The 144179-nt window shown below is 36.5% G+C and overlaps 4 protein-coding genes, 3 long non-coding RNA genes, 1 other non-coding gene and 1 pseudogene across 10 annotated transcripts in view; 7 read left to right on the top strand and 2 right to left on the bottom strand.

Moving 5' to 3' along the window:
• Positions 1-12510: 12510 nt before the first annotated feature.
• On the bottom strand, positions 12511-57194 carry PCB (Pyruvate carboxylase). Its single transcript, XM_080174897.1, has 41 exons — positions 57104-57194; positions 56431-56475; positions 55674-55769; positions 55028-55072; positions 53368-53458; positions 52770-52904; positions 51348-51473; positions 50723-50819; positions 50104-50243; positions 48947-49082; positions 47855-47923; positions 47414-47484; positions 46692-46773; positions 45264-45306; positions 44109-44167; positions 43347-43419; positions 38287-38370; positions 37642-37692; positions 36593-36698; positions 35682-35761; positions 35217-35255; positions 34353-34490; positions 33760-33829; positions 33163-33225; positions 32506-32644; positions 26781-26881; positions 26262-26373; positions 25794-25912; positions 22005-22114; positions 20928-20994; positions 20035-20121; positions 19272-19400; positions 18999-19077; positions 18620-18684; positions 18261-18373; positions 17618-17714; positions 15911-15978; positions 15328-15391; positions 14136-14184; positions 12909-12994; positions 12511-12619 (listed from the first exon to the last, which is right to left on the bottom strand). The coding sequence occupies exons 1-41, from the start codon at positions 57166-57168 to the stop codon at positions 12539-12541; spliced, it is 3570 nt and encodes a 1189-aa protein (XP_080031023.1). The 5' UTR covers positions 57169-57194; the 3' UTR covers positions 12511-12538.
• A 10839-nt stretch (positions 57195-68033) lies between these two features.
• LOC145330269 (uncharacterized) lies at positions 68034-75007 on the top strand. Of its 2 annotated transcripts, XM_080174899.1 has the most exons (4): positions 68034-68648; positions 69141-70200; positions 70770-70834; positions 74894-75007. In XM_080174899.1, the coding sequence occupies exons 1-2, from the start codon at positions 68496-68498 to the stop codon at positions 70020-70022; spliced, it is 1035 nt and encodes a 344-aa protein (XP_080031025.1). In that variant the 5' UTR covers positions 68034-68495; the 3' UTR covers positions 70023-70200; positions 70770-70834; positions 74894-75007. The 2 variants fall into 2 exon arrangements, with proteins under 2 accessions (XP_080031025.1, XP_080031024.1); XM_080174898.1 differs by having other exon boundaries at positions 68034-70200.
• On the top strand, positions 70133-73734 carry LOC145330407 (uncharacterized). Its single transcript, XM_080175044.1, has 2 exons — positions 70133-70200; positions 70770-73734. Exons 1-2 carry the CDS (start codon positions 70133-70135, stop codon positions 73732-73734), a joined length of 3033 nt encoding a protein of 1010 aa, XP_080031170.1.
• A 15775-nt stretch (positions 75008-90782) lies between the features above and the next one.
• On the bottom strand, positions 90783-103824 carry LOC145330272 (uncharacterized). Of its 2 annotated transcripts, none has more exons than XM_080174902.1 (15): positions 103720-103824; positions 103122-103185; positions 101643-101731; positions 101196-101245; positions 99958-100071; positions 98437-98492; positions 97986-98044; positions 97439-97521; positions 97179-97251; positions 96365-96434; positions 95858-95912; positions 94991-95063; positions 92125-92157; positions 91730-91800; positions 90783-91130 (listed from the first exon to the last, which is right to left on the bottom strand). In XM_080174902.1, the coding sequence occupies exons 1-15, from the start codon at positions 103802-103804 to the stop codon at positions 91020-91022; spliced, it is 1086 nt and encodes a 361-aa protein (XP_080031028.1). In that variant the 5' UTR covers positions 103805-103824; the 3' UTR covers positions 90783-91019. The 2 variants fall into 2 exon arrangements, with proteins under 2 accessions (XP_080031028.1, XP_080031027.1); XM_080174901.1 differs by lacking the exon at positions 92125-92157 and adding an exon at positions 93099-93131.
• A 9445-nt stretch (positions 103825-113269) lies between these two features.
• Positions 113270-114905, top strand: LOC145330275 (uncharacterized). Its single transcript, XR_013883345.1, has 2 exons — positions 113270-113537; positions 113639-114905. It is a non-coding gene; the product is annotated as an uncharacterized LOC145330275 (long non-coding RNA).
• A 122-nt stretch (positions 114906-115027) lies between these two features.
• Positions 115028-144179, top strand: part of LOC145330274 (uncharacterized) — a 29706-nt gene continuing 554 nt past the window's right edge. The window contains exon 1 of the long non-coding RNA XR_013883344.1: positions 115028-115258. This is a non-coding gene — a long non-coding RNA (uncharacterized LOC145330274). The remainder of the gene's footprint in view (positions 115259-144179) is intronic.
• On the top strand, positions 115307-117097 carry LOC145330922 (small subunit ribosomal RNA; annotated as a pseudogene).
• Positions 117512-120835, top strand: LOC145330925 (large subunit ribosomal RNA). The gene has a single exon (XR_013883595.1). It is a non-coding gene; the product is annotated as a large subunit ribosomal RNA (ribosomal RNA).
• LOC145330276 (uncharacterized) lies at positions 142616-143941 on the top strand. The gene is made up of 2 exons (XR_013883346.1): positions 142616-142883; positions 142985-143941. It is a non-coding gene; the product is annotated as an uncharacterized LOC145330276 (long non-coding RNA).

Raw genomic sequence — 144179 nt, forward strand, 5'->3', positions numbered from 1 at the left:
TTACTACAGGAATCACCTTGCAAAGTTTGAAATCGATAGGACAATTCTAACATGCCTAAATTAACAAACCTTTCAGGATATGAAAGAAAAGCTTTGCTTATAAAAGGGATTTTTTCTGTTAATGTTATCTCTTAAGAGAAAATACGTCCAAATGCTATGAAGTTGTACAATAAGATGCAGATTTGCAATATTATGTAAACAATAATAAATTTTCTCGTATTCATTCGAACCCGGTGGATAGGAACCGTTTCTCATCCATACGAAAAAACTATGTCTAGCATCGTATTATATCCAGTTTTCTACGAATATAGAAATGTACAATCATAAGATTAAAACTAGTTTTTTTAGCCGGTGCCTTCGGCACCACGGGGCTAAAAAAACTAGTTTTAATCTTATAATTGTACATTCTATATCCGCGGAAAGCCGTTTATAATACGATGCGAGAAATAACTATTCCAGTATGGGTGATTAATATCCGCCGGATAAGAACCGGTTCTAAGCTATACTGAAAATCATATATCGTATCGCATTACATCCAGTTTTCTACGAATATTAAAATGAACAATTATAAGATTGAAACCATTATTGTTAGCACTTGTCTTCGGCAATAATACGATGTGATAAATAACTACTACTATATTCTCAAAGATATTAAATATTGAAGAAAGTCAAAACTTCTAACGGTTGTGCCCCTATAGTATAGGGGCTCTGTATTCAAGGGGGAAGACAGGGTCTAGAAAATTATCATAAAACTAATACTTAATTATGTAACAGCCTAGAACCATCAAAGGACCTATGTGAAGCTTGCTTAAAATAGAGAACCCAATCATATCAATGTATATTAAAATCTTTAGCAAAAAAAAAACTTTATATAATAGGACTAGCAGCCTAACCCCCTAAATTGACAAAGTGGCTTGAAAAATAGCTTAATACCATCCCAAGATTTAAATCTTAAATAGAAACCCAATTGGCTGAGTAGTTATTGAGATCTTAAGCTTCAGACAAAAACTCTTTCTACTTTATATTATAGGATCATTTTAAGATAAACATAAAGTGTTCAAGCATACTTAGAGATATCAAACTGTAAAAGAAACAAGAATATTCAAATTCAAAATTAGGAAATCCTTATATTAAAGTAGCAGGATGTCTGTTTGTCTGTGTGTTTGTACTGAAGGATTTCACTAATCCGCTGAACCGATCGGGTTCTCCTTAACAGGGTAGTTTCTCATAGGTCCTGGGAAGGTTTATAACTATTTTGCGGGAGGGTGCTAACATCCTCCCAAGAGAAATAACAAAAAAATCTATTTTTTACGTATAGAGACTTGAACGCAACATAGATAGGTAACGTGTTATTTAAAAAAAATATATTTAAAGTGCCACTAGAGGCCTCTAGGGGCGTAGCCGCTAGTTGAGTATAAATAAGAGAGCAAATTGGAGCTTTTTTATATCATTATTTTAAGAAGAAAAAAAAGATTATTTTTTTACATCAACAATTAATTTTTCTAATATATCAATCATTTAAATGTTGCATAACCTTTGTATAAAATTTGTTTTTGTTTACAGTACATTTTAATATAGTTTCCAGTATAGCTTTGAAACCGATTACTATCCGCTGGAATAAGAACCGGTTCTCAGACCTAGAAATCATATATAGCATAACATAAATCATGATCATAATGTTCCACGAATATTGAAATAAAAATCATAAGATTGATGTCAGTTTTGTTAGGCCGGGCCTTCGGTCCCTAGAGGCTAACAAAACTTGTTTTTATCATATAATTTTTCATTTTACTATCCACTTAGCCTTCTATAATACGATGCAATAAATAGCAATTTACTTGTAAATAATTATAATAAAGTAACAGAATGTTTGTTTGTCTATTTGTACCGCTGAATCGATCGGGTTCTCCTTAACAGGGTAGCTTCTCATAGGTCCCGGGAAGGTTTATAACTATTTTAGGTAATGGCACCACCTCTCTTCCCAGAGAAATCGACAAAAATAAATTAAATAAAAAAACATACTTAACACTTTCTATTTGGTAAATAAAATTGAATTTAAAATATATTCAAAAGAAACAATTTTACGTGTCCCTAGAGGCCTCTAGGGGCGTAGCCGCTAGTAAAGGATAAATAAATTTACATTTGAACAATCTTAAAGTAGTTGCGCTACATTATAAAAATTGAAGTTTATCTTGCGCACCACCACTCCATTATTTTCATTCTCACCCAACCCATTATTTCAACCATTTAAAAGAAATATTACAATTTCATGCCAAGTTTTAGAATCTCAATTTTAATCTCTTCTCCTCCCGCCAGTCTTACAAGGAGTCTTTGAACCAGGGAGGGAGGGGACATTGGGCTGTTTATTACACTAGTTCCCTAAATTTTTATATAATACTATTTTCTTATTCGTTGGATTAACAACCTTGGGGACTTTTGTTGAATTTTTATTTGTTGGTTCATTTAGTTGAGTGTCCAAACGTTTCAACCACCAATTGTAATCTACAATAGAGCTAATTTTGTGTATAATTATTTGGGATTTACATAAATTTATCGGCCATTGTCTTATCCCTTTAGATCCCTGGTTTGAACAAACGTTGCATTTAAATTCCATAAATTTGTGCAAATAATTGGTCTTTAAAACAGCTTTCATCACTAGGTTTTACAGATATGTACAAAAATAGCGGCTGTACCCCTAGCATCCAGCGTCTCTGTGTTTAAAGGAAAAGGTAAGATATGCAAAAATAGCTTCAAACCATCACGGGACTGATGTAAAGCTCCACTGAAATGTAGAACTCATTAAGTTCAGAAGTTATCCTTAGACTACGGACAAACAAACCTTACTACTATATATATGCAATGGGATAGTAATTATTTTAAAGTTTATGATAAACCTGACCAACCAAAAATTATAAATATCTTGATTTCTAAAATATTAGTATACAATAAGCATTCCATTGCAAAAAACGCGATATTCAGTTTGTTTAAATATTCAATTAATTAGGTTTTTTCAAGAATGTCAAGCGTGGGAAAATTTTTAGAATGTGGGAACCATTTAATTTTCATTTAAATGGTACATATGTTTTCATTTAATTTCATTTTTAGGACCCGTGAGAACCATTTAATTTTCATTGAATTTCATTTTTTGCAAGTGTGGGAAAAAACGGGAGAAAAAATATCTTTTAGTATAAAGAAATGTTCTATCAGTTTCAAACCTTTTTCATTCGATAGATCATACTGACTTTGGAAAAACTGTCAGACCGATTTTTGAAATTCAATCTGTGAAAAAAGATATTCAAGTTTTAATTTTTTGTTTTGAAAATATTATTTTCATGTATTGACGCCATCTTGGATTATGATAATTTTTTTTTGTTAGAAGATTTTTTTTCTAAAATATTTTACAAAAATTAACTTTTTACAATAAAAAAAATCTTTGAACTTAAATTGACCAATAATTCAAAGATTTTTTCTCTTTGATTTGGAAGATTTTTTATGATTTTTATTTTTAATGTCAAATGAAAACACAACAGTGAAAAAAATGAAAATTAAATGAAAACGTTTTATGATTTTATTCAAGAAATTATTTGCTAACATCACCTTTTTGTTGCAATAGAATGTTATTTAAGCAAACAAAATTTAGCATAAATGGATATTTAAATCCCTCGGTATTAAATGATGAGCTAACGCTAATAAACGCTAACGCTAACGCTATCCATTTATGCTAAATTTTGTTTGCTTAAATAACTCAGACAAAGGATAGGCCAAACGAATATAAACACTTGTAGAGTGTCAGAACTTAATAAGAATATAAATCTATAAGTCTAAACAAAATTGTATTTATAGCTTTGCTTTTAAAAACTATTATCAATCAGTGGCAATTTCAAGTTTTTCGCAGGGGCATTTTATTAAAGTAATCATGTTTGACACAATATTGATATGTTCCTATTAAAATGACATCGTGTTTTCAATATGATATTTAATTAAATGATCATCATGATCATCGGTATTAAATGATGAGCTAACGCTCGATCATTTAATACCTTGGGATTTAAATATCCATTTATGCTAAATTTTGTTTGCTTAAATAACTCAGACAAAGGATAGGACAAACGAATATAAACACTTGTAGAGTGTCAGAACTTAATAAGAATATAAATCTATAAGTCTAAACAAAATTGTATTTATAGCTTTGCTTTTAAAAACTATTATCAATCAGTCGCAATTTCAAGTTTTTCGCAGGGGCATTTTATTAAAGTAATCATGTTTGACACAATATTGATATGTTCCTATTAAAATGACATCGTGTTTTCAATATGATATTTAATTAAATGATCATCATGACATGTTATTGACGAAATGTACTTAATTAAGTTGATTTAACATCTACACGAGGTTTTGAGTTATGTTATCAACAGATCAATAGTATAGATGTATATACAGACAACTTCCTCCCTTCATTTTCAATTACCTCTTTCGTCTGCTTTTAAATTATGTTCTGCTACTTGGCTGTGTTTATATAAGCGACAACATTGGTTGATTTTCAATGACCCCATTGAAAGGTTGCACAAGGTGGTTGCGATGGGGAGATACTGCTATTTAACCCTTTCTCCCTCTAGTGTCTTACTAGATCTAATATGTTATCTAATATGTCAGATGTGTGACGATATTATAAGCCTGAAGGTGAATGTATTAAACAAAAAATTAATAAACTTCTATGTTTTTACAATTGGTAAATCGAAAGTTTCGAAATTATTAGTTGTTTTAATAGCATTAAAGCTGTTATCATTACGACAAAAAGCAATAAAGTTTAAGTTTTCTCTATTTTTTTTCTCGAGTCATGTGAAGGAAACGAAGGAAGCAACTTCCGTTTCGTCGTATTTTCAAAGTAGCTTTTGAAAGGTTATTTTAGGTTAAGTTAGGCGATTGCCCCGCAGGGTTAGAGCCCTCCGCAGGGCCTAGAAAAAGGAGAAAAGCTATTGTAAGAATATAAAGAAACCCGCCACTTAGTTTCCTTTACTTGACCCCCTTTTTTCATTGTTATCATCGAACTAAACAAAATTATGTATATTAATTAACATCAGTTTGATTTTAACAAAGCATTTAATATAATTCCCCTATTGATCATATTTCACAAATAATTAGAAACTGGAAAAGGATGAAAACAATGTTTGATTCCCTGTTAAGAACAAAACCTTTCAGCTTTCAATGATTATTGTTGACTTGATTGCATCAATACTTCAGTTTTACGCTATACTTATAATGTTGGTGTGACTGTAATCACATAAGAAGCGCTGTATGACGTCATAAAAAATAACGCCTATTATACATTAGAGTAAAACACTAGAGGGAGAAAGGGTTAAATAACTGTATCTCCCCATCGCAACCACCTTGTGCAAACTTTCTATGGGGTCATTGAAAATCAACCAGTGGTGTCGCTTATATTAACACAGCCAAGTAGCAGAAAATAATCTAGTAGCAGACGAAGAAGGTCATTAAAAAAGGATGGAGGTAGTTGTCTGTATATACATCTATACTATAGATCTGTTTATTATACATCTATTTTTTAATGGATTTCATTTTCCCTTTTTTCACAATACCTCCTTTTCAGACGTACGTATTTTTATGACTTTACACATGACACTTTTTAGTGCTTCGTCGCATGATGATATAATAACAACAGCACTGTTTTACAGGGTAGGACCAGTGCAATGTATCTTAAATCTTTACATTGGATATATTATTGCTTTGATCTTACACTAGATTATCGTGTACTCTATATAATAAAGTGAAACTTTTAGCTGGCTAAAATAACGATTCCCCCCACGCCACCCCCTAAATCCCATTACCTCCCCATATACTGGATGAATGAATTGACCAATAAACGAGTTTCAAGTTACTATGCCTGATTGACACCAATTTTTCCCTGCCATAATATCCACGTATATTTTTAATCCAATATCGTTACACTTGAGTTTTTGCCTGCAGTCGCAACCAGAGGTGGATTCTTATAAAAACGTTTTTTGGCTCTTTGGCTCACTAAAATCAGTGAGGCTCGCTAAAGATTTTGTAAAAAATCCTTTAAAATCGTATAAAATTTACAAAAATTAAATAAAATCATAAAAGAGGTATTAACATAAGATTTTATCTCATTTTTGTAGTTTTTTTTTATGATATTTTGGAGGATTTTTTACAAAACTTTTTAGCGAGTCCAACTGATTTTAGTGAGCAAGTGAGAGAAAAAGTTTTTTAAGAATCCACTTCAGTTAGTTTACCAAAGTAATCCGGATAGAACAATTAATAGGAAACTTCCACAGAACTTTCATTTAAACAAAAAAGCCCCCTTTAAAAGTTGCTTACTATCTTAGATTTTTTTACGGTTAAAAAATATGTGGGCATAGTCCCTTTCGTGGCAACGCCTCTTAAGGGGCGTTTCGTCGTATTTTCACAGTAGCTTTTGATAGGTTATTTTAGGTTATGTTATGTAAAGTTAGGTTAGGTGATGAACCCGCAGGGTTAGAGCCCCCCGCAGGAGCTAGAAATAGGGGAAAACTGCTGTGAAAATTCGACTAAACGCCCCTTAAGAGACGTTGCCACGAAAGGGACTATACCCAAAGCTTTTTGTAAAGCATAAAAAAATTAAAAGAAACAATTAAAAGAATAAGATATTTAAGAATATAAAGTTACTGGGTATTAGAAAATGAAGAAATATTAAAATTCAGGATGTTTTATATGTAACTAACGGCTGCGATCCTAGCATATAGCAGCTTTGTATTTAAAGGTGTAAGAAAAGATATAAAATAGCCTAAAGCCAAACTTAGATATAAAAATAAAGTAGCCTAAAACCCTCAAGATCCTAAAAGAAGCTTGTATGAAATTAAGAACTCAATTAGTTCAGTAGTTGTCGAAATTTTAGAGAAAAAAAACCTTAATACTTTACATAATAGGATTATACATGTTTTAAATGGTTTTAAATGTTTTTGGATCGAAATTAAAAAAAAAATAAGCTGAAAAGGAATGTTCAAATTAGAATGATCTACTTTCTGCTAAAAGTTTTGACTGAAATTAGTTGATGTTTAGACTTATCGAGTTATAAACAAAACAAGGTGGGGACGGGACAATTTCAATGAAAAAGGAAAATGCTTCGAAATTTATGTGCTAACTTTTCCAAGCATTTAATTAAATTTATTGTTATCCTGTGAAAGTTTTAACATATCAAGTGTTGGTTGCCTTTTTTCATCACAAAGTATAAGGTTATAAGTTATAAACTTTTCTTCGCAAGCAATCCTTATAATAATGTAACAGGATGTCCGTGTGTTTGTATGTTTGTACCGAAAGATCTCGCTAACCGCTAAACCGATCGGGTTCTCATTGACAGGGGGTAGGGCGAAGACCAAACTGCATTACTTTTGTGTCACTTTTGATTCCTGTGACGTCATAAAATGAGGAAGATGAGAGGAAAAGTGGAAAAGAGAACCCCTAAAAAGAGATGGAGAATATGACGTCAAAAGTGGTGCAAAAGTAATGCAATTTGGTCTTCGTCACAGGGTAGCTTTTCAGGTCCTAGGAAGGTTTATAACTATTTTGGGGGAGGGTACCGCTACCCTCTCAAGAGAAATCATAAAAAAAAATTTAATAAAATTAAATATTTGAATGCAACATAAAGAGGTATTGTAGAGACTTGAATAAAAAAAAACATTTAAAGTGCCACTAGAGGCCTCTAGGGGGCGTAGCCGCTAGTTCAGCTTAAAGTGGAACAATGGCTGCTTGTTATCAGACTTAATTACAATAAAGACGTTAATATCATGACTGTGATCAATAAGTATTATTTGTTTTGTTTTTGCAAACTTTAATCTAAAATCCCAAATAAACCCCGAACCACTTCTTTATGCAATCTACATTTTCCTGGATATTTTGTCTACGGTAGTCCATAAGTGTACAGCTTTACAGTACATTGTTTCTACTTGTTAAAGCAACACGTATGATAAAAGAAAAAGATTCTTTTTAAAGTAAAATGCTTATATTTCAATCAAAAACTATATTTTTTTATTTTTTACCGATCCACGTCATTATGCAAATCAAAAGAAAATCAATGAGAAAACGTTGTTTTTAAAAGTGGAGAAAAGGGCAAAACAAACGTTTTCTCATTGATTTTCTTTTTATTTGCATAATGAAGTGGATCGGTAAAAAATACAAAAATATAGATTTTGATTGAAATATAAGCATTTTACTTTAAACAGAATCTTTTTATTGTATCATACGTGTTGCTTTAACAAATAGAAACAATGTACTGTAAAGCTGTACACTTATGGTCTACCGTAGACAAAATATCCAGGAAAATAAAGATTGCATAATGAAGTGGTTCGGGGTTTACTAACCTATCCCTTAAGAATAAAGTATTTAACATGTGGTAAGGCTTAAACTCTGTTGGTTTAAAATTCAGTACCTGAAAATTTATTTAGTAGGTTGAACATTAAAAATTGACTTCTCTATACTATATGTATATCACTAGCGGCTACGGCCCTAGAGGCCTCTAGTTGGACTTTATATTTTTTTAGATTTCAAATATGGGAGGGTTGTGGTACCCTCACCCAAAATAGTTATAAACCTTTCCAGGACCTCTGAGAAACTACCCTGTTAAGGAGAACCCGATCGGTTCAACGGTCAGCGAGATCTTTCGGAACAGACAAACAAACATACATCCTGTTACTATTTTATAATTATTGCCATGGCATATTTCCTGACAAAATATATGTGTTAGACCCTTCAAACAAAATTAGCGCATTTCAAAGTTATTTTATTATCGATTTTCTACTTTACCCATTTTTACAAATAATACATGATCCACAAAGGAATATCAATTGATATTAGTTATTTTTCACACCAATGTGTAAAAAAAAACGTTTATCAACCAAAAAAATATTTCACTACTTTAAAACTAAACTTCGAAAAAAAACTTAATTTTGAAGACGTAGAAGTGCATTTTATTTATGTCTTATACAGTTGAGGACTTTAAATCAATTTTTGTTTGTGAAACATTAGATTGTCCCTTTCGTGGCAATGCCCCTCAAGGGGCGTTTCTTCGTATTTCACAGTAGCTTTTCTCCTATTTCTAGTCCCTGCAGGGGGCTCTAACCTTGCGGGGCAAATTGCCTAACCCTGCGGGACATTCACCTAACCAAATATAACCTATCAAAAGCCATTTTCAAAATACGACGAATCGCCCCTTAAGTGGCGTTGTCACGAAAGGGACTATACCCGATTTTTTCCCCTAGATTGGCTGTCAGACACAATGATTCATCCAACATGAAAAGGAATTGCTAGCAGACAAAACTTTGGGTATAGTCCCTTTCGTGGCAACACCTCTTGAGGGGCGTTTCGTCATATTTTCACAGTAGCTTTTCCTCTATTTCTAGCCCTGCGGGGGGCACTAACCCTACTGGGGCTATCACCTAACCTAAAATAACCTATCAAAAGCTACTGTGAAAATAGGATGGAATCACCCCTTAAGAGGGTATAACCGATTGTTTATATTTAATCATATTAAAACATTCCTCTAATTACAAAATTTTGGAATAAGATAATTTTACTGAAGAAAAGATTTTAGAAAATGCAACTCCCTTCCTCATAAACTAATTGAAACCCAGAAAAACAACCATGTATAGCCTACAAGCGAAATAAATCTAATATAAAATTTGGAGGTAATATATAAAGGTCGTCAACTCTACTATGTGTAGCTGATAATTACTTAAAGCATAGACGTCCAAGGGGGGGGGTAATGGGGCGATTACCCCCCCCAAACGAATTTGGGGGTGCTGTAGGCACCTCCAAAATTTTTTTCATTTTACCCCCCCCCCCCCCCCCCATTTAAAATTTACCCCTACCCTGGGGGTGCCGTAGGCACCTCCAACCATTTAGGAGGGGGTATTTACCCCCCCCAAACAATTTTGGGGGGGTAAATACCCCCCCACAAAAAAGAAAATCTCAAACAAAAAAAAAAATTTTGCGCGCTTCGCGCGCATTTTTAATACTAAATTTTTGATATAATTTAAATTACCCCCCTCAAAAATTTTACCCCAGGGGTAAATTTTGGAGGGGGTAAACAAATTTTACCCCTGCCAACAGATTTCAGGGGGGGTAATTACCCCCCAAAAAACCGAATTACCCCCCCCTTAAAAAAATTTTACCCCCCCCAAAATAAAAAGATTGGACGCCCCTGACTTGGTATTAGCTGATTAAAACCACTAAAATTTTTTTTGCCCTTTACACCTTTAAAAAAATGAACTACTCCTTCTAGAGATTTCCCCCCCTCCCAACTCTTCAAAAATGTATAATCAAAATGAATCAAGTCCCCAACTGTTATATACATGAAACTTACTTGCAGGCAATCTTAACAATGAAAAAGATGGCGTCATTATGGGCTTAATTAAAATAATGTACTTTAATTAATGTTTTTCGTTATTCTAAAAATGCATTACATATTATCTATGCAAATCCACATGGAAATGTATTTTTATAAACATACCAGCATTTTTCTATTAAATAAATATAACGTCATAAAAATGAGGAATTACCTATCCCTTTTTTGTGGGTTTTCTTTCCCACTTCTCCTTTCATCTCCCTCATTTTTATGATGTCACATGGCTGATTTTTTAGATACTTTGTCCAGTAACAAATAAACTTACAAACAAAAACATCAGGTTATTTTTAGACTAGCGTGTTTAGTTTGGAATTACCCCCAATTTTGAAAGACAAAATCATTCCTTTTGTAGATTAAAATTGAAAATGTGTACCAACCAGTCAAGATTTATTTAGGTACCCAAAGTTTTGAAGCCCATGAATGAGAGAAGGTGTTTATAATACTTTGGGTACCATAATGATTTATGATTACTTTTTTTAAAAATTCTGGCTAAAATTGGTAATTTGTCCCCACTCCAACTTGGCCTGATGCATCTAAACTTCTAAACATGTCATTAATCTTACTATGTATATTTTCCGTACGATAATACAATGTACTTCATACTTCAAATGTATTTCCATATTTTAATATACATAAAAATAATTAAGTAGAGAATCAACGGTGAACTATCAGCGCATTTCGAATCTGCCTTGTTGATTATATGCGCGGCCAGCTCGGCGTTCATGTCCTCTATCGTCCAAAGATTTTCACGGGCAAAAAAGTCACTACCTACGTTTTTTATAGTGGGGTCAAACGTCCTGATTGTTCAAGCAGTTTTGGCGCTATGGCCATTTTAAAAAGTCCGAATTTATGTGGCGCACCCTGTATAAGGACAAGCAGATAATTTTAGAAATTACATACCTACATCACAGGACAGATAATCATATGAAAACCTTTTTCTTATTTAAGAGATTTTAATGATTCTACTAATGATGTTAGAAGAAAAAAAAACAATTCATCTCTATGACATTTTCAAGATTTAAGTTGATAGGAAAACGACCAAAAGCCCTCAATTTCCTCTTAGGAAACAAAAGATACAATTACCCTCGGTTGGTATTCATTCGAATCCAGTGGATAGGAACCGGATCTCATCCATAACAAAAAACTATGTCTAGCATTGTTCTATCAGGAATAAGGTATAACCAACAAGCGAAAAAAATCTAAAATAATATTTGGGGGGCAAAGGGAGAGGTCGTCAATTTTACGATGTGTTGCCCCCCAACGACAACTGAAAAAGACGTACAAGTTTCGTGATTATTTCCCGAATTAATTTAGTTATTGATATAAGCTGTTGTCCTATATCCAGCTTTCTCAAATATTTGGCACCTTGGGGCAAAAAAAACTGGTTTAATCTTATAATTGTATATTCTATATCCGCAGAAAGCTGTTTATAATACGATGCGAGAAATAACTATTCTATAATTTGAATTTTGCTCAAATTTTGAGCTTTGCTTCTTACGAATACTTTGTCCTTGTCAAATATTAAAAACAAAATCGTAATGCAAAAAACATTTATTGAAGGCTTATTATAATATAAAACAAAAATATAAAAACAATACATAAATTAAATAAAAACACTTTAAGAAAAAGAAAGCCATTATTTTCTTACATACAGTCACAAAGACAATACAAATTAATATAAAACTTCTATAAAATTCTAAAAATGTTAAAAATATATTTATTACATAAAAGATATGTTTTTTTTGTAGGTACTATAAAAGGTATATTTTGTCTTTTCTGAACAAATCATCTTTTTAAATTGAAAGCCTTTTTTAAAACAATCACACAAAGAGGAAGACTATGTATTATGGCTTAATTTTAATTCTATTATATACATACAATACAATTTTTAAAGTCTTACAAATTAGTTATTTTAAATACATTTTGAAATATATTTTTGTGATTTTGTTATTTTTTAGAATACACATTTTTCAAGTTATTAAAGGTTTCTTTAAATACATACACCCCAAAATAAATCATTTATAAGAAACTGTATTTATCAGTCTTCCAAAAAGGCAAGCTCTGTTTTTTTAAGTTTAACTGTAATTTTTGTATTTTTTTTTGAAAATCAACGATCTGATTTTATTGTACAATGTCTTCAACTTCAATGATAAGGTCTTCTCCTTCGATCTTGTCTCCAACAGCCACGTGGATAGCACGTACCTAGAAAAATAGCAAATTAAGCATATATAAAAGAAACAAAATGTCTGTCTATATGTCTGTCTGTACCGAAGTACCTCGTTAACAGCTTAACTAATATCTTTCTCCTTTACAATATAGCTTCGAATAGGTCTATAGCTATTTTAAAGACAGGTACAAAATAGAAAATTAATTAAGAACTATATAATTAGGAATACTGAATTATCAACAAGAAAAATAAATTGTATTGTATTGTGAAAATTAAAGGGCGTTGCCACTTAAGGGACTATACCCGATGAAAGTTGTCACTGACCTTTCCAGCAACCTTGGACTGTACGGCCATCTCCATCTTCATGGCGGACAACACAGCAACCACCTGGCCCTGCTGAATTACGTCACCTAAACAAAACATGAGAAAACATATAGATTTACATTTATAATTAATTTTTTAGCAAGAGAAAACCTTTGAGGCATTTTTATTTGCTCTAATCATCCAGACAACTTAAAGAGAAATATATGTTAAATAGCATGACCTACCCCTGGAAGTAAAGGGGTAGTTGCACGGAATGCATTTAAACTTGAAATAGGTGAACTGGATATGTGCTTTAATATGGCTGGCTTAATTTCACAAAAAAACATCATGATGACTAATTTAGTGATGTCTAATTGTTTGTTATTTGATGTACTACAAAATTATGTATGCTTAATGGTAAACTTGTAACTTATCCTTGAAATCATTTTTCTGAAATGCACTTTATGCAACTATCCCTTAGAATAGGAATATGTTGTACCTGTCTATGGCCAGAGATGGGTTTTTGAATCAAGAATGCCGCGTTTTTTCGACATTTTTTAGACCTGTCGTTTTCGTTCAATCAATCATTATTATGAAAATGCCCTATAGGATTTAAACAGAGTATACAACTATTTATTTAATTATTTCGCTTTTGTTGGCATGGCTTTTATAGAAGAAAAATAAATAATCTAAATCCATTTTTGCTGTATATTAATTAATGCATCCTTTTAGAGCTTTATTAGACATTATACAAATGGCTGAAATAATAATTTTAAAATTTTGAATTCCTATAGTTATATACTCTGTTTAAATCCTACGAGACAATTTCATAATAATGATTGATTGAACGAAGACGACTGGTCTAAAAAATGTCGAAAAACGCGGCATTCTTGATTCAAAAACCCATCTCAGGGCATTACTCGTTCTCTTAAAAACATTCTGACAAAACTTAATAACGGTATTGTATGAACGATTTTTGTAAAGACATGATTTTTGGCATTAAGTCGAAACATCATCCCCTCAACAACTAGCGGATGAAATGGAAGAGTGGGGAAGGACCATAATACTGCAGGACTACCCTAGATCCAATATAAACTAATTTGACCTAGGGTAAAGGCACATACAAAAAATTATACTATTTTTTTATCAAAATAAGATGTGGAGGGTTTCTTTGCTCGAGTTGGAACTTTTGGGGAAACTACAGAAAGGCGATATTTGATAGAACCGCCGCTAATAAAAGAAATCTACCTGGAGCAACCTTGACGGCTACAACCTCTCCTAACATAGGGGCTCCAATCTAAAATAAACATATTGTGTTAAAAAAAGACGATCTTACTAAATTAAAAATAGAACATTTCTAATTTCTTTTTTAATTTATTAGTTTTTGGTATTTGAGATGGTTATTATTATTAAAGCATATTTAGTAGTAAACGTAAGAAGGTCTCTTTAGAACCAATAATAATTTTTACTATATTTCGATTTTATACCTATTTCTATTTTATTTAAAGCAACTGTGACTAACTAAAATGCGTTTTATTAAGCAAGTTATGAAAGTTAACAGTCAAATGCTATATTTAAGTCTAAAATACATTAATCATTGTAGATTAAAACAACGATAAATAAGAAATCAATAAATTATATGAAATAACAAATTATATTTTTGTAAGTTTAATATTATTTACTCTATTTCAAGTAAAAGTTACGATATATATTCATATTTTCAGTGAATTTACTTAGTTGAGTTTTTACAAATCAAAGTTTCTCCGAAAATATTGAAATTTTTTCTAAAATTTCTACGTAATGCAAAAAAACTTGATGTATTTCATCGGACTTTTAAATGTATTTTTTAACTGTGTACATGAGTAGAATAGTTATTTATCCTATCGTAAAATTTAAATGTACAGCTTTCCGCTGATATTAAAAGAAAACTCCGGCTAATAAAACTGGTATTAATTTAATGACTTTAAAAGCAAAGCTTTTCTATAAATAGGGTCGGTCTGTACGTCCGTCCGTAACGGATAGCTTTTAAGGGATGTTAGAATTGTCCTATCGATTTCAAACTTTGCATGAGACGTGTACTGGTTAGGTACGACTTAGAAAGCGTAGCAACTCTATAATCGTTACCAGAATGTCTGTACGTCCATTTTTGAACTTTTAAAAGAATTTTTTATGTGATATAATCACTGATTTATCTGATTTTTGGAGTACTAATTCCTATTATAAGCCAAGCATCTCTATAATCAAATCCTAAAAATGTCAGTATGTCCTTAAACAGAATTCTGTATTTAAGAAGTTTTGCAATACATTTACTTATAATTTTTTCAAAACTTTTTTGTATTCAGTTCTGACAATCTACAAGAGTTAATGTTCGTCTGTCATACCATTTTAGAGCTTTGCTTTTAAAGATGTTGTCATCCTTGTTATTGAAATAGTTGCTTACATGCATGGCGTTCTTAGCATCAGCTTTCATTCTTCTAGTTTGTGTACTAGCCACTGCTTCATCCCTAGACAGATTAAATAGATAGAAAGATAGCTAATTAGATAGATAATAAGATAGATAATTTGATGGATAGACCAAAATATCATTAGATAGAGAGATAGGTAATCAAATAGATAAGACAGTCAGATAATTAGATTGATACCTAGACAGATAATTATATAGATAGACAAATAGATAAATAGTTAGAAATTAGATAGATAATTAAATAGATAAGACAGGTAGATAGAAAGACAGATAGAAAGACAGACAGATAATAAGATATAAATTCAGATAAATGGAAGTAGTAAGGTTTTTTTGTCTGAAGCTTATGATCTCATTAACTACTCAATAGCAAAGCTCCGCGTAGCTTCTCTTATGGCTTTAGGCCATTCTGTTTCCATATATTTATGTCTTGGGTGGTTTAAAGCTATTTTTCTTGTCCCTCTTTGTTTTTTCGAATACAGGGTCTCTAGAGGCTAGAGGCGTAACCTCTTGTAGATAAGAAGATAAATAAGAAGAAAGAAAGATTATAAAATTAAAATACCTGATATAGACTGTACGCTTCTGACCGTTCAGCTCAAAGTTGACCTCTCTCATGCCAGAGTCAGTGCACTAAATAATAATCAATGTATTTTTTTACAAGGAGGACATTGGACCCCAAAATTTTATTAAAATATTTTCTTATTTGTTGGCTTAACACTATCAAATTATAATTGGTTGGTTTATCATGTTAAGTGTCTAAATGTTTTAACCACGAATTGTAATGTACAGAAGGGGCAAGTTTGTGTATAATCAATGGGGATGTACATCAATTTATCCTACATTGTCTTATCCCCTGATACCCCTGATTTGTTATTGACTAGCGATCGAACAAATAAAAGGGGTAACAAATTACGCTAACCGTGCACACCCAATTAAAATTAAAATTGTGCTCTCGAATGGAGATAGAAAGCAATGGATATAAGGAAAAAATGAAAGCTTAAGAACTTTACTTGACAAAATTACAGTCTTAAAAATCTAGAGATCTTTAAAATATTCATATATATGAATTACCATAATATTTTATCTTACCAGTAGGAGGTAATCAGAACTATATTTAGGATCCTTGGGTGCGTAAAAAAAAGGTTTACAGTAGAAAAATTATTAGGTACAATATGTAATAAAAAATGTTTAAATGTTGCATTGAAGTGTTTGAGAAAGGGGAGTACAGAAACTGAAAGAGGAAGAGAAGGGAAGGAGAAGGGGAGAAGGAAAGGGTAAGAAAGAGGATTAGAAGGGAAGGGTAAGAGCAGGAAAGGGTAAGAGAAGGGGATTAGAAGGGAAGGGTTGAAGAAGGAAAGGGTAAGAGAAGGGGATTAGAAGGGAAGGGTAGGAGAAGGGAAGGGCTAAGAGAAGGGGATTAGAAGGGAAGAGTAGAAGGGAAGGGTAGGAGAAGGGAAGGGTAGGATAAGGGAAGGGTAGGATAAGGGAAGGGTAGGATAAGGGAAGGGTAGGATAGGGGAAGGGTAGGAGAAGGAGATAAGAAGGGAAGGGTTGAAGAAGGGAAGGGTTGAAGAAGGGAAGGGTTGAAGAAGGAAAGGGTTAGAGAAGGGAAGGGTAGGAGAAGGGAAGGGTAAGAGGAGGGGATTAGAAGGGGTGGGTAGGAGAAGGAAAGGGTAAGAGAAGGGGTTTAGAAGGGAAGGTTAGGAGAAGGGAAGGGTAAAGGAAGGGGATTAGAAAAGAAGTTTAGGAGAAGGGAAGGGTAAGAGAAGAGGATTAAAAGGGAAGGTTAGGAGAAGGTAAGGGTAAGAGTAGGGGATTAGAAGGGAGGGTAATTAAGGAAAAAGTAAAAGAAAGTGAATAATTTTCTAATCTAACATTACAGATAGACACACTGACGGACACAAACACTCGTAAAATAACTTTGCATCTCTGAACCAAATACTGTCTAATGATGTGCATTAAAATATGGTCAAATACCCTTCAGACAATCAACCCTTTACTTGCACGACCCTTGACTAGGAGTCCTAACTGTGCATGATAATGATTTGCGCCTATTTTTGTCTAAGTCATTCCCCCAACTCTAACTATTTTTGTTGGGCATCAAACATATCAAAATTTAAAAAACTAGTCTTAACGTCTTTAGTTGTTCTGTAGAGATTTAAACCTATCACTTTTCCAACAACGAAATGCGCTAAATAATACACCACAGTCGCGAGTCATCTAGCGGACTTATTTTAAACTAAACTAAAACAAATTGTATCATACATACCCCAAGGCCAGGAGTAAGGGTCTTGATGGTGAGAGTTTTCCCCTTCTCAATGGTAACCTCAAACTCTTCTCCCATATCAGGACCAACAAGGAAGTGCCTGTAATAAATAAGGGTGAAGAAAGGGCGATTACGTCTAACATAAAATAATTTGAAATATTCTAGAGCATTATAATTTGAAGTACAGTCGAGTTCGATTAGATTGTTTATGATAGGGGGGGGGGGGGTGAGGGGGGGGGATAGAGAATAGCCAAAAAATGTTTTGACGAGAATGTAAAAGGGTGGAAAAAGTTATGTGGGAGTGAGGAAAATAAAAATTTTCAGAACTCTTGCAAATAAAACCGGCAACCCCGTAACATTTTGACAAAAGGCCAAACAAAAACATAAGAGTAGCTTTGTTTCTAATAATGTAAAAATAGGTCTAAATGCTAAAAAGTAAAAACACAGAAAAAAGGAATAGCCAACAAGCGAAATAAATCTAAATAATAATTTCTTCTTTTTTTTTGGGGGGGGGGGGGGGTCAGGTGAACAGGCCGTACTTCCTACACTTCCCTTAATTTTCTCAAGATTTCGTGTCTTTTAACAAATCCATTTCGTTGTTTGTAGAAGCTGGAATAACCACTGATCTAATAATCAAAATTTCTACCTTGTTTCTAATTTATCAACTGGTCCATATTGAGATTTAAACTTGAAGAAATCCTTGGCAACCTTGGGGTACAGGGCGTACGACATCACTTCATAGTCGCTGATAAACTCAAACTAAATAAATATTATCAATATTTCTAAATTTCTTTTAAACGTTAAAAATACATATTTGGGTGGTTTCTATACCTGGCAATAAATTTTTGATATTTAATTTAGGTTAGGCTAGGTAAGTGTAAGAAGTTAAAAAAAATATATACATTTAGCAATTTGATTTAATAATACTTACATCTATCGTTGAATTTTAGTCAAATTGGTAAAAAGTAAAATATATTAAACAGATTCTTAAAAAGGTTAAATTACCTCAGAGCTAAGATCTTCCTTTGCAGATTCAAAGTCAAATGGCTCCATATTTTCTCCAGGGCGACCTAATAACATTTTTTTATATAAATTTTGCTTCGTTTCTTCAAGAAAGTCTCTACGATCTGAAACTTATTATAGGCCCTAGAAAGGTTTTAAAAATCTACTTTAAGGAACAGCTCAATCCCTCCCATTAGAAAGTATCCCTGAAATAAAATTATCGCCAATCCCCCCCCCAAAAAAAAAAAAAAATATTTTACTAAACTCAGGTCCCCCCGCCCCACTACTCTGTAAGAGGCCATTGTGGAATCAAAAGGCACAGCAGTTAATCTAAAAGTAATAATTCTGACCTTTGTTTTTAATTTTAAAATCCATAACTTACCATCAATTTTAGGCAGATCTTTGAGAACTTGAGATCTGAATGGTTCAGGGAAGCCTCCATAGGGTTGTCCAACATGGCCCTAAAATTATTTTATTTATTTTATATATAAATTTTTTTATCTATGGTTATATTCAATAAGGAATACACATGTTTAGTGAATATTATCGTTCTGCTACTGTTTTTAAGCCTTAAAACTTACACCTTTACTAAAATTTTCAAAGTTAAAAAAAAATTCTAAGAGGATAATACCAATTATTTAAGTAACATGTCTACCTGTAAGAATTCAATAACAGAGGTAGGGAAAGACAAGCTAGGAGCATCCCTCAGCACGTCCTCCATGGTCAATTTATTCTGAACCATAAACTGGGCCAGGTCTCCAACTATCTTGGAGCTGGGGGTAACCTGAACATTTAAAAATATCTGTTACTATACTGATAACAACTTTTTCCAGATTTTATTGTTTTATTTCATTGTTTATAAATTTCTTATTTACAAGTTTTAGGTAAATGCATAAGTTGTATAATAAATATTTTCATCCCTGAATGGCAGGACTAGTGGATAATCTAGGATATATTCTCTTATTCTTGTCTTTTAAATAATGAAATTCTATATTTCTACTCTCTCACAAATTATACGGACACAGGAAGAATAATATATCCCATACCAATGACATTGCATTGATCAAACTTAATGGAAATTAAATCCTAATCTTTATCAGATTAAAAAAATATTTATGAAACATTAAAGATCTCACGATCCTCATTTGAATTGGATATAATTTCTAATTGGTAAAATATCTTAAAAATGTCATAGGGATGGAAATTGGAATATTCTGTCATCTTCCTTTAAATTTCTCTTACCTCAAACTTACTTTTGCGTACTAAAGCAACAATATTATAATTCCAAAAGTGTTATTCGCCTGGCAACCTCACATAATGTGCTAAACTCATCTGCTACTTTTGTGCATGTTCAAATAGTAAAACAGCATCTTTTCACATTTTTATTCCGTTAAAAAGGATGCATAGCTATTCATTACCTTGACAATATCTCCGAGAAGTTGATTAGCCTCTGCATACCTCTGCTTCACCAACTCAAACTGATCTCCCAGACCAAGGGAGTAGGCCTCAATAATTGAAAAATATAAAAATGTAAACAAGAGAACAGTTGTATTTTTAACAAAGTAAATAATAACCCCTTCTTTTATACTAAAAATAATTTAATTAGGGGAATTTGTCTGTACCTGCGACACCTAACACTGCAAGGCTAAATATTAGCTTAACAGGTTCTAAAGAAGGCATATGACAAGCTGGTATGATCCTCTCCACTTATCAAAACTATTGTATGGCCAATCACGCATTCATTGTTATAACTTCTACAGGACAAAACCCCATTTCATCATTATTATCAAATGCATGTAATTAGTTGGAGTAACCCCTTCATCTGTTATAACTACTATATGGTCAATCACCCATTTATTGATATTCTTATTAAAAATGTAATAATAATAACACCCTTCCTTCTGTCGAAACTACTTAAGTACCAAATTCCCTTCTAATCATTATTTTTCTAGGCAAATAACAAGCTGGAGTAACCAATTATTTCTTCTAAAAATACTAAAGTACAAAACTACATCGTTTCAAAGTTGTTCCCATAATTAGCTTAACCAGGTTCTAAAGAAGGCATTTGACAAGCTTGAATGATCCCTTCACTTGTCAATACTATTGTATGGCCTATCACTCATTTATTGTTAGTTTCAAATGCATGTAATAGTTTTCATTAACCCCCTTCTCCTGTTTTAACTTCAACAGGACCAAATCCTCTTTTGATTATTGTTTTCAAAGGCATGAAACAAGCTGAAATGATCCCCTCCCATTGTCAAAACTACTATATGGCCAATCCCCTTTTTAACCATTTTGGAACAGAATGTACCTGGAACTGCAGATTTGTGTACTGACCGCCAGGAATCTCATGCTTGTAAACATCAGCATTTCCAGATCTTAATAATATAAGTATAATAAAGAGAGGGATAGGTTTCTGGTAAAATCCGTAAAGGTGTGTGTTATAAGGCTTAAAAATAGTAGTAGAACGATAATATTCACTAAATATATGTATTTCTTATTGAAAAGAACTATAGACAAAAAAAATTTAAAAAGTTAACATAAATTTTTATCGTTCTACTACTGTTTTTTACTTATAACACATAACCTTTACGGATTTTACCAGAAACCTACCCCTCTCTTTATCTTTATGGTTATTATTTGCTCCCAGTGGGAAAAATATTTTGTTATTTTAAATCCTTATAAGTAACAGGATCTCTGTCTGTCTGTCTGTGTGTACCGACGGATCTTGCCAACCGCTGAACCGATATCATAGGGTTCTCCATACTGTGTAGCTTTTCATAGATCCTGGGAAGGTTTATAGCTAATTTGGGGGAGGGTACCACCACCATCCAAAGAGTGAAAAAAATATAACTAACCCCATCAAACGGCGAAAAAACAGCTAATCTTAACATAAATTGAAAAGAAAACATTTAATGTGCCCTAGGGGAGTAGCCGCCAATAAGTAATAAAATAGAATTTAGGAATCTCGATTTAAAAAAAAAACATATTTTTAGCCTGATTTTGCTTTATTTTACTCAACGTCCACTTCTTCTAACTCTTATTAGATGAAATCAGGCAAGGTATCTATAATACAAAGTAGAACGATGTCTGTCCGTCTGTCTGCCTGTCTAAATATCAAGATCTCGGTAACCGCTCAACCTATGGGGGTTTACTTTTCAAGGAACCCCCCACCACGCATTGGTAAGATGACCCCTTGACCCCCCCCCCCCCTATTCTAATTTTAAATAGAAGCTACTAGCAACAATTTAATTATTTCGATTTATCTGTTTTTGAAGAGCTTCCTTAATAAAGACAGCCCCCCAAACCAGCTGAAAGTAAGAAATATCTTTTTTTTAAAATTAAATAAGTTATTGGTTACAGCTAGAATTGTATAAACTATCCTAACCTCATGGTTGTGGTGCATTCAAATGGACCATACAGTGTTCTAGTCTGTTCCCAGAATGCTGAATACTTGCTGATGTCCCCAATATCAAATCCAGTGTCCAATGGGGATCCCTAAACAGACAAAAATAAAAATCAACAAGGATGACAATCTATAATACAAAGTAGAACGATGTCTGTCTGTCTGTTTGTTTGTCTGTGTGTCTGTTTGTTTGTAGCAAAGGATCTCCCTAACCGCTGAATCGATCGGGTTTTCCTTTACAGGGTAGCTTCTCATAGGTCCCGGGAAGGTTTATAACTATTTTCTTGGGGGGTGGGACATCCTCAACCCCCCCAAAAATGAAAATACCCCCCCCAAAAAAAATTATTTTTTCTTTTTAAAATTAAAATAGTAGGGTCGACTAACCCCCCCCCCCCAAAAAAAAAAAAAAATAAAAAATCCCCCCCCTTCCAAAGAACTTTTTAAAAAAAATTTTTCTTTCAAATCTAAAATAAGAAAAATTGGTTTGATCAAAAAAGTAAAACTCTGAAATTAAAGAATAAAAAACACTAGTCGAGTGTTAAAACTTAATGAGCAAAATAATGATTTAAAGGTATGAACATATTAATTGTATATAAACTTGTTGCAAAAATGACTAAATACAGGATTCTGTATAAGAACATACATAAATTTATATGCTTGATTATAGAGATGCTTCGCTGAAACTAGTATACCATGATGTTCTAGAAAACGTTTCTGAGTCGTTCTTAACCGTTAAAGGAACCATCATACAGAGTTTGTAATCGGTAGGACAATTCTTACGTGCGTAAATTAACAAAAAGAGCTATCTTTTCTGGACGGAGGGACCGACACTGATTTTAGAAAAACTTCGCATTTTAATAAAATGTGTATTGTTGGTACTTGAGGTGTATTTTATTAAATCAAGGATGACAATATAAAAGCGAAGCTCTGAAACGGTAGGACATAAGGGCATTAACACTTGTAGAGTGTCAGAACTGAATGATCAGAATATACATGTATAAGAGTCGAAGCAAATTTGTAAGTAATTTGTTGAAAAATTGCTTGATGCAGGATAATAGTTAAGGACATACTTACTTTTTATGACTTGATTATAGAGTTGCTTTGATAATAAGATCATATAAAAATTTGTTGTTAAAAAAGTGAAAAAATCAACACGTTGAAAATGGACGTACGGACATTCTGGTAACGATTATAGAGTTGCTTTTCTAAATTGTACCTACAAGAATCAGCATGCAAAATTTGAAATTAATATGACAATTCTAATGTAACTAAATTAACGAAAAAAGCTATCTGTTACGGACGGACCCTAATTATAGAAAAGCTTCGCTTTTAAAAATACTGTAAAATAAAGCTCCTCTGGTGTAAAATGTAAGTATTCTTCTTTACATTTTTCTCAGGTAGAGACTAGACACAAAACAATAGCTAGTCTAATAAGACGTAGGTGTTTATGCCATAATGAAAATATTGAAATTCATTCTTAACTATTCAAGATTGTTTTGCAGCTTTCAAGGACATCCAAGCTTATTATGAGGGGGGTTGAATGAAAGGGTTTCAAAGGGTTGAGGGGTCAAAATTTGGGGTTTTTGGGGTTTTCAAAGTTTGAAGGAGGTTAACATCCCTTTACCCCCCTTTCTCTAAGTAAAACTGAAAGAAAAAAATGAGAATACATATCAATTTTAAGTATCAAAGCCTCACTAAATAGACAAATCATCTTTAAGCCATGCAAGGATCATTAGATTGATTTACACAAGTATAACCCAACACATTGTTTTATTTTGCTTTGTTTTAGTAGCTTTTAGTTGTTTTGTATAAATATGTAAGTGGATCTGAGTGCATAATATAATATGTAAGCCAATATTCTGAAGCAACATCCAATACAATTATAGAATAATAATATTTTTAAAAGCGAAGTTTTTCTATAATTAGGGTCGGTCCGTCCGTACGTCCGTCCGTCCGTAACAGATAGCTTTTTTCGCTAATTTAGGCATGTTAGAATTGTCCTATTGATTTCAAACTTTGTATGGTGATTCCTGTAGTAGTTAGGTACGATTTAGAAATCGTAGTAACTCTATAATCATTACCAAAATGTCCGTACGTCCATTTCAAACATGTTGAATTTTTTACTTTTTAAACAACAAATTTTTATGTGATCTAACAATCCGATTGATCTGATTTTTGATATACTGATTCCTAGGACAACAAAATACAATATTATAAGCGAAGCAACTCTATAATCAAGTCCTAAAAATTTAAGTATGTCCTTAAACATTATGATTATTCTGTATCAAGCAGTTTTTTAACAATTTTACTTATAATTTTGCTTCGACATTTATACATTTATATTCTGATTATTCAGTTCTGACATTATAAGTGTTAGCGTCCGTTGGTCCTACCGTTTCAGTGCTTCGCTTTTATGGATGTTGTCATCCTTGTTTAAATAGAGATAATCTAGAGACACACTCTTTAAATCAGTCAATACGAAAACAGTGGAAGAAAAATCCGGCCATGTTATTAGTTGAAATGTATACAGATTTTTGGAAGTTATAAATAGTCGAATTTTAAAGGAACAAAAATATATAATAAGTTAGCTTTAAAAAGTTGAATTTCTTAAGATAAAGTTAGCATTCTAGTTTTACGGATTTGGGGCCAGTTGGGCAAACTAGATATTCTTACCTATTTTCCAGTAAGTTTATCTTGCACAAGAGAATAAGTATCATACTGCAACACTTTATTAAGATATTTTACATCAAAAATAAAAGAACAAGACAGCATCTAAAAGCGAAACTCATAATTTTGAAGGAATATCATGGAAGGGTCACTATTTATTAGTTCTATTTTAACTAGGATACGGAATTTATTGACAAATAAAGGCACCCAAACGTAATTTTTTTTCTTTAAATACCTAAAACTGTAATATTTACACCTGTAGAGAAGCAACAAAAGCTGCCATGCTAGGCTGTAAAGTCATACCATGATACCACTCATACTGTCTACAGCATAGACGACCAAGGGGGGGGGGGGGTAATGGGGCGATTACCCCCCCCCCAAACGATTTTGGGGGTGCCCCAAAATTTTTTTCATTTTACCCCCCCCCCCCATTTAAAATTTACTCCTACCCTGGGGGTGCCGTAGGTACCCTCAACCATATAGAAGGGGGTATTTACCCCCCCAAACAATTTTGAGGGGGTAAATACCCCCCCAAAATAAAAAATCTCTAAAAAAAAAATTTTTCGCGCTTCGCGCGCATTTTTAATACTATATATTTAATAAAATTTAAATTATCCCCCCCAAAAAATTTACCCCGGGGGTAAATTTTGCGGGGGGAAACTAAATTTACCCCTGCCAACAGATTTCAGGAGGGGTATTTACCCCCCCAAGCAAATTTTACCCCCGGGGTAAAAATTTGAGGGGGTAAAAAAAATTTGCGGCGCGCTCCGCGCGCCATTTTACCCCCCCCCCCGAAAAAAACCAATTACCCCCCCTTCAAAAATTTTTACCCCCCCCCAAAATAAAAAGCTTGGACGCCCCTGGTCTACAGTAATAAAGTTATATGTCCACAATTTATACCTGTAGAGAAGCAACAAAAGCTGCCATGCTAGACTGTGATGTCATACCACTCATACTGTCTACAGTAATAATATTAACTGTCCACCGTAATAATATTTATACCTGTAGAGAAGTAACAAAAGCTATAATGCTAGGCTGTGATGACATACCACTCATACTGTCTACAGTAATAATATTAACTGTCCATAGTAATAATATTTATACCTGTAGAGAAGCAACAAAAGCTCCCATGCTAGGCTGTGAAGTCATACCACTCATACTGTCTACAGCCACATCAACAACGTCAGCACCAGCCTCAACACAGTTCAACATGGAGGCAACACCTTCAATATAAATTATTTCATTAGAAAAATAGGAAAATCAACCTCCCTCCCCCTTATTTTTGTAAACAGATTGAAAATAATGGAGGGTGTAGTTTTGGTTCTAAATCCTGCGGTTGGCCCTAACCCTGCAGGACTGCACTGTATCCAATATAAACTTGTTTTAACTATCCTAGGATAAAATATCATCAATCTAAAAACTACCTTAATAACTTATTTATCTGTTAATACAAAAGTTATTCGACAAATTAGATGGAATAAATTTTGAAATCGTTGTTTAAGAGATACTTTTGAAATGACGAGGAAAGATTCAAATGAGTAAGACAATTCTATCATGTATTTCAAAGCTGACCTGCACCGCTGGTATCATGGGTGTGTATATGGATGGGAATATGAGGATACTTCTGTCTGATGGCATCCACAAGGATGGTAGCTGCACGGGGTTTCAACAAACCAGCCATGTCCTGAAAGTATGATTTAAATACTCATATAAAAGTAACAAAATGTGTATCTGTCTGTGTGTACAGAAGGAATCGGCTTAACACTGAACCGATATTGTTCTCCTTTAAACTACAGGTTTAAGTATATTACCATCACTCTTCCATGACAAATCACCCCTAGAAAAAATGCCCCTCTCCATCAATTCTTTGCTTTTTTTCAAGACCTAAATTACAATTATTTTATGAGCAGGGGACTATATTCTATTATTATAACTAGGAATGAATTTTTAAACTTAAAAAAAGTTCGTAAAGGTAAGGTAAGGGGTAACGGGGGTGGATGGATGGGGTCGTTATTTAGCCAGCTACAAGTTTCTCTTTATTAGAGTACATGATTATCTGGTGTATGATCCAAGTAATAATAAATCCATTACCTTGATACACAAGACATGAGCTCCATTTGTGATGAGCTCATCAGCCAAGTTCATGTAGTAGGGAAGGTTGTACTTGGTCCTGGTGGGGTCACTTATGTCTCCTAAAAGCAGGGCTCATGAGGGATGGGATAATGAATGCTAAATTAATGTATCCCCTAATTTTTAAAAGCGAAGCTTTTCTATAATTAGGGTCGGTCCGTCCGTACGTCCGAGATAGATAGCTTTTATTCGTTAATTTAGGCATGTTAGAATTGTCCTATCGATTTCAAACTTTGCATGATGATTCCTGTAGTAGTTGGGCACGATTTAGAAAGCGTAGCAACTCTATAATCATTACCAGAATGTCCGTACGTCCATTTTAAAAATGTTGATTTTTCTACTTTTTTAACAACAAATTTTTAAGTGTTCTAATTATCCGCAGACTGGCCAGCCAATTTTGAAAATAAAAAACGTACATAACGTACACAAAAAAATACGTTACGTACATAAAAAAAGTAAAAAAACGTACAAAAAACGTACATTCCTAATAAAAATAAGTTAAATAATTTCCTAGTTACCTATTATCAATACATTTAAGTCTACTAGCAGCTACCTGTAAAGGAGAACCATAGCGAACTGACAGACACAAGATATCCTATTACTCTATTTAAAAGAACTAGCGTCTACGCTCCTAAAGGCCTCTAGGGGCACTTGAGGAGGGGAGAGTTGAATTCAATAAAAAAACATGGATGACAACATACATAAGTAGCGAAGCTCAAAAGTTATTTATAGACATCTGGAAAAAAATTAACTTAAAATGAGTGAGCAATTAAAATTCATTTTTGGGGGGAGGAGGTAGTTTTCTTTTCTAAAGTCAATTTCTCTTGGGAGGGTGGATGGTGATACTCTTCCCCAAAATAGTTATAAAACTTCCAAAAACCTATGAGAAGCTATCCTGTTAAGGAGAACCATATCGGTTCCGTGGTTAGCGAGATTCTTTGGTTCAAACAAACAGACATCCTGTTATTATGTACAAAGTATATCCTATTATAAGGACCAGCGACTACGCCCTTAGAGGCCTCTAGAGGAACTTGATTAGGGGGGGGGGTAGTTGAATTCAAAAACCCATTTTTTTTATTTAAAAATAAAAAGTAAAAAACAAGGATGACAACATCCTTAAGTAGCGAAGCTCAAAAGTTATGGATGGAAATCTGGGAACTATATAAACTATAGAGTAGTGTCGTAAAAAATAAGCATTTAACTTATTTATATAAATCACAAAACCTTTTAAAAATATATAATAACGTGAAAATCTAGGAATAAATTCAGCCGCCCAACAAATAAGCAAATCTCAATGAAATTTAGTGGAAGTATTTAGAATGAAAACTAATACAATCCCTGAAAATTAAAACCCTCTATCAAGAATATGAGTAGAGAAAATCACAAAAACCTATACATCTAGGAATCGATCTAGCACTGCAACAAATAGACAAACCTTAAAGAAACTTTTTGAAAATATGTAGAATGTGAATTTATTTATTCCCTGAAAATTTCAGCCGTCTATCTTGAATAGAAGTCGAGAAAACCATGAAAAAAAGAAAATCTAGGAATAGATCTAGCACCCCAACCAAAAGGCAAATCTCAATGAAAATATGTAGAATGTGAACTTATTCAATCAAAAAACAGGAGCCGAGAAAATCACATTTCTCCGATAGCATAACGGACTGACAAAGTGATTATAGAGTAGCTTCGCTAATAAATTTTTTATTGAGGGAGGGGGGAGTAGACCACCCCCATTTCTGATTTCAATTTTAAAAAGAAAAAAAAAATAGGGGAAGAGTGGTGATTTTTTTCTAAGAGTAATTTCTCTTGGGAGGGTGGTTGTACCCTCTCCCAGGACCTATGAGAAGCTACCCTGTAAAGGAGAACCATGTCGGTTTAGCGGTTAGCGAGAACCTTCGGTAAAAATAAACTGACAGAGAGACACACATCCTGTTATTACGTACTAAGTATATTCTATTAAATAAAGTAGTAAGTTTTTTGTCTGATGCTTAAGATTTTCATAACTACTTCACACAGTTACCGAGATGGTTTTAGGCTATTTTTCTACCATTTTGAATACAGGTTCTTGAAGGGATATGGAAGGACAGAGAAAATAGCCTACAACCTCACAAAGATCATGTCGGTTCAGCAGTTAGCGAGATTCTTCGCTACAGAAAAAAGGATTTATAGGATATACATATAATAAGGATATAGGGTTATTTTGTCTATTGCTAAAGATCTCAGAAAATACTAGTCTTTAATACAAGTAAAGACTAAATAAAAGTAAATCAATGCCTGTCTGTCTAAAGCTTACGATCTTGGTAACCGCTGAACAGATTGGGTTCTAATCTTCAGGGAATATATCTACTGGTCCTGTGGTAGTTTTAACCCACCCCCCCCCCCCAAAAAAAAAAAATCAACCACCCCTCAATTTATTTTTGTAAACTAATACAAATCAGCGGGGTGGGGGAACCCCCACCGCACTCTGGGGCGAAGCCTAAATGAAAAAAAATAATCACAATCTTTTTTTATATTTTTTTTGGACAAAATTCCAACAAACGATTCTATAAAAGAGGGGACGAAGCCTCTAGAGGCTAGGGGCGAAGCCTCTAATCCTAGTAGAAAGTAAAAAGCTTTAAGTGTCCCTCCCCAAAGAAAATAGCAAAACACCATCACAGGACTTTTAGGTATATTCCATGAAGAGTAGAGCCCAATAGGTTCAGTGGTTAATGAGATAGGTATTAAGCTTCTGATATACAGACGGACAAGTAGACGGACAAACATCATTCTACTTTGTATTATAGATAATATACTATTTTTGTAATACTTTTTGTACAAATACAAATACTTTTATACTTATATTTGATTCTTATTCTTTAAAAACTGAAGATACCAAAAATAAGACTTCTTAATCCTAAACTGAGCACCATATGATATCTCAAAAAATTTACCCAAGTATATAAAGAATTTGAAAAAAAAATATCGTAAAATCTATTAAAGGGGTAGTTGCATGAAATGCATTTAAACTTGAATTTAGTCAACTGCATATCTCTTTCTGTTCAATAGTTTAAACTAAATCTATAGGACATATATTTCAAATCCATAAATTTAAATTGTAAGTTCTAATAACATATATGCATAATTTACCTACATATTTTTGTTCTATGAAAATTGAAGATATTATTGAATTTATTTGATATAATACACCTATTGTTTTTGCAAAAAATTTCGTACAAAACATACAAATTACTTTTCTACTAATATTTGATTCTTATTCTTAAAAAAAACGTAAAACGTACAAAAATACAAAATATAAAATACGTTACGTACACATCTCAATATAACGTCCAGAACGTACTCAGATTCGATGCGTAACGTACAAAACGTACAAAACGTACACTCTGGCCAGTCTGTATACGTTTGATCTGATTTTTGGTATATTGATTCCTGGGACAACAACAAACAATACTATAAGCGAAGCAACTTTATAATCAAGTCCAAAAATGTAAGTATGTCCATAAACATTATCCTGCTTCAAGCAGTTTTTTCAACAAATTTACTTACAATTTTGCTTCGACTCTAATACTTTTAAATTCTGATTATTCAGTTCAGATACCATACAAGTGTTAATGTCCGTTTGTCCTACCGTTTCAGTGCTTCGCTTTTATGGATGTTGTCATCCTTGTTAATGTAAAGTTCTGTAAATTTCTGTGCACGCACATTGCTAGATAGATAAATGTAGGTATAAAATTACTTAATTACAAAGATTTTTTCGTTAATTAAGACATGTTAGAATTGTCCTTTCGATTTCAAACTTTGGACGATTTGCACGATTTGAGATGCTTAGCAACTCTCTAATCGTACGTCTATTTAAAACATGTTAATTTTTATAATCGTTGCATCTGTATAATCAAGTTGTAAAAATGTAATAATGTCCTCAAAGATCTTCCTGTATTTTAGCAGTTTTGCAAAGAAATATTTACAATTTTGTTTAAACTCGTGCATTTATATTCTGCTTATTCAGTTCTGACACTCTAGAAGTGTTCCATTTGTTTATACTACCGTTCCAGAGCTTCACTTTTTTGGATGTTGTTATCCTTCTTTTGGTGTATAAATCATTCAAGAACAATTACAAAACTGTAAAGATTATTATTATTAAACATTGAGAATAAAATAATTTAAGTAAGAGTTATTACATCATAATTCTTGTGAAGAAAGTAACAAAATTGCCCAAATCCATTTGTATTGCATTTTTATTAATGGATATAGAATACGTGGATATTGTACAGAGGATATTTTGTTGTCAATCAAGGTTGCTTGTATAGTCCTCATATATTGGTCAATACGTTCCATCATGGTCAGGGGAGAGGATGGTGTAAAGTCTTAAATGGGGGTTGGGGGTATCAATATACATATAAGCCAGTTGGGAGAAACAATTTATCAGGGTATGCGAGAATCTCTCATAATATCCATGTATTATATATCCATTTGTATATTTTAGCAAGCAATGTTAAAAATCTCATGTGCAGTTTATATGGATTTAGACTCTATAGTACAGTGGTGTGGATCTATTTCAGCTACTTTAAAAATAGCAAAAGAAACAAAATAGTTACATTACATTACAAAGGGCCATATTAAAAAAACTAAAATTAGATACATAAATTACCCATTTTGCTAAAAATGTTATTTGAATTAAAAGTCATCTTTAGCAATTATGAAAATTCTTTAATTTTAATTCAACCAACAAACTGTCCTCCGCCCCTTAGACGCAATAGTATACATAAAATATTAAACCAAAAATAGCATATTAGCTGGCATGTCATGAATATTTTTTAAAGATGTAGTTGCTGATATGAACACACCTTCCTAAATATAATGGTGCAAATATTCAGGATGTTTAAGCACTAGAAATATTACAATTCAAACGGCACTCCTCAATCAAATCTAGAAAAATTGGGAACACATGATTTTTTCGGCTGCTACTAAAGATAGGCAACTGGCATTTCTAGTGATGATTTCCTATACCGATGAGCATCCAGTATTAGAAATCATAAAGGTTTTCTTATTCTTCAAAAAGAGAGAGGTAGGATTCGGGTAAAATCCGTAAAGGTGTGTGTTTTAAGGCTTAAAGGGTATTGGAAGCTAATATCGTTCTTATAGCATCCATGTAGATTGTAGAAGCTTTAGCTTAACTCTTAACGGTCGGGAAGGGGGGGGGGCGTTGAACCCCCCCCCCCCTTCGGTTTTTTCTATCTCATTATCTGTGTGTGAAAGATAAAGAGCCCAAACTGCGTGACTTTTTAAGTATGGGTATGACACATATCAGAGAGTTGGATTTTTTTTTGAATATCTCCATCCTGGCGGGCACAGGATGCCAGCAAACCTGGCAGGGTCATTCAGGTAAAGAGCAAAAATATTTTTTTAACTAAAACAAAGCATTTTATCATACCAAAATACTAAAATATCCTCTAGTAGTACATCCTTATATGAAATACAGGTGCAAGTCAATTTCAGGTTTCAGGTATGATCCTCCAGGTTAAGTGCGGTAAGGTGATTGCCATGCAGGGTTAAGCTGGCCCCGCATGGGGCTAGAAATAGGGGGAAAGCTACTGTGAAATACGACGAAACGCTCCTTAAGAGACGTTGCCACTAAATGGACTCTACCTGAATTTCCTATCCTGTGCTGAAATATGTCAGACTGTACCTGTGTAAGAGATGGCAGCTTCAACAACGCCTCCGGCCTTGCCAGCAGCGTCCATACCGACAATAAGGTTGGGCAGGTAGTTGAGACAGTCAAACACACGGAATACATCCATACCAGCCTCCACGGCAAGATCACAAAACTAAATAATTCAGAGAAATTATTGGAATTGCACTAGTATCCAAAGTTTTATATCAAAGTTTATTAATTTGCTTTAAAACTTTGGGTACTTCTATTAATTTTTTAATTGGTTAGTTCACTAAGTTCTAAGTTTGATTTAAAGAACGGGCAATATTGATTATAAACATTTGGTATGCACATAAAATTATCAGCAATTATCTTATGACTTGGAATCCTTGACAAATTTCAGATAAGAATAGATTGAAAAAGGTATTTTTAGTAGCGAAGCTAATTTGTAATTAAATAACTGTCTGTCCGTCAGTCCTGAATGTTTGGTGAAGATTTCCTGTATCAATGAGCATCCAGTAAACAATTTACTTCATCCGTCGGAGGATGGGGTAAATGTGGTGGAAGTAGGGTATCGTTATTTTAGCAAGCTTCATATTTCACTTTATTAGAGAACATGAAATCTGGTGTGAGATCCAAAATTAATAATAAATCCATTTTGGCAAAAAAGTTTTTCTTTGGATAAAACCTGACCTTGTAGATAACATTATCCGGATATGAAGTATAGCCCACAGCATTAGCTCCTCTCAACAACATCTACAAAATAATTAAATAAAAGTTATAGGATGTCTGTCTGTGTGTTAGTAGCTTACGATCTCGCTAACCAATTGACAGATAAGGTTCAGTAAAGCTTTACTAAGGTCCAAGTAAGGTTTATAACTACTTCGAGGGAAGGTCCAACCAGCCTTCCAAGAGATATAACAACTAGAAAAAAATTTACCTCCCCCCACCCCCTCTTCATGAAAAGGAGGAAAGGCTAAATTTTAGAGAGAAAAAACTAACTTTTTTTCATTTTATAAAGATAACGGGATGTCTATCTGTCTGCGCGTGTCTGTACAGAAGGATATTGCTAACTACTGGACTGATAAGGTTCTCTTTTACAATGTACATAGAGTCTCATAGGCCATACGGAAGGTTATAGCTATTATTTCATACTCTTTTTTTAGTATTAAAATTGAAAATGCGGGAGTAATTGACTTTATCCTCAAGTCCTTAATAGAAGACTCCAGGAACAAAACCACTAGATATTATTTGAAAAAGTATCCGCGCTGTTTAAAACTGGCAACCAACCTGGAATGGAATGTTGGGAATAAGCTTTCTCATCTGTTCTAATCTTTCCCAAGGACATTCATGAAGGAATCTAAAACATAAATAAGGATGACAACATCCATAAAAGCAAAGCTAAAAATTCCCAGGAGAATCTTTAGTAAATTGTTTATAAACAAACCATGTAAAACAAGTTAACAATTCCAAGAAATGAAAAAATAATTAAAAATAATCATAAGATGGAAATGAAATATTATATAAAAAAAACATTTAGACTTATGAATAATTATTTTTAAGAATTGTCCTCATTACAAGAAACAGTCCTTTCACACAATTTGCAGGTTGTGCACTGAAAACCCACAACTCCCTTAATTTTGGATAAATTAAAAATAAGGGGTATGATAAGCTTTCTTCTTTTCCTTAACCCCTGCGGGAGACCCACACTCTGCGGGGCTGACCAGTAACTATTATGACCTAACCTAAGAGGACCTAGAGTAATTTACAAACAGGGAAAAGCTACTCCCCCCCCCCCTTCTTATTTTCAATTAATGTCAACAAAATAAGGGGGGTTTCAGTGTTCACCAAGTTACTTTGAGCGAAATCGCCCAGTAACTTACCTCATTGAAACATCAAAAGTTGCACCACCCCAGTTCTCCAAGGAGTAGAGCTGAGAAAAGTTATGGGCGACAAATGGGGAGATCTTGAGTAGGTCGTGGGTTCTCATACGGGTGGCCAACAAAGACTGGTGGGCATCTCTGAAATAATAACAGTATATATAATACAAAGTAGAACGATGTCTGTCTGTTTGTTTGTCTGTGTGTTTGTCTGTTTGTTTGTCTGTTTGTTTGTTTGTAGCGAAGGATCTCGCTAACCGCAGAACCGATCGGGTTCTCCTTCTCATAGGTCCCGGGAAGGTTTATAACTATTTTCTTAAGGGGTGGGACACCCCCAACCTCCCAAAAAATTAAATATGTTTATTTTTTAAATTCTAAATTACGAAAAATTGGTTTGATCAAACCTCTTGGGGCAAAGCCCCTAGAGGCTAGGAGCGAAGCCGCTAGTATATACTAAAGTAACAGTATATCTTAGTGTCTGTCTGTCTGTTTGTAAGGATCTTACTACCTGCTTAACCGAATTTTTTCTCCTTTACAAAGTAACTTCTTATAGGTTGTAGGAAGGTTTTAAACCATTTTGGGGGAGTGCACCTCACCACCCTTCTTTGAGAAATAGTTTAAAAATGAATCCCCCCCCCCCCTCCTCCATGCTAACAATATTGATATTAATATTTTGATATTTATATTAATATTAATAGAAAACTGGCTATAGTAAGATACGATACATGATTTTTAAGTATGGCTTACAACCGGTTGCAATCCAGCGGATTTTAATCAGTTGGGAAGCCATTCTGTAAAATACATCACATGATTAAATGAATATTATTAATTGATATGAAACAAGTATAAATGATGTGCATAGCTTACCTGAAGGTAGTATCTGTTATCATAGCCTTGTTGTTCTTTCTGCGCAAATTCAAGAAAATTAGATTAAAAGATTAAATAAACTGAACAAAATTAAGTTTTTAAAATTTCTAAATAAAAAGATAATAAAAATGTAGACTTGGTATTTGGTAACGATGTTTTAAGCTTATGTTATGGCAAGGCTGATTCCTCTAAAGGTAAACTAATGAGCCATATAATTTTGTCACAAAATATTAAGAATTAGATCGAAAATTTTTATTTTTGATTGTCAGAAATGTTTAAGTAAAAATATTTTTTAACTACGGCCAACATAATTGGCATTATTTTTATGATTTTTATTTTAATTTTCGTGGAAAATAGTCTTTAATTCGATGCTATACATGATTTTTCAGTATAGCTGCGGATATTAATCGGTTCAGAAGCCAAACTGGAATTGATTTTAAATAGAAATTAAGTTTTTCTTTGTTCCTGACGGCCTTGGCAAATCCTTCAGGTCCTTCAGCTTTCAAAACATCCTTCAGTCCAAAAGGTGGTCGGGTTATGGGGGTCTAAATTAAAGTATGAAGATAATGAGAAATTTTATATTCAAATACATTTAGTCGTTCTACAAATTTTCGTTGTTTCTTAAAAAAAAACACTAAAACCTAAATGAACAGGCAAATGGATTTATTCCATCATTTTTAACAAAAGGGGGGAGGCGAAAGTGATACTTTTTAAAACCAAAACTAAAAGTAAACAAAGGAACTTAACTAAAAAAAGAGTTACAGGTCTGAGATTTTGCATGGCAGTTGCTTTATAGGGGTAAATATGGAACTGCGAAGAAACGGCGGCGCAACCGCAAAAACCGCCGTTTCCCGCCGATTTTTTTTTTGGCCTTTTCTCGGCGGTTTTCGGTGGTTGCGACGCCGTTTCTTTACAGTTCCATATTGTACCCCTAAAAAGCAACTGCCATGCAAAATGTCAGACCTGTAACTCTTTTTTTTAGTTGAGTTCCTTTTAGTTTTGGTTTCAAAAAGTGTCACTTTCGCCCCCTCCCTTTTAAACAAATAAAAATTATACTCAATAATACGGTATAAAAATAATGTGTGTCTGTCTCTGTACCGAAGGTTCTCGCTTACCGCTGGACCGATATGGTTCTCCTTCACAGTGTAGCTTCTAATAGGTCCTGTAAAGGTTTATAACTATATTGGGGGAGTGTACTTTAACCCTTCTAAGCGAAACTCCAAGAAAAAAATGACCAAAATTTATTTTTACCTTTTCTTTAAAACTAAGGCTTCTAGGTGGGGAAGCCGCTAGTTACCAATAAAGCCATAAGAAGGTAGACAAATAAAATTATTACACACCCAGACGACTTTATCACAAAAGGTCTAGATAAAAACCTGAGGTGGGTTGACACTGATCTTGGCGCAGGGGATATCAGTAACCAGGGGGGTGGTGGGGCCGTTCACAATCACGTTACCCAGGTACTTCAACAGCTTACCAGCTCTGCAACAATGGATGTAAAATACGTGGATATATTGACAGTGGGAAATGAGTCATCAAGTTGGGTTGCTAATATAGACCTTATTTATTGATCAGTTCTTTTATCCATTAGGTGAGGAGGGTATAATATTTTGTGTATTAGTAAGAAATGGATGGTTTTCAACAAAAAATTGAGGTAAAAGGATGTTACGAGATAAAAAAAAAGAGATTAAATCGCTTTTCTCAAAAAAAAAGTAGGGAAAATTATAGAATCACTATCTGGCCGATCCATTAACCCATGAATATCAAAAAGTTAAAATTCAGAAAAAATGCAGAAACTGCCATATGCACTAATATACTCTAATAGCCTTGTCTCTAAAAGTGCATTTATAGCATGTATAACGAATAAAAGACAAACCAAAAGATATCTTATACAACACTAACTGAATATTAATTCAAACTCAATAGTACGAACTGTATTAAAACTGGAAATATGACAGAGAACCCCATCTTTAGGAGCCCCAGTTTTAGACTAATACAACAAAATGTATTTCAAACATGATTGCAACCGGTGTAAAAACTTAAAAAGAGCTTGAAAAGACAATAAAAATAACTGTCTCATTTATTTAAGCACATCAATTCTTGTTCAAATTGTAAAATACAATTTTTTAACTTCAAATTCTTTTAGTTTAGCGAATTCTAATATAAAAGTACAGGATCTATGTGTATACTGAAGGATCTCGTAAACTAGTGAACCGATAGGTTTCTCCTTTACAGAGTAGCATCTCTTAGGTCCTAAGAAGGTTTTTAGCTACCACCGCACACCCCCCCCCCCCCCCAAAAAAAAATACCTTTTCTTTTTGAAATAATTAAAAAATGAGGAGTTGAATTAAATCCTCAATACATACATGCCCCTATGGCCATGAGGCCTGTGTTTCGATTATCTTAATTAAGCCAAAAGTTTTACCTGTTCTGGCTGGGCTTGAAGTCAAACAACTGAGGATTCTCATCAATAAATCTGTAGAAAATAATATGAAATTTAGCATAAAATTAAATATATAGAATACTTTTAAATGCTTATAAAAAAATATTTGTATTTTGGCTTAAATTAGGTTTAAAATTAAGTTTTCCAAGTAAAATATATTATTGATGGATCATTAGATTTAAAAGAATTATGAAGAATTTAGGCTACAAGGGGGTAGGGGGGGTTAATGCAAACATCTCGTAATCAATGAGTAAATGGCACTTAGAATTCGAATTTTGCATGAGTAATCCTTGGTAGGTCTATTTTCCCTAAATCGAACAAAAGTTGTAAAAGTAACGGCTAAAAGCTGGCGGATCAGCCGTTTTGCAATTTTTTGGCTATCTTAAGGGCAAATAAGTCACGAAACCTATCTCCACATAATACTCTTTGCCGCTCCAAAATGTTATCAAACGGTTCTAGCCAGTAGCTGTTGCTACTAGAAATTTTAAAATGGTTATTGCTATGATTTAGCATAAATTAAACCAAAAATATGTTTTTAAAAGTTTATTCCTATGTAGGTAGGTATATACTGATGAATTTGCCCTAAAAATAGAATATAGAATAATAAGTTTTAAATTACTATGATACCTTGTAGAGACAGTTTCATTGAGAAACTGTGGATGGCTCAAAACATTCTGGATAAATGGAATGTTGGTCTTCACTCCACGTACTCTAAAATTAAAAGAATATGGCATTCATCAAAAAAAAAAGATAAAAATGGCTAATCAAAAACATTTTCTGAGGTTAGTATTAGCAAACCGAAAATCCAACATATCAAATGCTATTTTAGGTCTAAAATACATCAATTAACATCTGAATCAAGGGATTAAGAAAAAACAAAGATTGCAGTATTAATCATATGTCTATGTTTTTGCCTTTAATATATGGTACTCATTTGGGAGAATAAAGGGCTGTAGAATGATTTAATCGTTAGTATCCTTTACTATTCTGATAAAACAGGGTAATATTACTGGGACAATGATCATTCCCATATAAACGACCCCTTAAACTGTTTTTAACCTATTTTTAAAACGTATATAAAAAATATACTATGACTCCAGTAAAATGAGACTGCAGAGCCTAAATTTGAATTAAGTCCCCAATAAACTTTTTTGGGGGATTTAAATATTAATTTTTACTGTTGCCGTGATCATTTTGACCGAAGCAAAAGGTCTTTTTTTATTTGGGTAAAGTTCGTAGCTTTTAGAGTGTTTTGCTTCATAAATATTGTATTCTGGTATAGAGTAAAATTAGGCCTTATGATTTTACTATAAAAATTCACTAAAAAGTTAATGCTTTGTAATATATCAACGAATTAACATTAACATGTTTGTGTTCTCTCACTTATTTTAAAAACATAAAAAAGGCTGTAAAGGGTTAAATGACAACAAATGTTTATGCAATACAACAAATTTATTTTTGTCACATATACAAATGTGTTATAAAATAAGATTATTCAAACTCATCTTTTAATATAATTTTAAAAGTATGTATCTTTTATGTGTATGGTTTTCATTCTTTTCATTTTAATTAAATAAAAAATATTTAACTACATTGGAAATAAGTCACTTTGTGAAAACACTCTTTTTTTGAATTGTAAAGAATTATATAAAACAAGACTTCTTATTGGTTAGATTTCAGAATTATTTGTTTTATTGTAAATGTTAGATTTTTCAATGAAATTAATTGTTTTGGAAAAAAAATTATTTCCAATGAATAGAGTAATGTTTTTTTATTGTATCAATATAAAGTGAATTATATAAAGATGTTCTGTAAGCCACAATATTACCCGAAGTAAAAAAAGAGCTTTTGCTTCGGTCAAAATGATTACAGCAACACTAAAAATTAATTTTTGAATCCCCCAAAAAAAGTTTATAGGGGACTTAATTCAAATTTGGGCTCTGCAGTCTGATTCTATAGGTGTCCTAGTATATGTTTGACCCCCCATTCAAAAATAGGTTAAAAACAGTTTAAATAGTGGATGTAAATATTCATTTATTTCCCCGGTATGATCATTTATATCCCTGGTATCATATTTAGAAGATTTTTAATTTTTTTTGGAAGATTTTAGAATTTTTATTAAGGGGGGGGGAAGTTTGTACACTTATAGGAAATGAAATTCAGTACCAAAGTTTGGGAGGGTACTGTGGGCTTGTTTTTAAAGTTATCAACCTAATTCTTTTTGTAGGCTCTCTTATATGACTGGATATACACGTATTTCTTTGAAAATTGAATTTTGGCACTTTCCTTCTAGGGGCTTGTGGAGCAATAGACCCCCCAAAACACTAAAAATATGAGTTCTGAACTTATTTTTAAAGATATCAACCTGATTTTTTTTATAATACTTTTTTTAACATAACCGAATCAACGAACCATTACAGATTTCATTTTGGGACTTTCCTTCTAGGGGCTTGTGGAGCAATAGACCCCTCAAAACACTAAAAATATGAGTTCTGACCTTATTTTTAAAGATATCAACCTGATTTTTTTATAATACTTTTTTAACATAACCGAATCAACGAACCATTACAGATTTCATTTTGGGACTTTCCTTATAGGGGCTTGTGGAGCAATAGACCCCCCAAAACACTAAAAATATGAGTTCTGACCTTATTTTTAAAGATATCAACCTGATTTTTTTTTTGATAATACTTTTTTAACATAACCGAATCAACGAACCATTACAGATTTCATTTTGGGACTTTCCTTGTAGGGGCTTGTGGAGCAATAGACCCCCCAAAACACTAAAAATATGAGTTCTGACCTTATTTTAAAGGATATCAACCTGATTTTTTTTATAATACTTTTTTAACATAACCAAATCAACAAACCATTACAGATTTCATTTTGGGACTTTCCTTCTAGGGCTTGTGGAGCAAAAGACCCCCAAAAACACTAAAAATATGAGTTCTGACCTTATTTTTAAAGATATCAACCTGATTTTTTTATAATACTTTTTTAACATAACCGAATCAACGAACCATTACAAATTTCATTTTGGGACTTTCCTTCTAGGGCCTTGTGGGGCAAAAGACCCCAAAAAACACTAAAAATATGAGTTCTGACCTTATTTTTAAAGATATCTACCTGATTTTTTAAAAATAATACTTTTTCAACATAACCGGACTTTCCTTCTAGGGTGTAGTGGAGCAAAAGACCCCTAAAACACTAAAAATATGAGTTCTGACCTTATTTTTAAAGATATCAACCTGATTTTTTTAACACTTTTTTAACATAACCGAACTTGGTAACTTTTACAGATTTCATTTGGGACTTTCCTTCTAGAAGCTAGTGGGGCAAAAGCCATGCTGTATTTGTTGCAATTGAAAAACCAATCAATAACTAATAGTTTTCTTTTTTTACACTGAATACTTAATTTTTTTCAATTATGTAGATAGTTTTTGACTTTTTTAAATTTTTAAAAATTTGTTAGGATACATCATCATTTTTAGTCTTTGTACAGTATTTCTATACCAAGTATTATGAAACCTTAATCTAGTTGTCTTAATGTAATTTTTTTTAAGAATACTACATAATATTTGAATATGACTGTGAATTGATTTAAGCGCATTTTCATTGGACCCTAGAAGGAAATCAAAATCTGTAATGATTACATAGTTCATTTATGTGAAAAAATTTCACATTAAAAAAATATTTTTAGTGTTTTGCTTCACTAGCTTCTAGAAGGAAAGTCCCAAAATTAAATCTGTAAAAGTTACCAAGTTCAGTGTTAAAAAAGTTTTTTTTAAAAATCAGGTTGATATCTTTAAAAATAAGGTCAGAACTCATATGTTTAGTGTTTTGGGGGGTCTTTTGCTCCACTAGTCCCAAGAAGTAAAGTCCCAAAATGAAATCTGTAATGGTTCATTAAGTCAGTTGTTAAAAAAGTTTTCTTTAAAAAATCAGGTTGACATCTTTAGAAATAAGCTCAGAACTCATATTTTTAGTGTTTTTTTGGAGTCTTTTGCTCCACTAGCTCTAAAAGGAAAGTCCCAAAATGAAATCTGTATTGTTTCGTAGATTTGGTTATGTTAAAAAAGTATTATAAAAAAATCGGGTTAATATCTTTAAAAATAAGCTCAGAACTCATATTTTTAGTGTTTTTGGGATCTTTGCTCCACTAGCCCCTAGAAGGAAAGTCCCAAAATGAAATCCGTAATGGTTTCTTAGTTCGGTTATGTTAAAAAAGTATTATTTTTAAAAAAACAGTTTGATATATTTAAAAATAAGCTCAGAACTCATATTTTTAGTGTTGGGGTCTTTTGCTCCACAAGCCCCTAGAAAGAGAGTCCTAAAATGAAATCTGTAATAGTACGTAGATTTTGGGGGTCTTGCTCCACAAGCCCCTAGAAGGAAAGTACCAAAATGAAATCCTTAATGGTTTCTTCAATTTTCTTTTAGTGTTTTTTTGGAGTCTTTTGCTCCACTAGCTCTAGAAGGAAAGTCCCAAAATGAAATCTGTAATGGTTCATTGATTCGGTTATGTTAAAAAAGTATTATAAAAAAATCAGGTTGATATCTTTAAAAATAAGGTAAGAACTCATATTTTTAGTGTTTTGGGGGGTCTATTGCTCCACAAGCCCCTAGAAGGAAAGTCCCAAAATGAAATCTGTAATGGTTCGTTGATTCGGTTATGTTAAAAAAGTATTATAAAAAAAATCAGGTTGATATCTTTAAAAATAAGGTCAGAACTCATATTTTTAGTGTTTTGGGGGGTCTATTGCTCCACAAGCCCCTAGAAGGAAAGTCCCAAAATGAAATCCGTAATGGTTTCTTCAATCGGTTATGTTGAAAAAGTATTATTTTTAAAAAATCAGGTAGATATCTTTAAAAATAAGGTCAGAACTCATATTTTTAGTGTTTTTTGGGGTCTTTTGCCCCACAAGGCCCTAGAAGGAAAGTCCCAAAATGAAATCTGTAATGGTTCGTTGATTCGGTTATGTTAAAAAAGTATTATTAAAAAAAATCAGGTTGATATCTTTAAAAATAAGGTCAGAACTCATATTTTTAGTGTTTTGGGGGGTCTATTGCTCCACTAGGCCCTAGAAGGAAAGTCCCAAAATGAAATCTGTAATGGTTCGTTGATTTGGTTATGTTAAAAAAGTATTATAAAAAAAATCAGGTTGATATCTTTAAAAATAAGTTCAGAACTCATATTTTTAGTGTTTTGGGGGGTCTATTGCTCCACAAGCCCCTAGAAGGAAAGTGCCAAAATTCAATTTTCAAAGAAATACGTGTATATCCAGTCATATAAGAGAGCCTACAAAAAGAATTAGGTTGATAACTTTAAAAACAAGCCCACAGTACCCTCCCAAACTTTGGTACTGAATTTCATTTCCTATAAGTGTACAAACTTCCCCCCCCCCCTTACTAAAAGAAAGAAAAACGATACCAGGGAAATAAATGAAATTTAAAAACCAAAATTAAACCACATTTTAGCATAAAAATGAGTTTCTGTTTAAATGAGAATGATATTCATATGAATACCCCATTTAATTAATTTTTTAAAGTTTAAGCTAAATAATTTAAATAAAAAAAAACAGATAAAAACTTCAACAATTTACCTAGCTGTTGCAATCTTTATTCAATTTTTAAAAAAAGACTTAACTCAAGTGCCCCTAGAGGCTTGTAAGTGGGCAGAAGACTACCTGAATTCGGTGAGGGCTCTCCTCATTTTGGAGGCAGCATCCTGGAATGTCATTCCCTTCGCAATAATTTTCACTAAAAAATAAACAACAAAACATAAGTAGCAGAAATATTAAGACCTGTTAAAATATTCTTTGGTAATAAGAAAAAAATAAGTTAATTTGAACAGTAATAATTTTACATTGTGCATTCAATGAGTTATGTTACTAAGATTAAAGATCCTTCTTGTGTATGTGTAGAATTTGATAAATTCAGCAAATTAATTTCATTAGAAATTGCTTTAAATTTGGATATTTTTATAGCGTAAAACTTGTAATGTTTTGTAACTAGGGGGAAATGGGTAAGAAGTAAGGTGGGGGGAGAAGGAAGTAGGTTGTGGGGAAATTTTTCAGATTCCTGTTACCTTGTCTCTGGACATATTCATGATAATAAAATATTATATATATAATATTTTAGAAAAAGATGCATAAGGTCATCGTATATTTAGTAAAAATACTAGGATCCCTAGATTGAGTTCAAATGTAATTTGTTGGATTGCTACTTTTACTAAATAATCTTGCCCTTTCAGCGGATATTATAATGAAAAATGATAAGATTTAAACCAGGCCCGGGTAACAAAACTGGTATTAATTTCATTATTTTTATTTTAATGTTCATGGAAAACTGTAATACGAGTCTATACAGGATTTTTTAGTATGTCTGAGAACCGGTTATAATTTAGTGGATATTAATCTGTTTCGAAGCCATACTGAAAATAAAATTACCCAGCAAAGAGTCATAATCGGGGGTGATTTCAGCTCCAGTGAAGGCGATACCATCCAACCTTTAAAAAATTACAATGCTTATTTAATATCTTTAAGATTTACTACTCTGGGAGAAAGTTCCATCCTAGCATGTCATACTAAAGACGGTAAAAATAAGGGACTTAACATTTAGACAAAGATTTTAGAAAATGGATTTGCCTATAAAATAGATAAAGAATACGGGGATATTGTGACACGGGAATTTTTGTCGTCAATTTAGATTGCTAATATAGTCCTTAGATATTGATCAATATGTTCCTCCATGTTCAGAGGAGAGAATGGGGCAAAATCTTAAGTTGGAGGGTAGTTGGGTATCATTGTTATATTAGCCAGCTGGGAGTTATATTTTAATAGGGTATTCGAATATCTCACAATATGCTTTATCCATTGCCTATACATAAACACTTATCACCTTATAAAGTTTTAACTTTCATGTATGAAATATTGCATTTAAATGGCTGATTGTCTCTGGGATGTATAGGACAGGTACAATGCCAAAAGTTACTGACAAAATAAGCCATATAAATCAACGGCTTGCTCATTCTTTGCAATAAAAAAAAGAATATATAATTCAAATTTCTCTTTTTTACTAAATACCTATTACAAGTATAAAGTATATACAAATAAACTTCTAAATTCCACTATAATGTTCAATATTATTTCAAAGACATTCCTACTTGTTCAAACTGCACAAGAGGAAAATCAAAATTATATGAATTACAACAGAACCTAATTGTACCAACAAAATGCATTTAAGTATCTATCTAAGCCAAAAATAAAGCATCATAAAGTTCTAACCTAAGTAGTAATGTAGAAGATAACTAATTAAACCTAACCTTAATTTTATTTTTTATTATGTATAGTTGGTTATATTCAGTTTTTAATAGGAATATAAAGGAATAATAAATTACATTCCCAGTGAAGATAAACAAAACAAACCATTACTTATATTTAAGTTATGGGTTTATAAGTTTAGAACCAACAAATGAAAATTCAATAAAGGATTTAACGTGGTTATTAAACTTTGGGTACCTGTGTAATTTACAGTACAATGTCCCCTCCCTGGTGCTAATTGAAATGCATAAAGAAAACTTTAAAAATAAAAAAAATTAATACCTAATACCCATTCCAGTTCCTGATCTGTACACTTCAATTCTTCCTAGAAATGTTAATTATTATTATCATTTCTAAAAACATTGTTCTTATTTTAAGAAACACTAGCGACTATGACTCTAGGGGTACTAATGGTGGGGATTGGGGGAAGTCGAACTCCCATATTTCATTTCAGTTTTAAAAAAACAAGAAAAAAAAAATTGTGGTGGGGTGGTTAGGCGTTTTTGGAGAGTCATTTTTTTTCTTGGGACGATTTCTCTTCGAAGGGTGGTTGTACCCTCCCACAAAATAGTTATCAACATTCCATGGACCTATAATAAGCTCACTGTATAGGAGATCTATATTGGTTCAGCGGTTAGCAAGATCCTTCAGTACAAACAGGCAGAAGAAATACCAGACATTTTGTTGCTTTTATTCAAGAATAAATGCATTTGATGAAGTAATAAGGGTCCTACCCCAAACGTAGGAGTCCCAAACGTCGGAGTGGACAAACGCAAGAGTCCCAAACGCAGGAGTCCCAAACGTCGGATAGGACAAACATAGGAGTGGGAAAAACGTCGGAGTGGACAAACGTCGGAAAGGACATTGCTTAAGTAAAACGCAGGAGTGTCCGCTAAAATTTGTTTATACCCCTGTCTACAAAATAATGGTTTTGGCCGCTGCGCTGGGCCCCCTAGCCTGCCTAGCCGCAGCGCTCGGCCCCCTGGCCTATAACCTAACCTAACTAAGAAAAATAAGGGGACCGAATAAAGGGGGGGGGGGGGGGGGTTGAATAAAAAAATTCAAAATTGAAGGAAAAAATCCGAAATAAAAGAAAAATTCAAAATTGAAAAAAAAATCAAAAATAAAAGAAAAATTCAAAATTGAAAAAAATATTTTGGGAGTTTCTGCGTTTGTCCACTCCGACGTTTGTTCCAAAAATCCTGCGTTTGTCCACTCCGACGTTTGTCCCACTCCTGCGTTTGTCCCACTCCGACGTTTGGGACTCCTGCGTTTGTCCACTCCGACGTTTGTCCCACTCCTGCGTTTGTCCCACTCCTGCGTTTGTCCCACTCCGACGTTTGGGACTCCTGCGTTTGTCCACTCCGATGTTTTTCCACTCCTACGTTTGTCGTGGAACCGTAATAAGGTATAGGCAATAAACAAAGTAAATCTAAAATATTATTTCGGGGGCAAATGGAGAGGTCGTCAATTTTACTATGTGTGCCCCCCCCCCCCCCCACCCCCAACGACAGATGAGAAACACGTAAAGGTTTCGTGATTTTTGATAACTATTGCATTTATAGTAAATATCTGAGGAACAAAATGTTTTAAAAGATTTTAAATAGGTTGGACCATTTTATTTTTATCATTTACAGAAAAGAATTTATAGGGTGGGGGGGGGGGCGGTGCCGGGTTGCCTCAACTGATAATATTTCATAGTCAACTTACCTGAATCTGGCTGGAAGCCCTTAGCAGGATCCTCTGTGGTTACTCTGCTTTGGATAGCTGCTCCATGAGTTTGGATATTGTCCTAAAATATTTTTACTTTATTTTAGATCCTGAGATAATGTGTTACTTTACATTTATCAATACAATATAAATATAAGATACCAAGTGTTATTTCTATACTAAAACTCTGATATGCAACAAAAATCGATGTATATTGGTCATTGTAGGAATGAGGTAAAGTCATAAGTGGGGGGGATGGGGAATATAGTTATACTAGACATCTTGGAGAAACATTTTATCAGGATATCCGAACATCTCACAATATCTGTGTGTTCTATATCCATTTTAGAGCGTCAAATAATATGTTTTTTTCTAATACTACTTAAATTTACTGGATCAAAGGGGTAGTTGCACGAAATGCATTTAAACTTGAATTTGGTGAACTGCATATTTTTTTCCTGTTGAATGGTTTAAACTATTTTTATGAAATAATATCAATTTTCTGTCATGTAGTTTTAAAAATATAAAGATTTTAAAATTTATTTAGCTAGCTTTTTCTTTACAAAAATAGAATGACGACTAATTCAGTAATGTCTAGTTGTTTGATAATTGTTGTAATAAAAAATTATATACGTTTGATGGTATAATTGTAACTTTTACTTGAAATCAGTTTTCTGAACCGCACTTCATGCAACTATCCCTTAAACTTTGTGTTTCTATACCTGTGTTAGCCCCATGCTGGCAAGTGTATTTCCTTCAGCCACCCTGATTTGAGTCTGCACCAAATCAACACCTGAACATTTTTATTAGTGTTTTCATTCCTAACTATAAATTACCACTCACTTCCCCTTTATTTTTTTTGTATTTCTTACGATTTGTATTGGGACGGTGGTGTTACTCTGCCCCCAAAATACTTTAAACATTCCCAGGACTTGAGAAGATACCCTGTAAAGGAGAACCATTTATTAACCCTTTTTTTAACCATTTAACCAAATTAACCAAATTTAACCTAAAATAAGCATCTAAAAAAGTAAATGAGGGAAACAGCATAATTAAATTATTTAATACAAAGAAAGATAAAACCCATTAAAACTAAGTTAATTTAGTCAATGGAATGAGTTATAGAGATATTACGCGTCAAAAATTGTGGAAAACAAGTTAACCTGTAACTTCTTCTGTAACTGTATGCTCGACTTGCAACCTGGCATTTACTTCCATGAAGTAATGACGACCTAAATATAAGTAATTAAATAAGGCGAGGCTTTTCTATAATCAGGCTTGGTCCGTTTGTACGTCCGTCCGTTATGGATAGCTGTTTTTGTTAGTTTATATAATATATATGTTATAACGGTCCATTCCAAATCAAAATTGCATGAAGATTTTGTTAAGACTTAAAAATTAATGTTCTTCTTATGAAGATCTGATACTCTACAAAAGTTATTGCTAGCCTGTCCTTAATTCTTATGTTAGAGCTTTGCATCTATAGATGTTTTCATCCTTGTTTAATGTATATATTAATAGAAAAAATAGCTATAAGATGTTATTCCTTACAAGTATAGGGAGGGATTGGTTTCCTAAATGTCGTCATACAACGGGCGAAAAATACAAAACTAATATTTTAAAATTGTATACTGAATAATAATATCTTATTTTACTACAATAACATAAAAAAACAGCTGTTTTTACAACCATAGGATTAGAAAAATGTTTTGGTACCAACTTCAGATTGAAAATTCAATATCAGAAATAAAACCCACTTCACCAGTCAGGGTTGGCAGGAAAAGTCCAGGGCAGTTAAAACCACATAGTTTTGATTGGTTTTAACCACCAATAAAAGTCAACAAAAAATCCTTAACAAAAGTCCACCTTGAAAAAAAAATGCTATTTTCGCCTCCAAAAAGGCCCTAAATCACTACTTTTTCTTAAGAAACTACTTATTTTTTCTTAAAATGCCTGTACACACAGCATTAAAACATTGGAATTTACAACAAAAAAAAGACTTATTTTAGAAAGCAACATTTTTATTTGAAAAATGTATTTAGGTATGAGAGAGGTAATAGTGAGTTGAGAGGATTTCTTGGTAGTACAGATACTCTACAATTCTATTGCCAACCCTGTCACCAGCTAAATCTTGCTTACATATATATATCCAGGCATCTTGGGGCTAAAAAAAACTGGTTGTAATCTTAATTGTACATTTTTATATCCGCGGAAAGATGTTTATAATACGATGCTATAAATAAATATAATCTTACCTGTTCCAGGTTCCACCAGGAATTCTACAGTGCCAGCATTGCTGTATCCAACATACTGGCACAGCTTGACAGCATCATCCAGCATATTCTGGCGGACAACAGGATCCAAGTTGAATGCTGGAGCAATCTCAACAACCTAAAATGTTTATTAAAGTAACATGATGTGTGTTTGTCTGTCTGTTTGTTTGTACAAAAGGATTTCGCTAATCGCTGAAACGATTTGGTTCTCCTTAACAGGGTAGCTTCTTATCGGTCCCGGAAAGGTTTATTACTATTTTGGGGGAGGGTACCACCACCCTCCCAAGAGAAATAAAAAAAAATCGAAAAATTTTTACGCAGAGACTTGAACGCAACATAGATAGGTATCGTAGAGACTTGAACCTACAAAACAAACATTTAAAGTGCCACTAGGGGCATAGCCGCTAGTGTTTAATAAGGAAATAGTACCCTTGGAACATTTCGTAAAATTGTAACCAAGCTCCCAGTCAAATACGCTTATTAAGTTTAACTGAGCTGGATCTTTAAATGTGTAGCCGTTGCCGTAGCCGTTGCCGTAGCCGTTGCCGTAGCCGTTGCCGTAGCCGTTGCCGTAGCCATAGCCTGAGCGATAACCTAATAGCGATCTTTAAATCAAATTTTTAAATGTTTAAATATTTAAAAATTAAAAAAAAAATTTAATTAATAATTATAATATTATAATTATAAATTGATTTAATTTAATTAAAATATCTTAAATAAAAATCTTTTAATATCCACGTTTTATTAGCAGCACTGGCAGTGGCGACGACTACGGCTACGGTCACGACTGCGGCAACGGATACACATTTAAAGATCCAGCTCTGTTCTTAATGTTGGCCAAACGCAAAGTCAAATCAAATGAATATTTAAAAACAATTTGACCTAATAAGCGCATTTGAGAGGAATCTTACTCACGACTTTACTGAATTTTACTTTACTAAATTCCCTTTGTTTAGACTTTCAAATATTTATAATTAATAAAAATAACTTATAACAAAGCCTAACAAACTTGTCAATCAAAGTCACGTTTCCCTCCACTTCGTGTCTTACTGACGGAAGGACAAACAAACGGTTGGACATTTGAAATTAAAGAGTAGCATAGCTACAAAAAAATCTGGGGAAAAATCAACGAAAATTACCTTTTGATGTCGTCTTTGCACTGAGCAATCTCTGTCGTACAAGTGTACAATATTTCCCGCCTTGTCGCCCATGATCTGAACTTCAATATGGCGCGGGTTCTCGATAAACTTCTCAATAAAGATGGATCCGTTACCAAATGCCTTAAAACATCATTTATTCTTTGATGGTTAAAAAATCCGAAAACGGTCATAACAGCAAGCAATTATGTACAATTTGATGCAAGGTTACATAAAGATTGAAGATCTAGAGTGGTAGAGAGCCCAAGGGCAAAAAGTAAACCCATCAACAACAAAAAAAGGTTACAAAGGCATTGCATTTCTGTTTTTTTTTGGTACTGAGTTTTATATAGTATTGTAATCCTAAAAGTAACAAATGTCTGTCGGTTTGTATCGAAGGATCTCCCTAACTGCTTAACCAAAATGGTTCTCCTTTACAATATGTAGCCTCACATAGGTCATGGAAAGATTTTTAACTATTTTTGGAGAGAAAACCACCACCTTCCCAATTACCCCTACAACCACCCATCCCAAACACCACAAGTGCGCCTAAAGGCCTCTAGTGGCGTAGCCGCTAGCATTAAATATGAATTTGTCAAATAAAAGAATTAATATATGTTTTCCTTAAGAGCCTCCGAGTGTGCACGTTCAAACTGTTCCTTGACATCCTCCATTCTTGTCACCACTCTCATTCCACGTCCTCCACCTCCAAATGCAGCCTGAAAAATAAATTAGTAACAATTGCAGGAACAAACTATGGAGAGATGGCTTTATGAAGATGATACAACTTCCAACTGAGATGCCCAATTTTGGGATTTGAAGGAATTATTTATTGCTATATGCAATTATTTAAGAACGTATTCTTTAAGAACTTATGAGTCTATAGATCCCATCAAAATAAGAAAACATAAAAGGTTTTTATATTCCCGCAAGGCTCAAATCCTCAAATCCCCCCCCCCCTTAAAAATTCCTGAGTGTTCATGAACTCCTTTTCCTCCAAAACAATAAAGTCTAAAATATCAAGGATCTAAAGGGATAAGTCAATAGAGCCGACAAATTAATATGCATCCCCAATGATGATTCACAAAAATATGAGACGTTTGGATACTCATTTTAATGAACCAGGAAAAAAAATCAATTAAAGTTTCAAAAAAATGTTAAGCCAACGAATAAGAAAACGTTTTATAAAACTTTGGGGTTTAGTGTAATAAACAGACCAATGACCCTCCCCTCCTGCTAAAATCCACCTTGAAAATAACAGGTACACCATGAGCCTCGCAGAACTCCAAAGCTTCCTCTGCAGTGGTGACTGCATTGTCTGTTCCAGGTATGATGGGAAGTCCAGCAGCGATGGCTGATTGACGGGCAGCAACCTAAAACATTAATTGTCAGAGGCAAATATTATGTTACTTCAATGACAGAGAGACTATGCTTATTAGTTATCTCAACATTCATATATAATATATATAATTCAGGTATGATCAAATGAAACAGTTCATTCAGTCGGATAGGGTGAGGCGGGGCATTACCGGTAATTTTTTTGGTTTTTTGAAAAAAAAATGGGGTAAATATTAATATTTTAAAATGGGACCAAGACCATTAGAAAGCTTACGGAAAGGACTATCAGGTCCTAATAGGACGTTATCCTAGGACTTTTAGAAGTTTGTCATAATTGGACTCAAAGAAGTTACCGATAAATGCCCCACTGTGGGGCATTGTGGGTAACGTCTTTTCAACCTATAAAAAATCGATGAAAAACGGCCAAACGGCCAGTCAAACATAAATAATCATAATTAGTATAGGTTATAGGGATTATCCACAAAAATTTCATAAAGATCGGACTATTCCTTCTTAGTCAAAAATCATCTTTTTAAAAAGTCGAGAAATTTCGATTTTTTTTCACAAAAATTTTCTTTAAAAATAAAATTTAATTTTTTTTATATAAAAAAAACGTTCTATTCACTTTTTGGCCTAATTCTTAAAAAGCCCATATTGAATTTTAGATTTTACCAAAGAAAACCTGAAAATTTATCTTAAAAATCGAATTTGAATTTTTTTTTCGACGTTACCGAAAAATACCCCACGCGAACTTTGGTCATTTTTGAAAAAAATATTAACTCTACATTTAAGCTCTCAACGGATTTGGAAAGAGCGGGCAATTCTTAGTTCAAAAGGTTTTTACGGATCAGTTCTAGGTCTTACCAATTTTTGTGTAGGTCGATCTTTATACACCTAGGTGAAAAAATTTTTGAAAAAAAAAAAATTTTTGTCCGACTTTAAGACCCAAAAAGTACCCTTAAAATTCATCTCACAAAAATTTCATTTTATAGGTACTTTTTTTTGTAGGCAATTTAATAAGGAACAAATTTGCTTTAATGTTTTTTTCTGTCAGTCGATTAGAACATGGAGAAAAATGTCATTTTCTGAAGGTGGGTAAAAAATTACCGGTAATGCCCCTTACCGGTTAATGCCCCGCTTGACCCTAGTGATGTTGATGGAAAATAAAAGTCGTCTTACGAATGATATAACATGAAAAAATTTATCGAAATCATGTTATTGTTAATATGTTGATAAATTGTAAAACTTAACTATAAAAAGCTTGTTTTACAAAAAATCCAACCTCCAAAGAATTTTTTTTAAAGGGAGAAATTGTTTAAACATAACTTTACCTTATCACCCATCCTAGCCATGACCGCTGCTGATGGTCCTATAAACCTGATGCCCGCCTTGACACAGGCCTCTGCAAAGTCTGACCGCTCGGACAGGAATCCATATCCAGGATGGATAGCATCCACATCGTGCTCCTACACATAGTTACAATATATTAGGATTTTCATATTCATAATTTACATAGAGAGAAAGGAATATGCAAGGGGGAGAGAGAGTTCTGACACATTTGCGTAAACCTGTTGTATAGGCTTTATCTTCGGACTGAGAGGATAGGTCATTAAAGATAAAATCATTCTTATATGGTGAATTTTCCCAAGTTTTAGGATTTTTTGGAAAGGCCTCCAGGTTCCGGAGCTCCAGACCATATTTTGTTTCATAAGCTAACCTCTAACTCTTAAAAAACAACATTTTTTTAGTTTTTTCTTGTACAGAGACCACCTGGAGCTCTGGAACCTTCAGGAATGTTGAGATATGCGGCAACAGGCGCTAGACCCAATCAATCTACCTCACTCACCATCTTTCTACCTATATCTACCAAACTATCTAGGTATTCATGCTATCTATCTATCTATCTATCTATCTACTAAACCTCCAAACCTGAGCAACTCTGATGATATCAGGAATGTTGAGATACGCGGCAACAGGCGCTAGCCCCTTTCCAACCAGGTACGCTTCATCTGCTTTTACCCTGAAAGTTAACAGTCTTGTTTATATTGCAATTATTTATTAATTAATTTAATAGCTAAAAATAATGAAGTGGCTCGAAAAGCAAATAGGTAAACGGAAAAAAAAGATTTTTTCGCTTTGAAAATATTTATTTTTATGTTCCCATTGACTATTATATTTTTCCCTAAAAAGTGCATAGCTAGCACAGAACACCCCAATTATTTTTGAAAATTAACTGAGAAGATTTTTTTCTCTGTGTCTAATCTACGAAGGCGTGCTCTAACCTTGCAGGGCTACATGTACCCAATATAACCTAACTACACCTGAAGTAAAATAGCCCCCCCCTCTCCCTCCATTGTTTTAGATTCAATTTGTTTCAATAGTAAATCCTTTTTTAATTATAAAATAAAACTTAAAATTCGTTACCTAAGCACTTTTAAAAACACTTTTAAATCTAATCATTGAAATGAAAAAGATGCGTAATATCATTCAATTAAATATTGGCCTGATTAAAATGCAAGTTAATTCAATACATTGCGTTTGTAAAAATAGATCAATTGAGTGAGTGTTTTATCTACCCGAAAGAATTTAATTCTAAGTAGAAAAACAATCTTGAGCATTTTAGGGGAATTCCTAACAATGTTTTTTTTTCTTTGTCTGTGTCATAACATTACATTTTTATCCACGTTTTTTGCACTTTATTTTCAGTCTTATTAACTTGTTTCTTTAAAACTTGCGGATTCGCCCCAAGAGACCTATAAAGACACCTTCAATTTTTTATTTTGGTTTTGGAAAAAAAAGTAATTTTGAGTGGGGGATTATTTTTTTCTAGAGACGATTTCTCATGAGAGGTTGGTAATATTGCCCACCCAAAAAAAGTGTTATAAACCTTCCAAAGACCAAGCGAAGGATTCAGCAGTTAGTGAGATCATATGGTACACACAAACAGACACCCACACACACACACACACACACACACACACACACACACACACACACATTGACATCCTGTTACTTTAATTTAAGGATAGCGCAGCCACAAACCTGATTTTAAACCTTGTACAAACATTCCCGCAAAGCTAAAGCCTAATTCATTGACATATCAATTAATATATTAATTTGAAATTATGCATATTAAAAGGGATTCCTAATACGATTAGACACTATGTTAGAACCGTAGCATTGCTACAACTACAGTAAGTTTATTTGTAAGAAAAATCTCTTATTTTATTTTGCAGATCTTTGTTTAGGATTTTTTATTGTATACTTTCTTGTTTTTTTGTTGACTAATTGAGCAATACACTTTGATGTTGGCATATAATTCTTTTTGATACACAAATCAATTACATTATAAACCGTCAATTGTCTTATTCCTGTAAAGTGGATGTTGAATACACGTGGATACTATGACAGGGGGAAAATTTTTGTCATTTTAGGTCGCTATTTCCCCTGTCATTTATAAGTCAGCTTGTTCATCCAGTAGAAGGGAATGGAAAGTGGTAATGGGCGTTATCTTAGCCTGCTACAAGTTTCACTTTAATGGAGTAGATGATAACCTGGTGTAAGATCCAAGAAATATTAAATCCATTACCTGTGAATGTGTCTTCTGTCTTGTTCACTGTAGATTGCAACAGATCTAAGAAAAAATTCATTTAAAAATCTTCATATCTTATTATTTCTCGTCTCTGAATCTATTTTTTATGATTTTAATAAGCTTGGTATTATTCGATTTTACTATCTACATATATACATCGAATATCTGTTTTTAATTTGCTTATCTATCTATCCATCTACTATATTTTACATCTATTATCTATTTTGCAATCCATCTAGCATTCCAACCAACTGGCTATCTATCCAACTAGCTATCTATCCAACTAGCTATCTATCCAACTAGCTATCTATCCAACTAGCTATCTATCCAACTAGCTATCCATCTAACTAGCTATCCATCTAACTATCTATCTTTCCAACTAGTTTTACATCCAACTAGCTAATTTTCTAACTAGCTATACATCCAAATTGTTATCTATTCAAATAGCTAACTATTCAACTAGCTACCTTTCCAACAAGTTAGTTATCTACCCTACAAGCATTAAAACTAGTAATCTATCCAACTAGCCATCAAATAAAATACAACTATCGAAATTTCAATTTAACTTCTATCTATACAAATTAGCTATCTATTCAGCTATCCTATCTATCTAGCTAGCTATCCAACTATCTATCTAACAAACCTGATTCCCATTTCTGTGCAGGCTCTGAAGACACGAATGGCAATTTCTCCTCTGTTAGCAGACATAACCTTCTTGATAGGACGAATCTGTCCATCTCTGCTTGAACAAAAAATAGAAAATCATCCCTAAATCTCTTCATTAACCTTTTTGGAAACTGTTTTTCGTACTAAAAGAATACATACACAAAGAGTAATTTGTGCATCATTTATTGGGGATGTACATTAATTCATTGGCTATGGTCTAATCCCTTTAGATCCTTGAGTTTTTAGTATTTAATTGGGCCAACGAACCCGTCTTATATCATTCATTATCGTACGAGGGGGGGGGAGGCAAAAATTTACTAAAAATGCCCCCCAAAATTAGCTGAAAGTAGAAAAAAAAATCGAATTAATTCAGTTGTTGTTTACAGCTGATCCATCCTTATAATAAAGTAACAGGATGTGTGTTTGTCTTTCTGTTTGCCTGTCTGTTTGTTCGTAACGAAGGATCTCACTTACAGCTGAACCGATCGGGTTCCCTCTAACAAAGTAGCTTCTCGGACTGGTTTTTAACTTTTTTGGGGGAGTGTACCACTACCCTCTCAAAAGAAATCACAAAGAATCCAAATTTTTTAACTTTTCTCGATTTTACGTGGAGAGTTCAACGCAACATAGACATATTTGAAATATAAAAAAAAACATTTAAAGTGTCCGTAGAGGCCTCTAGGGGCGCAGCCGCAAGTAACAATAGGATTTACAAAAAATAATTTTCTAAATTCCTGGAAGATGTGGTTGATAAATACTGATATGGTTGATACAATAACCTAGAAAAAAAAAATCATGTTTTTATTTTTTTTCATTTTCTTCAGGTAATTGTACACCTACTTAATTGTAAATTAACAAGGATGACAACATCCATAAAAGAGAAGCTCTGAAATCAGATCTATCGGATTGTTATATTACATAAAAATTTGTTGTTAAAAAAGTTTAAAATCATCATGCTTAAAATGAACTTACGGACATACTGCATGATAACGATTATAGAGTTGCTATGCTTTCTAAATCGTACCTAACTACTACAGGAATCACCATGCAAAGTTTTAAATCGTTAGGACAATTCTAACATGCCTAAATTATCAAAAAATACTATCCGTTCCGGACGGACGTACTGAACGACCCTAATTGTAGAAAAGCTTTGCTTTCAAAAGTTGTATACTCTGTTGAAATCCTATCGTCTTCGTTCAATCAATCAATGTCTAAAAAGTGTCGAAAAAACGCGGCATTCATCTTTCAAAAACCCATCTCTTGATCTAATAATTTTACATAAAGCTGGTTCCATTGGAAATAAATCCACATATGATTGCTTAAGCGTAATGCATTATTCCCATTAGCCCATACCATAACTACTGGATGGGATTGGGGAAATGTACCAAAATAGTTTGAAAATCTTACCCATTTACCCCCGAGGGCTTGTAGGCGTGGGCCTTTAACAGCCGTACAGACCCTAACCTTGTCATTATACAATACAGATCTGAAATAAAGTGAATTCGGAAAATATATAAATATATCATATACATAGAAAGAAAAAGGGAGAGGTAGGTTGTGCTAAAATTCCGTAAAGTTGTGAGTTTTAAGAATTTAAAATAGAAGTAGAACTTTAAATTTGGTATGGCAGTTGCTCTTATATAGTACATATCCACATTATACCCCATTAAAGCAACTGCCATGCCAAATTTTAGAGTTGTACTTTTTTTTTAAATTCTTAAAACTCATACATTTAAGGAATTTTAGCACAACCTACCTCCCCCTTACTAGGTTTATCTTAAAAGTAATGTTAACATAGGAAAAGGAAAAACATAACGAAATAAGAAAAGGGTAAATACAATTCTATATTAGTGTTGTATAGAGAAGATTTGGTAAAAATAGTTTTCTTTTTAAAAAATTTAACAAACCTATATAATTTATTCAATTATAATCTTTCTTCAATTTTGATTCCTGTTAAAAAAGGGTACAATTTTGTAATCTGAACATTAGTCTAAAAATATTTTCAAGCACTGCCATTCAATAATAGTTACTGTGTGTCATTCTGTATGATACATTCAGCTTCCATTTTATGAATATTGTCATAATTGTTATTTTTACACTTTTTTCAACTCATATGATTGTTTTAAACTTAATTTAGATATTTTAATGTGGTCTGAAAACGCTTTACTAGTTCATTGACTGTTCTTAGATTTGCAACATTTTGTTGAAACAAAAGAATTTATACAAAAAAAAATTCATGGCTTTTTAGTTTAGGTAAACAAACCTTAAGAAAGCGAATAGTCTATGAATGAAAAGATGAAAAAGCAAATAAGTCCTATTTAAACACGCATTTTCTTCAACTGTGCGCTTATGGTGAATTATTGCGTTTAAAAAAGGGGGGGGGGGGTGTTAAACAACTAAAACTTTTCAATACCTAATTTTATACAAAAAGGGTTGAACGTGATTTCTTTAATCAGGAGAAAGATTAACAGGCGGGTCCTTTTCTATAAGGATTTAAACCTTACTTAACCTATCCTAAATAAGCATTTTAATAACTGACTGGCAGAGTAATAATTAGGCACATTAGTCTCAATTTAGTCATTACTTTTTTTTTATCTACTATTTTTGCCGTTTTACATGATATACCTACATTTAGACATAACCTTTTTACATAATCTGTAAGACAAATGTCTTGAAAAAACGTGAATTGTACTGAAAATTACATAAAAAAGTTGTAAATCAACTTTTGGATTACAAAAGCTTAAAAGTGGCAATTTTTTTTATAAAAAAGGTCAATTAGCGCAGTAATAACAAGTTACCAGAAAAAGTTACGGGTATATTCCCTTTAGTGACAACGCCTCTTAAGGGGCGTTTCGTCGTATTTTCACAGAAGCTTTTGACAGTAGGTTAGGCAATTGCCCCCGCAGGGGCTAGAAATAGGAGAAAAGCTACTGTGAAAATATGACGAAACGCCCCCTAAGAGGCGTTGTCACAAAAGGAACTATACCCAAAGTTTTTTATCCTATTATATAAAGTAGTAGGCGTTTTTTTGTCTGTCCCGAAGTATCTCGCTAACCGATGAACCGATATTGTTCTCTTTTACAGTGAAGCTTCTTATAGGTCCTGGGAAGGTTTTAAACTATTTTTCGAGAGGGTGTCTTTACCCCCCTCTCCCCCAAAATATAATTTTAATAACTCTTTTGAAACTCAAATTAAAAATAGAATGAGGTCGACTTTTCCTTCTCCTACCTAGAGGCTTCTAGGTTCGTAACCGCTAGTATTTAAATATAGCGACTGCGCTCCAAGCATCTAGGGATTTCGTTTTTAAATAGGTATGATGGGGGTAAGATAGTCCAAGACAAATCACCGGCTACAATCTTAAATAAAATAGCCTAAAGCCATCTCAGGATCTATGTAAACCTTCCCTAAAAAAAGAACTCAATCATTTTCAGAAATCAACTTTATTACTTTAGATATATGATAAGAGTTTATAGATAACTATACAATATACCAATTTTGTTAAATATCTATCTACTTTGCCCCTAGCCTCTAGGGGCTTTGCCCCAAGAAGTTTAATCAAACCAATTTTTTCGTATTTTAGATTTAAAAGAATTTTTTTTTTTTTTTGGGAGGGGGGGATTTTTTTTGGGGTAGGGCGGGTAGTCGACCCCACTATTTTAATTTTAGTTTTAAAAAGAATTTTTTTTGAGGGGGGGGGGTATTTTTCATTTTTTGGGGGGGTTGAGGGTGTCCCATTCCCCAAGAAAATAGTTATAAACCTATGACAAGCTACCCTGTAAAGGAGAACCCGATAGGTTGAGCGGTTAGCGAGATCTTTCGCTACAAACAAACACACACACAAACAGACAGACATCGTTCTACTTTGAATTATAGATTGAAAAAGAGGGACGATCTATGCCACCATTCCGTAATATAAGTGCTTAGTAATTGTAGAATAATCCTAGAAAACTGCAAAGTATATAATGTGAATATCAAAGATTTACAAAATTATAAAAAATATACCTAACGATAATTGCGGTTTGATAATCAGAAAAAATAATATTTTTTATTTTCTTTATTTAGAATCTTAGTACGTGTTAGAATGAAAAATTTAATAATATTTCGAAAAAAAATACTCTAAAATATTTAGAAAAAATCCTCTAATTGGTTTTTAAAAATCATTACTTAGTATCTTTCTTAAGATTGCAGAAGCATTACACTTTGAGTAAAAGATAAATAAATCTTTGGACAAAAAACATTGTTTTACTATTTAAATGTTTTTATAACTCAAAAAAGTAATATTTTAGACTTAACACCTCACTTGGTTTACGGGAATGCGTCATAAAATTGTGTCATTCTTTCATAGTCGCCAAGACATAATGAAAAAATAATTTTATTTGTGACGGATAGACCCTAGTTATAGAGAAGCTGGCTTACTAACTGGAATTATTTTTATAAAGATTTTAAAAATTATCATCACTTTTACTAATACTCGTGGGTGTGCTTTAGTGTTCACCTAGCCTTCAGGGGTTTAAAAGTAAGAATGAAAATAGCCTAAAACCACCTTAATCAAGATAAACAGAATCTTCTCTGAAAAGCATATTTCAATCCGAATCAATCTTAAATTATATCAATTGTATTTAAAAATACAATAAATATTGTATAGCAACTAAAAATTTTAATATTGAACATTAAAAATATGTAAACTTATTATTCAAATTTTTATTATTTACACCTGTTATTTAAAAAGTACTAATACGTAATTGCTAAAAATTTAAGTACTTAAGGTACATATACAATAAAGGTACTAAGAAAGAGAGGGAATGTCTGATTGAGCCAATAGGAGAATCGCATCGGTACATACATTTAATTTCATTTGTTGAAATTTTGTACACATCTTGTTACGAATGCATGTTTTTTTTTCATTTCATACATAGATAAAAGTCAGCTGTAAACAGTATATTTTCTTAGTAGAAAGCTTTGCGGAATCAGAATTAATTGCCCAAAAATTTTGTTTAAATTTTAAAGCTTCGAAACGAGGTGGATTCTTAAAAAAAAGTTAGGCTGGCTACTCGCTGGTGAGGCAAAATTATTTTTGTGAAAAATCCTCCAAAATCGAATAAAAAAATTTACAAAAATTAAATAAAATCTTAAAAGGGTTATTAACATATGATTTTGTTTAATTTTTGTAGATTTTTAATGTGCTTTTGGATGATTTTTCACAAAAATAATTTTGCCTCACTATCGAGTAGCGAGTCTATAATTTTTTAAGAATCCACATCAGCTTGAGTCGAAAGTAAACAATACTTTTGTCTGCTAGAAATGTTCTTTCTTAGATTTGACGATAAAAGGGTTCAGAATATGCTTCTATTCTACTATTTCTATTACATATACATTGATAGTTTTTGGTATCGTAACTACTCTTAAACCAAAGATGATAACACCCATAAAAACAAAGCTTTAAAAACATAAGCACTTGTAGAGTGTCGGAACTTGATAAGCAGAATATTTTTAAGTCTAAACAAAATGTACATAAATGTGAAATATAAGTTAAGGATAATTTGTTGAAGGACTTGACTATATGGAGAGGCTTTGCTTAAAATATTGTACCTTGTTGTCTTAGGAATCAAAGCTCCCAATATTAGACGAATAAGATAAATTTATCATATACAAAAAATATGTTTTCAAAAACCTGAAAAATACTAAATGGGCTAACGGACATTCTGGTAACGATTATAGAGATGCTACATTTTCTTATTCGTACCTAACTATAACAGGAATTATCTTGTTTGAAATCGATAGGACAATTCTAACATGACTAAATTAACGTTAATAGCTGTCGATTACGAACAAACCTACTCTAATTACAGAAAATCTTCGCTTTAAAAAGCCGGCAAATTTAACACGATTCACTTTTCTAACTCGTTACTTCAAGTAGTCGCAGCTGACTAAAAGATTTCAAGATTTTGTTTTTAATATACGGGACGGTGTTCTAACAATAATGATAATATTTTGAATTAGCGTCTTAGATAATTACATATTAGTGACTACGCCCCTAGTTTCTAGAGATTCTGTCTAAAGAAAGGGGTTTGGGTCCTAAATTAAATCTCTTTTAAAAGAAGACAAGCAGATGTGTCATTAAGAGGCTCTGTATTCAAAAGGGGTGATAGGGGGAAAAATAGCCTAAACCGTGCCAAGACTTTAATTCATAAATGAAGTATCCTAGAAGCATACCGTGGCCTCTGTATCGCTTTCTTAAAATGTAGAGCCCAATCGTTGAGTTTTTAACAAGATTTTAAAGGACAAACAAAAAAACCTTACTACTTTATAATAATAACTAGCGGCTTCGCCCCTAGCCCAAGAGGCGATCCAAAAAAAAATTAAGGCGAAATTCGTAAAAGGACTAAGGAAATCCTCAGCAAATTCTTTTTAAGAAAATTGGGGGGATATTTTTGGTTTTTTGGGGGGTTGGGGGTGTCCCACCCACCCCAAAAACTAGCCTAATACCACCACAGGACCAGTAGGTATATTCCCTAAAGAGTAGAATCCGATCGGTTCAGTGGTTACCGAGATCTTAAGGAACGGACGGACAGACAGACGGACGGACAGACAGACGGACGGACAGACAGACAGACGGACAGACATCATTCTACTTTGAATTATAGATAATAAGATGTGGTTAAAATATTTACATTTTTGCAGGTCCATATAAACACCGACCCCCAAAAAAAGAAAGCAAAGGAAGGGCGAGACATGAATACATAGGGTGAAGAAAATCTTCTCGTATATTACAAGGAAAAAAGCAAATCCGGAATAAACTGGAGAGGGGATTTTTATATGCTGTTAATGTACAGAAAGATAAAAAGTATCAATCAGTAAAAAATATGTATTAAAATAAAATGTTCAAATACGTAGGTAGATAATCATTTTTTAGAACTTTTATAGATATAAATAAATTCTTAAAAACTTTTTAAAAGCTAACCGGCCGGCTTAAATGTACTTTGAAATTAAACAAGGATGACAACATCTATAATTAGCAAAGAATATAAATAGAAGAGAAGATTTTTAGTTAATAATTATTTGAAATAACGAAGCCTTTCTTAGAAAAAAATGGTAAAAAGTATTTTTTATGTCTTTTAAAGCATGACCGATAAACTGACGGACTATCAATATATATATATATATAAATACTAGGGGCTACGCCCCTAGAGGCATCTAGTGGCACTTTAAATGTTTTTGTTTGTTATGTCTCTACGATAATTATTTATGTCACGGATACCTCTTTATGTTACGTTGAAGTCTCCCGTATTTAAAAAAAATTCAATTTTATTGTCATTTCTCTTGGGAGGGTAGTGGTATCCTCCCCCAAAATAGTTATAAACCTTCTTAGGACCTATGAGAATCTACCCTGTCTAGGAGAACTCGATAGGTTCAGCGGTTAGCGAGATCCTTCGGTACAGACACACAGATACACAGACAAACAAACATCCTGTTACTTTAGTATAAGGATGTATAATGCTACAGGGAATCTTCACCTTAAAATTCAGCCATCTATCTGCAATAATAGCCGTATTATTTCCCGCATTGGCGTTACAGACGGACGAACAGACAAAATTAATTATATAGTACCTTCGCCACTTGAAGATAACATTTAAATTCAATTGACCTGACAAGGTCAGTTGAATCTGAATTGCCGAATGTGTACAGTTTCCTCGGTGTTTCCTCATCCTATCTCAATATTTACTACTAGCTAAAAAAGCTTCAAACTACAAAAAAAAATCAAAATTTGAAAAATTAAAATTTTGAATTTATAATGTATAATGTATAAATCGTTTGTACATTCAAATTTAGATTTTTTTTTTAAGTTTGAAGTTAATAGTAAATATTGAGATAGGATGAGGAAACACCGAGGAAACTGCGTACACATTCGGCAATTCAAATTCAATTGACCCATGACGACCTAAACAAGTACCAAGGAGGGAGGGAGGGATAAATTCAGGGAGGAAGGGAGGGGACAATGGGCAATTAATTCAATTTTATAGTTGTGACACTTTAAGGTTGAAAAACCAGATAATTCCAGATAAAACGAGTATTTCTGATAGTGCAACTTTTATTGGAAATTTATTCATTTTTTTAATTAATTTTAATTCAAAATGCACCATCCCCCAAATTCTACTTTACTAAAAGCCTCTGATTATCAAGATAAAGAACTTGGTAGCAATTTATTTACTAAAGAATATTAGTTTTAGAATTTAGCGTAGAAAAATAGCATAAAACCATCTTAAGATTTTAATGATAAAGACAGTCTAAAAGGATTTCAGGACCTTTATGCATCTTCTCTAAAATGTAGAACTTAATCGGATCGGTAACCAAATTCTTAAGCTATATATAAACAAAACTTACTACTTTTTATTGGATATTAGTGCAGCTTACTATATGTGTATGAGCATGTTATAAATGGACGTACGGATTTTCTAGTAACAATTGAGTTTTTATGGTTTCTAAATCGTAATAAATAATAAACAAGAATCAGTTAAAACAATTGTATTAAAAATTATTAAAATAACAACAAATTCTACTTAAATAATACATATATGTATATATCTTTTTATAGTAAAACAACGTTTTTTACTTCAATTTTATTTATCTTTAACTTAAAGTTTCATGCTTTCGCAATCTTCAGAAAGAATGTATATATCATATCACAATAGAATTGTTAGGTAAATATAAAACAATTGAATCAAAAATGATTTATGGGTATAGTCCCATTCATGGCAACACCCCTTAAGGGGCGATTCGTCGTATTTTCAAAATTGCTTGGGGCTGGAAATAGGAGAAAAGCTACTGTGAAAATACAAAGAAACTCCCCTTAAGGGGTGTTGTCACGAAAGGGTCTACCCTGATTTAATTACAACAAAATAATAAATAAAAATAAAATCAATTAGATTAACTTTTTAAAATCTAAAAAAATTGTCAGTTTAAGACGTACCTACACAGTTACACACACTAGGTATTAACAAAATAACTTGATTAAAATTTGTTTATGAATAAAAAAGGTTGCAGAATAGAATGTCTCAAGGATATTTTTAGTTTTGTGTTTAGATTTATGGTTCTAATTCTTAATTATATTTGGTCTTGTTACAAAAAATTTACTTTTTTTTGATAAAGTCTTAATAAAACATATTTTGGAAAGTATCAGATAAAACAAATTGATAAAAGTGAAATAAACTTCTAAATGACCCCCTTTTAAATAAAATTAAACAAGGATGACAACATCCATAAAAGCGAAGCTCTGTAATGGAAGGACAAACGAATATTAACACTTGTAGATTGTCAAAACTGAATTAGCAGAATATTAATGCTTCAGTACAAACAATATTGTAAGTAAATTTGTTGCAAAACTGCATAAATAGATAATACTGTTTAAGGACATACTTAAATTTTTAGGACTTGTTTATAGAGATGCTTTGCTTATAACATTGTACCTTGTTGTAATAGGAATCAGTTTTCAAAAAATCTGAAGAATCGGATAATTTGTTATCAAAAAAGTTAAAAATCGACATGTTTCAAATGGATGTACGGACATTCTGGTATTGATTATAGGGTTGCTACACTTTCTAAATTGTACCGAACTATTACCTGAATCATCATGCAAAGTTTGGAATCGATAGGACAATTCTAACCTGTTTAAATTAACGAAAAGAGCTAACTCTCTGTGACTGAGGTACGGACGGACGTACGGACGGACCGACCGTAATCATAGAAAAGCTTTGCTTTAAAAAAAAATAAAATTATGTAAATGTCAAACTACGGACCACCCCTACACGCTGCAGATACCCTCCGTGATGTAACTTAAATTCTTTCTTGCACGTTCGCACTATATCAATAACATCTTCTTTCAGGAAAGCTAATTTTCTCTTTGTTAGTCATCTGAAATAAATATTTTTTAGGCTTAACTGAAAGGCAAAAATATTAATTCGGCACTAATATAAATACCAATGAAATTATTACCTACTGCTACCTAGTTAAAAAACCATAACTGGAAATTACTTTTGGATATAGTCCCTTTCGTAACATCGCACCATATGGGGCGATTCTTCTTATTTTTCACAGTAGCTTTTTTCCTATTTATAGCCCCTGCGGGAGGCTCTAACCCAACAGGCCATTACCTAACCCTGAGGGGCAATCATCTAACCCAATAAAACCTAACCTAACCTAGCCTAACCTAAAATAACCTATAAAAAGCCATTTTAAAAATACGAAGAATAGCCCAATATGGGGCGATGTTACGTAAGGGACTATTCACTATTCCCTTACTTTTCTCAAAATTAGGAACCTAATAAGAATGAAATGATAACCGAAAAGCAATCTTCTAATTGTTAATAATTAGTGGCAAAGGTACAGTATGATTAAAAATGTCAATCTGTATGTCTTTCCCTTCCTAACATTCCATTAATTACAACATATTTTCTTAATATTTAAATTTCTATGCTTTGGTAGTTGTCAACTTTGTTTTGATAAAAAATGTATATATACCGTAACCATTTTGTTGTTCTCCTGGAAACCTAGGCAGTATCACATTTTCTGCTTGTTTGCATTTTTTACAAGATTTCATCTGAAAAATATTAAAGATTCTTATAGAGTTGCTTCGTTTTCCAAGTCATACCTAATTGTTATAAAAATCATCATGTAAAGTTTTAAATCAATAGGACAATTCTAATCTGTTTAATTTAAAAAATGAGCTAACCGTAATGGACAGACGTACGGACAGATCAACCCTTAAATTATAAAAAGCTTCGCTTTTAAAATTTTTATAAAATCATCACTAGACTAAATTTTATCTTGTAATGTAAATGCCCTCTAAAATGGAGAACTATATCAACATAAAAAAACCGTATTACTATATATAAAAGGATAAAATATTATATTATATCTTGTCAATAAAACTTTTAAAAAAGGAAACCAAAAATCGCCACGTGTCACTAAATTTTAATTCAGAAATGTGTGTGTATATTGAGACGCTTGTTTGTGTATGTATTTCTTTCTAATATTGCCATACACTGAGCTCTAATCAACAGCAGAAAATATATTCTATTAGCGTAGCTACTTTATAACTCATTTATTTTAAATTTGATTAATGAAAGATATCTAAAAGCAATTTAATTATTAATTTTTAAAAAAATAAATACAATAATTTCTATAATCATAACTGCAAACAAATATTCCACAATTATTTTTTCATTATGATTTTAAAACAATTAAAGTAAAAATTTTCTGTCTGTTTGTTAATTGTTTACATTTTTATTATTGCGCTAGTTAGCATAAGAATGCCCCGTCATGTTGCATGATTTCTCGTGACGTCATTCATATTTTAGTCCCCAAAGTCAGTCAGAAACTGCTAAATTCATGCACATTCCCTTTAAGCCAGTCCCCAAAGTCTGAGACTCCTAAAATATGAATATTCGATCCATTGTCCCCTCCCTTACTCCCTGGATAAATTGGAGTGTGAATTATACTGAAACCAAAACATCCATATATCCAACATTTCTCATGCGTTGCATAAAAATTACTCCTTTTGTAGATTAAAACAAGGATGACAACATCCATAAAAGCGAAGCACTGAAACGGTAGGACATACGGACATTAACACTTGTATAGTGTCTGAACTGAATAATAAGAATATAAAAGTATAAGAGTCGAAGCAAAATTGTAAGTAAATTTGTTAAAAAACTGCTTGATACAGGATAATGTTTATGGACATACTTACATTTTTAGGACTTGGTTATAGAGTTGCTTCGCTTATAATATTGTTCTTTGTTGTTCCAGGAATCAATATACCAAAAATCAGATCAAACGGATAATTAGATCACATAAAAATTTGTTGTTAAACAAGGATGACAACATCCATAAAAGCGAAGCTCTGAAACGATATGACAGACGAACATTAACTTTTGTTGAGTGTCAGAACTGAATATAAACAAGGATGACAACATCTATAAAAGCAAAGCACTGAAACGGTAGGACAAACGGACATTAACACTTGTGTAGTGTCTAAACTGAATAATCAGAATATAAAAGTATAAGAGTCGAAGCAAAATTGTAAGTAAATTTGTTAAAAAACTGCTTGATACCGGATAATGTTTATGGACATACTTACATTTTTAGGACTTGGTTATAGAGTTGCTTCGCTTATAATATTGTTCTTTGTTGTTCCAGGAATCAATATACCAAAAATCAGATCTCCCGTGTGCCCTCCCTTGCCTAGCCGCTCGAAAGGGAGCATCAGTCTAGGTGGGTTAAGAGAGGGTCGTAGATACACCAAGCCTTGTCGAGGCACGGGGGCTTAAAGATGGAAAGTACAACCAACAATTATGATTGACGGCAACCCTGTCTCGATTAGTTACATGTATCGCCATAAGGAGTCGCTAGGGTCACCATTGTGTACACTTATTTTAAGCGTCACCGCAAATTTTCAAGTTCAAGTTCAAATTTTATTAAGCAATGGTGAAAATTAGTAAATTTTGTTAAACTTTTTAATTAGTAGCGACTATTTTTAAAAAGTGAGTCAGGGTTTTTCCAGTTTTTATTTTGTGTTTAGGACAAAATCTTTCATTCCTTTTCTTTTTCCATAGCTTACTTACTTCCCTTATTTTAAGCTATTGGATTCAAGTAGGATGTTATGTTATGTAGCTTAAGATCTCAGACTCTTGTCATTTCCTCCATCTATCCCTCTACTTTCTTTTCCTTTCTCCACCAGGATTAATTAAAATTAACTGTCTATGGTTAATAACAAATTAATCTTGCAGAACTTCTTTCAAAAATGAACCAAGCCAAGAAATCAAGCAGAGATGGGGGCCGCGTCGGTGGTAGCGGCAGCGCGGTCTCTAGGGGCGGAACATCCCCGATGGTTACCGATACCCACGCCGGAAGTGATCCTGTGCAGGCGGAAGGCGATGAAAGGGCTACTGTACAGGTAATGCCAGGGGGTTTCGGAAACGAAAGGACCCAAGGCAAGAACTTTGAGAACTTAAAAAGTCAGAATGTACATAGGGACTCGTCTACGAGAACCAATGTTACTAATGATGATTATGTTGATATTGATGACGACTCATTTAACAACGACGCACAATCGATCAAGGATGATAGTCTTGAGCTCAGCGCCATGAGTCTAGAAGACAATCAAAAAGAGGAAATAAGAAAGACTGTTGGACACTTACAAATAACTGAAGAGATAACAGAGCTTAATTGGACTGCAAATGACAGTAAGTTGGACCTGGAAGGGAACACTAAAGACATTACCTATGTAGACCCAGCTATACTTGACATGGATGATGAAGATGATGATGACAATGAACCTTTCATTGTGGTCAAGAGCAGAGAAAAGAAAAGAAAGACTGAAGTACAGAATAAAGAGAAAGAGAGAAATGTAAATACAAATAATATATCTGATATATCTGATATTCAGGAGAAGAGAAGGAGAACTGGTGCTGATAAGCGTGCTGCCAAAAAACAGAGAGACTTTGAATTCAACAAGCTCAAGAAAGCCAAGGAAGAATCTACTGGTGGACCATCTATCACAAAGCTCATTGAAGAAGAAGTGATGGATGAAGTTCATAGCAGACCTAGCTATGCAACCCTGGCAGCTGACAACATCATCTATGAATTCCGCTACGATGATGATAGCATTGCTATCGATCAGGCAGCTTTTGACCACGTGGATGCCACCATGGTTAATAAGTATTGTGAATTCCTGACAAGTGGTAACGAAGATTTTGACCTCTCAATCTTTGGTGGAATTAACAACCGTATAGGTTGGATCGCCTGTAACAACAACTACACGGCCAAATTTGTCCAGAACGAGATCAAAAGGATGGACCCTCACACAGAGGAGCTAAAGGATATGGGCATAAAATTCATAATCTACAAGCCACAGGAGAGACTATACCGCAGTATGAAGGGCAAGATCCACACAAAATTCTTCTGTGAGGATCTGACAACAATGGAGATCAAGATAAAACTGTGGAATAAGATAATAAAGGACAAATATGTCAACCCTGAGACTGGAGAGTCCAGGGACTATCATTTCAAGGTAACAGAGATCACCAAGAACAAGCTGTCAGACACGGAGAATGGCTTCTTCACCGTCGGACTGCAGGTGGATGAGAAGCTGTTCAAGGAACTGATCAGGCTAAAAGGCCGCTTGAAGCTCGGTATGTCATATGTCTTCTTGTCTGACGGCGGTATGATCACCGCCGTCAAAGAAGACTTGAGAGACAAGGCATACAAGAAATATGAGAGCATATTAGAGCCAGATACTAATGCCCAACCCAGCACTAACAACAAATAATACTCCAATCTCCCAGGCCAACCTACACAAAGCTGTCTCTGCCACAGTTCAATGTGGGGCCAGGCTAACTGGGAGCCATGACCGGACTGATACAACGATGACGACAACAAATGCCCAACGGACAGGATTTGGACGAAAAATTATCTTGGTACAAGAACCGTACATTTCAAATAATAAGGTAAAATTTTTTCACAATATTAATGTGTACTGCAGTAAGGAAAATGATAATAGAGCTTGTATAGCTACCAGCAAGGAAGTTAGGGGTTGCCAGCTTAACCAATTCACGGATAGGGATCATACAGCAGTTCTTTTCAGGTTTAATAATAAACAAATAATCTTTTGCTCTATTTATTGTCCAGGTGAACCAGAGGCGGAGGGAAAATCGCCGCCCGCCAAAAAACTAATAGAACTGGTTGAATATGCCAGAGTTAATAGCTTACCACTTATCATTGGGGGAGATGTAAACTCAAGACATCTGAGTTGGGGCTCGTCGGAGTCCCAAAAACGGGGAGAAGACTTACTTGAATTCATAATTTCAAAAAACCTTATAGTTTTAAATGAAGGTAACAAACCAACTTTTTCTAACATCTTGAGAGGCGAGGTTTTAGACATAACTTTTGTCTCGGACGTTTTGATTAATAGGGTCGTTGGATGGAGGGTCAGTGATATTGAATCTTTTTCGGATCATGCGTATTTAGATTTCGAGCTAACTGAAAATATTAACATAAATAACTCTGATAATTTTAGATGTATAAAGAAAACCAACTGGCGGAGATACAAGGAGATTCTACAAGAAAAGCGGAATAAAAGAGGTAATGTTGATTTGGTAGACTTAGATACAGCTGCAGACCAGCTCAGGGATGATATCATAGGTGCTTACAATGATAGTTGTCCTAGTGTTAAGAAAAGAACAAAAAATCGTCCACAATGGTGGAGCTCGAACCTTGAGGCTAGTAAGAAATTAGTTAACCTCCATAGGAGAAGGGTAGGTAGATTTAATAACGAAGAAAGAGCAGCAGAATATAGGGCGGTTAGAAATAGGCATGATACATTAGTTAAATCAGCTAAGAAAAAGGCCTGGTACAATATGTGCCAGGAAATGGACAGACTTGATGCAGCAGCCAGGATACAGAAACTGATGAAGATGAACAACAACAGAGAGCTGGGTACTGTGAGAAAACCTAATGGGGAGTACACAAAAAACATCAAGGATACCTTAAATGTCTTATTAAATACACATTTTCCGGACGAACAAGATGACAGACATACGGAACCATATGACCATAGTAATAATAATAATTTTATTGATATTGAAAGAGTTATTAATATTGAAACAGTTACTAATTCATTGAAATCTTTCAAGCCGTTTAAATCTCCGGGTATGGACGGCATTTATCCGTGTCATTTACAGAAAAGTATCGAAATCATTGGGGGGGACATTGTGAAGATGTGGCGTAGAAGTGTGAGGGAAAGTAAGTGCCCTAGAACCTGGCTAGACACCAGGGTAGCGTTTATTGATAAACCTGGTAAAAAAGACAGCCTTGATCCTAAATCAAAAAGACCCATTAGCCTTTCTAGCTTCCTATTAAAGGGTCTAGAAAGAACACTTTACTGGGAAGTTAGTGAAAATCATCTTAGATCTAAAACAAGCAAGAAAATATTCTCATACAAGGAAAGCAGCAATACAGAGGACTGTCTCCACGCAGTAGTGGCGAAAATCGAGAAGGCAAAGTTGAATGGCGAGTGTGCGATTGTTCTGTTCGCAGACATCGACGCCGCCTTCAACAACGCCTCCATAAATATGATGATACATAACCTGGAGCGGATGGGAGCATCAAGACAAACTGTAATGTGGACAGAAGCAATGCTTAAAAACAGAAAAGTGACAGCTATGCATGATGACGTCATGGTTTCCAAGCAAACAACTAGAGGCACACCACAAGGATCCGTAGCAAGCGTTCACCTATGGAATAATAATCAGCAGAACCTAAGTGATAGAATGCCAGAAAGAAACCCAACAGACCTCTACATTTTTGCGGATGACATACTTGACATCTCAATCGGCTGGGATGAAATATCTTGTGCACAAAATATACAGAGAGACATACACATACTGGAGGAATGGGCTAAAGACCACAGACTGAGCTTCTCAGCAAACAAAACCAAACTGATGCTGTTTACCAACAAGAAAAATCCTGTACTACCAAAAATTTACATGAATGAAACTGAGCTGGAGTATGTATCAAGTATGAAATATCTTGGAGTAACATTCAGAAGTGATCTCAAATGGGATCTTCACATAAGGAACATAACAGACAAAGCAACCATGTCCATGATGTACTGCAGACGGATGATATCCAAGAATTGGGGACTCAACCCAAGGATATGCAGATGGCTTTACACAGCAGTAGTGAGACCAGTCCTGACGTATGCAGCTATGATCTGGATTGAAGGTATCTCAGGTAGACTAAATGGAAAGAACAGAAAAAGACTGGAGAGAGTACAAAGGAAAGGTTGTCTGGCCATACTTAACAGTATGAAGTCCACCCCCACGGCGGGGATGGAAGTGATGCTGGGACTAGAACCTATAGTCTTCCACCTTCAGGCACAAAGTATCAACACCTACAAAAGACTGATATGGAACAACAGTTGGACAGTGCAGCAGGCTGAAATAGTCAGTGAAAAATCACATGCAGTTATTATACGTAAGCTGGCAAAGAACATTAAAACAATCTTTTTACCAAGAGACAGAATGGTACATACACAGTTTGTACCTACACACTTTAAAACAAAGATTGGCACTAGACAAGAAGCTAGAGAAAGTAATCTGAAGCCAGGAACAAAGGACCAGGAAGTAATTACATGCTTCACAGATGGCAGCAAGATGGCAGGAAGAGCAGGATTTGGCTACATTATTACTGGAGGAGGACTTAAGATCAGTGGCGCCCAACACTTGGGTAGCCATACAACGGTATATCAAGCTGAATTGTTAGCACTGGCAGAAGCAGCCTTCACACTCATATCTAACAACATAAGGAACAGGACGGTAAATTTCTACCTTGATAACACCTCTGCTATAACAGCAATCCAAAATTATCAAATAAGAAGCAAAGTTATCTTTGAGACCAAAAGACTGTTAAACAAACTTGGAGAAGACAACAGAGTGCTAGTGGCCTGGGTACCTGGACACGAAGGCCACCTTGGAAACGAGGTGGCCGATAGAAAAGCGAAGCTAGGGGCAATGATGAAAATACACACACCTGGAGAATGCATCCCCATTTCAGATGCAAATATAAAAGCTGAAATTAAAGACTTCACCTTCAAAAACTGGCAGAAAGAATGGGAGAAGATCACAACATGTAGACAAACAAAAATGATGCTACCCAGTGTCAAGAATGGTTTGTGGAGAAAACTGATAACAAAACCGAGAAGGATGATGAACATGATCACACAAATCTATACAGGCCATGCAACACTTGGCTACCATCTGAACAATATGAAAATAGAGGCCGCACCTACATGCAAACAGTGCGAAGAATTTGACGATGCTGAAACGGTAGAACACTATCTAACAGAATGTCCAGCCTTCAGCCATGCAAGACAACAACATCTAGGACATATTTTCTTGCGAGTTATAGATTTACCCACCCTTAACCTTGATAACGTACTTAAGTTTATTAAAGCAACGCGTAGATTCGATTATTTAGAATGAAAATAAGCCCATTATATTATAAGACTAGAAAAACTAGTCGACCAGCATTTGCAAAAATCTTGCAAAAATACCTAGGTAACGAAAGCTAGAATACCTAGCTATGATTATACTTGCAAAAATCTTGCAAGTCGGGAATGGCTAAAACCTAGCCAAATATCTTTAGGTAAAAAATTAAAATAGTCGCGGAAAACATTAACACACAGGAAAAAGAAATTGCAAAAACCTTGCAATATTATTGCATATAAGCTAGGAAAACTAGCTGACTCTCACTTGCAAAAACCTTGCAAGTTAAGGTGGCTAAAACCTAGCCAAATTATAATAAGGATAACTTAATCGTATGATTGTATGATTGTTAAACAGCGCACTTAAGACATTTAAGAGTTACTGACAGGCAAACATCCAACTACTATACAGGTTATGGTACAGTATAAATAACAAGTTACATTAGATTTTTATCAGATTTATTAGAGTTAGACTTTCTTAAATGATAGATAGGACTCCAACATTTCTCATGATAAAACTAGGTAGTTAATCTGAATTTTTGAAAATTAAATCAGTTTTAACTAGGTACTTAAGGCTGAAAACCTTAAATAGCGATACTCGTAGCTTCATGCATATCAACCTCGTGCTGGAGTGCTGCCAACTCATCAGCTTGGGCATCCGCAGGTTGCTCAGGGGTAGGTCGGCTGTACTCTAGCTGTGTTGTTAGATATCCATTCTTATACAGACTTTTTGCAACCTCTCTCTTGACATTTTCCTCGTCAGTCCGAGCCTTATTCATCAGAGCCGCTCGTAGGCCTTGTAAACGTTCACTCATCTCAGTCCAAAGTTCCATGTTTGCATTAAAAGACATTTTAATCAACAGTTTGATGTTTTATCTTCAACTGAAAACTTTCCCTTTAAAGAAATTAAGCGCGCGCATGTTTATCTCCTGCGTTCTACACTTTCACCAAATCTTTCCCTACTAACCTTTATAGACTAGTTTTAGGAAGACTGGAACCAGCTATACTAATCTAAACCATTTCAGGAATAAAGAGAAAGGGAAACTCTAACTCGCCCCATAAAAATCCCTCTAAGAGCTACGGCTCTAGCGGGGATATAAGGGTGACGTCAAGGGTAAACCTAGAAAGATTAACAAGACTAAACTAGAATTATTTAGGGTGAATGGACAGAAAAGGGGACACTACTGCTCCCCTTAGTTTTCCTGGGCTGGTGGACTCGGACTGGTTTTGGTCTCGGGCTGTCAGCCTCGCCCATAAGAGGTATTTTGCAGGTACCAAAAATCAGATCAAACGGATAATTAGATCACATAAAAATTTGTTGTTAAACAAGGATGACAACATCCATAAAAGCGAAGCTTTGAAACGATATGACAGACGAACATTAACTTTTGTTGAGTGTCAGAACTGAATATAAAAAATATGAAAATATAAGGTTTGACAAAATTATACACAAATTTGTTGCAAAACTTCTTAAATACAGAATTCTGTTTAAGGACATACTGACATTTTTCATACTTAATTATAGAGATGCTTTGCTCATAATATTGTACCTTATTGTTATAGGAATCAGTAATCAAAAAATCAGATCAATTGGATGTTTTTATCACATAAAAAATTGTTATTAAAAAAGTAAAAAATCAACATGTTTAAAATGGACGTACGGACATTTTGGTAACGATTATAGAGTTGTTACGCGTTCTAAATCGTACCTAACTACTACAGGAATCACCATGCAAAGTTTAAAATCAATAGGACAATTCTAACATGCCTAAATTAATTAATAAAAGCTATCTATATCGGACGGACGGACGTAGGGACGGACCGCCACTAATTATAGAAAAGCTTCGCTTTTAATTATTGGAAAATAAAAGTTTGAATCAAACCTATTACAATCAAATCATAGTAACCAAAGTTCTTGAGCGAACGAATAAGTGTACTTTATATGGATGTACTGACTTTTAAAGCGTTATTTTCAGTGATAGGACGTTAGAATTATAAAGACGAATTACAAGCCAACCAAAATGACAGAATCAGTTTATAAAGGGGTAATGAACATTTATAGCCCTTTCTGATATAAGGGCAATGTGACATCATAGTGCCTTTATTAACAACAGTTATATGTATCAAATGAAAAGAATCATGTCTGATTTGCTTTTTTGAATGGTATGCTATTCAGATTCAGTTGCCCAGGTTTAAATTATTCAGTTTTCATTATAAAATTATCTTACAAAGTTTGAAATTAATATTACTGTTCTCACATGACTAAATTAAACACCAGATCTACCCTCTAGGTTGAGCTAAGTGCAGAAAGTAATTTTAGAAAAGCTTTGCTTTTAAAAGTGATGATTTCCTTTTTTGTTATTCCCTTACTGTCACTATAGATAAACAAAAAATCACAATCAATTAAACGCTTTTCAGGATATTGTCATCCTTGTTTAATTTTATTTTAGAAAATTTTCTAAAACATGGCTAAAGCTTCTATGTTTATTGTCATCCTTGTTAAATTGTTTCTGAGAAAAGAAATATAACTTTAAAATACTGTTTAGCACTTTATTGTTTATGTTTTAACTCTTATTATATGCATCACTCTCTTTCTGAATGTCAGAGTATAGTATTAACCAATACATAGATGTAAACACGTCTGTTGCTAATCTAAAAATGTTGTGTGTCTGTTTTTTAAATCCTTTTTTTGTCATATGAATTTTCCGCTCGATTCTGCTGCTACGCAACCAAACGAGTTTTAGTTAGACAAACATAAAGAGAGAGAGAGAGAAAGAGAGACAGAGAGAGAGACAGAGACAGAGAGAGACAGAGACAGAGAGAGAGAGAGAGAGAAAGAGGGAGACAGAGAGAAAGAGAGAGAGACAGAGAGACAGAAAGAGAGAGATAGGTAAATAGAAAATAAGAGCACGAGATGCAAGAGAAAGAATAAAGAGAGAGAGAGAGAGAGAGAGAGAGAGAGAGAGAGAGAGAGAGAGAGAGAGAAAAAGAAAGGAATTAAGAGGTAAGAGAGAGAGAGAGAGAGAGAGAGAGAGAAAAAAAGAAAGGAATTAAGAGGTAAGAGAGAGAGAGAGAGAGAGAGAGAGAGAAAAAGAAAGGAATTAAGAGGTAAGAGAGAGAGAGAGAGAGAGAGAGAGAGAGAAAAAGAAAGGAATTAAGAGGTAAGAGAGAGAGAGAGAGAGAAAGAAAGGAATTAAGAGGTAAGAGAGAGAAGGTTCAATATTGCTTCATCATTCACGTGCTTAAAAGCTGATCAATGTCAGGGACAGGGGACATTTATTCAGAAATCTTGTATCAATTTAATCAAAAAGAATTACAACAAAAATTAAATTGAAGAACTAACACAAGTGTTTTAAAAATTGGTGTAAACGCAGAAGGGAGGAATATCCAACCCCATAGAAAAATAAAGGGGGTATGGGTCTAACACACACCTAAAACAGGGGGGGGGGGGGGTAAGCAAACAAATATAATAAAATGTCTGATTATCTATCCCCGATCCTAACTAAACGTCTACAAAGTTTCAGGAAGCAGAGAACATCAAACAAGAATTTAAAATAAAAAAGGCAAAGCTCTAAAAAAACGACTATAGGACAGACAAACATTTACAATTGTAGAATATTATAACTTAATAAGCTGAATATCAATTTAAAAGTCTATCTATAATACAAAGAAGAACGATGTCTGTCTGTTTGTTTGTCTGTCTGTTTGTTTGTAGCGAAGAATCTCGCTAACTGCTGAACCAATCGGGTTTTCCTTAACAGGGTAGCTTCTCATAAGTCCCGGGAAGGTTTATAACTATTTTGGGGGAGGGTACCATCACCCTCCCAAGAGAAGTCACAATAAAATCGAAAAAAAATTGAAATATTTCCGCCGCATAGTGTCGCTAGCGTAGTCGCGCTGCGTAGAGACATGAATTTAACATTATGCTGATAACATAGAAAATTTCTCAAATTTGACATTTAAAATAAAAAAAAAAAAATGCCACTAGGGGCATCTAGGGGGCATAGCTCTTTTCGTTAATTAAAACAGGTTAAAATTGTCCTATCGATTTCAAACTTTGCATGATGATTCCTGTAGTAGTTGGGTACGATTTAGAAAGCGTCGCAAATCTATAATTGTTGCAAGAATGTCCGTACGTCCATTTAAACATATTGATTTTTTACTTTTTTACAAAAAAATTTTGTATGTTAGAATTATCTGATTGATCAGATTTTTGGTTTACTAATTCCTATTACAACAAGGTACAATGTTATAGCGAAGCATCTCTATAATCAAGTCCTTAAAATGTAAGTATGTCCAAAAACAGTACCCTGTATTTACACAGTTTTGCAACAAATTTACTTACAAATTTGATTAGTCTTATGCATTAATATTCTGCTTATTTAGTTCTGACACACTACAAGTGTTAATTTTCATAATGGACGTTGTTATCCTTGTTTAAATAGTTAACAGCATGTGTCTTATAATTATAGGAATATTGGTGCCTTCCCCAAAAGTGACTGATAAACACTGAAATTCCCCTACCTTGTATTGAAAATTTTAAAAATAAAATGGAGGGTTCTAAGCTCGACCCCTGCGGAGCCCTAAACCCTGCGTGTCTACATTGTACTCAATATATAACATTACATAACCTAAAAATGTATGATTAAACTTGTTTAAAATTTGTATCTATTATTTTTAAAAGCGAAGCTTTTCTATAATTAAGGTCGGTCCGTACATATGTCCATTACAGTTAGCTCTTTTTGTTAATTTGGACAAGTTAGAATTGTCCTATCGATTTCAAACTTTGCATGATGATTCCTAACAATCAGGTACGAATTAAAAAGCGTAGGAACTCTATAATTGTTATCAGAATGTCCCATCATAACAAGTTGACATTTAACTTTTTGGAAAACAATTTTTCATGTGATATAATTATCCTATTAATCTGATTTGTAGAATACTGATTCCTAGGACAACAAAGTATAATGTTATAAGCCAAGCATCTCTATAATCAATACCTAAAAATGTCCTTAATCAGAATCCTGTATTTCAGCCATTATTCAACAAATTTTCTTACAATTTTGTTTTTACTCAAAGTCAAACATTTTTATTCTGCAGTTCCGACACTCTACCAGTGTTTTTAATTGGTTAATTCTTACTTTTTATTTTAGGGCTTTGCTTTTATGGATGTTGTCATCCTTGTTTTGTAGACATGCTGCCATTAAGTGAGACAAATCTAGGTGAAGTTTGAAGTACATGTTTAAAATCAAATAATATGTGTAGAAATAGTTATTTCTCGCATCGTATTATAAACAGCTTTCCGCGGATATAGAATGTACAATTATAAGATTAAAATCGGTTTTAATCTTATGATTGTACAATGTACATTTTTATATTCGTAGAAAGCTGGATATAATACAATACTAGACATAGTTTTTTCGTATGGATGAGAACCGGTTCCTATCCACCGGATTCGAATGAATACAAGAAAAATATTCTAAGCATTTAAATGATGATGACAGACACCAACAAGACAGAGCATGTACGCAAATTTTAAAAGTACAATGGCAATGGTAAAACTAATAGAGATAATGTAGAGACAAACTCAACAAATCAGCCAATTAAGAAGAGTGCAGGTATTCGTAAAAAATGCAAAAAAAAGCCGTTTGTCTGCTATGGAATCCCTTCTTAAATTTGACGAATTTTGACGTCAGATGGACCATCTAGAAATAACATTTACTTTACATATCTATTGTAAAACTATAGAAAAATTAAATTCATATGTAATATACAAAATCCGACTCTTAATCAGTCCACAATAATTTAAAATCATGCTTTTAATGCATGAAATGGAAACATCCATATAAAGTGAAGCTTTAAAACTGTAGGACAAACGAACTTTAACACTTGCAGAGTGCATAACTGAATAAGCAGAATATAAACGTAGAAACAAAATTGTGTAAATTTGTTTAAAAATTAATTAAATAACGCTATTGGGAAAATGGGATTTACTCAGCTCCTATAAAAGATAAAAACCTGAAATTTTTTTGAAAACATTCCCATTATTAAGGAGCACAATTAATTATAAAACATTCAAGACAGTAGGACCGCTTTATAGCAGGTCATTGGCTATTTTTATATTTTCCACATTTTTTCCCATATCTTTGCTGTTTATGTTCCGATTTTCAAAATTTTTTCAGTTAAAGATATCAAAATTAAATTTCCCGTCGTTTATAGAAAACAGCAATGACAGTCAGACTGCCTTTTTGCAGGTTTTATGCTATTTTTATATTTTCCACGTTTTTCCTCATATCTTTGGTGTTTATGGTCCGATTTTCAAAATTTTTTCACTTAAAGATATCAAAATTATATTTTTCGTAGCTTGAAGAAAACAATAATGACGCTCAGACTGCTTTTTGCAGATTTTTGGCTATTTTTGTATTTTTTTCAGTTTTTCCCATATCTTTGGTGTTTATGGTCCGATTTTCAAAAAAATTTCAGTTGTAGATATTAAATTTAAATTTCTTGGCGTTTCAAGAAAAAAAGCAATGGCAGTCAGACTGCCTTTAGCAGGTTTTTGGCTATTTTTATAAGTTTTACATATTTCCCTATATCTTTTTATATTTTTGGTCTGTTTTTCAAACTTTTTTGCGATGACAGTATCAAAATATTTATTTCCATTGTTATGCGCATCTAGTGTGTACTTTACCTTAACCATCGTCATAAAAAAAACAAGGTTTCTTGTTTATTTTCTCTAGTAAATCTATCCTTGATTTTAATAAATACTCTTTAAATCTACTTGTACGTATTCCCTTCCACTATTTTTTGTGCTTCGCTACTTGGATGTTGTCATTCTTATTTACTTCTTACTTTAAAAGGACTCTCCACAGAAAAATAAACTTTGGATTTTTGAAAATCTAACCTGAAATTATTATTCTCTGTTCAATTTTAGACATTTTTTGTTTTTGTGGCATCGCGATCGAAGCCCTTTGAAAATTTTGACCGCCCTTAAGTGAATCCTCCCGCCATTCAATTTGTGCTGCTTTAGTGATTTTTAGCTTCTATGTTGCCGCATTCATCGCCCTTCTCCGCCGCTACTCCGCTATTCAATGCTGTATGTCGCGGTTCAATACATGCTCCCCTCTCCCTTATTCAGAAATTGAGTGGAGGCTAGGGGATTTTGTGTATAGCGATGTAAGCGGTGTATAGCATTGTATAGCGGAGTAGTGGCGGAGAAGGGCGATGAATGCGGCAACTGCAATTTTATTGGGCGGAGGCGAACACAAAAAAGTGGCGGCAATATTGTCCAGCAGTTAGGAAGCATGAGTAGAGTGGAGGCAAAATTTATAAACCTTAGATTGTGCATGGTCTGTATATGACGTGGTTAATATATCCGCGGTGTCCGCGGAAACGCGGTTTTGTTTTTTAGCGGTCCATGGCGCACACCAACAAATTCTCGTTGTGTGTGTGTAGTTTTTTTGGAGTAAAGATACAGGTTGACATAGGAAAGGGAAGGCAGGAATGTGATAGGTGGGAGGGAAGGGGAGGGGGGCACCAGGTATTTGCAGACCTGTAAGATAGAAAATATACAGGGATTTGACAATGGAGATTAAATTGATTATCCCCCATGGTTAGAGACAAAATTATTCCCCATGGTTAGAAACAAAATTATTCCATCTATAGATTTAGATCATCAGTGCATGAAAAACTAAGTGGTAGTTTATACCAACCAATCACGATTTTTTAGTTTTTGAGAAATAGTGTTTGTAAAACTTAGGGTATTACAGTTGCTAGATACTAAATTACCCCATCTGTTTTTGGTATGAAACCAACCAATCAAATTTCAGGTAAAGTTTTGGGCCAATTAATAAGATAATGTGGCAATACAACTCCCTGAAAATATTATAGAAATTTTAGATGATGTAAAAAAAACCCAGATAAATAGGATGATTATATAACATAAAAATTGTTGCAAAAAAGTGGAAAATCAAAATTACCATTTCTGTAGATCAAAAATAGTGGTTGAAATAATCAAACACTCAACTTAAGGAATCAACCAATCAAAATTCATTGAAGTCCCAAAAGTAATTAATCCAACGAATAAGAAAACATTGCTGGGAATAGTGTAATAAACAGCTCATTGTCCCATCTCTCTCTGCATTTCTTATCTATCCCATGTAAACATTTTTCGTCAATTGTGCTATCCCTGTAGACAACTCTTCTATACCCAGGGAGGAGATAACATTGAACTGTAAATTACAATTATACCCAGGGAGTGAGGAGACATTATTAGTCTTTACAGTTGTATATCACAATTGGTAATCTTGAAAACTTTGGGTTATTGAATTTTGATTGGTTCAAATTCAACCAATAATATTGATCCACATTAGGGGTAATTTTAATTATCATCATTGTGGATGTAAACGTTCATTATCTTATCCCAGAATTATATAAAAAAGTTCCATTTTTATTTGTTACAATATAAATTTCATTTCTTTATTGAAGTTACTAACTACCAGGGATCTAAAGGGATAGGTAAGATAATAGCCGATAAATTTATGTTCATCCATTTGATTCTACACAAAATTACCCGTTTGTAGATTACAGTTAGTGGTTGATGGACACTAGGTATACTTAATGAACTATCCTTTCAAAATTTAATTAAATTTCTCAAAGTCTAAAGTTGTTCTGCTAACAAATAAGAAAACGTTATCAAACTTTGGGTATTAGTGTAATAGACAACCCAATGTCCCCTCTCTCGTTATCAAAGTCCAATTGATCAATAATTTTAATTTATTTCTTTTGTCATATTTAGGAAATTTATTGTCCATTTTCTTATTACTGCTAAAAATTTAAAATACTAAATTAAAGTAAAACAGAATCATAGAATCCAAGAAAGTTGAGTACTGAGTACTGAAACCCTACCACACCCCAATATTTTGATTCAATTTGAGAATGCTGGGATGGAGGTAGCTTATTCTTTGTTTGTTTATTATTTTAATATTTATATTTTTTATTGTTCCTTGTCTTATCCCTTGTGATTCCTTAATCAAAGTATTTGAAGGAATTTTCTAATATCATGAAAAAATGCATGTCGATAATATATCAGCCTTTAACATCTTATTGTAATTTTAGGGAAATTTAAGGGGGAGGATGGGGTATTTTTTTCTATATGGGACTTATGGGAAGCTACACTGTAAAGGAGAACCATATAAGTTCAGCGGTTAGCAAGGCAGTACAGAGAAACAGACATATAATGATTCCTCTTACTAGGGTTATAAAATAAATATTTTTCCAGTATGGCTTCGACACCGATTAATATCAGAAGGATAAGATTAGGTTCTCATCCAATCATGAATAGCATCATATTCCAGATAATTTTCCACGGGGCTAGCAAATCTGGTATTTATCTTATAATTTTTCATTTAAATCCACGGAAAGCTGTCAATGAATAGCTATTCCAGTATTAAAGTAATTTCTGCGGTTTCACAAATAACAAAACGAAGCATAAAGGGGAGGGGGTTAATGCAACAACTTCGTAATTAATGAGTAAATTGCACTTAGAATTCGAATTTTGATCTGAAATTTTGCATGAGTAATCCTTGGTAGGTCTATTTTCCCTAAATTGAACAAAAATTTGGAAAAGTAACAACTTGGTTTAATTCATGGTAAATTGTAGATGCCGCATCTAAGTTTCAAATAAATTGAACATGTAAACGCTACTTTTAAAGAAAAGCTTCCCTCCCAATTAAATTAAGTAAGTCATAATTATGTATATGAATAATTTGATACACACGCTGACCTTGACAGACACACTTCCTTTATTTGGAGCAGAGCTTGCCCTATGACTTTCAAGGCGAAAGTCATAGCTATCACAGCTCAGAATTAGGCAACCTTTATGCACTATTTGGCCTACTTCTTATCAATTTACACATATGTATGGACCATGTAGGCACACCTATTGTAATTTATCAATGTTATATGTTTATATCTAACCATATACCTATTGTTAATTATCTATTTAACTATTTCTGTATATAAGCCATACCTAAGCCTTTTTCTCAGATAACTTTCTTATCCAAAGTATCATGAACAATTTTACGCTCACGCTAACTTACAAACACAGTCTAGAGACAGACAACACCCTAAATCCAAGTATTTAGTTTTCTTTTTAGCTTGCAAACACTTTAAAACTCCGTTATCATTTAACTCGCAAACCAACTGGTTCTCCCTCTTCTCTCCTGGCTTAAGAAGGTAAATGGCTTAGTTTATTTAGCATGCATTGTTTAGTTTAAATTTAGGTTCCTTTGTCCTTGGCATATATTGTGCATATGACTTATATTAGAGGCCTAACTATATGCACAATCATGACTTGGACTTAGGCACATCTTATCCTACACTACTTACACTTACTATAAGTATTATGTAACATTAATATCTGACTGATCTATATGTAAATACAGTTAACTTAATTAAACTGTTTTCTTTCCTTTTTATACTTTACTATACTTATCTTATATTGATTTAACATCAAAAACCAACCTTTACTCTTAGGTTAAAGCACTGTAATACCATGCGTGGGTATTTATGAATCGCCACGGATTCAATAAATTCGTATTATAATTGTGGGAGTAAAAGGACAAAGCATTCTATACTGACACTGATGTTGAGAATACTTATGGGTATTTTATTTAGATTCTATTTTTAAGCAGTACTCATGAGAGAGCAATCCCCACATTCAAACCCATGGGAAAGCGCCCTATTCACACTACCAAAATAATAGTGTATTGCTGCGATATGACTTAAGATCTTATACGTTCAGTCAAACGGCCGGTCGGATCGCCGCCGGCCGCACATCTGCTGAACCACCTGTGGATGAGCTACAAAAAAGTGGTAATACATGTGGCTGAGCCACAAACACACAGATCATTCCCTTTTTATGTCAAATCATCTAGGATTAAGCTAGAAAGGTGTTTAACCCATTAGTGCCGAGCGCCACTTTTATGGGCCGATTGAGCTGAAAATCTCAGGGAAGCTTTATAATGGTAAAAACGGAAAACATATTTTTTTGTTTTGATCTAGTGGCGTGCACAGGAAAGTTGCAAAAAAAACCGGTTCGGCATGGCCATAAATGCACAACGGGTATTTTGACCCGTTTTGGGCAGTTTCCACTGGCATTAAACCCGGTTATTTCTACCAAAAATTGAAAAATGTAATTTTTGAACGCCCAAAGTGAGATGAACACTTTTTAGAACTTTGATACGATCCATAATTGAAAACTACACAACCTCATGTAATCTATAGAGCTACAAGTAATATACAAAGCAATTTATTTCAAATTTAGTGTTTTGGCTATAGGTACCACCCTTTTTGGTTGAAAAAACCCATTTCTCGAAGTTTTAAAAGACACACACTACAAAAAAAGAACATATAAAATTTGGGTGTTACATATCAGAAAACGAACATAAAACTATTGGGTGACACTTATAGAGATTACTAGGGTTATTAGGGTGGCTCAAACCCTTACTAATGACGTAAACTGTTATTTTATTGGTTGAAAAGTTAAAACCGGGTAATAAAACCAAAACCGAGCAGGGTTTTAAAACTGTCGGGTATTTATGGCCATGCCAAACCGGGTCATAATAGGGCGTAAAAAAACGGTAAAAAATCATATAAAAAATAATAATTTGAATAAAACGAATTCACAAATAGATGTACTTGTCAATAAACTTTAGATTTCACGAAAAAAAATCAGCAACTTTACTATAAAAACAAAAAAGTTAGCAGGGGTATTTTGAATCTTCATGATTTTCAAATTTTGTTGAGCTATACCGGCAAATGGAAGTAAGCTAAACTGCCTGCTCCAGGGGGAAATGAAAGCCAGGGTAGTAGAGGGGGGATTCATACTGAGAATGATGCAATTATGAAGCTGGAAACCGTTTTTTTTTACATTTTCTGGAACCGGGTTTTAATACCTGGTTCATCACTAATGGGTTAAGGTGTTTATAGAAGGCTCTTTGCATGCCCTAACAAAAAAACTCTACAGGATATGGGTTCTATCTCCAATATTTAAAATACATCTTCAAGATTTTGTATTTTTTAAAATTCCTGTTGCATAAAATGTGTTGTAATATTAGAGACCCCATATCATTTTGAGTTTATTGTCAGGCAATAATTCTGCATCTTTAGACACCTTAACCACCCTTGTAGGTCAATCCTAGCCAATTTGAGACAAGAAAAAATGTATTGAGAACTGCTACAAAAACTGGCAGGATTTTTAAAATTAAAGATTTTAGGGAAAAAAATCACTTTGGTCAAAAAATTCCAATACCTGCAAATCAGAAATTACCTCTAATTTATGAATAAAGCTTAAAAAAACATAATGATATGATAAAAAGTATGATTTAAAAAAAAAGTTTGGATGAAAAAAAGGATGTTCTTTAGACTGATTTATTAATGGAACCAAGACAGGCATCATCATCATTGCCATATCATTCATTAGCGATCAAAATAAAAAGTTTTTTGGAAGTATGTTTTTTTTGGGTAGAAATAAAAAATTGACCAGAATAACCCCACGCTACCCTAGTTGATTCCTACATAATTAACCCATTAGTGCCGAGCGCCACTTTTATGGACCGATCGAGCTGAAAATTTCAGGGAAGCTTTGTTATGGTAAAAACGGAATTCCAATTTTTTTGTTTTGCTCTAGTGGCGTGCACAGGAAAGTTGCAGGAAAACCCAGTTCGGCGCGAGTAAAGAAAGCGTTCGGCATTGGTAACTGTTTTTGGCGTTTTTTGGTGCTTTCCCCCGGCATTAAAGCCCGTTTTCGACCTAAATACCCGGTTATTTGGCCCAAAAAATTTAAAAAGTAATTTTTGAACGTCCAAAGTGAGTTGTAGAGTAGCTAATACTACGATACGATCCGCAATTGAAAACTACATAACCTCATGTAATTGATAGAGCTACAAGTAAGATACAAAACGATTTATATCACATTTAGTGTTTTGGCTATAGGTGCCACCCTTTTCAGTATAAAAGCCCGTTTCCTAGAAGTTTTAAAATTTTGATATTATATGTGGATGGGCATCTTTACTCACGCCGAGCAGGGCGATAAAACTAGCGGGTATCTTTACTCGCGCCGAGCCGGAGCTATATAGAACGTAAAAAAACGATAAAAAAATCATATAAAAAATATTGATTTGAATAAAACGAATTCACAAATGAATGTAGTTGCCAATAAACTTTAAATTTCACGAAAAAAATCACTAACTTTACTTCATAAACAAAAAAGTTAGGAGGGGTATTTTAAAATCACCTCGTTTTTCTTGGTTTTCAAATTTTTTGAGCTATACCGGCAAACGGAAGTAAGCAAAACTGCCTGCTCCAGGGGGAAATGAAAACCAGGGTAGTAGAGGGGGGATTCATACTGAGAATGATGCAATCCTTAAACTGAGAACCGGTTTTTTTTTCGGGATTTTTGGAACCGGGCGATAAAAGCCGGTTCATCACTAATGGGTTAATGATAAATTTATCCTGAAAATAAGAAAGAAACAGCTAAAAGGCTGAGCTGCCAGCTGCCAGCCATTCGCCATTACTTTTTCAACTTTTTGTTCAATTTAGGGAAAATATACCTACCAAGGATTACTCATGCAAATTTTCAGATCAAAATTTCAATTCTAAGTGCCATTTACATATTGATTACGAGATGGTTGTATTAATACCCCCCCCCCCCTTTTACAAATTTTGTATTAGCCAACAAGTCTGGAAATAATCTAATAAATATTTTTTTAAAGCGAAGCCATTCTATAATTAGGGTTGGTCAGTCCGTCAGTAAGTCCGTCCGTCAGTCCATAACGGTTAGCTCTTTTCGTTAACTTAGGCATGCTAGTTGTCCTATCAATTTCAAACTCTGCATGGTGATTCCTGTAGTAGTTAGGTACAATTTAGAAAGCGTAACAACTCTATAATCGTTACCAGAAAGTCTGTACGTCCATTTTAAACATGTTGATTTAACCTTTTTAACAACAAGTTTTTATATGATAAAATCATTCGATTGATCTGATTTTTCGAATTCTGATTTCTAGGACAACAAAGCATCTCTATACTTAAGTCCTAAAAATGTAAGTATTACAGAAAATTTTCCACGAATATCAAATTAAGATATCATAAAAATAATACCCGCATTGTTAGGCCGGACCTTTTAATATCCACGGAAAGCTGTCTATAATACGACGCGATAAATAACTATTTTTGTATAATAAAGATGGTTGCGTATAGCTGTAGCGATAAACTGTTTATTTTATGACTATGTTTTTTTTTAAGCGAAGCTTTTCTATAATTAGGGTCGGTCCGTCCGTCCGTCTGGCATGTTAGAATTGTCCTATCGATTTGCATGGTGAATCCTGTAGTAGTTAGGTACGATAGTTAGTAGTAGATAGTTACGTAGCAACTCTATAATCGTTAGATTGTCCGTACGTCCATTTTAAACAAGTTGAATTTTACCTTTTTAACAACAAGTTTTTATATGGTAGAATCATTCGATTGATCTAATTTTTGGAATACTGATTCCTAGGACAACAAAGTACATTGTTATAAGCAAAGCATCTCTATACTCAATTCCTAAAAATGTAAGTATGTCCTTAAATATTATCCTGTATTAGCGTAGTTTTTCAACAAATTTACTTAAAATTTGTTTATAATTTTATACATTTATATTCTGATTATTCAGTTATGGCACTCTACAAGTGTTAATGTTCGTTTGTCCTACCCTTTCAGAGCTTCGCTTTTATGGATGTTGTCATCCTTATTGTTTTATTGTCATTGGAAAGGGGACTGAGAAATTTTTCAACCAATAATTTTAATCTTTGGAAGGAGCAATCTTATTTATTATAATTAGGGATGTAATATATTTTTCGTCCATTATCTTATCCCATTAGATCCCTGTTCAAACTCTTCAATTTATTTCTACAAAAATATTAGTATTGTTTAGTCATTGTTGGATATTATTTAATTTTTAAAAAAGACATGTTAGAATAGTCCTATCGATTTTTCGGTGATTCCTCTAACAGTTGGGTATCACTTAGAAAGCATAGAAACTCGATAATCAGAAAGTATGTACGTCCATTTAAAATCTGCTGATTTTTAACATTTTGACATTTTTTATATAGTATGATTATCCTATTCATCTGGTTTTTGGAATAATGACAACAAGGCACAGTATTATAAGCGAGGTGTCTCTATAATCAAATCCTATAAATGAAAGAATGTCCCTACTGTTTCCTAAATTTACGCAGTTTTGTAACAAAGGGGGGAGGCGGATGTGCCACTTTTTGAAACCAAAACTAAAAGTCAACAAAGGAACTCATCTAAAAAAAGAGTTACAGGTCTGAGATTTTGCATGGCAGTTGCTTTATAGGGGTACAATATGGAACTGTGAAGAAACGGCGGCGCAACTGCCGAAAACCGCCGTTTCCCGCCGAATTTTTTTTTGCCTTTTCTCGGCGGTTGCGCCGCCGTTTTTTCACAGTTCCATATTGTACCCCTATTAAGCAACTGCCATGCAAAATCTCAGACCTGTAACTCTTTTTTTAGTTGAGTTCCTTTGACTTTTAGTTTTGGTTTCAAAAAGTGACACATCCGCCTCCTCCCTTTATGTACAATTGTGTTTAGACTTAGAAATCAATGTCCTGCTGTTCAAGTTCTAACACTCTACAAGTGTTATTGCTCTTTTGACCTTCCATCCTTTTGCTTTTCGATCTTCACTTTTATGGATGTTGTCATCCTTGATATGATGAGTAGATTTAATAGCATTGTAAACTTCTATCCTTATATAAAAGTAGCAGGTTGTTTGTCTGTGCAATGTGTAATAAAGTATCTTACTAATAACTGAACCAATATGGTTACCCTTTGCAGTGAAGCTTCTTACAGGTTCTAGGCCTTTTCTCTACTTCTCCAAGCTACGTTGTCTTATTTTTTCATTTGTAGCATGAATTGTAATGAGGGGAGAGAATATTGCGTATAAGAATGAATAGGGGTCGGCGAGTTAAATCTCTGGAATGGAGAAAATGTTCTTTAGCGGCGAACATATATTGAGTGGAGGTAAAGTGTAGAATATATTGTTATAGCGGTAGTACAAATAGGCGGCGGACAAAATTTTCAAAGGGCTTCGATCGCGATGCCACAAAAACAAAAAATGCCTAAAATTGAACAGAGAATAATAGTTTCAGGTTAGATTTTCAAAAATCCAAAGTTGTTTTTTCTGTGGAGAGTCCTTTTAAAAGTTAAATTGAAGTGCGTCCCTAGTATTTGACATTATTTTATCCTTTGCAATTATGAGTATACAATAAATTATCCTATTTTTGTACTTGAATTACACACCATAATAAGAAATACTTCTTACCTTTGTATTTTATTTCGTTGCTAGCACAGAAAAAAACATCTGTTAAAATTATTTGGTAAAAAATCATATGCGACTTAAATATAGAACAAGGACAATTACATTAAATATGTCAGTCTTACTATAAATTGTTAAATTGATAATATTTAATTGTACACATAAGATTTGGGACATATTAGTTCATCATCTATTGTCCTAATGGATATGCGAGGATATAATGACAGGGGAAAATTTGTCGTCAATTAAGCTTGCTAATGTGGACATTATTTAATGGTAAATTTGTTTATCCAGTGAAAGGGGAGTTTTTTTTGCAGCGAAGCTACTTTACTTCACCTTGTCTGTCATTTAGTCCGTCTGTTAGTTAATCTGGAGAAATGTAATTTTCTCGGTTGCTTTTTGAGATAGACAGCTGAAATTTTAAGTAATATTTCTCTGACCTGTGCGCATCTAGTTTATAAATTGTTTTATCCGACTGTCTATCATTAACATGATAAAAAATACAAAAATGCTCATTATTTTATGAAGGTTTCGTGATTTAACTCTAATTTTTTTATGACAACTCAACATCTGCTATAGAACTTACTTTGTCCGTTTGTCTATCCATGTATTTAATGGACTTCGAAATTCTTGTTAATAAGTATGCAATTTAAATAAACAATAATAAAACATAAACTGAGATTCTTTATTCACATTTGAGAATACAATATATACTTAGAATTAAAACTTACAAACTAAACAGTAAACATACATTAAATATCACTTACTAAAGCTCTATAATAAATTTAAATTTCTCGTTTATTTAAGATAAATATTTGTTTCAACCACAAAATATTAAAGTTTAGATTTCTCAACAAGCTTATTAAGATTGAAGAAGAAGACTTTTTGTTGATTTTTGGGTTGACAACTTATTGTTCTCCACAAGCAAGGAGTTGCTGATAGTTGATGGCAAAGCCCTTGCCACCTTCTGTTGCTGTACTACTGCCAGGATGCTCCTCCGCATCAAAACTGACACCAATCTGAAAATATGTTGACTATTGTACCTATTGCTACCATGTCAGATGCGCGACATTAATAGTATGAGGAGTAGGGGGGGGGGGGGGGGGAGAAACAGAACAGGTGCAAAATCATTTCTATGCAAAAAAAACGTGTCCTAACTTTCGTGATTGTTGTTAAAAATAGCTAGTCGGTGCTTTTAGTAAGTAGTACATGTAAAATGATCCATAGAATTTAGATATGCAATCGATTTTTTTTTGTAGACCTCTTAGTTTTGAATGAATAATAGATGAATAACTCCAATAGTAATACGGCTGTTTGAATTATATTCACCAAACATTGAAATTTATAGAGTTAATCAGAGCTGGATCTTTAAATCATTTCAATGGTGCGCTAAATCACCCTGCGCAGAATTTCATCCAATCGGATTTTAAGAAATGCGTTGCTGTGATTGGCTAAAATTCTGCGCAGGGTGATTTAGCGCACCATTGAAATGATTTAAAGATCCAGCTCAGGGAAAAAAGAGAGAAAAGAGTGAAGGAGAGATACAGTATGGCACTCTTGACCAGATGACAACGGATTGCAAAATCACTCTACAAAAATGGTTGTTAAAAATTCTTACCAAGAAAGGATATCTATCAGTATACACAGTCTCAAGAGAACCAAATCCAAAAGAGGTTCCACAAATTCGATCTAGAAATTTAAAAAATACACTTGACTTAAATTTTTGTTACATTTCTGAAACAGAAGCATTATAGAATAGAAGCATTATGCAATTGGACAAATCTAAAAAACGGGATTTATTAAAGATTTACAAGTTGGTTTTGTGATCAGTATTTGAAAATTCTTTTTTTCATCCATATTTTGTTATTGTTAAAGGCTGGATTTTTTATATTTTGATGGAGAGCCCGTTTTCATCTTTAAATTTTATATCAGTGCTGTAGATGTAGAGATAATTAGGGCGTTATCCAGTATCCTCTTTTAAATTTTTTTTTTCAATTTTGATATATTACATACCTGTACTTTTAAGTTTGGTCAGGTCTTTTCTTGTCCTTATTTTCAATGGATAGGTATGACGATACTGTATCCATAATAATTTTATTAAAATCAAATTAGAATTTTATGATATGAAAATGATGAACTATAATGAGGATGTTTTTTTTATGCACTTGTAAGCCTTCAAAATAACACATATGTTATCAATCAAAATAGACTTAAATGTGCATGGTTTCTACTGCAATGAAGATATATGAGAATTATTTTATTAGGTGAGAATGAGATGAAAAATGCATTACTAAGCTAATATTTTGCATTACATTTATAACCTTAAAGTCCAACTTAAAGGTTGTGCTTCAAAATAAAAAAAAAATGAAATGATGATAGTTATTACTATCTGTTTCAACACTAAACAAAAAAAATATTTATTAAATTCTGCCATTAATTTTTAATACTAGTGGCTCCATCCTTTGGCCAAAGACCAATATAAGGCTTACCTCATGGTCACAAAATTTGCACATTTTGCTTTAGATAATAACATTATTACTTATGCTTATGGTGTTAGATTATAAAGCATAATCTTATTACTGCTTAAACTTAAAATTTTAACCACTAGTAAATCAAAATCACTATTGCCTATAAACTATTTTTTTGTAAACTTAGAATGTGAATTTATTAAATCCCTGAAAATTTCAGTCATCTGTCTTGAAAAGGAGTTGAGAAAATTACAAAAACCCAAAAATCTTTAAATCGATATAGCACCCTAATTAACAAACAAATGGACAAAACAATGTATAGATTAGATGAGCATATGTCATAGGAATATTCACTAAAAATTTTAGATTTCTAGCTTTAATAGGAGCCGAGAAAATTACGTTTTTCACCGCCTTGTCTTTTACGGACGGACATTTGGAATGATAGAGTAGCTTTGCAACTAAAAATCTATCTACAATCTTCAGTACCATAGATTGTTTGAAATATTTACAAATACATACCTGTACTTTTAAGTTTGGTCAGGTCTTGTCTTATCCTTATTTTCAATGGATATGATATGAAAATGATGAACTATAATGGTGATGGTATTAGATTTTAAAACCTCTAAACCAAAGCTTTTTAGAATCAGTCCACCCTTCCATAAAAGATAGATCTTATATTTTTAATTTAGGCATGTTAGAATTGTCCAATCAATTTGCATGATAATTTCTGTAACAGTGCGATTTTGAAAACGTAGCAACTCTATAATCATTACCAAAAAAATCCAAATATCCGTTTTAAACATGCTGATTTAAAAAATGTATGATATAATTGTCCTATTCATCTGATGTTTGGAATAATGATTCAAAGAATAACATAGTACAATTCTTTAACCAGAGTATCATTAAAATCAAGGACTAAAAATGTAAGTTTGTCCTTGACAAATATCCTGTATTTAGTCCATTTTGCACCGATTTTACATTAATATTCTGCTCATTAAGTGTTAATATTTGTTTGGCCTAACATCTTACTTTAGAGCTTTGCTTTTAAGGATGTTGTCAACCTTGTTGTATGAACACAAACAAAAACATTGTGATTAAAAACTAGGTGAAATGAGTCATATGATAAATGTTTAAAATGAAAATGAAACATTTTTGTAAAATATGATCTAAACTAAATGGCATAATAATGAGAATGAAGAACTTAGTTATTAGAGAAGATATGCATAGATTCTATAACCTATACACAGTGTGTATGAAGATGCTTTGACTTTTGTGTCAGAACCTAAATTAGGACATAGTGCATTTTCTTACCCTAGGTAAGGTAACTTCATTTCACTTTTCAATAAAATCTAAAATGCAGCCATTTTTGAGAAAATTAGATTTGAAAATTTCAAGTTCAATTTTCATCCACTAGGAGTTACCGCATAATCAGGACAAGAAAAGCAAAGGTTATTTATTTAAATTTTTGAACAACCTTGCTTTTTTAAAGTCTGTCGTAAAACCTCACTATATATAGTTTATTTAAGGCTGAATTTCCGTGACCTTAGCAAAGCAACTGATAAAAAAGACATTAATTTACTCACTTCAGGATTGGTTTTATGAAGAACTTTATAAAAGCAAACTTGTTCAAAATTTTAAATAAATAATCTTTGCTTTTCTTGTCATGATTATGAGGTAACTCCAAGTTGATGAAAATTGAACTTGAAATTTTCAAATCTAATTTTCTCAAAAATGGCTGCATTTTAGATTTTATTGAAAAGTGAAATTAAGTTACCTTACCTAGGGTAATGAAATGCACTATGTCCCAATTTAGGTTCTGACACAAAAGTCAAAGCACCTTCATTCGCACTGTGTATAAAAAAAATGTAAAGATCAGAAGTTCATAGATAGAAAAATACACTAAAGGGATCTTGAAAATTTAGGTAATTATCTTTGCATTTTTTTCCATACATTGCATTGCATTGTATGAATATGATAAGATTCATGCATACCTCCCCTATAAAAATAATCACGGAAGTTAGAAATGAAGTATTTTTTATAATTACCATGTAAAAGAATGAATTTTTTTTATAGGCATGAAGGATGAAGTGATAGCTAGGCTATTAAAATTAAAACAGGGTGAGTTCTAGCAATGTAGTTTGAAAGTAATGATTAATTTAATTATTTCTCATATTTATAAGAAAAACAATTAATATTGGGTTGTTTAGAACCAGTTCTCATCCATACGAAAAAATTATGTCTAGCATGGTATCATTTTTAGTTTTCTACGAATGCACAGTTTATATCGGCGGAAAGCATTTTATAATACAATGCGAGAAATAACTATTTCCATGGGAATAAATATTTATTACTTCCCGTCTTGATTATCCTGACTTTATTGGATAATTTTGAATGTATGTGTTATCCATGATTCCTAGGTATCCAAACATAATCTGTTGTACATGAAGGTCCAAATAAGCTTGTAGTTGATGCAGTTCCGGAAATCTTAAAAAACATACACAGTAAATTTGCACTATCCCTTCAGCTATTATTGAACCACACAAATCACTAACCCCCCCCCCCCCCCTCCTCCCTCACAAATGTTATTTCTTTGTCCGTTAATATCTTGAAAACCATTGAAACCGTTCAATTATTCTTTTGAAGGAAGCTCCATTAATACTTTTTAAAAGCAAAGCTTTTCTATAACTAGGGTCGGTTCGTTCGTCCGAGACAGTAGCTTTTTTCCCGTTAATTTAGGCATGTTAGAATTGTCCTATCAATTTTAAACTTTGCATGGTGATTCCTGAAGAAGTCTATAATCATTACCAGAATGACCTTACGTCCATTTTTAACATGTTTATTATTTTCTTTTATCTAATTATCTATTAATTTTATTTAATTATCCGATTGTCCTGATTTTTGGTATACTGATTCCTGGGACAACAAAGTACAATATTTTAAGCAAAGCAACTCTATAACCAAGTCCTAAAAATGTAAGTATGTCCGTAAACATTATCCTGAATCAAGAAGTTTTTTCAACAAATTTACTCACAATTTTGCTTTGACTCTTATTTATTTATATTCTGATTATTCAGTTCTGACACTGTACAAACTTTAATGTCCGTTTGTCCTACCATTTCAGAGCTTTGCTTTTATGGATGTTGTCATCCTTGTTTTTACTTATAATTATAGTCTTAGGATAGTTTTGTTACTATGTTTCAACCCTTTACTTCTCCCATCCCCCCCCCCTCCCCTCCCACCTTGCAAACACAGCATCTTTTAAAAGAAATTGAATAAACCTGAAAGGCATCACTGTCAGCATAATACGAGTTGGAACAATACCCGATCTCTCTCCTGAAATAAAGTAAAGTATTTGTAGCTGAGTTTAGTTCCCCTAGAAAAATGGGGATCACTGCTTTTGTCCTACCCATGAGCAACAAATGCTTTCTATGATGTAACTTCTAGAAAGGAAATTTCCTATAAGTCTTAGAATCCTAATCCCCTAATCCTAATAAATATAACAGGATTTGTGTCTTCTCTGTGCGTGTAATAAAGGATCTTGCTAATGCTGAACCGATATGGTTCTCCTTTAGTAGCTTCTCATAGGACCTTAGATGATTTAGGATGATAGGAAGGGTTTCACCGCCCTTGCAAGAAAAATCACCTATAGAAAAAATAAATCAATCCCCAACAAAAAGTTATTCTTTTAAAACTAGTTAAATGAAAAGTTGAGAGGTGTTTCAAGTGCCCTTGGAGTCAACTAGGTCCAAACCCGCTAGTATACTATATTTTAATATAATATTGACCTGATGCAAATGATATACTCCTGGCTGGCTAAATGATATCCTCCAAGATAGTTATAGCTGTACACAGTATCTAAACAAGAAATCCATTAAATTATTTTGAAATTGAATGCATAGACCACTAAGAAAATTATTTTAAAGAGAGAAGGGGTTCATATATTTAGAATTGATTTCACAATTTGTAGCTGTTCTATACTTGCCAGAAATTTTGAGCAGATTCATGCAGAAAGGTGGTGTATACCTAGTATACAACCCCCAGGTAAAATTAAGGTGGGGTTCACCTTTTAGGAATCTCCCATTTTGTATCCCCCTTTACATCCTCCTTAAAAGGGTATACACACCTTGAAGAAGAAAAAATATCACTCCCCTTCAAATTAAGGGGAAAATAGCATAATGAAATTATAACACAATCTCTGATTTTATAATTTAATACTACTCAAAGCATAAGAAAATAATTTCTAGTTGTTTTTAAATTCAATTGAATTAAAGTAATTGAAAGTAGTAGGATGTATGTGTGTATGTCTAAGTATAATTTCTGAATATAATCTTGTTTGTTTAGTAAGAAATAATAGTTATTTCTTGCATCTTATCATAAACAGCTTTCCACGGATATAAAATGTACAATTATAAGAATAAAACCATTTTTTTTACAGGCACAGGCTAAAACACTGGTTTTTATCTTATGATTGTACATTTTTATATTCGTAGAAACCTGGATATAATACAATGTTAGGCATAATTTTCTTGTATGGATGAAAACCAGTTCTAATCCAATGGATATTAATCTGTTTCAAATGAGGATGAGTAAAAGTGTTACTTGTTACACCAGTGTAATATTGTGTGCATCCCTCTGGTGCCTTGTTAGGATCTGTGCAGGCAATTTGAGAAATCTGCAACAACAATGATAATTTTCATTTTACAACAACAAAAAGTTTTACTCATTAAACTAATTTCAGACATTGTGATATGTACATTATTACCTAGTAAAACTAAACCTAATCTGACACAAAGGAATAAAGAAATGAAAGAAATCTAACTCTTCCACTAAAACTAGCTTCTTGTCTTTGTTATCCATACCTGAACTTCCAAAGCCCTCAAGATGGATGATTCAGTATAAGTAACTCTAATTTCATTGCAAAGATCCATTGCCTCAACAATCACTAATAATTAATAGTTTTAGTGATATTGTCATATTAATTATTTAAACATGAAAACAGTAAAAGTGTCTGACTATGACGTCAGAAAAATTAACAATTAACCAATGAGAGGCCACTATATATTTTACCGTTGTGAATACTGGCTTCTCATTGGTTAATTGTTCATTTTTTCTGATGTCATAGTCAGACACTTTTACTGTTTTCTTTAAACACAGCATACAAACTGGAGTTTTTAAAGATATTTCTTGAAGAAAAGAACAGATTTACAAATCCAAGAAATAAGCTATAAGAAAAATGTAGAACAGGAAGAAGTGTTGTGTATAAAAATAATTTTTCAGCAATATATCTGAATGCATACAATATACATAGAGCTCACAGATTGTTTTTTTTTTAAATAAATCTCACAACTAAATAACAAAAAAAAATCATATCATAACATTACAAATATGTTAATATTAGGTACTTACTATGATATCCAGTGTTTTCACCACAAATAACAGGGCTAGAGGCTCCATCCCCAGAAATCCTATTGCATAAATTTAATAAAGATTTTTGTCTGTTGCTTAAGAACTATTGAACAGTTTGAGTTCTACACTTTAATGATGCTTCACATTGGTCCTGGAGTGGTTTTAGCTATATTTTGGATTTCTTGGAGGGACTTCAGATTATTTTTCTACTCTTTTCTACCCCATTGAATACAGACAGCCTAGATGCTAGTGGCGCAGCTGATAGTCCTATTCTATGAAGTAAAGTTTTTTGTCTGTAGCTTAAAATTTTTATAACTACGAAACTGATTGAGTTCTCTATTCTAGGGAAGCTTGACATTAGTCCTGGGAATGTTTAATGCAATTAAATGTATTGGGACCTAATGTTTTATGTCTTTTTAATAGACTTTGAAATATGCCGCAGGACTCTTACCTGAACTGAGCTTTCTGGCAAACAGTGATAGCATTTTCGGAGGTATCAGTGGTAGGCTAAAATAAAATTATAACTGATTTTATTCATAAGACAGTAATATTTTGTTAGAATAAGAAGCAGTGGTTAACTTTTGTACGGTTTTCTTGATGCAGTATAGATAACAGCTGATCCGCGATACTGGCCTACCTGACAATTAGATCAGTATACTAAAAAGAATTATCACGAAACCTTGTAACTGCTAATCCCAGCAGTCCTGTCGATCTCACCACAAAACTTAACCCTAATATATCAGGGGAAAGGGGGCTTTTTGCCCACCTCTCTTGTCTGTTACCCTAATTTTTTTCTAGGTAACAAACAGACTTAAGATGCAATGACTTTTTAAGTTAGGCAATTTGTGACCATAACATTCAATAAATCCTTAATTATAAAAATTAATATTTTATAAAAATAAAAATCTTATCTTATTTTTGTAGCCACAATACTCTTTGTCTATTTGTAGTTTTTCTGTCTGTCTGTCCATTTGTTTATTCATCTGTCTGTCTGTTGTAATATAGACATATCATTTTCTTGGTTGCCATTCAAAAAAGATGGCAGAATTACTTTTTAGATTTTTTCAATTGAAAATGACTTTATGTCTGTCTGTCTGACTGTTTGTCTGTCTGTCTGAGTGTCTGACTGTATGTCTGTTTGTCTGAGTGTCTGACTGTATGTCTGTCTATCTGAGTGTCTGACTGTATGTCTGTCTGTCCTAGTGTCTGACTGTATGTCCATACATCTATGCGCATGTCTGTCCGTCTTTCTGTTGTAAGTTAAATAAGTAATATACAGTGTGTTTTTTTTATGAGAACTTTTTTGAAAGCAATTTTACCCCACTTATAGTTATCAAAATTTAATGATTAATGGATTATTTTCTTCGTTTTTTAATGCAATTAATAGAACATGAAAAAAATATTTCAGTTTTTATTTAAAAAGTACAGTAAAATCTAAAATTCAAAACTTAGGTGTCAACGTCTAAAAATGGTTTTAGCGTATTTTTCTTATACTCAAATATTCAACCTTTTGCAAGAATGGCTGCTAAACACTTCAAACTTAAGATATAGAGCTAAAACTGTATACAGATACTATAAGGGACATGTACTAGAACATATCAAAGTTTGAAGGTCATATCTCCACCAGGGAGGGAGTACTGGCCCCCCGAAGTTGCCGACAGAAAATCCAATTCTTGCAAAGGGTAAAAGATTTAGGCATTAGAAAAATACGCTAAAACCATTTTTAGATGTTGACACCTAAGTTTTGAATTTTACATTTTACTGTACTTTTTCAAAAAAAAACTGAAATATTTTTTTGTTGTTCTATTAATTGCATGAAAAAACGAAGAAAATAAGCCATTAATCAATCAATTCTGATAACTATAAGTGGGGTAAAATTGCTTTCAAAAAAGTTCTCATAAAAAAAAACACACTGTATTAATTGATATTGAATAAAAATTGGAATGCTGCTATCCATTGATATTATACTTACAGATGATTCTGGTCCATCCAGAGAGAATTGGTGGAAGTCCAATCTGATCTGGCAGATATCTTCCTGCATCTTGCAGATATCAAGAATACACGGCGAGTCTTTTCCTTCAATTCTCTAAATATTTAAAAATTGGTGTATATCTCTGATACAAAGTAAAACCAGGTCTATCTGTCTGCAGCTTAATATCCCATTAACTGCTAAACCAACAAGTGTTTATTTTTCATGGAATATAAATAATGATCCTGCATGATTTCAAGCTATTTGTTTTATTTGTGGGACACCTACAAAAACTGAAAAAAAGCTACCCAAAAAAATTCACCTGAAACCAAAATAGGGACTATTTGTAATTGTTAAAAATTGACATTTTCTATAAAGTTAGAGTGGTTGCAGTTATAGGTATTAAATATAGCCACTAGTGTATTACAGGGAGTAAGGGAGGGGACAATGGGCAATTAATTCAATTTAAGAGTTTTTGAAGAAAGGCCATGAAATCCAGAATAATCCCGAAAATATGGTGGAAATTGTAAAGTGATTGTTGATTAAATCTAGAAAACCATAAACTAAGAAAAAAGTTCCAAGAAAAAAAGCAATCATTTGAAAATATGATTACCTGTATTACAGACTGACATAACCATTCTGTAATTAATTACTAGAAATATCTCCCTGGAACTCTCCAGATGACAGGGAAAGAGAAAAGAGATTTGGGGGCAAGTGATGTGAACACGGAAAAAAGGGGCAGGCAGGCGTGTAGCTGGATGGGCAAGTATATGACCCGCATGCCTTCCTGCCCCTTTTTATCCTGTTTATTTCCCCCACCTACCTTCTCCATTTCCCTTTCTCGTCTACTTTTAAAAAGGAGGTGGGGATGAAGGGAGTGAAATATAGTATGGGAGGGGGGCCGTGTATTTATATTTGAACTACTCTCTGTCTGCAAAACTATATATATTCAAAACTAACATTCAAAACTAAAACGGCATTTCTTGCGCAAGTCCCCAAACTCAGTCAGAAACTGCTAAATTCTTGCACATTCCCTTTAAGCCAGTCCCCAAAGTCTGAGACTCCTAAAGATTGAATATTCGATCCATTGTCCCCTCCCTTACTCCCTGAGTGTATTATATGGTAAACCCCAACCAGTGCTTAAGCGGGTACTTTGTGTGATAGCGCACTTATTGGACATTCTCTGGCATACTTAAAGACACAACTTTGTTAAAAATTAGCTGTGCTACTAAATATGATACCTTAAAGTAAGTATTGTTAACACTGGTGGTCTCTCCACATGTCTTCTCAACTAAATTATAACACAAGGATGGCAACATTCATAATCATTGAAAAATTTAAAGTATCAAAACATTTAATATTTAACAATATTGATAGTCAAATAAAAATTTCAAAAATTTTATGAATAGGATAATTATATTATATCAAAGGTAAATGTCAACATGTTTTAAATGGACATACGGCTGCGATTATAGAGATGCTTTGCTTTCTAAATCCTACCTAATTATTACAGGAATCATCATACAGTTATTACATGGAAGTTTAAAATCAATTTAACAATTTTAACATGCCTAAGGTATCACAAAGAGTTAATTGTAACGGATGTAGTGACAGACGTACGGACACTAATTATAGAAAAGCTTTGCTTTTAAGAATCATGTAGAGCTGCAAAGCTACTCTAAACTTACCGTAACAACAGACCCCAAATCCGTTAGCACACACCCCCTGAGCTACACCACCCATTGACTCGCACTCTTCGCCAGAATAACATACACCGCTGAAAGGCAAAATTAATATAATAGTAGTTATTTCTCGCAAAGTAATATAAACAGCTTTCCGCGGATATAGAATGTACATTGTACATTTATAAGATTAAAACCAGTTTTTTTGCCCTGAGATGCCGAAGGCAATGGCTAAAAAACTGGTTTTAATCTTATGATTGTACATTTTTATATTCGTAGAAAGCTGGATATGATACGATGCTAGACATAGTTTTTCGTATGGATGAGAACCGGTTCCTATCCACCGGATTCGAATGAATACGATATTAGTTATTTCTCGAATCATATTATAAACAGATTAAAACCAGTTTTTTGCCCCGAGATGCCGAAGGCACCAGCTAAAAAAACCTGGTTTTAATCTTATGATTGTACATTTTTATATTCGTAGAAATCCGGATATGATATATATCCGGATATAATAGTACAACTAAAATTGCCGCGTATTGTTATGTTTTACTTTTAAAGTTTGGGTAAAAATCCATTAAACATTATACTCTTGTTTTGGCTCTTTTTGTGTTATAAATCATTACTAGTCACCAATGGGCTATAACCCGCGATCGTGGCTCAAAACGTAGCGCATCCGCTCGTCGTCGGGAAGGTGATAGGTTCGAATCTCGGTCCGACACCGCGTCATAACTAAAGACGTTAAAAATGGTTCCTACTGCTGCTATGTCAGGTGCGCGACATAAATAGTTAGAGTAGGGGGAATGCCTTGGCCCAAAACAGGCGCAACTCACTACCATGCACAGTTAGGACTTCTCAGACAAAGGTCGTGCAATCAAAGGGTTGGTTGTCTGATGGCAAATGGACGCTTTACACCGCAATCATAGGGCTTAGGGCTGACATCCCTATCCCATATCCATAAGCCACATTGTTACAGAAACACTGACGAATTGTCAGCGGCCTATGCTCCCCCCTGTGGAGTGAAAAGGGCTTGTTACTGTTTTTACTAATGGGCTATGAGTCAACCAAGTCCAAAATTACAAAAAATCTCCATTTTTTCCAACAGTATGATTTAATATAGCTTTCTTGGGGCCGGTAAAATTGGATAAAATGACGGCTTTCATCAAAGTGCTGGTAGGTTTTTGGCAGGTCTAGGGCCCCCGACAGGGTTTAAGAAAAAGAAAAATATAACCCCCCACTTTGTTTTAAAAATAAGGGGGGGATTGTGTTATGAACTTTGAGTGAAATTAATAATAAAATTTGTTATTTACCTATCTTGTAATAGATTTGAACACCAACAGGCTTCCAAAATAATTGTTGACAAAGCATATTTTTAATTTGCCTGTCTTTATCGAAATGGCTAGGGTACAAACCATAAAAATCAACAAACCAATATAATATTTAGACTTATAGAGAGCCCTAATATTTCAAAAAAAAACTTACTCTTTTCCAGATCCCATTTTGCAGGCATTATTTGGAAACTGTACAACATTCAATACATTAAAAACTAAAAAAGAGAATTTTGACAAGAGGGTAAATTATAGTTGTTTTACGGGACTTCTTAGCTTCTTATTGATCAAGTCCATAAAAAACGTAAAAGTAACAAGATAACTATATTTTTGATAAAGAATTGGATTTTTTATTTTAATACTTGTAGTCCCTTCGGGCTCTTTTAACTTTTACTTAACCTAACCTTACCTGAGAAAATCTTAAGAAATAGGTTTTTTTAACTTAACTATGTCCCATGTGCGAAAAATGTGAAGCTGCAAGTTTTTTAGCAGAAAATTATATATATTTCTACCATAAAAAATCTGTCGAAAATATTGCACACGGTAAAATTTGTATTGTAAAGTTGTCAATTAAGGTTGCTAACATGGATATCATTTATTAGTTAGTTTGTTCATTCAGTAGACGGGAAGGATGGGATAAAGATGGTGGAAGGGAAGGGATCGCTATTTTATCCAGCTAAAAGTTTCACTTTACTAGAGTACATGAAAATCTGGTGTGAGATCCAAGTAATAATAAAGCTAATGAAAATTACCTCGTCCAGTTGCATTGCTAGATGGTTCCGAGGTAGCTGTGGTTACAAATAAAAACAATACGAAGACATATCTCATCGTCTCCATGCTTATGTTAGTCTAAATCTGAAAACATTGTTTTGAAATCAAATTATTCAAAATGACTCTGATTAACTTATGATGGAATAGTAATTTAATGTATCGTAATATAGACAGCTTTCCGCGGGTATTTTTGTTAGACCCTTGGGGCCGGAAGTCAAGTCTAACAACACAGGTACTAATGTTATGATTTTCATTTTAAAATTCGTGGAAAATTGTCTGTAATAAGTTGCTATACATAGTTTCAATATGGCTGGGAATCGGTTCTAACCCAGCGAATATAAATCGGTTTTGAATCCACACTCGGAAATTTTGATAATCTTTTATTTTCTTATCCGCAGAATACCTGTCTTTAAAAGCCTACGGTATTTTAGGAGTTTTATGCTATGATATAAAAATAAGGATGACAACATCCATTAGTAGCGAAGCACAAAAATCGTGGATGGGAAAACGTACAAGTAGAATAAGATCAAGAATATAAGATTTATTGGAGAAAATAAACACAAAACATTATTTTATTTTGTATGTTGACTGACACACCAACGGTCAAAGTAAATTACATACTGGATGCTCAGAACAATAGAAAACATTTTTGTGATATTGTCATCTCAAAAAAGTTTTAAAATCGGACAAAAAACACCAAAGATATAAGGAAATATGTAAAAATATAAAAATAGCCAAAAACCTGCTAAATAGCAGTCCGATCACCATGGATGTTTTTTTTAAACAACTGGAAAATTAATTTTGATATTCTTAAAGATATGGGTAAATACAAAAATAGCCAAAAACCTGCTAAAAGGCAGTCCAACCTCCTAGGATATTTCATTAAACGAAGGGAAATTTAATTTAGATATCCATGACTGAAAAAAATTAAAATCGGACCATAAAAACCAAAGTTATGGTGAAAAATGTGAAAAATACAAAAATAGCCTAAAGCCTGCTAAACAAAAGTCCGACCGCCATGGAGGTGAACAAGTTAATTATGCTCCTTAGTGATGGGGATGTTGTCAAAAAGTTTCAGCCTTCTATCTGTCATAGGAGCCGAGAAAATCACCCCCACTCTGTCTCTAACAGTCGGACAGACGGACGGACATTTCGATTTATAGAGTAGCTTTGCTACTAACAATTATATTGATAAAGTACAAGAGATAAGGAAATAAAATGTATGTCTTGGTATTTGCAAAACTGTTAACCTACTGCCTCTTTGCAAAATTTTATTTATATTGCTAGAAAGTTGGAGATCGGTCATAGGTGGTTGATTTTATATGGCACAGAATAAGCATATACATAAGTAGTGTAGCAATGTATGATCAAAATGTGAAAATCAATGTAATCAACTGTGTCAAAGTGTAATCAAAGTGTTTAATTAGAAGGAGGGGGGCGGGGGGGGTCATAAGATAGTAAAAAATAATATTAAATAAGTTATTTACTAAAACAAAGATTATTACACATGAATATTTATATCCAAAGGCTTCAAATGATCGGATCAAGTGAATGATGAATGATGCAAGAACGGGGGGAGTAAGTTGCTAAAAACTCAGCATGTGACGTCATAAAAATGAGGGATTATTCATCTTTTTTTTAGAGGGATTCTTTCCCATTTCTTCTCTCATCTATTTTATTTCTTATGACGTCACATGCTAATTCTAAAGCTAATATTTACTCAACCCAAATATGGCATTCTTTTGCAATGGAATTAATACTGCAATATTTACTTATATTTAGTGAGACAGAGTTTTATAGAACAAGCTATGCGCGTTTAAGATAAGTCTTATATTATCCTCTATCTATCTTACTAGCGGCTACGCCCCTAGAAGCCTCTAGTGGCACTTTAAATGTTTGTTTTTTTGGTTCAAGTTTCTACGATACCTTATATGTTGCGTTGAAATCTCTCTACGCAAAAAAAATTTGATCTTTTGTGATTTCTCTTGGGAGGGTGGTAGTACCCTCCCTAAAATAGTTATAAACCCTCCCAGGACCTATGAGAAGCTACCCTGTTAAGGAGAACTCGATCGGTTCAGCGGTTAGCGAGATCCTTCGGTATAAACATACAAACACACAGACAGATAGACATCATGTTACTTTAGTATAAGGATATTTGCAAGTTATCAAACTAAACTATTAGAAAGTTATACTTTTCAAAAAATAATAAGAATAATCAAATATGTTATACTTCAATAATTTTGAATAAAACGCCAGATTTTTTATTAAATGAATTTTGATAATGTTAATGTGTTCCCATTCTATTAAAAGACAATTTGTTGTGGAGCCTTAATTCACAAAGAGTTCATAAGTTTATCTCATAAAGCAACCAAGAAAATAAATGTTCTCTTACGCACTTTGGTCAGGCTGCTGCCCAATACAAATTAAAGAGTAGTAGCTATTTATATTTAACCCTCCCCTAAAATAGTTATAAACCTTTCCGGGACCTATGAGAAGCTACCCTGTTAAGGAGAACCCGATCGGTTCAGCGGTTAGCGAGATCCTTCGGTACAAACATACAAACACACAGACAAACAGACAGATAGACATCCTGTTACTTTAGTATAAGGATATTTGCAAGTTATCAAACTAGACTATTAGAAAGTTATACTTTTCAAGAAATAATAAGAATAATCAAATACGTTATACTTCAATAATTTTGAGTAAAACGCCAGATTTTTTGATTAAATGTATTTTAATAAATAAGTTAATGTGTTCCCATTCTATTAAAAGACAATTTGTTGTGGAGCCTTAATTCACAAAAAAGTTCATAAGTTTATCTCATAAAGCAACCAAGAAAATAAATGTTCTCTTACACACTTTGGACAGGCTGCTGCCCAATATAAATTAAAGAGTAGTAGCTATTTATATGTATTGCATCTAAAACCATATATCGGATTCGGGCGGTTTTTTTTTAATTTTATTTTAATAAGATTTACAGTTACTAAGCTAGGTAAAGTAAAATGGGGTTAGGTAAATTGAAAAAAAAATGAATCTTACATTCAATATTTTCAATATATTCAAAACAATTATTTTGTTATGTTTGGTTATGTGAGTTGGTAGGGGGGGGGGGTGTATTTATCTTTCATTTGCATATCCCCGTATCCCTGCATTTCTGTGGAGTGTATATTTATTGCGATTTTCCATATTGCTAAATTTTTGCGCGAATATGTCAGGCATAACGAGTTTGGTTTCCGTGCAAACTCGCAAAATTTGCGGAAACTTCTAGCAAAATGTTTAATTTAAAAACAAAGATGACAACATCCATAAGTAGCGAAGCACAAAAGATATCACAAAAGAAAGAGATTGTCTTGAATAATTTCAGAAGCAAATTCAATTCATCATGAAGTTACATACACCATTATATATAAAAAAAAATTTTATTAAAAGTAGAAATTAAATATTACACTATTTATTTCTAAATTAGGATTAGTAGGAAAAGAAAAATAATCTATAATAGCCATTGCATAGAATGCTTTGAATTTTGATTTTATACTAGTAACCAACCACAAATATTGCAAAAATCGAACCAAAAACTGAAAATTAATCGAAAAGTTTCTTGTCATTTTATCTATGGACACAAAAATCAATTAATTTCATAATTTCAGGCTTTGGACCAAAATTAAACTTCCCTACAATGATACGATCTGAGCAGTATAACTGTTTTCAAGATCTAACTAGACATACAATCAGACATTTCCAAAAATTGCAAATCTTGCGGTTTTATGAGGCGTGGAAAAGTTGGCTGCAAAATGTAAAGCTTGGATGATTATTCTTGCGTAGAGAGGTCATTCAACTTTAACATTGTTTAGATACAATACCTGCCAAAAGTTAAAACTAGTAATCGGCTAAAAAGACCCCCCACTCATATTTTTGTTTGAAATAATCATTTTCTATGTCTGTGGGTGGGCATAACTAGTTCCCAATATAACCTAACCCTAGAGTAATAAATAAACAAACAACTAAAACTAATTCCCCCATCCCCCTTTATTTTTAACTAGCGGCTACGCCCCTAGAAGCATCTAGGGGCACTTTACCTCATTCCATTTCGACCTCAGTCGACCTCATTCCATTTAAAATTTGAGTTTCAAAAAGATAAAAAAATATTTTTTGGAGGGAAAGGGGTGAAGACACCCTCCCCCAAAATAGTTTAAAACCTTCCCAGGACCTATAAGAAGCTTCACTGTAAAGGAGAACAAAAACGCTTACTACTTTATATAAAAGGATAAAATTTTTAAGAACACAGTAATAGTTTCTGACTGATTATGACGTAACAAAAAAAATTAGCCAATGAGAGGCCATCATAAATTTTACCATTGGTCAATAACGGCCTCTCATTGGCTAATTTTTTTTTGTTACGTCATAATCAGTCAGACACTATTACTGTGTTCAATTTTTAAGAAAGGGGAAAGGGGTTTAAGTGCTAAACCTGTACTTTAAAGAAAAACGCCGGACTTTATTTTTAATTAGCGAAACACACTCTATAGATAGGGTATGGCCTTAAGTCTGTATGTTAGTTGGTTAGTTGTTTAGTCTGATTGAAGAGGGCAGGTGAAGCGGCATGGTAACCCGCAAGGTAGACCTGGTTCGATGTCTTAGTATAGGCAAAGCGCTATCTCCACCCGCTTGGAAGGTAAGCCAGCTTACGTCAACGTCAACCGCTTACGTCAACGTCAACCCAAAACGAGAACGACAACGAGTCACCTTGCCTTGCCTTGCCCTCTTGCCGGTCTGAGATCCCCTAATTTTTGCAGTCAAATGCATGGAAATCCAAAATTGGCAAAGTTTGGGTCCCCATAACCCCCCTTAAAAGTCAAAATCTTGTCCAAAACCTTTAATAAAAGTTGTTAGGCTTGCCAAGATGTTTAATTTGAGTACTTAAAGTCTTATGTAGCTCAATCCTAGCCAAAGTTACAGCTATCCAAAGTGACCTTGGTTTCCGAGATTTTCATTTTGGAGGGCACCCTTGTCTTAGCCAAAATTTTGATCAAATTTTACATTTTTGCAGTCAAATGCATGGAAATCCAAAATCAGGCAACTTGCGGTCGTCATAACCCCCCTTAAAAGTCAAAATCTTGTCCAAAACCTTTAATAAAAGTTGTTAGGCTTGCCAAGATGTTTAATTTGAGTACTTAAAGTCTTATGTAGCTCAATCCTAGCCAAAGTTACAGCTATCCAAAGTGACCTAGGTTTGCGATATTTTCATTTTCTCATTTTTCAACTTTGGACTTAGAATAATTTGCATAAATTTTTGCAGTTTTGCAGTCAAATGCATGGAAATCCAAAATTGGCAAAGTTTGGGTCCCCATAACCCCCCTTAAAAGTCAAAATCTTGTCCAAAGTCTTTAATAAAAGTTGTTAGGCTTGCCAAGATGTTTAATTTGAGTACTTAAAGTCCTCTGTAGCTCAATCCTAGCCAAAGTTACAGCTATCCAAAGTGACCTTGGTTGCCGAGATTTTCACTTTCCACTTCAAAAAAAAAATTTTTTAATAAGGTAAAATTAAAATTTTTTTTTTCAACTAGTGTTCCCATAAGCGGAATTTTAAAAGTATATAGGGGAGGAAGGTTGGTTATAATCTTACTTTCGTGCAAGTGGCATGCGCCAGAGAATTTTTACGCCAAAGAATTCTTGTACGAAGGTTTAGGGAGAGCATGGTATGTCGTTCTCCCTACCTCCCCGACCCGACCACTAGCGGGTAGCGCTGCCCGCTATCATAGAAACCGCTTGACGGATTTGAACGAAAATCTAGATACGGTTTCTTGGACCCTTACTGAAGGTAGACACCGAAGGTTAGGGTCACTATAACGCATATACGGTCGGGTTAACGCACAGCGGGCGAGCTTACGTCGATGAAGACAGTACTACTGACTGAGACAGGCGCCCTTAAGGTAGAGTAGGGTAGACTAGGCATCAATCTTGGATGTCTGCCCTTACCTTACTCTATACCAAGCGCTAACGCACAACGAGGTGCCTATCTTGGGAACCCGTATAGATAGAGCTTTGACCTATAGTTGGGAAATGGTTCGAATCCTTTACCGAAGGCGCTCTATCTTGGGAACCCTTATAGATAGCGCTTCAAGAACGCAACACGGGTCACTCTATCGATGAAGACAGTACTCCTGACTGAGATTGAGTGTCCTTATAGTAGGATTAGGCGGCAAGTCTTCTGCTTAAGGCGCCCTTAGTGTCCCTCTAAGGAAACCTTGTGTCGGGAGCCTAAGATTGGGTAACGGTCTTAGTATAGAGGAGGTTGAAGGAGCGCTCAATACTTGGGTGACTGACCTGTTAGAGTCACACCCAAGCTACTTGCGGGGGTCATAACAATCCCGCAAGTAGACTACTGGTAGCCGAAAGGTCTGGAATGGATCTTGGTAGGTGGTTGGTTATAGTGTTCCAATATCCAAGGGCAGGTTCTCGCCAGTAAGGGTAACCTTCCTTAAGGTAACCCGAGAATGTCGCTTGGGTGCACATCGCTTGGAGTCGGGTAGGCAGCGCGAGAATGACGGGCTGCCCAATACCCTAAGACGGAACATCTTGGTTCACTCTTAACCATCCAACCAGTAGTAGAGTATTGGTAGTGACATTGGACAGTTGCTTGAATACACCTGGGTATTCAAGGTACCAATACTTGAGCAAGGCGGCAAGTCTCCTGACAAGGTGCCTTCTAAGGACGTTACCACTTAGAGGGCAGCTTTAGGGAGCCTAAGCTTAGCGCTTAGCGCAAGTCTCCTGCTTTAGGCATCCTTCTTCAAGGATACCTTGTGTCAGGAGCACAGTGTAGAGTTGACGGCGGCATGGATCATAGCCCTAATACTTGGGTGACTGACCTTATAGAGTCACACCCAAGCTGCTTGCGGGGGTAATCAATCCCGCAAGTAGACTACTGGTAGCCGAAAGGTCTGGAATGGATCTTGGTAGGTGGTTGGTTATAGTGTTCCAATATCCAAGGGCAGGTTCTCGCCAGTAAGGGTAACCTTCCTTAAGGTAACCCGAGAATGTCGCTTGGGTGCACATCGCTTGGAGTCGGGTAGGAAGACTACCCTAAGACGGAACACCTTGGTTCACTCTTAACCATCCAACCAGTAGTAGGAGTGTCAAGCGACAGTAGACAGTTGCTTGAATGCCTTAAGGGTCACTTCGGGCGGCAGTTAAGGAGATATCTGTAGGCTGCCTTCTAACTTTAGCGTTTGCGGGTTAGTGCACTAACCGAAGTAGGTGGTCCCACTCTACTGGTTCAACAGACTGGTATCTTGGGCACCCTAAACCAAGGTCTAAGGCAACTCCCTTAAGGGACAGTGGAGTCACGGTGGTTGGCTTGGCTGTCAAAGCGCATCTGCCCTTAAGGAAAGCTACAACGTATAGGCAATGTATAGGGCCGCCTAAGACCTTGGTAGAAGGTGCCCTGGTGAGGCTTGGTTGAGAACCACTAGAGTGGAGGAGCGAAGGAAGCCTGAAGGATGGTAACAAGGTAGACACTTAGTAGAAGGCAAGCTAAGGTCACCAAGGTTGCCTACAGATTGGTATTACAAGTCAGGTTCGCATAGCGAGTGTACCAAAGAAGGTTGATAAGGCCTGGCTTAAGGGTTGAGAAAGGCACTGTAACCGTAAGGATGAGGCACGGTGTAACACCCTTAGATAGAGTGCACCTGGGTAGCACTCTGAAGGATACTCTCTCAACAGGCCCGCAAGTGTAGTAGGGCGATGCTTGCTTGGGGTGAGAGATGAGATAAGCGGTCTAAGTTTCCGTGCCTACAGCCCTCAACCCTTATACTTAAGGTGGCAAGTGCGGAGAGTCCTTCACTAAGTAGAACGGGTAGTAGGCCGAGAACGCCAGCGGTCCGCCGTAGTGACTGAAACCTTAGTAACTTAGTCGGGAAGTAGACTCGTGGAAGAAGGTGCAGCGCCTCCGTCGGGAGATTAAGCTGTATACTTAAGGCGTCACCTTAAGTAAGTGTAGTGTGCGGGTTGCTTGACACTTGACTCCCTCTAAGTAGGTGGACCCCTTCGGTGAGTCAAAATACCTGACTTGGGTTGGCGCTTATAGTATAGGGTGACAGTGCGCCAAGGGTTGAGGGCTATAGTAGACAACCAGACATCAGCCTGCCGAAGTCACTGCGTGGGCTGAAGGTCGAGTCGACTGTAGTCTAACATATCCTTGGTTCAAGGTAGGAATTGTTCCGCTTGCTTGCTTGCGGCATAGCTCCCTTAGTACTGCACTCTTGCTTGAGTGTCTGACCTGGGTATGGGTTGAGGCCGCTATGCTGGACGAGGGTGATTGGGAGAACCTAGATTGGACGGTTTAGCTGCCCTTAGAGCAAGGAACCAGAGGGGGAGTTCTATACGAGCAGAACCGCACCAAGCATGGTAACACAAGACACGTCGCCTCCCTCTGGAGATTAAGACGTGGTGGTGGGGGGCATTCATGTTTCCTCTTGTCCTTTACTTAAACCGGGGTTCGACATAAGTACCATACCAAGTGTCAAGAGTTAACCTGGGTAGGCGCCTCCTTTGGTATACTAGTGCGGTCGGTTATAGTACTAAGGTCAGGTGTTCTGCCTGACTGGAAGACTATGACCTTGCTTTGACTTTAGCAATTTTAGTCTACTGGACTTTAAACATCTACAAGTTTCAGGGTCAAGCTTCCCGAGACGTTAACCTTCCTTAAGGAGCGTACGGGTGACATGAGTTGCCTCATCTACGTCGTGCACTTAAGCTACCCTGAGTAGGAGTGCGGGTCGTATTAGATCTCTTCATCTCCACCTCAACAGTACTGGTTGGGGGCGGTAGTTAACGTGGCGAAGTATTCACAAGGCTGCCCCCTTAGTCCAGTCTTTAAACTCGGAGTAAGAGTCTATCAGTAGTGTAAGTGATCTTGGTCCTTAACTTGGTTCCTCCTTCATATTACTTGTTGGATAAAGGGACATCGAACTGGGAACATGGACTCGGTAGAATGCTATTCTTGGGAAAGGTCGCCTACTGGACTGGTGATGCGCCCTCCGTCGACTAGGGTAGCAACCATAAGGGAAGCGGGCGGGCACTGCGGGTGCCCTGGTAAAGAACCAAGATAGAGTGCTCCGACTCCCCTGGATAGGACTTTGCCTGTTTGGTAACCGACATGGTGTGACATCGATTGAAAACTCTTGACTATGCTTCGAGAGGACGCTTAGTGACTACAAGGATCATCGATACAGTAGTATAGATGTTCTAGAGTAGAGTACTACTAAGCTATCCGCGTAGAATCAGTCATTATGCGAATTCAAGATTCACTCCAGGGTAGGCTTAAGGATTACTACTACTGGATGGGGCCCAATGGGCGCCGCTGGGCGCCCAAAAACTCTGCAGATACCGGTGAACGGGGGGGGAGACGTTTTCAAAAAAAATTATTAGGCGTTTTATACTATTATATAATATTATATTAATAATATACTAATAATATAGGGTATTTTTTTTCAAAAATTTTATTTTTTAATAAGGTAAAAATTTTCAGAAATTTTCAACTAGTGCTCCCATAAGCGGATTTTCAAAAGTATATAGGGGATAACATATTTTTTCGTAAGAGGGACCCGCGCGCGCGAGGCAAAGGACACCATGGACACCATCCATGCCCTTGTCAAGCGCTAGCGGCTTACGGGAGCTTGATGTTAGATGAACCGGCACCCTACCTTATGAGGTAAAGGTAGGGGAAGAGAAGAGATAGACGCCCGCTATCTCTAGGCACCCTTGTTAAGGGAGAAGCCTGGTTAAGTAAGACGGTGAAGGTGACACCAGTCAAAGGAAGGAGACTGTGGTGAGGTGGACACCACAGTCAAAGGAAGGCACCTTTAGTAAGGGAGAAGCCTGGTTAAGTAAGACGGTGAAGGTGACACCAGTCAAAGGAAGGAGACTGTGGTGAGGCGAACACCAAGTCAAAGAAAGTCGGGAGAGATAGATGCTGGCTATCTCTAGGCACCCTTGTTAAGGGAGAAGCCTGGTTAAGTAAGACGGTGAAGGTGACACCAGTCAAAGGAAGGAGACTGTGGTGAGGTGGACACCACAGTCAAAGGAAGGCACCTTTAGTAAGGGAAGCCTGGTTGAGTGAGAAGGTAGACTAAGATAGAGCGCCCGCTATCTTAAGTCAAGCTGGTGAAGGTGACACCAGTCAAAGGAAGGAGACTGTGGTGAGGTGGACACCACAGTCAAAGGAAGGCACCTTTAGTAAGGGAAGCCTGGTTGAGTGAGAAGGTAGACTAAGATAGAGCGCCCGCTATCTTAAGTCAAGCTGGTGAAGGTGACACCAGTCAAAGGAAGGAGACTGTGGTGAGGTGGACACCACAGTCAAAGGAAGGCACCTTTAGTAAGGGAAGCCTGGTTGAGTGAGAAGGTAGACTAAGATAGAGCGCCCGCTATCTTAAGTCAAGCTGGTGAAGGTGACACCAGTCAAAGGAAGGAGACTGTGGTGAGGTGGACACCACAGTCAAAGGAGGGCACCCTAAGTAAGGGAAGCCTGGTTGAGTGAGAAGGTAGACTAAGATAGAGCGCCCGCTATCTTAAGTCAAGCTGGTGAAGGTGACACCAGTCAAAGGAAGGAGACTGTGGTGAGGTGGACACCACAGTCAAAGGAGGGCACCCTTAGTAAGGGAAGCCTGGTTGAGTGAGAAGGTAGACTAAGATAGAGCGCCCGCTATCTTAAGTCAAGCTGGTGAAGGTGACACCAGTCAAAGGAAGGAGACTGTGGTGAGGTAGACACCAAGTCAAAGGAAGTGTGTTATAGACCTGGGTAGAAGGAAGGGCACCTTCAACCGTGGTGAAGTAGACACCAAGCCTAAGGTTAGAAGGGCGGGAGAACCATAACCAAGGAGACTTTAGACTGTCCCACTCAAGAGGTTCCCGTTTAGAGCTTAAGGGCAACGCTACTGACTTCAAGAGACCAAGTTTGAAGGCTACAGTAGGCAACCAGACATCAGCCTGCCGAAGTTACCGTGTGGGCTGAAGGTCGAGTCGACTGTAGTCTAACTGTGGGTGAGAGGTTAAGAGCGGGCTGGCTTGCGGGTGAGAGTGGACAGTCAAAGAGTGTCTTAGGAGGGTAACCTTGACTACGTCCAAGGTATCCTTTGAAGGAGGATAGAGAGGTGCCAGCTATTGTTAACCCAAGCTAGGGCACCTCAAAGCAAAGCCAAGCGCTTGCAAGCTGGCAAAGCAAGCGCTGTGTTAAAGGAAGGAAACGAAGGAAAGGAAGTTTAAGACTTAAGACTGACTTCAAGAGACCAAGTTTGAAGGCTACAGTAGGCAACCAGACATCAGCCTGCCGAAGTTACCGTGTGGGCTGAAGGTCGAGTCGACTGTAGTCTAACTGTGGGTGAGAGGTTGGTTGAGAGACTTAACCAAGGGGTCTATAGGAAGGTAGACACCTAAAGACTTAAGACTGGCTTCAAGAGACCCAAGTTTAGAGCTAAAGGGCAAGCTAGGTTAAGGGTGTTGCTGGCTTGCTTGTGGGTGAGAGGTTCCAGTCAGAGTCTTAACCAAGGGGTCTATAGGAAGGTAGACACCTAATCTGGTTGATTCTGCCAGTAATATATGCTAACGTCAAAGCCTAAGCCATGCATGTGCCAAAGTGAGAGAGACTACGAAAGGCTCATTAAAACATATCAACTTGATCGAACAGAAGGAGCAGCGGAAGGATAACTTTGGTAATTCTCAAGCTAATACATAAGACAAGGCAATAGGAGTTGTGGAAGGTAAGCGCTTGAGAAACCAAACACGGAAGTGTACTAAAGTTGACCTGAAGCCGTTCTTGATAGTTCAGTTAACCTGACTATCAGTTCATTCATGGTATGACCTATCAACTGTAGACTGGGTGCCTTAGGCGCACAGTTGTTATGACGGGTAACAGAGAATCAGGGTTCGATTCTGGAGAGGGCGCCTTAGAAATGGCTACCACATCTAAGGAAGGCAGCAGGCGCGCAAATTACCCATTTGTTAAAGACAGAGGTAGTGACGGAATATAACAATACAAGACTCTTTCGAGGCCTTGTAATTGGAATGATGTTAATCTAAATTAATGTCAAAGGATCAATTGGAGGGCAAGTCTGGTGCCAGCAGCCGCGGTAATTCCAGCTCCAATAGCGTATACTAATGTTGCTGTGGTTAAAAAGCTCGTAGTCGGAAGATTGTCAAGTGGGAGCCCTGGCGCAAGCGCTAGCGGTTCTTATTGATTGGTTGGAAAGGACAAGTCAATTGACTTTCAAAGGTTGATTGAGCTGGGTCTGTGTTTACTTTGAAAAAACAAGAGTGCTAAAGGCAGACCAGTAGTCGGAATAGTTGTGCATGGAATAATATAACAAGGAGTTGTGTATGTTATGTTGGTCTCAACCATAACTTGATGATAAATAGAGACTGACGGGGGCATATGTATTCAAGCGCTAGAGGTGAAATTCTTGGACCGTTTGAAGACATCCAAAAGCGAAAGCATATGCCAAGTATGTTTTCATTGATCAAGAACGAAAGTTAGAGGATCGAAGGCGATTAGATACCGCCCTAGTTCTAACCATAAACGATGCCAACCAGTAATCTATCGCATGTCTATTGACGTGGTGATAGGCGACTTTTGGAAACTAAAGTTATTTGGTTCCAGGGGAAGTATGGTTGCAAAGCTGAAACTTAAAGTAATTGACGGAAGGGCACCACCAGGAGTGGAGCTTGTGGCTTAATTTGACTCAACACGGGAAAACTTACCAGGCCAGAACACTAGAAGGATTGACAGACTAAGTGCTCTTTCTTGATTTGGTGGTTGGTGGTGCATGGCCGTTCTTAGTTGGTGGAGTGATCTGTCTGGTTAATTCCGATAACGAACGAGACTCTCACTTACCAATAAGGACACTGTTTCCAAATTGAAGTCGGGTGGAAACATTAACTAACTTGAAGATGTGTGTCTTCTTGGAAGGGTTAGTTGAACGAAGTAGCTAAAGAAAGAGCAATAACAGGTCTGTGATGCCCTTAGATGTTCTGGGCCGCACACGTGCTACAATTGAATATATAACCCGTCCCTGGTTCGAAAGGACTAGGCAAGCGGTTAATATATTTAACAGTCGGGATTGTCGCTTGAAAGTGTTCGACATTAACCTGGAATTCCTAGTAAAGGCAAGTCAATAGCTTGCCTTGATTGAGTCCCTGCCCTTTGTACACACCGCCCGTCGCTACTACCGATTGAATGTCTTAGTGAGAACCATGGAAGGAGCCCTAACACTTGACCTGGGTACCTGAAGTAGTTCAAGCTGTGTCATTTAGAGGAAGTAAAAGTCGTAACAAGGTTTCCGTAGGTGAACCTTCGGAAGGATCATAGTGGAGTTGTATTGTCGGGAACAAGGAATCGTAGAGCTAGTCTTAACGAATCCATACCAGGCCAAAGGCGCCTGCCAAAGAGAAAGCGCAGGTGAAGGCGCTAAAGCAAAGCTAGTGGACAAGGGAACACTAGGCTTGTAGCTTGAAGAAGATAGTAGCTAAACACTAGAGTGAATGTGAATCGCTGGTCACATGAACATAGCTTGGTTGAACGCAAGCGCAGGAAACAAAGCAAGGCTTTGGTTTCGTATTCCTTGTCAGAATGTGGGCATAAGGAGGCAAGGCACCCGTCCATAGGGCGGTTCTTCCTACCCTTCGTTTAGAAGGTAGGAGAGAGGACAGTAATATATGCGACGGATCCAAAGAGCTACGTAAAGGTCTAATTTGAGAATTAGCGGCAGTTTGACTCAATAAGAGTGTTTGATAGAGAATGAAAGACCCGCTTGACTTAAGCATATCAATAAGCGGAGGAAAAGGAATCCAAGGAGACCGTCTTAGTAATAGCGAATGACAAGACGGTAGCTCTAGGCTGAGTCTCTCTGTAAGAGGGACTGTGAGGCGCAAGCAAGCGGGTAGTCTAGGCTTCCCATGGCAAGGTCTCTCGTGAATGTGGTTCGTTCATAGGAAAGGTGAAGGACCAAGAGAGCTGGGAAGGTCTAGGCACGCCCGCTTGAGAGTGGAGTAGGAATATTTGGAATTGTATTCTGAAGGTTGAGGTAAACCATTCATTAAGCTAAAGACTGGCGGCAAGGCCAATAGCAAACAAGTACCGTGAGGGAAAGTTGAAAAGAACTTTGAAGAGAGAGTCAAAAGTATGTGAAATTGTCCTTTGACAAACGGTGTAAGGGTCTCAAGCTGGTATTCCTTGTGTTCATAGGAAGGTGAACCTGGGTACCAGTTAGAGTCAACCTTGAAGGAGAAGGAAGGAGGTGCATTAGACGGGAGAGCTAGCACTTCAGTTGTGTGTAGAGGGCGGCATAGCGAGCGCTAAAGCACTCGTTGTTGAAAAGTAAAGACGGTGACATCGACCCGTCTTGAAACACGGATCAAGGAGTTTAACAGGCGGACAAATAGAACCCAAGTAGAGGGTTGGTGTGAAGGGAAGTCAAGTGGGAAACCAAGGCATGTGGTTTCGTTGAAGGCTTGCTATAGTAGTAGCGGCAAAGTCAGATTGAGTGAATCTGTTAAGACCCGAAAGATGGTGAACTATGCTTGATCAGGGTGAAGCCAGGTGAAAGCCTGGTGGAGGCCCGTAGCAATTCTGACGTGCAAATCGATTGTCAGAGTCGAGTATAGGGGCGAAAGACTAATCGAACTATCTAGTAGCTGGTTCCAGTCGAAGTTTCCCTAAGGATAGCTGTAATTCACAAGGATAGTTTCATCTGGTAAAGCCAATGACTAGGAGGAATGGGATTGGAACGATCTCAACTCATTCTCAAACTATAAATGGATGAGAATAGCTTGGCGCTTAAGTAGAAGGCCTTGCTAAAGTCGGAAGGAATATGAAAGGACGTGTGGGCCATTCTTGGTAAGCAGGACTGGCGCTGTGGGATGATCCAAACGCAGAGTTAAAGTAACAAAGTCATAGTTCATAAGATACCACAAAAGGTGTTGGTTTCTTAAGACAGCAGGACGGTGACCATGGAAGTTGGGACCCGCTAAGGAGTGTGTAACAACTCACCTGTCGAAGAAAGCAGTCCTGAAAATGGATGTTGCTAAAACTATAGAAGGACTTATACTCCAGCTGTGCCTAGAGGTTGGCTAGGCACAAGTAGGCTGGTAATAACGTGGCAAGAAAGGGCCAGTTAAAGTAAAGTCGGGAGCAACGTTGTGTGCAGATCTTGGTGGAAGTAGCGAATAATCCAAGGAGGGATTGGATAGTCGAAGTGGAGAAAGGTTTCGTGTGAACAGTAGTTGAACGCGAGTCAGGCGGTTCTAATCTAAAGTTGAAGTATGTACAAGGCACAGGCAAGTGCAAGCGGAGAAAGGGAAACTTGTTAGAGTTCAAGTTCCTATACCAGTCTCATCCTAGCATATAGGCCTGGGTAACCAGGAAAGTGGATTGGGATTCCTTCTAACCCCAGAGAGAGAGTTGTCTTTTCTATATAAGCGAAAGGTCACCTTGAAACACTGTCAGAGTGAGTAAAGGTAACCCTAGCTAAGAACACGTCCGTTCAAGACGTGTCTCTGGTGGAAGCTGGACCTTGAAAACCAATCTTAAGGCTATGGTTGAACTGGTGTAGGCCGTACTCATATCCGCAGCAGGTCTCCAAGGTTAAGAACCTCTGACCAATAGAATAATGTAGGTAAGGGAAGTCGGCAAAATGGTTCTGTAACTTTGGGAGAAAGAATGGCTCTGAAGGCTAAGCTAGTCGGGTTTAGCGTGGAAGTGCCCTTGGATTGGAAGGACTGGATGTGGTTCGGACCTTTAATCTTGAAGGCATGGAAGCGCTAGGCTTCATATACTTACGTATATACGTCTAGCTATCAATAGCTTGATCAGAACTGACACGAGCAGGGGGAATCCGACTGTTTAATTAAAACAAAGCATCGAGATAGTCAAAGGGTGACATTGACTCGATGTGATTTCTGCCCAGTGCTCTGAATGTCAAATGGAAGAGGTCCCATTAAGCGCGGGTAAACGGCGGGAGTAACTATGACTCTCTTAAGGTAGCCAAATGCCTCGTCAGATAACTACTGACGCGCATGAACGGATTAACGAGATTCCCACTGTCCCTATCTACCATCTAGCGAACCCGCAGTCAAGGGAACGGACTTGTGGATATTAGCGGGGAAAGAAGACCCTGTTGAGCTTGACTCTAGTTTCGCTTGGTGGAGAGGAATACTTGAAGTAGGATAGAGAGGAGGTGTAAAAGCCAGTCTTGAAATACTCTCACACGTATGTCTTCTCTGCTTAAGAAGTCGGAAGGGAAAGACAGCTAGGCTTAATGCCTTGCTTCAGTTGTAGAAGGAAGTTGAAAGGGCAACCCTAACCTCAGAGAGAGTGAGGCAGGGAGTTTGACTGGGGCGGTACATCTGTCAAACGATAACGCAGGTGTCCTAAGGTTGGCTCCTCAAGGAAAGAAACCTTGAATAGAGTAGAAGGGCACAAGCCAGCTTGAGTTCTCCTTTCAGTACAAGGAGAACCTTGGAAACAACGGCCTATCGATCCTCTTTAATTCGTGGTTTGAAGGAAGAGGTGACAGAAAAGTTACCACAGGGATAACTGGCTTGTGGCTGCCAAGCGTTCATAGCGACGTAGCTTTTTGATCCTTCGATGTCGGCTCTTCCTATCATTTTGAAGCAGAATTCAGAAAGTGTCGGATTGTTCACCCGTCAAAAGGGAACGTGAGCTGGGTTTAGACCGTCGTGAGACAGGTTAGTTTTACCCTACTAATAGGGAGGACTAGTCTTGAGTAAGGCTCTTTAGTACGAGAGGAACCAGAGCCTGGTACCGCTGGTGTTTCTGTTGTTTGACTTGTCAGAGCAGATGCGCTAAGTACTTTGGTTAATAGCTGAACGCCTCTAAGCTAGAGACCAGTCTTGAGAGCTATCTAAAATTAGTGAGATTGTCGGGAAAGGAGCAGCTAGGCGCAAGCCTGGTAGAACGAAAGCTATATCTATCTATCGCTCCCAATCACTGTGTCCCAAGGACACGACTTAGGAGGAAGGCCCCGTTGTTCATCATTAGACTCATACAGAGTCGAGTGACTGAGACGGTGAGCTGTTCCTGACACCCACCTGACGACTTAACAGGTGCCCACCAACAACCTTTGACACTCGGCAGATGAAGCCGTTGTCACCAGCTTGGGAGACTGGATTTTAGCGCTAGAGAGAGCGCACCTGGAGGGAGACCCCTACCGCTGTGTAGGGTGAACCCTGAGAAAGGTGCCCTCTCTGCGCTAAAATTCGTGTTTTTTGAGCTGGTGGTGGGGGATGAGGGATCCTGGTCATATTGATAAATTATTTGGCGTTTTTGCGCTTAAAACTTGCGCTTAAAGTCGCGCCCTTTCGGGCGCGAAGAATAGGCAACAGTCAGAGAGCCAAAACAAGCTTTGCAGCCCTGCCGGCGGCACACGACTTTTTGGTTTTTTGAGAGGCCGAAAAAAACGCGTGGTCTTAAGAAATCCACGACTAGAATGCGCCTTCACTTGTAATGAATTTTGCAAATTGTAACCCAACCCTTCGATACGAGTCAAGGCTCACTGAATTTCGGCCTCTCAAAATTGGGTTTTTTTGATTTTCCGAGGGTTTTTTTATGGTTAGACGCAGATTTTGCGCTGCTACAGGCTGGCGCCTTGGGCCCAAGCAAAACTAGTGAGCCTTGACTCGTATCGATGAAAAAATCCATCGATACGAGCTAAGGCTCACTGTTACAAGTCAAGGCTCAGTCCTAGGAAAAAAAGGCAGTGAGCCAAAGCTCGTATCGATAGAAATTTCATCGATACGAGTCAAGGCTCACTATCCATCGATACGAGTTAAGGCTCACTGTTACAAATGAAGGCTCAGTCCTAGGAAAATGAAAATACAGTGAGCCTTGACTCGTATCGATGGATTATTTCATCGATACGAGTCAAGGCTCACTGTACAAGTCAAGGCTCAGTCCTAGGAAAAAAAGGCAGTGAGCCAAAGCTCGTATCGATAGAAATTTCATCGATACGAGTCAAGGCTCACTATCCATCGATACGAGTTAAGGCTCACTGTTACAAATGAAGGCTCAGTCCTAGGAAAAAGAGGCAGTGAGCCTTAACTCGTATCGATAGAAATTTCATCGATACGAGTCAAGGCTCACTATCCATCGATACGAGTTAAGGCTCACTGTTACAAATGAAGGCTCAGTCCTAGGAAAAAGAGGCAGTGAGCCAAAGCTCGTATCGATAGAAATTTCATCGATACGAGTCAAGGCTCACTATCCATCGATACGAGTTAAGGCTCACTGTTACAAATGAAGGCTCAGTCCTAGGAAAAAGAGGCAGTGAGCCTTAACTCGTATCGATAGAAATTTCATCGATACGAGTCAAGGCTCACTATCCATCGATACGAGTTAAGGCTCACTGTTACAAATGAAGGCTCAGTCCTAGGAAAAAGAGGCAGTGAGCCTTAACTCGTATCGATAGAAATTTCATCGATACGAGTCAAGGCTCACTATCCATCGATACGAGTTAAGGCTCACTGTTACAAATGAAGGCTCAGTCCTAGGAAAAAAAGACAGTGAGCCTTGACTCGTATCGATGAAATAATTCATCGATACGAGTTAAGGCTCACTAAAATTAAAATAAATGTAAAAAATATAGATAATTTTGAATTTTATTGTTAAAATAGAAATTTATATTAAATATTTAATTTTCAAACTTAACTCTAGATTCTTAAAACCTTCACCAAAGTAAGTAGGAATCAACGTAGACTTTTCAGGATAGACACACATCATAGTGCCCCTAAAAATCAATCAATAGAGGAATTATATGGCGCAGACACTTGTATTTAAGACACGGTTAGACGGATTATCTTAGGGTTAGACGTAGATTTTGCGCTGCTACAGGCTGGCGCCTTGGGCACCCTATAAGGACACTTAAGACCGTAAGCGAGGACACCAAGCCTGGACACCACCCAAACCGAAGATAGATGCAATTTTTTAGCATTTTTTTGATATTTCACTCTTTTATTCTCTATTATCCACTCTATTGGTACCCTCATTCCTATGTCCCGATAAGATTCTACGCAGTCGGGACATTGGAAAGCGGGTCAAATCTGCTTACGGTATGAAGGTTCCCTTATACCCGCTATAAGGACACCAAGCCTGGACACTAGCGCTCGTATAGGAAGCCTATATGCTTGTGGTTAGACGTAGATTTTGCGCTGCTACAGGCTGGCGCCTTGGGCACCCTATAAGGACACTACGACCGTAAGCAAGGCACCCAAGCCTGGACACTAGCGCTCGTATAGGAAGCCTATATTCTTAGGGTTAGACGTAGATTTTGCGCTGCTACAGGCTGACGCCTTGGACACCCGTATACCAAGCCTATATGTTAGGGTTAGACGTAGATTTTGCGCTGCTACAGGCTGACGCCTAGGCACCCAAGCCTGGACACCAGTCTTGGTATACCAAGGGCTTATCTTAGGGTTAGACGTAGATTTTGCGCTGCTACAGGCTGACGCCTAGGACACCAATCCAAAGTCAGTGAGCCTTGACTTGTAAGGGAGACAGTGAGCCTTGACTTGTAAGGAAGACAGTGAGCCTTAACTCGTATCGATGAAAAAATCCATCGATACGAGTCAAGGCTCACTGTTACAAGTCGAGGCTCACTACATACAAATCAAGGCTCAGTCCCTTACAAGTTAAGGCTCAGTCCTAGGAAAAAAAGACAGTGAGCCTTAACTCGTATCGATAGAAAGTTCATCGATACGAGTCAAGGCTCACTAACCCATCGATACGAGTCAAGGCTCACTGTTACAAATCAAGGCTCAGTCCCTTACAAGTCAAGGCTCACTACTAAGAAAAAGAGGCAGTGAGCCTTGACTCGTATCGATAGAATATTTCATCGATACGAGTTAAGGCTCACTAATCCATCGATACGAGTCAAGGCTCACTGTTACAAGTCGAGGCTCAGTCCTAGGAAAAAAAAGACAGTGAGCCAAAGCTCGTATCGATGGAGAAATTTCATCGATACGAGTCAAGGCTCACTAACCCATCGATACGAGTCAAGGCTCACTAACCCATCGATACGAGTCAAGGCTCACTAACCCATCGATACGAGTCAAGGCTCACTGAAGGAGAGGGCACCCAGGCATAACCACACGGTGCCTTGAGATCTTGCTGGACCTCTGGATTGGTCATAACGTGCCACAGTCACCCGAGCGAAGCGAGGGTAAGAGTAAGGGGAGATAGGAAGGTAGAACCACCCGTAGATAAGCCATAACGTGTCCGTGCCAGGGGGAAGCCGAGCGAAGCGAGGCTTCCCCTAGTGTCTTGAAACCCGAGCGAAGCGAGGCGTGATAGTAAGGGGAGATAGGAAGGTAGAACCACCCGTAGATAAGCCATAACGTGTCCGTGCCAGGGGGAAGCCGAGCGAAGCGAGGCTTCCCCTAGTGTCTTGAAACCCGAGCGAAGCGAGGCGTGATAGTAAGGGGAGATAGGAAGGTAGAACCACCCGTAGATAAGCCATAACGTGTCAGTGTCACCAATACTGAAAACCCAGGTAAACCACCTCGTTGACAGGGTAAAGGAAGGCATCCATCCAAAGCCATTTCAATCTCTGAAGTGCCTTCAGTTGCAACCGTTTTAGAGGGAGCCCTTACTCGCTCCGCTTAAGAGAGAAGCTGCACTCGTGGTCACCCTCTAAAACGGGTGACTGAAGGCTTGCTTCAGAGATTGAAAGGTTGATGGATGGATAATAGCGTTGTCCGTGTCCCCCCTATACACGTCGCTTCGCTCCGGTTAAAGACACTTGAGGTATGGGACCCAAGCCAGCGCACACAAGGTCTGTGTCTCGCTATCGCTCGAAACAGACACCTCACTGCGTTCGGGTTTCAAGACACTTACGGTATGGGAACCAAGCTGCCACCTCGTTGACGGGTTAAGGAGAGAATCCAACCCCGTAAGCTTTCAATCTCTGAAGTGACTTCAGTTGCAACCGTTTTAGAGGGAGCCCTTACTCGCTCCGCTTAGAAGAAGCTGCACTCGTGGTCACCCTCTAAAACGGGTGACTGAAGTCTAGCTTCAGAGATTGAAAGCTAGTTGGATTGATAATAGCGTTGTCCGTGTCCCCCGTGAATCATGCCTAACCCTGTAGTACAGTCACCCAAGCTGACTTAAGGGCACCTTGACTACTGTAGATTGTTTGACAGTCGACTATACCAAGCTAGCGGGCACTTATACTCGTCTAAGGGAACCCTAGTCCAGCTTCAAGACACTTAGGCACCCGTAAGCCAGCATAAGGGAAGCCTACTTCAGCGCTAGTGAGCCTTAACTTGTAGTATAGTGAGCCTTGACTTGTAAGGGTGAGCCTTGACTCGTATCGATGAAAGATTCCATCGATACGAGTCAAGGCTCACTATACTACAAGTTAAGGCTCACTATACCATGCTAGCGGGCACTTATACTCGTCTAAGGGAACCCTAGTCCAGCCTGAAGACACTTAGACACCCGTAGTCTACCCTACTGGCGCCCTTTACCAAGCCTAAGTATCCTTAGTCAACCGTAAGCAAGCCTAGAGTAACCCTTGTCAAGCGGGAGAAGGTTGCCTTACTCTATCCTAACCTTCCTCTACTTATCCCTACTTAAGCGCCCTTAGACTGCCCTCTACTACCCTAAAGACAGTCTTACTTAAGCCAGGACACCAATACCCAGGTTAGCTAATACCCAGCTACCCGTAGGTGACCCCCAAGTAGCCCTCTCGAAGCTAGAACCAAAGATAATTAACCGTTGTTAAGTTATAACCAACCGTTGTCCACTTATAAGCCTTCTATACTTCGCTATCTTCCCTCTATCTGCCCTCTATCTACCCTCTATAGGCCCTATTTACATCGTAGACTGCCTTAGTAGACACTTTTGTGTTGCCATTAGACACTAAAACCTCCACCGAGTCCATATAGGGTCTACGTAGACTTTCCGGTGAAGACGCACATCATAGTTCCCCAAGAAAATACACTAGAGTTCAAAATTACACTTATAAATGTTTAAAAACATTAAATACCAAGTTGACAAAATCCATGTTTCTTCGATAACTAGCGAACGGATTGAGCTAGAATCGATGTTAAGGTGTCTAAATGACCGTCTTGACCCCAGGAACTCACTCACGAAGTTTGAAGAGTCTAGGCCAATTTTAAGATAGGCGGACCAAACGATTTGTGTTTTGGATTACAAGTTTTGGCTCACTTTTTTATCCAAAATTCTTAAAAAATCAGTTTTTCCTCGGAAAACTTTTTTGTTTCTTAACCGATTTTGGACTTCAAGGTGGCAAAATGTCCGTCTCAATATGCTGGATTTACCCTATCAATTTGACGGAGCTGGGTCAATTTTAAGGGGGGTGGACCAAACGATGTTTGATTTTTTTAGTGAGCCAAAGCTCGTATCGATGGACTCTAAAATCACTATAACTTTTTTGTTTCTCAACCAATCTTGGACTTCAAGACGGCTATCGATTCAGCTCATTGAGACGCTTCGTTTGCCGTGTTTAGACCTTTCCTAACCCTATCCGTTCGCTAGTTATCGGGGAAAACGTGTTACATCGAGAGCCAGTTTTTCCCCGATAACTAGCGAACGGAGAGGGTTAGGAAAGGTCTAAACACGGCAAACGAAGCGTCTCAGTTAGCTGAATCGATAGCCGTCTTAAACTCCAAGATCCGTTGAGAAACAAAAAAGTTATAGTAATTTTAGTGTCCATCGATACGAGTCAAGGCTCACTTGCACTTTTCCAAATTTCGGCCTCTCAACTCATCGATGCAAATTCTGTCTTTTTTGAATAACTTTTTTGTTTTTTGAGCTACACTCGATGTTAATACGGCAAAATGAGCGTCTCATCATGCTGGATTCACCCTATAAATTTGACGGAGCTAGGACAATTTTAAGGGGGGCGGACCAAACGATGTATGTTCATCGATACGAGTCAAGGCTCACTTACAAGTTTTGGCGTTTTCATACATCGTTTGGTCCCGCTATCTAAATCTTGCCCTAGACTTGTCAAACTTCTTGAGTGTGTTCTACCCATTGAGACGGTCATTTAGACACCTTTCCCAAGTATTTAGCTCAATCCGTTGAGAAATGGTGGAAAAAACTTACTTTTTTCAAATACGCGAGAGGCCGAAAATTGTGTAAGTGAGCCTTGACTCGTATCGATGGACTCTAAAATCACTATAACTTTTTTGTTTCTCAACCGATCTTGGAGTTTAAGACGGCTATCGATTCAGCTAACTGAGACGCTTCGTTTGCCGTGTTTAGACCTTGTCTAACCCTCTCCGTTCGCTAGTTATCTGGGAAAATGTGTTACATCGAGAGACAGTTTTTCCCCTATAACTAGCGAACGGAGAGGGTTAGGAAAGGTCTAAACACGGCAAACGAAGCGTCTCAGTTAGCTGAATCGATAGCCGTCTTAAACTCCAAGATCCGTTGAGAAACAAAAAAGTTATAGTAATTTTAGTGTCCATCGATACGAGTCAAGGCTCACTTGCACTTTTCCAAATTTCGGCCTCTCAACTCATCGATACAAATTCTGTCTTTTTTGAATAACTTTTTTGTTTTTTGAGCTACACTCGATGTTAATACGGCAAAATGAGCGTCTCATCATGCTGGATTCACCCTATAAATTTGACGGAGCTAGGACAATTTTAAGGGGGGCGGACCAAACGATGTATGTTCATCGATACGAGTCAAGGCTCACTTGCAAGTTTTGGCGTTTTCATACATCGTTTGGTCCCGCTATCTAAATCTTGCCCTAGACTTGTCAAACTTCTTGAGTGTGTTCTACCCATTGAGACGGTCATTTAGACACCTTTCCCAAGTATTTAGCTCAATCCGTTGAGAAATGGTGGAAAAAACTTACTTTTTTCAAATACGCGAGAGGCCGAAAATTGTGTAAGTGAGCCTTGACTCGTATCGATGGACTCTAAAATCACTATAACTTTTTTGTTTCTCAACCGATCTTGGAGTTTAAGACGGCTATCGATTCAGCTAACTGAGACGCTTCGTTTGCCGTGTTTAGACCTTGTCTAACCCTCTCCGTTCGCTAGTTATCTGGGAAAATGTGTTACATCGAGAGACAGTTTTTCCCCTATAACTAGCGAACGGAGAGGGTTAGGAAAGGTCTAAACACGGCAAACGAAGCGTCTCAGTTAGCTGAATCGATAGCCGTCTTAAACTCCAAGATCCGTTGAGAAACAAAAAAGTTATAGTATTTTTAGAGTCCATCGATACGAGTCAAGGCTCACTTGCACTTTTCCAAATTTCGGCCTCTCAACTCATCGATACAAATTCTGTCTTTTTTGAATAACTTTTTTGTTTTTTGAGCTACACTCGATGTTAATACGGCAAAATGAGCGTCTCATCATGCTGGATTCACCCTATAAATTTGACGGAGCTAGGACAATTTTAAGGGGGGCGGACCAAACGATGTATGTTCATCGATACGAGTCAAGGCTCACTTACAAGTTTTGGCGTTTTCATACATCGTTTGGTCCCGCTATCTAAATCTTGTCCTAGACCCGTCAAACTTTGTGAGTGTGTTCTACCCATTGAGACGGTCATTTAGACACCTTTCCCAAGTATTTAGCTCAATCCGTTGAGAAATGGTGGAAAAAACTTACTTTTTTCAAATACGCGAGAGGCCGAAATTAGTGTTAGTGAGCCTTGACTCGTATCGATAGAACATAAACGGTTTGGTCCGCCTACCTTAAAATTGTCCTAGACTCTTCAAACTTTGTGGGTGTCTTAGGCTCATTGAGACGGTCATTTAGACACCTTAACATCGAGTCTAGCTCAAAAACTGTCCATATGGTGGAGAAAACTTGGATTTTTCAAGTGTATAGTGAGCCTCGACTTGTAAGTAGTGAGCCTTAACTTGTAAACGGTTTGGTCCGCCCCCCTTAAAATTGTCCTAGCTCCGTCAAATTTTGTGGGTGTCTTAGGCTCATTGAGACGGTCATTTAGAGTACTTAACATCGAGTCTAGCCCTCTCCGTTCGCTAGTTATCAAGGAAACTTGGATTTTTCAGTATACGTAGTGAGCCTTAAGACGTATTACAAGTCAAGGCTCACTACTGTACCTCAATACTCGCTTACGTACATCAATACTCGCGTTCATACTTCACTCCAACCCTTCTCCCCCGTGTCTTAGGCGCCCTATACCGTGTCTTAGGCTTGACTAACCCTACTCTAGGCGCCCTTAAGCGGGAATAGCGCTTGATATAGGGTTCGTATCTTGACTTAGGCTCCCTATACCGTGTCTTAGGCTTGTCTACCCTTACTGTAGGCGACCGTAAGCTGGATTAGGCACCCTATACCGTGTCTTAGGCTCCCTATACCGTGTCTTAGACTTGACTACCCGTACTATAGGCGCCCGTAGACTGGATTAGCGCTTGGTAGAGGGTTCGGATCTTGACTTAGGCTCCCTATACCGTGTCTTAGGCTTGTCTACCCTTACTGTAGGCGACCGTAAGCTGGATTAGGCACCCTATACCGTGTCTTAGGCTCCCTATACCGTGTCTTAGGCGACCGTAAGCTGGACTAGGCATCCTATACCGTGTCTTAGGCTCCCTATACCGTGTCTTAGGCTCCCTATACCGTGTCTTAGGCGACCGTAAGCTGGACTGGGCACCCTATACCGTGTCTTAGGCTCCCTATACCGTGTCTTAGACTGGTCTACCCGTACTCTAGTCTTCCCTACTGCCGTCTACATGTCTACCTACTACCCTCCCTTACTAACCTGGGCAGCGAGCCTTCACTTGTAACAGTGAGCCTTGACTCGTATCGATGGGATAGTGAGCCTTGACTCGTATCGATGAAATATTCCATCGATACGAGTCAAGGCTCACTGTCACTTTACCCTAGGACTGAGCCTCGACTTGTAAGGGACTGAGCCTTCACTTGTAAGTAGTGAGCCTTAACTCGTATCGATGGATTAGTGAGCCTTGACTCGTATCGATGAAATATTCCATCGATACGAGTCAAGGCTCACTGTCACTTTACCCTAGGACTGAGCCTCGACTTGTAAGGGACTGAGCCTTCACTTGTAAGTAGTGAGCCTTAACTCGTATCGATGGATTAGTGAGCCTTGACTCGTATCGATGAAATATTCCATCGATACGAGTCAAGGCTCACTGTCACTTTACCCTAGGACTGAGCCTCGACTTGTAAGGGACTGAGCCTTCACTTGTAAGTAGTGAGCCTTAACTCGTATCGATGGATTAGTGAGCCTTGACTCGTATCGATGAAATATTCCATCGATACGAGTTAAGGCTCACTGCCACTTTTTCCTAGGACTGAGCCTTGATTTGTAACAGTGAGCCTTGACTCGTATCGATGGGATAGTGAGCCTTAACTCGTATCGATGAAATATTCCATCGATACGAGTTAAGGCTCACTGCCACTTTTTCCTAGGACTGAGCCTTGATTTGTATCAGTGAGCCTTGACTCGTATCGATGAATTTCTCCCTCGGGTTTTTTTGATTTTTTTTTTCCATCGATACGAGTCAAGGCTCACTGCCTCTTTTTTCAACAGTGAGCCTTAACTCGTATCGATGGGATAGTGAGCCTTGACTCGTATCGATGAAATTTTCCATCGATACGAGTTAAGGCTCACTGCCACTTTTTCCTAGGACTGAGCCTTAATTTGTAACAGTGAGCCTTGACTCGTATCGATGGGATAGTGAGCCTTAACTCGTATCGATGAAATATTCCATCGATACGAGTTAAGGCTCACTGCCACTTTTTCCTAGGACTGAGCCTTCATTTGTAACAGTGAGCCTTGACTCGTATCGATGGGATAGTGAGCCTTAACTCGTATCGATGAAATATTCCATCGATACGAGTTAAGGCTCACTGCCACTTTTTCCTAGGACTGAGCCTTCATTTGTAACAGTGAGCCTTGACTCGTATCGATGGGATAGTGAGCCTTGACTCGTATCGATGAAATTTTCCATCGATACGAGTTAAGGCTCACTGCCACTTTTTCCTAGGACTGAGCCTTGATTTGTATCAGTGAGCCTTGACTCGTATCGATGGAAATTTCATCGATACGAGTCAAGGCTCACTATCCCATCGATACGAGTTAAGGCTCACTACTTACAAGTGAAGGCTCACTATACTAGGACTGAGCCTCGACTTGTAAGGGACTGAGCCTTGATTTGTAACAGTGAGCCTTGACTCGTATCGATGGGATAGTGAGCCTTAACTCGTATCGATGAAATATTCCATCGATACGAGTTAAGGCTCACTGCCACTTTTTCCTAGGACTGAGCCTTGATTTGTAACAGTGAGCCTTGACTCGTATCGATGGAAATTTCATCGATACGAGTCAAGGCTCACTATCCCATCGATACGAGTCAAGGCTCACTACTTACAAGTGAAGGCTCACTATACTACCGCTTAAGTAGGGTACCCTTAGGCCGGCATACGGGTGTCCTAGTGTCTTCAAGCTTGAGTAGGGTTCCCTTACACCAGCCTACGTTCCTTCTAGCTTAGTATAGCGTGCCTTAAGCGGGAGTAGGCGCCCGTAGAGCGAGGTATCAACACGAGCTTGAGTGTCAAACACCATTCCTTAGTCAAGGTGACTGGATGTCACCCTATACACGTATACTGGAATACTCGCTCCGGTACCTCGACTTTGGCGCACTACCAGCGGAGAATGGGTTGAGATAATGGAATGAAACTTTGTGTGTATGATCTTGAGGGCATTTAGAGCATCTTTTATTAAAGACAGTTTGAGATTGGACGACTCCTTATACGGGTTAAGGTAGCCTGACTTTAGGGCACCTTAACTGGGTCTTAGAGTGCCCCAATCTCAAACTTCCTTTAATAAAAGATGCTCATAATGGTGTCAAGAATGTCCACACTAAGTTTCATTCCATTATCTCTAACCGTTCTCCGTTGGTAGTGCGCCAAAGTCGAGGTACCGGAGCGAGTCCGTATAGGGGGTTGCGTATACGGGTGGATGGGTTGGGAGACTGCTCTCTCCGGTTACTCGACTTTGGCGCACTACCAGCGGAGAATGGGTAGAGATAATGGAATGAAACTTTGTGTGTATGATCTTGAGGGCATTTAGAGCATCTTTTATTAAAGACAGTTTGAGATTGGACGACTCCTTATACGGGTTAAGGTAGCCTGACTTTAGGGCACCGTAACCCGATCTTAGAGTGCCCCAATCTCAAACTTCCTTTAATAAAAGATGCTCATAATGGTGTCAAGAATGTCCACACTAAGTTTCATTCCATTATCTCTAACCGTTCTCCGTTGGTAGTGCGCCAAAGTCGAGGTACCGGAGCGAGTCCGTATAGGGGGTTGCGTATACGGGTGGATGGGTTGGGAGACTGCTCTCTCCGGTTACTCGACTTTGGCGCACTACCAGCGGAGAATGGGTAGAGATAATGGAATGAAACTTTGTGTGTATGATCTTGAGGGCATTTAGAGCATCTTTTATTAAAGACAGTTTGAGATTGGACGACTCCTTATACGGGTTAAGGTAGCCTGACTTTAGGGCACCGTAGCTTGATCTTAGAGTGCCCCAATCTCAAACTTCCTTTTATAAAAGATGCTCATAATGGTGTCAAGAATGTCCACACTAAGTTTCATTCCATTATCTCTAACCGTTCTCCGTTGGTAGTGCGCCAAAGTCGAGGTACCGGAGCGAGTCCGTATAGGGGGTTGCGTATACGGGTGGATGGGTTGGGAGACTGCTCTCTCCGGTTACTCGACTTTGGCGCACTACCAGCGGAGAATGGGTAGAGATAATGGAATGAAACTTTGTGTGTATGATCTTGAGGGCATTTAGAGCATCTTTTATTAAAGACAGTTTGAGATTGGACGACTCCTTATACGGGTTAAGGTAGCCTGACTTCAGGGCACCTTACCTGGGTATTGGAGTGCCCCAATCTCAAACTTCCTTTAATAAAAGATGCTCATAATGGTGTCAAGATCATCCACACTAAGTTTCATTCCATTATCTCTAACCGTTCTCCGTTGGTAGTGCGCCAAAGTTGAGGTACCGGAGCGAGTCTGACTTACAGTCACCTTGACTACTGAATAGCGTTTGACACTAGCGCTCGTATTGGTACCTCGACTTTGCCGCTCTACCAGGCTGCCTACAGTCAAGCCAGCTTAACCAAACTTTGTACAGGGCACCCTCTGGCATCAAAGAGCATATCATCTCGAAGTAAGGGGTCCGTTTAGACGACTCTAGAGGGCACTTAGGGCGCCCTGAAGGAGGGTAGGGTGAAATCTTGAAGAATCTTGGTTTCACTCTACCGCCTTCAGGGGGTCATAAGTGCCCTCTAGAGTGACTTTAGACTATAGGTTGAAATGGTAACTGACTTTTATTTGCCAAGACGAATCCATAGACACCTTAAACTCCTTTCTAGCTCATCTGTGGCCTGAGTTATGAAAATTTAGGGTGCCCTTTCGGTAGGTTGAGTGCGCCAAAACCGTAACCGCATGAGTGGAAACATCGACCTTTGAACCTGGGTTCACTTTGGATAGCTCTAACTTTGGCTAGGATTGAGCTACATAAGACTTTAAGTACTCAAATTAAACATCTTGGCAAGCCTAACAACTTTTATTAAAGGTTTTGGACAAGATTTTGACTTCCTGGGGGGGTTAGGGGGCGCCAAAGACGAGAACCGAAAAAATTTCAAGATTTGAGTTTGCGTAAGATTTTTTTTGCACGTTTTTGCCCATAGAATCAGTTCTAGGCATCCAAAATCACTTTCAAAGGTGTTTTTGGTGTCAGGGGACTATGCTGGTTCATATTAGATCAAAAAATCGCGATGTCAAAATTTTGACCCAAAACCCAGATTTTGAGATTTTGAGTCCTCGTCTTTGGGGGGGCACCCTCCCCTTGAAAGTTGTCCAAATGCCTTCCCAAGCTAGTATGTGGTCAGACACATGCCCAAGAGTATCTGTACTCAATTTGAAGTCATTATCTCAACTTTGAAGCATTTTACAGCACTTCTACCAAAACCCTCGAAAATGGCCATTTTTGGCAAAAACGCTAAGGGTATAGCATGGAAAAATCATCGATTTTGGTCAAAATTTTGATTGACCCAAAAACCATCCTAAATCATCCCAATGGACCCCAAACTAAGATTGAATGCCTTTGGGCCGCTCAAATAGCTCATTTTTGCATAAAAAATCGACTTTTTTTGATTTTTGCAACATCGCGTATTTCCAGATTTTGACGGTATAGGGTCACTCTGGGTGCCCTCAGCGCCTTGAAAGTTGAGATATGACCTTGTCAAGCTAGGATATGATAGTCAGATGCCTACTGGACACTATAGAAAAGACTAGAGGTCGATATCTCAACTGTAGCCTGACTGGTGGAGTGGCAAAGTCAAAACTTGGATCTAGCGCTAAGCCGGATTTGAGCTGCAGATTTGACCTGGGTGTCTTCAGGGCGCCCTAAGTGCCCTCTAGAGTGACTTTAGACTAGCTAATGTGTAGAGTTATCTCTTCAGCATGCCAAGACGTCTCTGTAGACACCTTAACCTCGTTCCTAGCTCAACTGTAGCCCATTTGGTGACTTGCCAAAGACGAGGAACCGTCTTGAGCACTGGTTTTGCAGATCTGCGGTTACTGTTCTCGTCCTGCTGAGACGGGTTGCGTGTGGTAGAATCATCCTAACTCCACTCTCCGTCAACGTAGAAACGAGTTTAAGGTGTCTATGGATTCGTCTTGACATGCTGGACATCTTTTACGACCATTATAGGGGTCTTGCGCCAATATAGAGGGCACTTAAGGCGCCCTGAAGTCGGGAGACCCGAATCCAAGTTTTGGGGTACCAGGCTTCAGGGCGCCCTAAGTGCCCTCTAGAGTCGTCTAAACGGACCCTTTACTTCGAGATGATATGCTCTCTGATGCCTAATGGTGCCCTGTACGAAGTTTGGTTAAGCTAGCTTGACTGTAGGCAGACTGGTAGAGCGGCAAAGTCAGACGAGCGAAAAATGTGGGACACCTGTAAGTGGAATGACCCCAGGGGGGGTATACCTGGGTACTTTTTGGTGAAGGCGATCACTTTAAACCTTATAAACGTTGTCCCTATACCCAATAGACTTGATTAGAAGCATTAAAACCAAAATCCAAGACACAAAATTTTTTGACTCGATTTTGAAAATCACGCCAGGGGGGTGCGGAGGATGAAAAATTGAAAAAAAAAAAAGTTGTCTCCAAATGTGGTTTTAATGGTTCTAATCAAGTCTATTGGGTATAGGGAGAACGTTTATAAGGTTTAAAGTGATCACCTTCATCAAAATGGACCGACCCTACCCCCTGTCAGGACATCGATTTTTGAGATTTCACAGTACTGCCCAGGGGGGGTAACCTGGGTCCATTTTGGTGAAAGCGATCCCTACCCAGGTGCGAGCCTTAACTTGTAACAGTGAGCCTTGACTCGTATCGATGGGATAGTGAGCCTTAACTCGTATCGATGAAATTTTCCATCGATACGAGTCAAGGCTCACTGCCTCTTTTTTCAACAGTGAGCCTTAACTCGTATCGATGGGATAGTGAGCCTTGACTCGTATCGATGAAATTTTCCATCGATACGAGTTAAGGCTCACTGCCTCTTTTTCCTAGGACTGAGCCTTGATTTGTAACAGTGAGCCTTGACTCGTATCGATGGGATAGTGAGCCTTAACTCGTATCGATGAAATTTTCCATCGATACGAGTTAAGGCTCACTGCCTCTTTTTCCTAGGACTGAGCCTTCATTTGTAACAGTGAGCCTTGACTCGTATCGATGGGATAGTGAGCCTTAACTCGTATCGATGAAATATTCCATCGATACGAGTTAAGGCTCACTGCCACTTTTTCCTAGGACTGAGCCTTGATTTGTATCAGTGAGCCTTGACTCGTATCGATGAATTTCTCCCTCGGGTTTTTTTGATTTTTTTTTTCCATCGATACGAGTCAAGGCTCACTGCCTCTTTTTTCAACAGTGAGCCTTAACTCGTATCGATGGGATAGTGAGCCTTGACTCGTATCGATGAAATATTCCATCGATACGAGTTAAGGCTCACTGCCACTTTTTCCTAGGACTGAGCCTTCATTTGTAACAGTGAGCCTTGACTCGTATCGATGGGATAGTGAGCCTTAACTCGTATCGATGAAATATTCCATCGATACGAGTTAAGGCTCACTGCCACTTTTTCCTAGGACTGAGCCTTGATTTGTATCAGTGAGCCTTGACTCGTATCGATGAATTTCTCCCTCGGGTTTTTTTGATTTTTTTTTTCCATCGATACGAGTCAAGGCTCACTGCCTCTTTTTTCAACAGTGAGCCTTAACTCGTATCGATGGGATAGTGAGCCTTGACTCGTATCGATGAAATTTTCCATCGATACGAGTTAAGGCTCACTGCCACTTTTTCCTAGGACTGAGCCTTGATTTGTATCAGTGAGCCTTGACTCGTATCGATGGAAATTTCATCGATACGAGTCAAGGCTCACTATCCCATCGATACGAGTTAAGGCTCACTACTTACAAGTGAAGGCTCACTATACTAGGACTGAGCCTCGACTTGTAAGGGACTGAGCCTTGATTTGTAACAGTGAGCCTTGACTCGTATCGATGGGATAGTGAGCCTTAACTCGTATCGATGAAATATTCCATCGATACGAGTTAAGGCTCACTGCCACTTTTTCCTAGGACTGAGCCTTGATTTGTAACAGTGAGCCTTGACTCGTATCGATGGAAAATTTCATCGATACGAGTTAAGGCTCACTATCCCATCGATACGAGTCAAGGCTCACTACTTACAAATGAAGGCTCAGTCCTAGGAAAAAGAGGCAGTGAGCCTTGACTCGTATCGATGGAAAATTTCATCGATACGAGTTAAGGCTCACTATCCCATCGATACGAGTCAAGGCTCACTACTTACAAATGAAGGCTCAGTCCTAGGAAAAAGAGGCAGTGAGCCTTGACTCGTATCGATGGAAAATTTCATCGATACGAGTTAAGGCTCACTATCCCATCGATACGAGTCAAGGCTCACTGTTACAAATGAAGGCTCAGTCCTAGGAAAAAGAGGCAGTGAGCCTTAACTCGTATCGATGGAAAATTTCATCGATACGAGTTAAGGCTCACTATCCCATCGATACGAGTCAAGGCTCACTGTTACAAATCAAGGCTCAGTCCTAGGAAAAAGAGGCAGTGAGCCTTAACTCGTATCGATGGAAAATTTCATCGATACGAGTCAAGGCTCACTATCCCATCGATACAAGTTAAGGCTCACTGTTGAAAAAAGAGGCAGTGAGCCTTGACTCGTATCGATGGAAAATTTCATCGATACGAGTTAAGGCTCACTATCCCATCGATACGAGTCAAGGCTCACTGTTACAAGTTAAGGCTCGCACCTGGGTAGGGAGGGTAGTAGGTGTCCTAAGGTCAAGTTGACATCGACTGGTATACGTATATATATAGGGGTCCCAATCTCAAAAACGGAAGGACAGCGCTCTCAGACCACCCGTTCTCGAGATACGGACACCTGAAGGTTAGGAAGCTGGACGCTAGATTAGCTTTTGGTTCGAATCCTTATTATAAGCAAAGCGGTATCTCTACCCGCTTGGAAGGTAAGCCAGGCAGCAAGGCAAGGTGACTCGTTGTCGTTCTCGTTTTGGGTTGACGTTGACCCAAAACGAGAACGACAACGAGTCACCTTGCCTTGCTGCCTGGCTACCTTGCTTGGGAGAGAGGGCAGGTGAAGCGGCATGGTAACCCGCAAGGTAGACCTGGTTCGATGTCTTAGTATAGGCAAAGCGCTATCTCCACCCGCTTGGAAGGTAAGCCAGCTTACGTCAACGTCAACCGCTTACGTCAACGTCAACCCAAAACGAGAACGACAACGAGTCACCTTGCCTTGCTGCCTGGCTACCTTGCTTGGGAGAGAGGGCAGGTGAAGCGGCATGGTAACCCGCAAGGTAGACCTGGTTCGATGTCTTAGTATAGGCAAAGCGCTATCTCCACCCGCTTGGAAGGTAAGCCAGCTTACGTCAACGTCAACCGCTTACGTCAACGTCAACCCAAAACGAGAACGACAACGAGTCACCTTGCCTTGCCTTGCCCCCTTGCCGGTCTGAGATCCCCTAATTTTTGCAGTCAAATGCATGGAAATCCAAAATTGGCAAAGTTTGGGTCCCCATAACCCCCCTTAAAAGTCAAAATCTTGTCCAAAACCTTTAATAAAAGTTGTTAGGCTTGCCAAGATGTTTAATTTGAGTACTTAAAGTCTTATGTAGCTCAATCCTAGCCAAAGTTACAGCTATCCAAAGTGACCTTGGTTTCCGAGATTTTCATTTTGGAGGGCACCCTTGTCTTAGCCAAAATTTTGATCAAATTTTACATTTTTGCAGTCAAATGCATGGAAATCCAAAATCAGGCAACTTGCGGTCGTCATAACCCCCCTTAAAAGTCAAAATCTTGTCCAAAACCTTTAATAAAAGTTGTTAGGCTTGCCAAGATGTTTAATTTGAGTACTTAAAGTCTTATGTAGCTCAATCCTAGCCAAAGTTACAGCTATCCAAAGTGACCTAGGTTTGCGATATTTTCATTTTCTCATTTTTCAACTTTGGACTTAGAATAATTTGCATAAATTTTTGCAGTTTTGCAGTCAAATGCATGGAAATCCAAAATTTGCAAAGTTTGGGTCCCCATAACCCCCCTTAAAAGTCAAAATCTTGTCCAAAGTCTTTAATAAAAGTTGTTAGGCTTGCCAAGATGTTTAATTTGAGTACTTAAAGTCCTCTGTAGCTCAATCCTAGCCAAAGTTACAGCTATCCAAAGTGACCTTGGTTGCCGAGATTTTCACTTTCCACTTCAAAAAAAAAATTTTTTAATAAGGTAAAATTAAAATTTTTTTTTTCAACTAGTGTTCCCATAAGCGGAATTTTAAAAGTATATAGGGGAGGAAGGTTGGTTATAATCTTACTTTCGTGCAAGTGGCATGCGCCAGAGAATTTTTACGCCAAAGAATTCTTGTACGAAGGTTTAGGGAGAGCATGGTATGTCGTTCTCCCTACCTCCCCGACCCGACCACTAGCGGGTAGCGCTGCCCGCTATCATAGAAACCGCTTGACGGATTTGAACGAAAATCTAGATACGGTTTCTTGGACCCTTACTGAAGGTAGACACCGAAGGTTAGGGTCACTATAACGCATATACGGTCGGGTTAACGCACAGCGGGCGAGCTTACGTCGATGAAGACAGTACTACTGACTGAGACAGGCGCCCTTAAGGTAGAGTAGGGTAGACTAGGCATCAATCTTGGATGTCTGCCCTTACCTTACTCTATACCAAGCGCTAACGCACAACGAGGTGCCTATCTTGGGAACCCGTATAGATAGAGCTTTGACCTATAGTTGGGAAATGGTTCGAATCCTTTACCGAAGGCGCTCTATCTTGGGAACCCTTATAGATAGCGCTTCAAGAACGCAACACGGGTCACTCTATCGATGAAGACAGTACTCCTGACTGAGATTGAGTGTCCTTATAGTAGGATTAGGCGGCAAGTCTTCTGCTTAAGGCGCCCTTAGTGTCCCTCTAAGGAAACCTTGTGTCGGGAGCCTAAGATTGGGTAACGGTCTTAGTATAGAGGAGGTTGAAGGAGCGCTCAATACTTGGGTGACTGACCTGTTAGAGTCACACCCAAGCTACTTGCGGGGGTCATAACAATCCCGCAAGTAGACTACTGGTAGCCGAAAGGTCTGGAATGGATCTTGGTAGGTGGTTGGTTATAGTGTTCCAATATCCAAGGGCAGGTTCTCGCCAGTAAGGGTAACCTTCCTTAAGGTAACCCGAGAATGTCGCTTGGGTGCACATCGCTTGGAGTCGGGTAGGCAGCGCGAGAATGACGGGCTGCCCAATACCCTAAGACGGAACATCTTGGTTCACTCTTAACCATCCAACCAGTAGTAGAGTATTGGTAGTGACATTGGACAGTTGCTTGAATACACCTGGGTATTCAAGGTACCAATACTTGAGCAAGGCGGCAAGTCTCCTGACAAGGTGCCTTCTAAGGACGTTACCACTTAGAGGGCAGCTTTAGGGAGCCTAAGCTTAGCGCTTAGCGCAAGTCTCCTGCTTTAGGCATCCTTCTTCAAGGATACCTTGTGTCAGGAGCACAGTGTAGAGTTGACGGCGGCATGGATCATAGCCCTAATACTTGGGTGACTGACCTTATAGAGTCACACCCAAGCTGCTTGCGGGGGTAATCAATCCCGCAAGTAGACTACTGGTAGCCGAAAGGTCTGGAATGGATCTTGGTAGGTGGTTGGTTATAGTGTTCCAATATCCAAGGGCAGGTTCTCGCCAGTAAGGGTAACCTTCCTTAAGGTAACCCGAGAATGTCGCTTGGGTGCACATCGCTTGGAGTCGGGTAGGAAGACTACCCTAAGACGGAACACCTTGGTTCACTCTTAACCATCCAACCAGTAGTAGGAGTGTCAAGCGACAGTAGACAGTTGCTTGAATGCCTTAAGGGTCACTTCGGGCAGCAGTTAAGGAGATATCTGTAGGCTGCCTTCTAACTTTAGCGTTTGCGGGTTAGTGCACTAACCGAAGTAGGTGGTCCCACTCTACTGGTTCAACAGACTGGTATCTTGGGCACCCTAAACCAAGGTCTAAGGCAACTCCCTTAAGGGACAGTGGAGTCACGGTGGTTGGCTTGGCTGTCAAAGCGCATCTGCCCTTAAGGAAAGCTACAACGTATAGGGCCGCCTAAGACCTTGGTAGAAGGTGCCCTGGTGAGGCTTGGTTGAGAACCACTAGAGTGGAGGAGCGAAGGAAGCCTGAAGGATGGTAACAAGGTAGACACTTAGTAGAAGGCAAGCTAAGGTCACCAAGGTTGCCTACAGATTGGTATTACAAGTCAGGTTCGCATAGCGAGTGTACCAAAGAAGGTTGATAAGGCCTGGCTTAAGGGTTGAGAAAGGCACTGTAACCGTAAGGATGAGGCACGGTGTAACACCCTTAGATAGAGTGCACCTGGGTAGCACTCTGAAGGATACTCTCTCAACAGGCCCGCAAGTGTAGTAGGGCGATGCTTGCTTGGGGTGAGAGATGAGATAAGCGGTCTAAGTTTCCGTGCCTACAGCCCTCAACCCTTATACTTAAGGTGGCAAGTGCGGAGAGTCCTTCACTAAGTAGAACGGGTAGTAGGCCGAGAACGCCAGCGGTCCGCCGTAGTGACTGAAACCTTAGTAACTTAGTCGGGAAGTAGACTCGTGGAAGAAGGTGCAGCGCCTCCGTCGGGAGATTAAGCTGTATACTTAAGGCGTCACCTTAAGTAAGTGTAGTGTGCGGGTTGCTTGACACTTGACTCCCTCTAAGTAGGTGGACCCCTTCGGTGAGTCAAAATACCTGACTTGGGTTGGCGCTTATAGTATAGGGTGACAGTGCGCCAAGGGTTGAGGGCTATAGTAGACAACCAGACATCAGCCTGCCGAAGTCACTGCGTGGGCTGAAGGTCGAGTCGACTGTAGTCTAACATATCCTTGGTTCAAGGTAGGAATTGTTCCGCTTGCTTGCTTGCGGCATAGCTCCCTTAGTACTGCACTCTTGCTTGAGTGTCTGACCTGGGTATGGGTTGAGGCCGCTATGCTGGACGAGGGTGATTGGGAGAACCTAGATTGGACGGTTTAGCTGCCCTTAGAGCAAGGAACCAGAGGGGGAGTTCTATACGAGCAGAACCGCACCAAGCATGGTAACACAAGACACGTCGCCTCCCTCTGGAGATTAAGACGTGGTGGTGGGGGGCATTCATGTTTCCTCTTGTCCTTTACTTAAACCGGGGTTCGACATAAGTACCATACCAAGTGTCAAGAGTTAACCTGGGTAGGCGCCTCCTTTGGTATACTAGTGCGGTCGGTTATAGTACTAAGGTCAGGTGTTCTGCCTGACTGGAAGACTATGACCTTGCTTTGACTTTAGCAATTTTAGTCTACTGGACTTTAAACATCTACAAGTTTCAGGGTCAAGCTTCCCGAGACGTTAACCTTCCTTAAGGAGCGTACGGGTGACATGAGTTGCCTCATCTACGTCGTGCACTTAAGCTACCCTGAGTAGGAGTGCGGGTCGTATTAGATCTCTTCATCTCCACCTCAACAGTACTGGTTGGGGGCGGTAGTTAACGTGGCGAAGTATTCACAAGGCTGCCCCCTTAGTCCAGTCTTTAAACTCGGAGTAAGAGTCTATCAGTAGTGTAAGTGATCTTGGTCCTTAACTTGGTTCCTCCTTCATATTACTTGTTGGATAAAGGGACATCGAACTGGGAACATGGACTCGGTAGAATGCTATTCTTGGGAAAGGTCGCCTACTGGACTGGTGATGCGCCCTCCGTCGACTAGGGTAGCAACCATAAGGGAAGCGGGCGGGCACTGCGGGTGCCCTGGTAAAGAACCAAGATAGAGTGCTCCGACTCCCCTGGATAGGACTTTGCCTGTTTGGTAACCGACATGGTGTGACATCGATTGAAAACTCTTGACTATGCTTCGAGAGGACGCTTAGTGACTACAAGGATCATCGATACAGTAGTATAGATGTTCTAGAGTAGAGTACTACTAAGCTATCCGCGTAGAATCAGTCATTATGCGAATTCAAGATTCACTCCAGGGTAGGCTTAAGGATTACTACTACTGGATGGGGCCCAATGGGCGCCGCTGGGCGCCCAAAAACTCTGCAGATACCGGTGAACGGGGGGGGAGACGTTTTCAAAAAAAATTATTAGGCGTTTTATACTATTATATAATATTATATTAATAATATACTAATAATATAGGGTATTTTTTTTCAAAAATTTTATTTTTTAATAAGGTAAAAATTTTCAGAAATTTTCAACTAGTGCTCCCATAAGCGGATTTTCAAAAGTATATAGGGGATAACATATTTTTTCGTAAGAGGGACCCGCGCGCGCGAGGCAAAGGACACCATGGACACCATCCATGCCCTTGTCAAGCGCTAGCGGCTTACGGGAGCTTGATGTTAGATGAACCGGCACCCTACCTTATGAGGTAAAGGTAGGGGAAGAGAAGAGATAGACGCCCGCTATCTCTAGGCACCCTTGTTAAGGGAGAAGCCTGGTTAAGTAAGACGGTGAAGGTGACACCAGTCAAAGGAAGGAGACTGTGGTGAGGTGGACACCACAGTCAAAGGAAGGCACCTTTAGTAAGGGAGAAGCCTGGTTAAGTAAGACGGTGAAGGTGACACCAGTCAAAGGAAGGAGACTGTGGTGAGGCGAACACCAAGTCAAAGAAAGTCGGGAGAGATAGATGCTGGCTATCTCTAGGCACCCTTGTTAAGGGAGAAGCCTGGTTAAGTAAGACGGTGAAGGTGACACCAGTCAAAGGAAGGAGACTGTGGTGAGGTGGACACCACAGTCAAAGGAAGGCACCTTTAGTAAGGGAAGCCTGGTTGAGTGAGAAGGTAGACTAAGATAGAGCGCCCGCTATCTTAAGTCAAGCTGGTGAAGGTGACACCAGTCAAAGGAAGGAGACTGTGGTGAGGTGGACACCACAGTCAAAGGAAGGCACCTTTAGTAAGGGAAGCCTGGTTGAGTGAGAAGGTAGACTAAGATAGAGCGCCCGCTATCTTAAGTCAAGCTGGTGAAGGTGACACCAGTCAAAGGAAGGAGACTGTGGTGAGGTGGACACCACAGTCAAAGGAAGGCACCTTTAGTAAGGGAAGCCTGGTTGAGTGAGAAGGTAGACTAAGATAGAGCGCCCGCTATCTTAAGTCAAGCTGGTGAAGGTGACACCAGTCAAAGGAAGGAGACTGTGGTGAGGTGGACACCACAGTCAAAGGAGGGCACCCTAAGTAAGGGAAGCCTGGTTGAGTGAGAAGGTAGACTAAGATAGAGCGCCCGCTATCTTAAGTCAAGCTGGTGAAGGTGACACCAGTCAAAGGAAGGAGACTGTGGTGAGGTGGACACCACAGTCAAAGGAGGGCACCCTTAGTAAGGGAAGCCTGGTTGAGTGAGAAGGTAGACTAAGATAGAGCGCCCGCTATCTTAAGTCAAGCTGGTGAAGGTGACACCAGTCAAAGGAAGGAGACTGTGGTGAGGTAGACACCAAGTCAAAGGAAGTGTGTTATAGACCTGGGTAGAAGGAAGGGCACCTTCAACCGTGGTGAAGTAGACACCAAGCCTAAGGTTAGAAGGGCGGGAGAACCATAACCAAGGAGACTTTAGACTGTCCCACTCAAGAGGTTCCCGTTTAGAGCTTAAGGGCAACGCTACTGACTTCAAGAGACCAAGTTTGAAGGCTACAGTAGGCAACCAGACATCAGCCTGCCGAAGTTACCGTGTGGGCTGAAGGTCGAGTCGACTGTAGTCTAACTGTGGGTGAGAGGTTAAGAGCGGGCTGGCTTGCGGGTGAGAGTGGACAGTCAAAGAGTGTC

The sequence above is a fragment of the Acartia tonsa genome, chromosome 10, assembly GCF_053477335.1.
Source record: "Acartia tonsa isolate MP-2025a chromosome 10, ASM5347733v1, whole genome shotgun sequence".
NCBI classification, from domain to species: Eukaryota; Metazoa; Arthropoda; class Copepoda; order Calanoida; family Acartiidae; genus Acartia; species Acartia tonsa.

Excerpts from the sequence above, each read along its gene's own strand:
- PCB (XM_080174897.1), bottom strand. The coding sequence starts at position 57,168 with ATGACAAGGTTAGGGTCTGTACGGCTGTTAAAGGCCCACGCCTACAAG. Across the intron at positions 47,485-47,854 it reads AGTTACAGAAGAAGTTACAG|GTGTTGATTTGGTGCAGACT; the intron begins GTTAACTTGTTT and ends AAAAATGTTCAG. Across the intron at positions 26,374-26,780 it reads CTCATGTCTTGTGTATCAAG|GACATGGCTGGTTTGTTGAA; the intron begins GTAATGGATTTA and ends TCATACTTTCAG.
- LOC145330269 (XM_080174898.1), top strand. The coding sequence starts at position 68,496 with ATGAACCAAGCCAAGAAATCAAGCAGAGATGGGGGCCGCGTCGGTGGT.
- LOC145330407 (XM_080175044.1), top strand. The coding sequence starts at position 70,133 with ATGCCCAACGGACAGGATTTGGACGAAAAATTATCTTGGTACAAGAAC. Across the intron at positions 70,201-70,769 it reads CGTACATTTCAAATAATAAG|ATGTATAAAGAAAACCAACT; the intron begins GTAAAATTTTTT and ends TGATAATTTTAG.
- LOC145330272 (XM_080174902.1), bottom strand. The coding sequence starts at position 103,804 with ATGGAGACGATGAGATATGTCTTCGTATTGTTTTTATTTGTAACCACA. Across the intron at positions 100,072-101,195 it reads TTAACAATACTTACTTTAAG|AGAATTGAAGGAAAAGACTC; the intron begins GTATCATATTTA and ends TTAAATATTTAG. Across the intron at positions 95,064-95,857 it reads CTGACAGTGATGCCTTTCAG|ATTTCCGGAACTGCATCAAC; the intron begins GTTTATTCAATT and ends ATGTTTTTTAAG.